At 35.5% G+C, this 144,179-nt stretch overlaps 5 protein-coding genes and 3 long non-coding RNA genes across 10 annotated transcripts; 6 read left to right on the forward strand and 2 right to left on the reverse strand.

Annotated features, from left to right (window-relative positions):
* The first annotated feature begins 4,455 nt into the window (after window positions 1–4,455).
* LOC102801322 (uncharacterized) lies at window positions 4,456–13,461 on the forward strand. 2 transcript variants are annotated; one of them, XR_014927498.1, is made up of 7 exons: window positions 4,456–4,503; window positions 9,343–9,521; window positions 9,820–9,957; window positions 10,651–10,854; window positions 11,300–11,563; window positions 12,083–12,393; window positions 12,428–13,461. XR_014927498.1 is itself a non-coding variant. In XM_085494105.1 (6 exons), the coding sequence occupies exons 2-6, from the start codon at window positions 9,350–9,352 to the stop codon at window positions 12,274–12,276; spliced, it is 972 nt and encodes a 323-aa protein (XP_085350231.1). In that variant the 5' UTR covers window positions 4,456–4,503; window positions 9,343–9,349; the 3' UTR covers window positions 12,277–13,461. The 2 variants fall into 2 exon arrangements, 1 of the variants encoding a protein (XP_085350231.1); XM_085494105.1 differs by having other exon boundaries at window positions 12,083–13,461.
* A 6,598-nt stretch (window positions 13,462–20,059) lies between these two features.
* On the reverse strand, window positions 20,060–23,258 carry LOC144350679 (uncharacterized). Of its 2 annotated transcripts, none has more exons than XR_013420299.1 (3): window positions 23,170–23,258; window positions 20,774–20,959; window positions 20,060–20,201 (listed from the first exon to the last, which is right to left on the reverse strand). It is a non-coding gene; the product is annotated as an uncharacterized LOC144350679 (long non-coding RNA). The 2 variants fall into 2 exon arrangements; XR_013420300.2 differs by lacking the exon at window positions 23,170–23,258 and adding an exon at window positions 22,943–23,088.
* Window positions 23,259–26,116: 2,858 nt separating this feature from the next.
* On the forward strand, window positions 26,117–28,589 carry LOC144359905 (uncharacterized). Its single transcript, XR_014927388.1, has 3 exons — window positions 26,117–26,214; window positions 27,859–28,044; window positions 28,456–28,589. It is a non-coding gene; the product is annotated as an uncharacterized LOC144359905 (long non-coding RNA).
* Window positions 28,590–42,869: 14,280 nt separating this feature from the next.
* Window positions 42,870–45,210, forward strand: LOC144350675 (uncharacterized). The gene is made up of 2 exons (XR_013420298.2): window positions 42,870–43,153; window positions 44,639–45,210. It is a non-coding gene; the product is annotated as an uncharacterized LOC144350675 (long non-coding RNA).
* A 12,237-nt stretch (window positions 45,211–57,447) lies between these two features.
* On the forward strand, window positions 57,448–58,158 carry LOC146730290 (uncharacterized). The gene is made up of 2 exons (XM_085493699.1): window positions 57,448–57,451; window positions 57,653–58,158. Exons 1-2 carry the CDS (start codon window positions 57,448–57,450, stop codon window positions 58,156–58,158), a joined length of 510 nt encoding a protein of 169 aa, XP_085349825.1.
* Window positions 58,159–58,270: 112 nt separating this feature from the next.
* Window positions 58,271–58,603, forward strand: LOC146730291 (uncharacterized). Its single transcript, XM_085493700.1, has one exon. The coding sequence runs from the start codon at window positions 58,271–58,273 to the stop codon at window positions 58,601–58,603; it is 333 nt and encodes a 110-aa protein (XP_085349826.1).
* Window positions 58,604–60,751: 2,148 nt separating this feature from the next.
* Window positions 60,752–66,453, forward strand: LOC144350678 (transmembrane protease serine 11E-like). Its single transcript, XM_085493701.1, is given in 6 exon segments — window positions 60,752–60,775; window positions 61,168–61,238; window positions 64,950–65,000; window positions 65,002–65,198; window positions 65,352–65,497; window positions 66,201–66,453. Coding segments are annotated over 6 exon segments (735 nt in total). The 3' UTR covers window positions 66,447–66,453.
* A 29,181-nt stretch (window positions 66,454–95,634) lies between these two features.
* Window positions 95,635–134,417, reverse strand: LOC144350677 (tachykinin-like peptides receptor 86C). Its single transcript, XM_085493702.1, has 4 exons — window positions 134,109–134,417; window positions 110,034–110,435; window positions 109,291–109,494; window positions 95,635–96,175 (listed from the first exon to the last, which is right to left on the reverse strand). The coding sequence occupies exons 1-4, from the start codon at window positions 134,415–134,417 to the stop codon at window positions 95,996–95,998; spliced, it is 1,095 nt and encodes a 364-aa protein (XP_085349828.1). The 3' UTR covers window positions 95,635–95,995.
* Between the last annotated feature and the right edge of the window lie 9,762 nt (window positions 134,418–144,179).

The following is a 144,179-nucleotide window of genomic DNA, read 5'->3' on the forward strand; positions in this document are numbered from 1 at the left end:
ATGAACATTGCTGCAAATAGGCACACCAAAACGACTGGTGGAAGAACAGTTGATGAAAGAAGATCTCCTACAGATGTTTTTTGAAGAATAAAAAGTTTGGGTCCGTTTGGCCATGGCAAAAATATTGATTTGCAAGTATTTGCGAATTTATTTGCCACCTTGTTTAAAATCGGAATTAAATGTGTATAGCTCCACACAGTCTTCAAAACTAACAATGCTCAAAGAGGCAATATGGACTGGACATGGCTGTACTGAGAAACGCGTACAGCAGGATTTTTTGTACCCGGTCATAGTTCATAAGAACATCATTTGAAAGTTACTTAACTATACTGAATCTAAAACACAGAATTTCCGTCTCTAGATTCCGAACAAGTAATCACAGCCTAGCAATAGAAAAGAGTAGACATGCCCAACCTAAAATTACTTTGGAAAACAGGATTTGTAAACAATGTACTTTAGCAGACATAGAAGATGAAATGCATCTCCACATCAAATGCCCAAAATATCACACATTGCGAATGGATATATTATTAAATATAATGTTTCCTGATGGAACCAAAACTGACCAACAGAAATTTACATACTTAATGAAAAATTCTAACAAAAATGTCATCAAACTTGGTGGAGAATTTATACACAGCTCGTTCTTAATGAGAAACGAGAAAGATACTTAACAAAAACACTAAAATCTTTCTTTTATTATTTGCTATAGTTATTTTGTTATTTTTTTTATATCTCACTTTTGTTGCTATAAACTGATGGAAACACTGTATTTCTAAGGATGCAATAAATTATCAACCGAACCATAACAAAAATACACCAAACTCAGCTTATGGCCCTTAATTTATTTATTATTCTGACAAGCAACATAACAAATATGTTTACATTTTATTTTGTTCAGTTAATAAATCTACATGTATATCTACTAAATTATTAATCGGCCAGGGCCTGTATTTAGAAGGGTATGACCCCGGACGTTGAGGGCTCACTTTCGGTTCCAATACATGTTGCATGTTTTTCGTTTCTTTTGGGTCCGTTCTGTATTGTTTTGGGCCCGTTTGGGTCCGTTCTGTATTTATTTGGTTCCGTTTGGATCCGTTCTGTACTTATTTGGGTCCGTTTGTACTTATTTGGGTCCGTTCGGCATTTTTGGCTCCGTTTATGTTTTCATAACACCTCCAAAAAATCATGCTAACTAATTATTCAAGGACTTGAACTGGTTACTAATCATGCAAGGATGTGATACTCTACAGGGACTTGAAGTAGATGCACACACTTCATATGAACATTCTCGGACTCCGTTCATGACTTTCAGAATAGTATGAAATTAGTCATTGATGAACAAATTATATCTGAATTAGATAGTGCAGGATATTTTGCCATATTGATAGATGACATGTCTGATGTTTCTATGGATACAAACAACTATGATAATTTATCTGTGATATGTATTAGCTGGTAAAATAGTTGTCAGATTTTTTGAAGTTATTGGTCTTGCAGGGTGTAATGCTGATGACATATATCAGGCCCTGGTCAGTGTACTTGAATGCAAGGGTGTTCATGTGAAAAACATGTTTGCAGCAGGTACAGATGGGGCATCAGTTATGGTAGGAAAACAGGCAGGTGTTACTACAAAGTTAAAAACAAATATCAATCCTTATATGATCAGTGTGTACTGTAAAGCCCATAGATTAGCACTAGCATCAGCTCAGGCTGCTCACAAAGTGAAGCGTATTGATGTATTTTGAAATTAGAATGAACCAAATATTCAATTATTTTCACTATTCTACTAAACACATGTCCAAAATAAAACAAATCTATCAGGTAGAGGGTAATGCAATGCATCGCAATTTTGTGAGGTCATGTGATACACGGTGGCTTTCAGTTAGAGGGGCTTTTGAAGCAGTACTTATCAATCTTAAAGCCATGTTCTGCTGCCTGCAAAGTGATGCTAAAAGTGGAGATAGTACAGCTAGAGGAATGCTCAATGAAATGGATACTTTTGATTTTTTGGCCATATTGCATCTTATGGCAGATGTATTGTATTGTCTTGGGCAGTTAAGTTGTGTTTTTCAGAAAACTTACCTAGATTTATAATCTGTTGATGGGCATATTAAAGCTGTTGTCAATGTACTTAAAAATATGAAGGATGACCCAGGGCGCAGACTAAAATCATTTCTTAGTTCAGTCCCAGAAACTCCCAGTGAATTATACATGAAAGTAGCAGCTGCCAATCTTACAAGTGATATTGAGTTTGTTACAAGTAAATCTTCAAGTGATGAAGCCATGAATACCATCAAAAATAATTCCAACTTAAGAAAGTGGTTTGTTTCTTGCAAACCTGAAATTTTAGATAAGCTTGTTGATAATTTAGAAACGGGATTTCCTGAATCTAATTATCGCAAGGCTTTTCATATATTTATCTCATCTCATTTATCTAAAGCAACATCTCCAGAATACAAGCAATATGGTTTTGAGGAAATTGAAACTTTATGTAGTTTTTATGGGACACCCAAAACCACAAATGATGGTATGCAACATGCACCTGTTATTGATTCTGATAAGTTAAAAGATAAGTGGCCAAAGGTGAGAAAATCATGAGAAATTATTATATGCAATGTAGTTTTCAAGATACTTGGGAATCTTTACAAGGACCACAAGCTTGCTTGCCAACTCTTTATCCAAATATTGCTAAATTGGTCACAATTTCACTTATAATACCTGTTAATACTGTAGACTGTGAGCGAAGTTTTCTATATACAATGTTATCAAAACCAAGGGAGAGCTAGATTAAAAGTTTTTCAGTGAGTGCTTTGATGTCTATTGCCTTGGGCACACCACCGCTGAGGGAAATGCTATCCTTCAATTTTAGGAGGGCATTTCAAACATGGTGTTTTATGAAACAAAGAAGAAGAATAGACACTTCTAAGTCTATTCAGCCAACAAGTACTGTGAAAACATGAATGATTGCATGCTAAAACTGATTAAACATCTGAAAAAATTAAACAAAGAAATTGACTGTTTTGGTTATTCTGATGACTGTATAGATGAATAGAAAGTCAAACATGTTTAGTAAATAATACCAGATTATTGTATGTCAAAGATTTATTAATAAATCTGATATATCTGCAGGAATACATTGTCATTGTCAATGATTGTGGTTGTGTGACAAATCCAGCGTAACCTTCTGACCTCTGGACAAACCACACCCCAGCATTCTTTTTGAAGCAAGAAATTTGTTGGTATCTAATTCTGACTTTTCAGATTTTTTTCATAGACCCGGAGGAAACACAGAAACTCCAACCTAAACATGCAAGGGATTAGAATGTGCGTACGTAAAGTCGTTATCATAACACATTTATCTCAAAACTAAATGAGACAGGAACTACAACATTCCCCTAGGGGGGTACCACCATGGCCACAACATAATCACTTTGAAGTGTTATTTTCAGCTAGGAAATCACATCTAGTGTGTAAATAAATATAAAATATTAAACGGGGCTACCAGTCTTGCCGAGCGTTCAGGCAGCAAATTTCGGTACGTGCCAAGTTTCGGTCCCGAGCATCTATCGGGATCAATTTTGTTCGGCACGTGCGGACTCGGTCCAGACCGTTCACACACACGTTTCGGGATGTACTGCCTCTGTCCCGATTCCGACACGTCTATAGATCTCTAATGTGAACTCCACTAATGGCGAGATGTAGGGACACTATAATAAATATAACTAAATATAAAAATTGTTTTGTTGCCCCAGCGAGCGACCGAAAAAGCAATACAAATTTCGGGCAGATTTTTTTTTTTAATAGGCATAAATATTAAAAACATTTTAAGTAGGAAAAAAATGTGTTTCCTCTAAAAATTAACGACGTTGTTTGATCCCCGGGGTCCCCGGGGATAAGTGGCGACTTTGAACCTCGGGTTGTTTATATTTAAATACAAAAGACTAAAAAAAAACACTTTGAATTTTGTCTTTAATATCTAGCATGCGTTTGATTGATTCCCATACACCTCGACTTTTTACGATACCCTTAGTTTTCACGGGTTTAAAAATAATAATTTTGGCCTAATTCACTGCACGCTAAGCCTGTATGGATTTGACGTATGTATTAGCTCGTATCAAGTGAATAAATATGGGCGAGTCATGACAAATTCTAAATAGGCCGAGCCCCTACCGACTGTTTTGGTAAAACATACACACCGATCAGAATTCGTAACTGGAGTCAATCTGTTTAATGTTCTTGATTTTATACTGCTAGTATATCAGACAAAACCGTGTCAAAACCTCTAAATACTAGCACAGACGACTGAATACAATCCGTGAGGGTCAAGGATTGCAAAACATTGAAATAATATAAAAATAACTATTTGTAATCGTCTTTATGAGGTATTTTAAATTCATTAATACTGATATATTCATAAATACTGGTGTGGTTTAAATCCACTCGGCAATTCACCAGTATTCTGCAACAGTCATTTACATTGCGGAGCAATCGGACAAATCGGTAAGTATATTTACCTCCGCTAGGATGTTTATGTTTTCGGTAGTGTTGGATTTTTTCGTGATTGGGCCGGAAAGCTTGCCGTTGGCGTACGGTTTATATGAAAACGGCATTTTGTGGAACGATTTTACATGAACATATAGGGAGAGGTTTGCCTTTTCAATCGACCCTAGATACACAGAGTGAAAATCCTGTGGGAAACTCAATTTGGTTTTGTTTTTTTCTTTAAAAAAATAGAACATTATTATTTGAGTATGATAAATGTATACTATAGGGCAGGGATATTAGTGAGGATATATAATTTACATCAATGACATTGGTCTGAGCTTTCGAAACTCCTTTTGTTTTTGTGTCTTCGTGTTCTTTGCGTGCTAGCTCAAATTGATTGGATTAGGTTAGTCGGAATGCCTCAGTGGTTAGCATTTTGTCTGGGACACTTTCCACCCTATGCGTGAATTCGAGCCCCAAGTTGCATGTTAGTTATTTGCCTGTAATTAAAAAAAAAACATTTCCCCAATCAAATGTCTCTGCTGGTTAACATAACTGTTCCCAACGTGGTCTAAACATGAGCGGTACGGACTAAATACCAGGCTTACCATGTGCATAGTGTAATGATGATAAAGCTAACGGAGGTAGGGCCAATAATTTGAAATCATGGGAATAGCTGGAAGTGTGTGTCCACTGATTTTCTAAGCTGTCTAAATGTGCGTTTGTATTTTTCTTGAGTGTCCAAACATTTTTTCTCTACAACAACTTGCCCGATTTTTTTCCACCTTCATGATTTCAAATGATAGATCCCAAAGTGAAACATGTGATTGTCATTGGTGATTGACGACTATTTACAAACATTATCAAATTATTCGACGTAGCACGTGGCTCAACGCGCATGTTGTGATTGGACAATAAAGGGGTGTTACAAACTTGTCTATGAGGTATTGTGGCGGGTGGCCACGTGGTAACTAACACCGCCGGCATACAGCATGATGAAATGTATGGATTCAGCAATGACAATACTTAAAATACTCTTCATGGTTTGTGTTGGTCGTGTTCATTACAGACATTTCGAACTGACGTTGTGTGCACGATTTCAAATCGTGTGTTGTTGTGTGAATTTTCGATTTTCCTGTTGTTGATTTAAAGAAAAGTGGGCGCAGCCCAAATCGTAATATTTGTTTTTGAATATCTTCTTAGGTTAGTGCAAAATATCAGGGGGTTTGAAGAACAGGGTTCCGCTTCACTCAACCCAGAATCATTGAGCCTGGTTTTCCTATTACACTAGAGGTTTTTCATTAATCTGATTTTCTTGGTGCTTTAAAAAACGGAAAAAAAACATAGTGCAATGAGGCTCTTTTTGTAATATAAGTCAAATCAAACACATCTCACATTAGTCTCTTCTTTGAATTTCAAAAATGCTTAAAGATGCAATAATACGAGAACGTATATTGTACGGAAGCAGTCAACGAAAGATTTCCTGTAAAAAGCTGTTCCAGCGAGGTTTTGAGAGTGAGCGGGGAAATATCGTATATGTCTGTGGGAGGGAGAGATTTTCCAGGAGAACATTTTTATTTCTTTGCACACTGTTGAACGGGTGAAATATATTTTGGTACGATTTTTATTTTTATTTTAATTCATGTAATTGGTAGTTTACAATGAGCCGCTTAACAACTTACTTGGACACATGTATTTTCTTTGTCAATAATACGTATGGTACACCACATAGCCTGAGATCTCTCAGTAAGTGGAACATCCGTTCCCTTAACCCATCGCAACGACCATTCTGTGAGCACAGAAGCTGTTCTACAAAAACGTTTATTAGTGAAAGAAGGGCACGCTACACATGCATTTTTGACTTCCATGTGCGAAGCACACAATGGAAGTCTTTGCAGTTAGTTTGTGTGTATGCGTGTGTGTCCGTCTGTTCCACTGCTATCTCAAGAACATTACATCGGTTTTTGATGCTCTGTGCCGGTGCGCAGATTAATTAGTTTTTGGTAAAAATATGTACATATTATTTACCTAATTTGCATGATAATTAGCTAATTTTTAGCTGTTTCATGACTGCTCCACTGATATCTAAACAACCACTCATTGGATTTCGACGAAACTTGGTACATAGATGCTCTGAACTTATGCGCAGATTTGATTAGTTATTTGGTAAAAGTCCGTGCATATTAATTACCTAATTTGCATAACAATTAGTAAGTGTTCTTTTTTCCCACTGATACCTCAAGTACTAATCACATTTCAATGAAACTTTAGTTTGATAGTTCTAGGGTAATATCAGTACATATTAATTACCTAATTTGTATAATTAATTTTCAGCTTTTAATATTTCAAGTAATAAGCATTAAATTTCAATGAAACTTGGAACATAGATACTCAAAGACTATGCAGAGACCTGATTAGTTTCAGGGTAAATAATTGTTCATAATAATTGCATAATTAATTAATTAATGTTCAGCTTTTCAACTGATTATCTCCAGTAATCATCACATTTCAATGAATCTACACTATGCAGGGACCCAATTAGTTTTCAACTTTCACACTGGTATCTCAAGTACTAATCATCACATGTCAATGAAACTTTGTACATGGATGCTGTAAGACAATAAACAGACCTGATTAATTGTGGGTTAAAATCTGTACATATCAATTACCTAATTTGCATAATTAACCAATTCTAAGCTATCACACTGATATCTAAAGTTCTGATTATTCCATTTCAATGAAACTTAGTACAAAGTTGCTCTAGGACAATGTACAAACCTGATTAGTTTGGGGTTAAAATTTCATATTGATTCATAATTCGCATAATAATTCATAATTTGTTTGTTCTAATCACATTTCAATAAAACTCATTAGTTTTAAACTCAAATCTGACTTCTAGGGATGTCGGCAAGAATTTATTTAAAGGAATTGCATGCAGTTCTCTGATCCTGTAAAAGTACCGTAACACCCGTACATAATTAAATAATTGGAGGCCGCTGCAAATGAATATGCAGTACGCAGCTGTATATGTTGGCTCTAACAATTACATTTCCCATACGTATTATAATGAAGTAACAATACCACCATACCTTCAATTTTATTTAGGAAATCTTCTTGTTCTCGTCTTTCTCAGTAAATCTAAAAGGTAATCTGTCCAAATTGCTTCTTGAACGAGGATGCCACCTGTTTACGTGCATGACACAAGTTACCAGTTACTTGACCAGGCAAATAGTGCTCATTTTAAACACCTTGTTTACGATAGGTGTCTCATAAAAAAAGTAACAACCTAAATTGTTGTTTAATATTAGTTTTCAGAATATATATATGACATTTCTAAATAATAGTGAAATAATTATATTTATATTGCTATAGACTAAGATGGGCTCATTAAGATTAAGCGCAAATTCGCACAGGTGTGTAAAAATCATTATTAGATGGCATTCAACATTGAGGCTCCGCCAATAGAAAATCAATATATTAGATCACAGGGAATTAAAGCCTGGCCAGCGCTGCATCGTGTATGTTCAACTTGTTAACTGAACTTATGACACGTATATTGTAGACACACGGTCGAATATATATGTATCTGTTTATTTTTTTAAAATACTAAAATCAATAAATTTGTCGCAACATGCACAGTATGCCTGCTGACAATAGTGTGGGGGTACATCTATTTAAAAGTGCCGTCTTGAAAACTGTCTACCAGTTGTCAATTTTGCTGGGCAGCAACTCAAATTTCACTACTTTCACTACTACCGACGGCGTTTTGAAGATAAATACATTGTCAATAATTTGTGAAAATTTCAAAACAAAAGGTCAAAGCGTCTAGGAGCTATTTTTTTTAAAGTTCTGGGATGTGCACAAAAAGAAGCTGAGATAATTGCCAATTTACATAACAATTCACTCAGTAAGAAGTTTGCTAATACTCATAAATTAAAATGGCTGTAACAGTTCCAAATTTAAATGTATTATCGTTTTGTTAAAAGTTAAATATAGTGCATAATATGGAGATACCGTCATTTCTTTTTTTACCATCTTTCTTTTTGATTATTTAAAATCGTTTTTGAGTATTTCCCACTATTCACAATTCTACAACATTTCAACAGTCTATAGCCAAGACTGTTTGAATAATAAGTGCCCAAGAACCTGCATCTCTACCTTAAGGTCTAGTGTTTTGGGATAAAACATCATTGGCGATTGTGTTTCAAAAGTGCTTCAAATTGAATCATTTAGAGAAAAAATTGTAAATAACATGTGCGTCTGTTGTAATGTGGTTTGAAGCATCGCCACTGTTTACCAAATCCGGGAATATCAAACTCCATTGGGAAACAAAGAACTGCACCAAGTGTCTTGATTTCCAATTGAAGTATTTGAATTTAATGTTATATCCCCGTAAAACACCAAGTGTTTTATATTGGAAATGTGTATATTTGTGTATTTACAATGTGCTTAACTTCATCAAATAGTGTTTTAATTACTCTAAAAAATATCTTTCCAAAAATACTAAAAAACTAATGTTTTCATAGAAAATACATATGTTTTATATTAATATGCGCATGTTTTCAATTGACAGTAAGCTACTAATTTAAACAGTGTGTTTTCATAAAAAAACATTTACATATTTACCAGATTTAAAGTGTAGAGTAGTGTGGTCTGGGGGTTAGTGTGTTCTTTTGACATACTGAAAGTCGTAGATTCAAATTCCTCACTAGCCGATTAGGAATGTGTTACTTGAAATAGTTGTTAAAACAGTTTTTTATTTGCTTCATTTCAAAGGCCAGTGCAACTAAATATCAAAACAGCATATGATAAAAACAATATATTAGAAATAATAAATTATGATTGTTATGTCAGGAGAAAAATGGAAGCCAATAAAGAAACTATCAGAAGATGCTTACTATCTGAGCCAAAGTACGTTGAACACTGGTACTGTTTTGACACGATCGGATCTGAGCTTTTTGAGAAAATTACATTGGAACATCCACACTATCATCTTTACAGTGTGGAAAAAGAAATTCTGAAAAAGCACGCAGGCAAGTATATCGCTTATTGCTATTCATGCTAGTATTTATAATAATATGTCAAGGGTATGTCTATATTTCAGTTCATCAGTAAATGTATGCTGTATGCCAATATATATCAATGTTCATAATTAAAAATGAAATGAATCATTGTTATGTTCATTATACAAACGAGTGAAAAGACATATTATTATATTTAAACACTTCCACAGTGTAAAACTAACGACACCTGTGTTCAGCATTCAGTTTTAAATAGTAAACATGCTACTGGGAACATTTTGTTTCATTATATTGATTTTAAACATTGCAGATGAAATCGTCTCGGATTTGCAAGATGCTAGCGTTTGTGAGCTAGGTGCTGGAAATGGTGATAAAACCATCCCTCTGTTTTCATCGTTATTGAAAAACAATAAATCAATCACCTACATTCCAATAGATGTAGCTAAAGGTACGTTTACAAATATGAGAAAAACATTTTTAGTCCCCGTTCGGACGCAGTCCGAAAACGGGGACTTATGTTTTGCCCTATGTACGTCCGTCCGTGCGTCCGTGATCACCTGTATCTCGAACATGCATGGACCGATTAAGTTCAAACTTCACTCATACATCACACATTATAAGGCCGAAAATGCATCAAAATCGCACATTTTCACCATTCCGGACCCGGATCTCAGTTATGCATGGACGGATTTTGTTCAAATTTGGTACATACATTAAACATAATAGGACCTTGATGCACGTCATTTTTTTTTCGGATCAAGTTCGAAATAGCCGACTGGCGGCCATTTTGTTTTAAAGAATTCAGTTCTGGATCCGTATCCGAGACATGTCTGGATTGATCAAGTTCAAACTTCACACACACAAGTTACACCATGTCACAAATATGTATATGCATTTGTTTCATGATCTCATTAACGATAGCCAAATGGGGGCCGCTTTAAGGCCGAAAATCTTGTAATATAGCACTTTGTCATGTACTGGCCGAATACGTTTCTGTCAGCACCATATGATATTACACTTAATCATCGGTGTGCTACCTTGTCTGTATATTATCAATATATTTGTATTTTCAGTCATGCTAAAGAAAAAAGATTTCGATTTATAAGACGATTAATAAACACTGTCACATTTTTTAAAATAGATTTCATGGAACACCACGCAGACCTATTAATGAAGCAGTTCCGTGGTTTGAAAGTGAAACCGTTTCATGGGTTGTACGCCGATGGTTTGCAACATGTCAAGGGTTTAAATCAGCAAAAGCTGATATTATTCATTGGTAACAGCTTCGGTAATATACCGATGAACAATATGGAATCGTTTTTGACGCAAGTAAATGACGCAATGGGTAAGACACACGCTATTATTGTTCAAAATAACATGAGGTTATTCAGAAAAAAACACACGGAATTTTAGTCTGTGCGCATTGGACAGCAAAGGTACCACTTACAGCGCCTGGTGGTAAACTACTTCTGAATTTTAAATTTTTGTTTTCAATGATCAATCGTACATAAACAACGAAATGTACCGATTACAGGGCTAGGCGTATGATAAATCAATAGGTTATGTTAGTACAGTTATTATAATTTATTTGTTTCTGTTAATTTTGTCGCCATTACACGTCATGGGTGAACTCATCGAAAATATCAAAATACTGTGAGACATCATCTTGTCATGTGTATGCAAATGACTATGCAAATCATATAAAATGCATAAGTAGATTTTCATCTAATACAATCTACACGTATCCTATTTACTGCAATAATGTAATACCTTGTAATTCAATTTCTCAGGGAGCAATGATAGACTGTTGATTGGCATTGATATTAAACAAAACGAAGACGAGCAAGTTAGAAATTACTCACACGTTACCTTTGGTAACTTTATTTCGAACTTGCTGACTCGATTAAACCGAGAATATGGAGCAGATTTCAATATGGACAAATTTCGTATATACACAAAATATGTTATGAGTGAGAATATGGATACATTCATAAAAAGACCACAATATATTAAGATTGGATTTCAGAGCACATGTGAACAAGTCGTATACCTACGTGAGTATCCATTATATATTTGATAATTTGGTGAAAACAAATCTTATGGGGTATCAGATAATAAGTGAGAACTATTTCTCCGTCAGTTCCATGTATATGATTCATGTTTTCAAATGGCATGTTTATCGATTGAATCATCACAAAAATACATACCAATCTGTAATTAAGTATTATTTTATGCTTGCACTGTTAGAATATGAGCATTTTTAAACCAGAACCAAGATTCAATGAATGCGATGTTGTCATGCCATGTATTTGATCTGTTAATAAGACTACAGATATTGATGATAGGAATGCTAACCGATGCCCCCCCCTCCCCCAAATATTTTTGAAAATAATGTTTCGTGGTAGTAAAATAACAATGGGCATTATAACTCAGGTGAATAACAACATTGTACCGCTTAAATACTGTGTGTTTAAATTTCTCTGTGGTGAATTACGTCTGTAGCACATCAAACCTGCAATGTATATATGTATATACAATATTTTTGATCTACTAACTTATTTTTTCGTGTACAGGTCGTTTGGATTTGAAGATACATTTAAATAAAGGGGAGGTCATTTATGGTCACGAACCAGAAAATCTAAGCATAAAATGGAACTGGGAACAATTCGAAGATGTTATGAACAAATCTGGATTTGCTGTGGAAAAAAAGTGGAGTGACGATCAACAGAGTTTTGGTGTAGCTTTGATGAAAAAAGTTTATACATAAATTATGGCAATTATCGCTAACTTCATCTTCACACACTAGAAGAATGATAATATATAACAATTGATATTGAATAAATACTTCCTGTATAATCAGTATACTAGTACACATGCCTCGAAAGTAAGTGTTAGTCCCCTACGCACAAATTTCGAAGGGTGGGTTTATAATTTCATATCTCTCTGTACCACAAACGTTCATTTTTTGCTTCATATTTCATGAATGCAATGGTTTATCGAATAGATGTAAAATAACCCACTACTAGCAATCTTTTTTTTCCTATTCGTACTTTGTCAGTTTTCATTCAAATTTTGTGCATATATTATACATGAAAACCAACGAGTATGGTATTCCTGTCAACATGGCTTTTGTAGATTACGAGAACTCAACATAAGGTTGTGCTTGATGCCTTAAAACGACATTGCTTATCCCTGAGTTTTGACAGTGATAATGACAGTGACAGTTTGGAACTATTCGTGCTAGTTCTCTTTAAACCAGTATAGATTAATGTTATCTTCGCCACTATTTAAACCTTTGAAAATTATAATAAAAATTGAAGTTCACATAGCATGCTCATATTAGCATTCTTTTTTTGTATTTTCTCTCACAGGAAATGTCTATTAATCAGTTAGTTATACACCAGCTTACATAAACTGGATGACGTAACTATTTCAATCTAGCACTATTTTTTTTTAATAACATTTGTTTATTGAAAAAAATATGTAAAGATATCAATAACCTTTTATTTTACGAAATAATTTGACAGACTTGTTAGTGAGCATTAATTTAAACTGTAAACTAATTGGGCCGGCAATCATAATTTTCCGGTTTTGCTATCAATATCTATAATACTAGTCACTTGGTACATTGATATTATTAGTCGGGGCTTCTACATTATTAATTACATGGTTGCATAATAATTGGTTTTCAGCTTTTTATTCATATATATAATACTAATACTACTACTAATAATAATATAATATTAATACGTTTATTCATCCTGAAGTAAGAAGTAACAAATACAATAATTGGTATGATACAAATTACAGAAAATGGATGAAAGGAGCTTCAGAAAATAGCTCTAGCTAGTCTGAGCCCAGCCTTTGTAAATAAAACTGAGTATGTGAGGGACGTGTATTTTAGGTAGTAAGTGAATAAATGAATGAAATAAATAAATAATAAAATGAATAATGGCTAAATATCAATTATTTTTATGCAATAAATGTAATTTTAAAAGTTTCCCGGATACTAACAGAGCCAGTCTAAGTTGTTTCTTTTTCCCCCTGAAAATAATGAAATTGTTTTTTTTACTGTTGATCGTTAATCTATTTGAATCACACCATAATTGCACTTTATTTAGTTCTGATGTCACATGAGTAAGATCAATGTCACCTGTTCCTGAATAAGTATGAAAAGGATTGGAATCATCGGCGAAAAGACGGAAATAAAAGAACGTTGAAGAATTAGGTAGGTCATTTATATAAATGGGAAAACATGCTTGAACAGGATATCATACTTTTTTAAATATGCAGGAATTGTTCATTGACAATACTTTCAATAACTTTGCTAAACAGGGGTGGAATTGATACTGGCCTATAATTTTCTAACTGGTCTTTTCCGCCTTTTTTTCGAAAATGGGCATAACTTTGGCAACCTTTAGTAAAGTGGGGAAAATGACAGATATAAACGAACAATTAATAATATGGGCTAAAGAACTGCTAATATCCGCAGCATCAATAAGAAATCTTGGTGCTAAGTTATCCCACCCACCAGCTGTCTTGCTGTTTATTCGGAGAAGAGTATTTTTTATTTCTATTTTAGTCACTGGTTAAACGGAAAATGAATTTGGCAATTGATGACCAAGGTAGTCATGGAAACCGGTGCTGGCTCGGGGGATGGCATTTGCTAGGTTTTCACCAATATTCACGAAAAACTCATCGAACCGTGTGCCACATCAGCAGGATCAGTTAGAACATATTCCTTACCTTTATCGTTAACATTCAAGGTCGGGTAACTTGTCTGGTCCCCGTTTCTTTCCCAGTAGGTCATTCACAGCATTCTATGTTTTGTCTGTGTTATACTGATAAGTAGTAAATAAATTAGAATAATAATTGCTTTTTGCCTTCCTCAGTACATTGATTAGACCATTTCTGTAAGAGTTAAACTTAGAAACTGCACTTGATTCATGCCCGCTGGTAATTACTATTCCATATAATTTGTAATTTGGAATATAGATTTCTTGATAGCCTTAGTTATTCAAGGTTTACTATTTTAATTTACAATTGTTTTTAGTTGCTACCTATTCTGGTTGTGACATCAATTAATTGTTCATAGTGGAGACAACGCATTTTTGAGAGAAGTTTTGGGTTGGGTAATCTGGTTTAGATAAGTCCCCATAAGTACAGAGTGTTTTTTATCAAGCTTAATACTAGAGAGTACACTGAGCATACTGTCTTTAAATTCATAAATACTCGTACCTGGCTTACAATATAAAACGCCCAATACAACTAGATTTTTTTGCCAACAATTTCAAACCACGAAGATTCTGAATGAGAAACGGTATAATGTAACATTTTATAACTGAGTGTAGAATGCGCATATGCACTTACTCTGCCACCTCTACCATCATTTCTACAATTCAGCTCCAAAAAATAATTTGTAGTCTGGTATAAGTTTCGATTTTCAATAGTCCAAGTTTCCGAAACAGCGACCGCATGAAAAGGGTTAGAAATACAATCTTCTAAGAAAAGATTTACATTATCAAAATTGCCAGCAAGGAATCGAGCATTTATGTGAGAAACAGAAAATGACTCATTCTGCATGGGGCTAAATATTTCATTAAATTGGTTTGTTTGTAAGCTATTATTTTTGACATAAAAATATTATCTATATCAGACGGATCGTCACAATTCATTTTAAATCATATGAAATACAAACTTTATGTTGAATTAAATTTGACAATATTTAGCAATGTCACTTTCATTCTTGATAATAATGAACCTTGCCTGTGGGTCTTTCTTGATGTAAATACGGCCATTCTGAGTTCATAGGAAACGAAAGTCGGATGCCTGTCTTGTAGTATTAAATTTCCACATCATCTGTCGCGACACAGGACACAGATTCTCGTTAATAAAGATATTATTACTAGAAGTAAATCCAACTTTCTGGTGGTTATATTCTTTAGCTTGTGGCGTGATCGTAAATATTGTTACGACATCTACGAGTAGTCGTTGTGTACCATATTAAGTTTGGATCGCTGTTTTTTCCAATGCGAGTGACGTCTATTTCTGCCTACTTTATTTCTGGATTCACTTGTTTCAAGTTAATTTATCTGTTTTTTCGTCGTCCTGTTCAAGTAACCCGCTGATTTGTACAACGTGAGTATTAGTTTTGCTCAGCTGCCTTAGATTCCAATCAACACAAACTGAAGGCATGAATCGCTGTGGTAATTTTTGATAAAACAAAACGGAGAGTCAGTTGGAGCGTTATGTTGTTCTCAAGCCACCATAAACATAAAATACTTCTCATAGTATGTGTTGTGTTGTCATGAACAACAGAACGATAGCATGATGACCATGTGTTATTAATTTTATCACAACAGACATTCATATGCACAGTTACATCTGCTCTCACACCCGCTCTTCCACATAATAACAACACTTATATTTGAAGTATACATTAGGCCACACTGATTTAATTTTATGGATGACATCCTCTGAAGACCCCAAAACTAATGCGAGAGGGCGAAAAAAAAAACTTGCCAAAAAAAAATCCTGCTAAAACCACAGGACTACGGAGCTGTTATTACGAATTGAACCGCAGTGTATCAAAAAAACAACAAGTCTTTATTTGTAGGAGGCACATGTTGATGTACACATCTCGTACTGTATTACTGTCACAAGTATCATCACCTTTGATTTTGAAAAGGCAAGAGGATAAGGCAGATGTTAGCTTTGCCAAAGGCATGCACATCAACTCAATAATAAAGAAAAACTTACTGTGTTGTATTGAAAAAAAGCTAATTAAAAATGAACAATAAGTTTGTCAACAGCAACCTGAAAATTAACTTCTTTGATATTCAAACTACAGCTTTTAAAGTGACACTTCAGATAGACTAAGTGTAGACACAAATGCTCTAACACTACTTCAACTATGTAACAAATTATAAGAGGCTCGATATTGAAAAAAAAACACCAACAGAGTATCAAAAAAAATTTGGATGCAGAAAATTATGTACATGTATCTTGATGAAAATTTGTCATATGATCAAAATATTACTGACTGTGTGTGCAAGCAAATTATCCGAATCAGAAAATGAAAACAAAAATAATAAGAAAACAATAATAAGGAACTTTTCTTCACCCCGAAAGGGGACTTCGGCCGAGGAGCTTATGCTGCTTTCGTTGCAGTTTTGTCGACTTCAATGCGGACAAAGCAGCCGAACTGACTTGTCGCCTGACCGACTTTTAGGCTACCATACACCTCCACTCCTCTCCCATTTTTCTCATTGTTGCGAAGAAACGCGGGACAGCCACTCTGGACAATATGTCCTTAAAGTTGTCTGGGCGAAACTCGCTTGCCGCTACCGATCTCTCGTATAGCTGTGTAAACGTCACATCTCCCTGGCCAACGTCAATTGCGTACCAGTCGACAGCAATCCCTCCGTTTTATGCTCACATATTTTGGTGGTGTGGTCGCCATGTTGGATCATTTATGACAAAATTGGCATGTTTTGAGGCAATCTCCTTCATAGGTCTTTGCGCTTTACGTAACGCGCATCTAACTGTGTGTAGTTTGGTTCTGAGGTAATCCAAAACGAGTTTTACGACAAGTCGGCGCTTTGCGACAATATGAGTCGGCAAGTTCCGGACAGAAAACCGATCTGTGGAGACTCGTCCTCGGAGATTTTTTTTTTTGAGAACAGGCGAAAACTAATGCGCGCGCGGATGTCATCCATAAAATTAAGTCGGTGTGGCCTTATCTTATTTTATGTATTATAACACATAACTCAATATCATACATACTGTGTTTGCTAAAAACACAGGGGAATGCACACAGTAAATGTTACTTTTTTTTAGTAACCGTGTTTCAGTATGAATCACTAAATTTATCGAGTATATTTGTTTTTGAAATGAAATTTCACCACTAACCAGTTAACAATGTTACAGTGCCGTGGATATGACTGATATTATTTTCTCACGAACGTACCAAACCTTCTATTCATAAATCACTCAGCTTAGAGCATTTTTGCTGAGCAGCGTATAAATCCTTACAACGTAGAACGTGAGCACATTCTTTATCTATTGTGATTGACAAAAGTTGTAGGGTTATGATTCGTGATTGGGTTATATCCAAAATAAGTAAGAAATGCCAGGCTATGCAAACAAATCAATCACAGGAAACGAATACGTAAGTAATAAACGCGTAAGAGTAGTTTATTACGTCAATACAGTATATCCACTGATATACCGGAGAATTTACCATAACGAGATATGTAAAGAAATGTTGAACACAACAACGCGGTAAAGACTGGCGCTAAAATACTTGCGCGTCCTATTTATAGGCTCGATGGGATTCTGAACCCTAGGCGGGAATGTCCCTCATTAGTCGAAAGTTAACATTATAGAAATGCGTAATAAAGTAGTGTTTTCTATCACGTTCGCACTTGTTTCAACAACATGTCTATTTATAGACGTGGTTTAAAGCAAAAATGGTACATGTAATCAAATATATAAAGTACTCAAACACAGTATTTAAGAAAACTTCGATAATACAATAATCGGTGTTTTCAATAATAACGATCAAATGCTTAACACGACAGCGGCCGAGACAGCATCACTGCAGCAAACGCCAATTTGTTATGAGAAGTAACGTTGCAGAGTACTTTCATTGACGTTATCCAGGTGATATATGTATATCCACTTGGCGGGCAATATACCATGTATTAACCATTTTTATCCAATATCACCTGACCAAGTCTCAACCAATTGCGAAATACGTAGCAACAGTCCGATGTGATTAGCATTCATAATATTCACCTAATTTGCGTAATAATTTACTCTTTGTCTATACATCGTTTTTAATACTTAATCATCATATTATAGCGGAACTTGTTACATATGTGCCCTGGAACAATACATAAACTTATTTAGTTTGGCGTTGAAATTTATACATAATAATTACTAATTGTTTACACAAAAAAACATTATAGCATTTCAATAAGATCTGGTAAATAGGTGTCTGGAAAGAATGCATTAGTTTAGAATTCGAGCAAGGTAATTACCGAATTTGCACAATGACCACTACGCTTTATTGAATTATGATTCATAGATGCTTACGTCACAGACATGATTAGTTTTTTTTTTAAAATATTCATATTAATTATCTAATTATTATTATCCCATTTCTGTTTTTTTGGATTTGTGGTAGAGGAGATCTGGAATAAAACAGACTGAAAACCACAGATCAATTATATTTTAAGTGTTATAAACTTATTGTTATAAGAAGTTCTTTTTTAGTTTTTTTTTTTGATTGTTTATTTTTGTACATCTAATATTTCAAATCACTGACACGATCCTTGACATTAGTAATGATCATCTACCAAGTTCAGTTGAAATCAGTATCAGTATAACTGGTTTAATCGGCATAGAGGTGATTCGACAGTCCAGGGTGTTCTGTATTTCTACGAAGTGAGAAAGAATGCAAGGGTGGTTCTAGCAACGAATCCTGGCAAAGACCACATTTTAACATTTTCATAGGGGTTGTTTGACCCATGATCATTCTCACATTTATCCGTTATCTAAATATATTTTAAACCAAGCAAAAACCTTCACAGAATAAAAACCTTGTTCAAGCCATTCTAATATAATCTTACAGTGTCAAATGCTACATCAAAATCCGGAAGTACTAAAACACAAACATTTTAGTTGTCAATATTCACTAATATATTACTTTGAATAGAGCATTCTCTGTACTACGAAACTTTTTATATGCTGACGGGATTTATTTCTTCCCAATAAGTGACAGTACTTGAATGGAAGCTGTCTTTTCAATAACAAAAATAGAATATAGAATTGTGGGATATATTTGGATTTTTCTGAGATAGGAACCACTTGTAAACTATTAAAACCAACTATTTTTGATAATTTTCAAGGACGATTTGTGAAAACAATTTTTAGAATTCCGAATACCTCAACTCGATAAACTATATTATATTGCCATTTTATCCGTCTAACGAAACTGTTTTCCAATAAAATATATTTACCAACGGTTGGCTAATAGACATTTTTACATGCATCTGATGATGTTCATTATAGAGGATATCATTTGTAAGGTTATTATTTAATATCTGGATTTACAACAAGCAAGATTGAAATAGTTGCAGTATGTTATGTATATCAGTATAATATCCCGACAGTGTATACATAGGTATATGTATTGTAGGTACATAATGCACAATTTGAGGGCAGTATTGCTAATATTGGGTATAACAACATTTGTTTTCAACTATAATTCTCTTTGTCTGTGATTCCAGTTTAGGAGACAAATACGTATTTTACTATAACAATTATGTAGTACATAGTTAAGGTCCAGTCGGTAGGCACCTACTGGACCTTAACTATGTAGTGTTGTTAACTACAACAATTATACATGTATTGAAAACTGTATATCTGATAAATACATCAAACATTATTTCAATCTAGATGTTAATTACTAACTAACTAAACTAACATAACAATTAATACATATTAAAGTACGTGTCATAGTAATGAGGCGTTAAGTCGGTACATAGATGTCTACTTTCATTTATTGCAGCCAACATGCATTATATCTCAACGCTGTAAGGTATTGATTGAATAACCAGTAAACAGTTGGAATAAATACATTATTCTATGCTGGAAGATGGTTAACAAGCGGCTATTAGGTACTTCCTGTGTGAGCAAAAAAGAAATGCTGGATTATTTAAAGTACATTTACTAAAATGAACATCACAGTTTATCTGTTTTTCTTGCTGTATATATATATATTATATACTTATGCAATCTATAAATATAATACGTACATCGAGCAAAATGAATCAATTAAATTCAGTTCTTTAAATTTAGTTGTCTTTGCGTTCATACTATAGCGGGCCTTTACCATACTTATTGGGCGGCAGTCGTCGTGCCGCTTCCTGTTCGATATGGGACTCATAGGGAAGTATACAACGCGTTTAAAATACATTGTTTATTTACATGAAATTCGAACACCACGCTTTAACACTGACTGCATTTTAGCTTAACTGATTGTACTTAAAACAGTATGTTCACTAACACTTGTTTTTAACAATAATTTGTCTTCGTATGAGGAACTGACTTCTAAAAGCAGTATTTATTTTATTATTCCAGTATTACATTGCGAAGTTGTGTGTCACATCATTGAAACCTAACAACTGTATATCTTTGAAATAGAACACAAAAATGATGAAAGCAATGTTAATCAAATATATTATTCAAATAGTTACCATCGCGTAACGGGTGATCAACATAACGACTTCTTGCAATGGATGGTTTGCCGACCAGAAAAGTTTGTTTTTTCATCTTGATTCCCATGGCGTGCCAATGTGATTGGGCAGGTTCAACCAGCATGGTTGACAGTAACATAATCATTATGAAAAATGATACTGATTTATCCATTTTAATGTTCCAATCTGTTGACGAGACAAAATAATTGTTATTCAAAAAAATATAAAGTCAGCAATTACAATATGAAAAATAAGTTGGATTTTTTTCATTAGTAATTTAGGTCATCAGTCCTACACACAATATTTTATTGGGATGTTTCATACATAAAAATAAATGTAAACTTTTCTAGATAAGGTTGTTTTTTATAACATATATATATTTGCACTCTTCATGAACCTAATGACTTTGTATTGGAAATGGGTGGTTTAGTGACGTATGACGGGATAAAGTGTTGTTTAAATTTTGTGAAATGTGGACAGTAAACAGTGGATCTCGCCCTCAATCTAAATTTGTTAAATATAAAATTTATAATTATATTATTAATATTATTATTACTCAATTAGCAACGAGTGCATTAAAATTCAGCATATATTTTTTTTAATTGCTGGATTATTATTTATTGACAAGCCAAAAAGCCCTGTTTCTTCATATTTCAGTTTGGTCATGAGTGTACTGTCTGCTAATTGTTGATGGACTTGTAGCAACATAATTAATTCCAATGTACTACATTCAAGGTCGATTCCTCATAAATTATTTTTCATTATTTAGGTGCCTACCCCATCTAAATACGATATTTTTTATTTATAATTTTCAAATAATATTTCTTATAAAATAATAGCGATTTTTGAGGAAGTCTCTAGAGACTTGTTATATTATCAAACACATCTTTCGCAAAATAAAAGGTAAAAACGACTAAAAAGTCCAACAACACACAACCTATTCTCACCCAGTTTATCAAAAATAAAACAAGGGATGAGAAAATACAGCTATGGCAAGCTCTTACTGGGCAGTTAAAGAAGTCAGTTGGGCTGTCACAAGTAAAAAAAGAATTGCGTACATATAATTCAGGATATTGTACCACTGATGCCCTCCTCACCGTTGATGAAACGCCTTATTCAAATCAACAGTAAACACAAGGAAAAAAAGCATTCATAATTGTGTCACTCGTTTGTTTTATTTTAAAAGTTTAACATATTACTTGTGAGGGGCTGATAAACAATTCCGAAAATACACCCGTGAGTTGTCAACATGAACCATTGTTACGACAATCCGTTGTTATACCACCATATAAAACCGGAAGGGTAGCACGTACAATGAAAAATTGTTGGTAGTATGTAACGTAACAATGTGGTGATAATGGTTTTGATCTGTCATTTGTTATGTCCGACTTTGGTGACATAAAGTAGTATTTTATATCTTTATAATGATTTTTAGAATGTGATTCTATGTAGATGTTGGTTATAGAGCATTTGCAAGGTTGATCTGAAAGGTTCATTTCCTCTCTCACCAATCGACGAAACGAAACGAAACGAAATTATAAAAAAAAAAAAAATCGAGCAATTGTACCTTAATGTTAGTTTTTTATATTTTAAAATAATTTTTCAATATAATGTACTTGTAGTAAACACCAAGATGTTAACAGTATGTTGCCATCAAAGTCGAAATATGAAAATAAAAGCATACGTAATAAATACTCGAAGTTAATAACGATGTACAGAAGTAGTTTAGTGTAAACACTGTGCATGATATACAAGAAGGAAGGCAGCATTTTGCTATTCATACAGTTATCATTTCAATTGTTGTTGTTTTATTTAAAACCAGAATTCGACGACGCGATGGTATTCAGGATATTTTTAGTAACATGTGGTTGGTTGTTAAAATGTGTGACCAGGCACAGGTTATTTGAAAATATAAAAATGACGAAATATTGATTTTCAAGGTCAATTAGCTGTTTTTTGGCGTCAATAAATAGTTTGTGTTAAATGTTTATATATGTTAACGTGTATAATAAAACATGGTTTGCCACGAAGCTAAATTACATATACTACGTGGCATATTTTAAAACCATTTAAACAATTGTGTTGTGGTATTGTATCTGCACCTCATTGATGTGTCAACAAAAGCATTGGCAAATACGTATTTGATATTCTTATAATTAAATAGCCTACCTTGTAAAAAACAACGCTCGCTTCGCGATGAAATATGTTTTACACGTTCATCTTACAGTAATTAGATGACAACATGATACGTCATGAATTAATGAATATTGATTAGATGTTTGGCTTGATGATTCAGATGATTCCAGGTACGTTAAACGATTTGTCGGCCTTTTTCGCACCTCATTAAATGTGTTACTTGTGTCAACATAGACATTGCCAAATACGTGTTAGCCTACCTTGTTCTAGTAGAAATGCTACACCATTCGCTTCGGATTATACACGCGATGAAATATGTTTCTTTACCCGTTTATATTATGATAATTAGATGACGACATAATACGTCATGAAATAATGAATAATAATGAGATGTTAAGCTTGGTGATGCAGATGATTTCAGATGTGAATTATTGTTTATTAATTGTCATCAAATACTTACATATTTGGTTACATATGTGTTCACTTATATCAGAACATTACTTACACATGTTAACTATGCTGTAAAATAAGCATTTATTTCAATAATTAGAAACAAAATCAAGTGATGTCATGAAATGTCAAATCACTATCATATTCCAGTTGTAATGAACAATGTTGATGTTTCAAGTACTCCACTATTGTTGATAAAGATGATTTTTCAGTGCCCATTCATGCGTTTATTCTTTCCAGTGTGGAGATTAAAAAAGGACTATTCCAGATCTGAAATCAACCCGCTAAATTTAAATGAAATAAAGTCATAGTTAAATAAAGGTTTGGTGTATATAATGTGTAGCATGCTGTGAAGCAGTATTTACATTTTTTGCGAGAATATTGTTAAGCCATGTAGCCAAAAACAATATTATTTACTTTTGGTTTCACTGTATTAATATGCAAATTACACACATGTAAACCAATATTTAATTGTTTTAGCTATATCTTGTGTAATGCAACCCTTACAACAAATATATTGTATGGTTTCAATTTATTCAAGCAGTGGACTGTCATACATAAGAATTGCAAAAATCTGATTATCAAATATTTTGAAAACTAAATAAAAATTAGTGTTAATGAACATGACCAGAGTCTTTCCCTATTAAATGCTCTTGTGCAAGGTTGCACAAACATGAACCTGATCGTAAAATACCGGTTCCTTATGTCTGAAGTATAGTCATTTTAAAACCACATGTTCACATGTATCTTAATTAACAGTTAATTCATCAAATCATCTCCACAGGCATCAAAAGTAAGAAAAGCTGCACACGGCTAAATCAAGTATCACATCTATAATGAAAGACGACAATGACTTCTTACTGTTCACCATGGGATAATACTAAACATCTAGTGGAGTGTATTGACAGCACTTTTTCCATTCCAAGAAGATGAACATAGCTGTTCTCCATTGTATTCGTAGGAGATTATATTCTGGACTGTTGGCGATGTTGCCAGAATTGTGTATATCAGTAATGTATTTCATTTCAGTTCATAACTTACTTTGCTCAAATTATTAACACTCATTAGCTGTAATAATTGTACCAAAGACCATAGTATCATTTGCTATACCATAAATACTGCTACTATATATTCTACTATTGTTTCCTGTGCAAGTTAATAACTGCACACTCTATGCGGGCTGTATAACCAGTTTATCTGACATCAAAATATAAGGTATGTGCTAAAAAAACAACAACGCAATTTTACTTTATATTTACATGTCGAAATATGTCGATGCACACACACACACACACACACACACACACACACACACACACACACACACACACACACACACACACACTCACATACAGACACACTGATACGAAAGTCACAAACTATAATTTTATGATAATATATAGTATCAATGTATCAAAGCAAGGGATCGAGCATTTATGTGTGAATCAGAAATTGATTCATTCCAGATGGGGCTAATTATTTCATTAAATTGGTTAGTTTGTAAGGTATTATTTTTGACATTAAAATTATCAATATCAGACTGATATGAAATACAAAATTTTGTAAATGTTGAATTAACATTGACAATATTTAGCAATGTCACTTTCATTCTTGATAATAATGAATCTTGCTTGTGGGTCTTTCTTGATGTAAATACGGCCATTCTGAGTTCATAGGAAACGAAAGTCGGCTGCCTTTCTTGTAGTATTAAATTTCCCCATCAGCTGACGCGACGCAGGACACAGATTCTCATTAATAAAAATATTATTACTAGAAGTAAATCCGAACTTTCAGGTGATTATGTTCTTTAGCTTGTGGCGCTGATCGTAAATATTCTTACTACGAGTATTGAACTTCACGATTCTAGCTCTATGTCGTTGTGTACCATGTTGGGTTTGGATCGCTGTTTTTCCAATGCGATGAGTGACGTCTATGTCTGCCTACTTTATTTCTAAATTCACTTCTTTCAGAACCGATAAAGTTAATTTATCTGTTTGTTTTTTTTGTCGTCTTGTTCATGAATCCCGCTGATTTCTAGATTTGTACGACGTGAGTATTGGTTTTGTTCAGCTTCCTCAGATTCCAATCAACATAAACTGAAGGCATGGTGGTAATTTTTGATAAAACAAAACGGAGAGTCAGTTGGAGCGTTATGTTGTTCTCAAGCAATCTGTGAAACATAGAATACTTATCATCTTATTTTAATGAATCGTGATACTTAAATACTCAATGCAACAACAAAGCACCGCTGTTTTTAGTTTTGGTTTTATATTTAAATAATAACACATGTGTGTGAGAGTAGTATCACAATGTGTTGTCATCAACAACAGACCAATAGCCTGATGACCATGTGTTATTCATTTTATCACAACAAACAGACAGACTACTCTCACACCCGCTCTTCCACATAATAACAGCACTTATATTTGAAGTATGCAATATCTTATTTTATGTATTACAACACATTACTCAATAGCATACATACAGTGTTTGCTAAAAACACAAGGAAATACGCACAGTAAATGTTACTTTCAGCCACGGATACTTTTTTTAGCAACCGTGTTTCAGCGTGAATCACAAAATTTACTTATTTATGCAATGAATTAAGAAATTATCAAACGCAAGTTATTTCACCACTCACCAGATAAAAATGTTAAAGTGTTTGATGACAGTTAATAAACAATAATTCTGAAATCATCTGCATCACCGAGCTTAACATCTCATCAATATTCATTATTTCATGACGTATTATGTCGTCATCTAATTATCATAATATAAACGGGTAAACAAAACATATTTCATAGCGTGTAATCGGAAGCGAGCGTTGATGCATTTCTACCAGAACAGTTAACAAGGTAGGCTATATATTTTTATATAGTTAAATACACATATTTGGCAATATCTATGTTGACGTAAATATCACATTTAATGAGGTGCGGAAAATACCGTCAAATCGTTTAACGTATATGAAATAATCTGAATCATCAAGCCAAACATCTCATCAATATTCATTAATTTATTTATTTATAAGAATCTCAAACAGGTAATTGTCAATGCTTTTGTTGACACAGTTAAAAAAATATATATTCCGATTAATGAGATGCAGAAAATACCGTCAACTTGTTCATATGGTTTTAAAATATGCTAGGTAGTATATGTAATTAAGCTTCGTGCCAACCATATTTTATTATACACGTTAACATATATAAGCATTTAACACAAACTATTTATTGACGCAGAGAAAACAGCTAATTGACCTTGAAAATCAATATTTCGTCATTTTTATATTTTCAAATAACCTCTGCCTGGTCACACATTTCAGCAACCACATATTACTAAAAATAACCTGAATACCATCGCATTGTCAAATTCTAGTTTTAAATAAAACAACAACAATTCAAATGATAACTGTATGAATTGCAAAATGCTGCCTTCTGTCTTGTATGTCATACATGGTGTTTACACTAAACTACTTCTGTACATTGTTGTTAACTTCGAGTTTTTGCGCACTCATTGCTATAATATTACGTATGTTTTTTGTTTGTTTTGTTTTTTTATATACAGACCTTGATGGCAACATACTGTTAACATTGTGGTGTTTTCCTACATTGTATTGAAAAACGATTTCAAAATATTAAAACAAACATTAAGGTACAGTTGCTCGATCGTGTTTTTTATAATTTCGTTTCGTTTCGTCGATTGATGAGAGAGGAAACGAATTTTTCAGATCAACTTTGCAAATGCTCCATAACCGACATCTATATGGAATCCTTCGTTTTAATCACATTCTAAAAATCTGCAGAGATAATAAAGATATGATATACAACTTTGTGTCATCCATTGTTTTGTCTCATTCTTTGTTTTATTTTTAATAAATGCTCCACATACTGAACTATGAGCTGTCACAAACTGGGTGCGAATAGGTTGTGTGTTGTTGGACTTTTTAATAGTAGTTTTTACCTTTTATTTTGCGAAAGATGTGTTTTATAATATAACAAGTCTCTAGAGACTTTCTCAACAATCGCTATTATTTTATAAGAAATATTTGAAAATTATAAATAAAAAAAAATGTATTTAGATGGGGTAGGCTTCTAAATAATGAGAAATAATTCATGAGGAATCGGCCTTGAATGTAGTTCATTGGAATTAATTATGTTGCTACAAGACCATCAACAATTAGCAGACAGAGCTTTTAAAGTACTCCGTACACTTATGACCAAACTGAAATATGAAGATACAGTGTTGTAAAATATAAATTTCATATTTTTGGCTTGTCATACAATAAATATTAATCTAGCAAATACAAAAATCTATGCTGAGTTTTGTTGCATTCTTTGCTAATTGAGAAATAACATTTTTATGTATGAGACATCTCAATAACATATTGTATGTAGGACTGATGACCTACATTAATAATGGAAAAAATTCAACTTATTTTTCTTATTGTAATTGTTGACTTTATATTTTTCTGAATAACAATTATTTTGTCTCGTCAACAGATTGGAACATTATAATGAATAAATCAGTATCATTTTTCATAATGATTATGTTACTGTCAACCATGCTGGTGGAACCTGCGCAATCACATTGGCATGCCTTGGGAATCAAGATGAAAAAACAAACTTTTCTAATCGGCAAACCATCCATTGCGAGAAGTCGTTATGTTGATCACCCGTTACGCGATGGTAACTATTTGAATAATATAGTTGATTAACATTGCTGTCATCACTTTTATGCTATATTTCAAAATTATACAACTTCGCAATGTTGGAATAATAACATAAATACTGCTTTTAGAAGCCAGTTGTTCGTACGAATACAAATTATTGTTAAATCATTGTGAAAACAAGTGTTTGTGAACATACTATTTTAAATGCAGTCAGTGTTAAGTGTGGTAAAGCCACGCTATAGTATGAACGCAAACACAACTAAACTTAAAGAACTGAATATTAATTGATTCATTTTGCTCGATGTACGTATTATATTTATAGATTGCATCAGTATATTTATATATAGCAAGAAAAACAGATAAACTGTGATGTTCATTTTAGTGAATGTACTTTAAATAATCCAGTAATTCTTTTTTTCTCACACAGAAAGTACCTAATAGCCGCTTGTTCCAGCATACAATTATGTATTTATTCCAACTGTTTACTGGTTATTCAATCAATACCTTACAGCGTTGAGATATAATGCATGTCGTCTGAAATAAATGAAACGTAGACATCTATGTACCGACTTAACGCCTCATTATTATGACACGTACTTTAATATGTATTGAATTTGATGTGTTAGTATAGTTAGTTAGTAATTAACATCTAGATTGAAATAATGTTGGATGTATTTATCAGATATACAGTTTTCAATACATGTATAATTGCTTGTAGTTAACAACAATACATAGTTAAGGTCCAGTAGGTGCCTACCTACTGGACCTTAACTATGTGCCTACCTACTGGACCTTAACTATGTACTACATACTATAAGTAATTTGTATAGTAAAATACGTATTTGTCTCCTAAACTGGAATCACAGACAAAGAGAATTATAGTTGAAAACAAATGTTGTTATACCCAATATTAGCAAAACTGCCCTGAAAGTGTGCATATGTACCTACAATACATATACCTATGTAGACACTGTCGGGATATTATATTGATATACATAACATACTGCAACTATTTCAATCTTGCTTGTTGTAAATCCAGATATTAAATAATAACCTTACAAATGATATCCTCTATAATGAACATCATCAGATGCATGTAAAAATGTCTATTAGCCAACCGTTGGTAAATATATTTTATTGGAAAACAGTTTCGTTAGACCGATAAAATGGCAATATATTAGTTTATCGAGTTGAGGTATTCAGAATTCTAAAATATTGTCACCGACCAAAGTGTTTTCACAAAACGTCCTTGAAAATTATCAAAAATAGTTGGTTTTAATAGTTTACAAGTGGTTCCTATGGCAGAAAAATCCAATTATATCCCACAATTCTATATTCTATTTGTGTTATTAAAAACAAAGTTTCCATTCAAGTACTGTCACTTATTGGGAAGAAATAAATCCCGTCAGCATATAAAAAGTTTCATAGTACACAGAATGCTCTATTCAAAGTAATATATTAGTGAATATTGACAACTAAAATGTTTGTGTTTTCGTACTTCTGGATTTTGATGTAGCATTTGACACTGTAAGATTATATTAGAATGGCTTGAACAAGGTTTTTATTCCGGGGAGGTTTTTGCTTGGTCTGATTTATTCCAGATCTCCTCTACCACAAATCAAAGAAAACAGAAATAGGCTAATAATAATTAGATAATCAATGTGCATGTTTGTTTTTTTAACTAACGATGTCTGTGACGTCAGGTAACATTGGATAAAAATGGTTAATACGTCAATGAAAGTACTGTGCAACGCTACTTCGCATAACAAATTGGCGTTTGCTGAAGTGATGCTCTAAGCTGAGTGACTTATGAATAGAAGGTTTTGTACGTTCGTGAGAAAACCATTTCAATCACATCCACTGCTCTCTAACATTTTTATCTGGTGAGCGGTGAAATAAATTGCGTTTGAGAATTTCTCAATTCATTTGAAAAAAACTATACTCGGATAAATTGAGTGATTCGCACTGCTGACACACGGTTAATAAAAAGAGTATTCATGGCTGAAATGAACATTTACTGTGTGTATTTCCCAGTGTTTTCAGAAAACACTGTATGTACGCTAGTGAGTAATGTATTATAATACATAAAACAAGATAATGCATACTTCAAATATAAGTGTTATTTTGTTATTTCGTGGAAGAGCGGGTGTGAGAGATGTATGGTAGATGGCTGTTAAATCGGGGATTGCCCGTTCAAATCCTACTATTGGTCGATATTTTAATTGAAATCAGTGAAAAGTTAACATTTGATGATAACCTAAATACAATCATTAGTATGAATAATATCGTGTTGCAAAGGACACTTCCCTGGAAACAGGTGAATTGCAAGTCCAAGTCCTTGACTGATTAGTGGCTGCAAGAGATGAAAAAGATTTACAGGTCAACACCAGAATGAATACAAAACTCAGCACTTCAAAATAACATACACAACTAAGGTACATAAATACTAACTCCTACAATGGAAGCAACTACGGCCATGGTTACCCAGCTACGAGTTTGAGGGGCATGGCAACTTGTCACAAGGATCATTACTTTTCTCCAAATGTGTTCGTTCTTTTGTATTGACTGCCAATAGAAGTCGTTAATTCCCATTTTATATATATATGTATATATATCGCCCCTTTTAGAATATATCGACCACGAAATTAATGAATATTCATTAAACTGTCACGTCATGCATAAATTAGCATTGAAAATCCTTTACACACAGAAATATCTCATTGGACGAAGAACCTAGAACACATTATTTATCGTTAAATCGTAAGGCACATATTTGCACATACCTCCAATCCACTAAAATTTAATACTAGAAATTATGTTCAATTAAAAATTCATGTATCATCGGTTTTTGAGAAATATGATATTTTTGAAAAGTTGGCTGAAATGGACAATTTTTGCACGTTATGTCACCTGGAATCATACAATATTAACCTTATTTCATGAACATTTTCCTTTATGCAATATTTAGGGCAATTCCATGTGGCGTTACATTCAGAGGGATTGGACGTTATTTCAGTTGCCTTTATTACTAGAGTATCATTTTGTGGAATTTGATACTGTGTTATATACACAGGGATTCACATACCAAGAAGAAATATCCTGACATACTGTCTGAGGTTAATCATAAATATAATATATGTGTGCCGTTACAAGGACAAACACTAAGTAACTTTATTTCAGATTGTCTGAAAACTTTTACACTTGATCTCCTAAAAATTATCTCAATATACTGTCGAAACCCCAAACCCAACAAAAATATATATTACATAAGAATATGTGACGTTACGTGAAGTGTGTTACAGTGTATCTAATGGCACAATTCTTATTCATTGGTAACAGCTTCGGTAATATACCGATGAACAATATGGAATCGTTTTTGTCGCAAGTAAATGACGCAATGGGTAAGACACACACTATTATTGTTCAAAATAATATGAGTTTAGAAAAAAACACGTAATTTTAGTCTGTGCGCATTGTACTGCAAATGTACCACTTACAGCGCCTGGTGGTAAACTGCTTCTGAACGCAAAAGCGCTATTTTAGCCGACCTATTTTTACCAGCGTCTTAAACCTAATGTAAAATAATAAGTTTATTGACAAAATACCAATATTTCGGTTCTCGCACCTTCAACACATTGTTGTTTTCATTGATCAATTGTATATAAAAAAAATTACCGCTCAGTGCCACCGGTTACAGAGCTAGGCGTATGATAAATCATTAGGTTGTTGTTAGTACAGTTATTATAATTTATTTGTTTCTGTTAATTTTGTCGCCATTACACGTCATGGGTGAACTCATCGAAAATATCAAAATACTGTGGGACATCATCTTGTCATGTGTATGCAAATGACTATGCAAATCATATAAAATGCATAACTAGATTTTAATCTCGCTGTCTAATAAAATCTAATACAATCTACACGTTTCCTATTTACAGCAATAATGTATTACCTTGTAATTCAATTTCTCAGGGAGCAATGATAGACTGTTCCCCGGTGGCCGAGGGGAAGACGTGTAGTGGCGTGAAGCTAGGCGATTAGGTGCCGTACGCGAGCGCCGGTTCGAGTCACGCACGCAGTACGTATTTACTATAATTAGACATAGTCTTTACCTTGCCGTTTATTCGGTGTTATTTGCTTAATGATAGACTGTTGATTGGCATTGATATTAAACAAATCGAAGACGAGCAAGTTAGAAATTACTCACACGTTACCTTTGGTAACTTTATTTCGAATTTGCTGACTCCGAGAATGTGGAGCAGATTTCAATATGGACAAATTTCGTATAGACACAAAATATGTTATGAGTGAGAATATGGATACATTCATAAAAAGACCACAATATATTAGGATTGGATTTCAGAGCACATGTGAACAAGTCGTATACCTACGTGAGTATCCATTATATATTTGATAATTTGGTGAAAAAAAATCTTATGGGGTATCGAATAATAAGTGTGTGTTCGTATTAAGTGCAAACTATTTCTCCGTCAGTTCCATGTATATGATTTATGTTTTCAAATAGCATGTTTCTCGATTACATCATCACAAAAATACATACCAATCTTTGATCAAGTATTATTTTATGCATGGACTATTAAAATATGATCATTTTTGAACTAGGATTCAATGCATTCGATGTTGACATGTCATGTATTTGATCTGTTAATAAGATTACAGATATTGATCATAGGAATGCCCCAAAAAAGTATTTTTGAAAATAATGTTTCGTGGTAGTAAAATAACAATGGGCATTATAACTCAGGTGAATAACAACATTGTACCGCTTAAATACTGTGTGTTTAAATTGCTCTGCGGTGAATTACGTCTGTAGCAATCAAACCTGCCATGTATATATGTATATACAATATTTTTTATCTACAAACTTTTTTTTCCGTATACAGGTCGTTTGTATTTGAAGATACATTTAAATAAAGTGGAGGTGATTTATGGTCACGAACCAGAAAATCTAAACATAAAATGGAACTGGGAAGAATTCGAAGATGTTATGAACAAATCTAGATTCGCTGAGGAAAAAAAATGGAGTGACGATCAACAGAGTTTTGGTGTAGCTTTGATGAAAAAATTGTAAACATAAATTATGGCATTTATCACTGTCTTCATCTTTACACACTAGAAGAATGATATATTTTAGAAAATTGATACTGAATAAATACTTCCTGTATAATCTGTATACCAATGCAGATACTATAACACTATGCTTCGAAAGTAAGTGTTAGTCCCCTACAAACAAATTTCGAAGGGTGGGTCCGTAATTTCCTATCCCTCTGTACCATAAACGTTCATTCTTTGCTTCATATTTCATGAATGCAATGGTTTATCGAATAGATGTAAAATGGCCCACTGCTAGTGATCTTTTTCCCTATTCGTACTTTTGGCTTTCTCAGTTTTCATTCAAATTTGGTGCATATATTATTCATGAAAACCAACGAGTAAGGTATTCCTGTCAACATGGCTTTTGTAGATTACGAGAACTCAACATAAGGTTGTGTTTGATGCCTTAAAACGACATTGCTTATCCCTGAGTTTTGACAATGATAATGACAGTGACAGTTTGGAACTATTCGTGCTAGTTCTCTTTAAACCAGTATAGATTAATGAATGCCCCACAATCGTTATCTTCGCCACTAGTTAAACCTTTGGAAATTATAATCGAAGTAGAAGTTCACATGCCTATATTAGGATTTTTGGGGGGGGGTATTTTCTCACACAGGAAATGTCTATTAATCGGTTAGTCATCCGCCTGCTTACATAAACTGGATGACGTAACTAATTCAATCTAGCACTAGTTTATTCAATAACATTTGTTGGTTGAAATGAACATATACGTATATTAATAACCTTTTATTTTACAAAATAATTTGACAGAAAAAATAAACTTGGTGAGCATTAATTTAAACTGTAAACTAATTGGGCTGGCAATCATAATTTTCCGGGTTTGCTATCAATATCCCCAATATTAGTCACTTGGTACATTGATATTATTAGTCAGAGCTTTTACATTAATAATTACCTGGTTTACATAATAATTAGTTTTCAGCTTATCCATTCATATCTATAATGATATTAATACGTTTATTTATACGTAAAAAGTAACAAATACAAAATTGGATGGAAAGGACTTCAGAAAATAGCTATAGCTAGTCTAGTCTGAGCCTAGCCTTTGTAAACAAAACTGAGTATGTGAGGGACTTGTATTTTAGGTAGTAAGTGAATAAATGAATGAAATAAATAATTAAATGAATAATGGCTAAATAACAATTATTTTCATGCAATAAATGTAATTCTAAAAGTTTTCTAAATTTCGATACATTTCGTATTGATCGTATGTGAAGGGGGATACTGATTTTTGCTCTTGTAAAGTAGTTAGCAAACTGTCCCGACGTTAGCTCTGTCAAGATAGAAATGTTGCTGGCGCTGTTGTCTCGTGTCGTGGTGATGTTCAAGTGGTCGAAAGTAATTATAATCACACAATGAATGGTATGCATCTTGATAAGTATGGTTATGAATGAATGTAGCGACTAAGAGTTTATAAATATATTAAGAATATATAGTTGTGAAAAAAGATTAGCTGAATATTCGTTTAGTGGCTTAAACAACATTATACTGACTATATACTAGTGGGCACCCAATAAACAATTTCAATGCGTTGAATAGTTACTACCCCAAACCTCTATGCTATAAGTGATATAGGGAAGTATAAATGAATTAAATGAAGTACAAAAGCAAAAGAACATTAAGGGGGAATATGACGGAGTCTATATAAAATACCACATTTCATTCGGATCTGTTTATTAATTTTACTAATGTGATTAGCCCAAGTAAGGTGTCTATCTAAAACTACCCCCACGGGTGACTTTTGACCTCAGGAAAGAATAGTTACGTATTTATTTTTCTATGTATTTTGTGAAATGGGCCGGTGGCATTTAAGAGCACATGTCTGAGAGAATCAGGCAGGGGGTGGAACATGGGGGTCGGCAAATTTCTTTCATACTTTGAGGTTTTAATAGATTTAGTTTTAAACTAACAAAAATGGTATTAGAATTTTCTTATCATAATTATCTTCATTATTATCCCGACCAGTTAAAAATGGCGTTTTGGGGTACCGCTATAATTGGCAAATTTCTAATTTCGTACTGTTTTCATCATGAATTTAAGTGTATTGAATCTTGTCCAAATCATTTGAAATTGATAGGTTGGCTTCTTCAAGAATTTCCCTTTCAGGCTATATAGTTCATTATTTGCAGAAATGATTGGATCATTCCATTCTTTCAGTAGGGGTGACGCGATTTTTCTGACTTTAAAGAAATTGGGAAATAGCCCTTTGGGGCTATTTTTGAAGTGCTATAAAAAAATGGCCCACATTTTTTTGAGCTGAATTTTATGTGGGAGATATGGGCAACCTAGATTAGGTCATTCCAGGTTTCAAATTCGTGGAGTGTCTTTTATTTTTTGCTCTACAGCCTCTTAAAGTAGATCATTTTTTTCAAAATGGTGAATAAGTGTAGTTTTCAGCTGATATGTATTTCTTTTCTATTACCATGACTGACCGATTCTATCAAATATTATATTATTAGGCCTATGTTATTCCTTCAACATTATTATATTTCATGTTTTGAATCATATCTGCAACAAGAACGATGATCCTAGACATTGTTCGTGTATAGGTAAAATGGGTGTGACTAAAGTGTAACTCATAATTCATTTTTATTTTGTTACTGTAAATCACCGAGATGCAACCAAGAGAGAGGGAGAGAGAGAGACACACACACACACACAGAAACAGACAGAAACAGAGGAGAGCGAGTGAGAGAGACAGAGACAGAAACAGAGAGAAAGAGAGACCCATGATTTCATATAATGACTCTGCATTGTCTTCTGGAGTACACTGTGTTGCAACATGTATTTCTTTATCACGGCAACGAACAATATGTGGGCTGCACATGGTCACAGATACTACACAGGCATCACAGGTCAGCTGAACTTGAGGGACCTGACCCATGACCTGACTATTGGTCAAGAGAGGCTGCCATCCGTGATTAGTGTATCAAAGTGGTACAACTTCATATAGCTCCATTACATATACCTAGCTGCTCCTGGTATCTAGCTTTTTTGACACCTTGCTCGTTTAAGAGGTATATTCATTCATATGTTTCTTTTTCTTTTTATTTAAATAATATACATTGAATTTTTAGTTTGTCAGTTATTCATGTATCAAATTCATTTTCTGAATTATATAATGAACTATGAACCAATATGAGCTGAAGAGAAAGTTTGGATTCTGTCTATATTTGTCAATGACTTCTTTAAGTCAGAGTTGCAAGAACTTATTCCTGGCTTAAGCAAGTATAACATTTACCTTGCACGAAAACATGCATCTGAGGTAGGAAGTGGAAAGCCTCCACCCGAAGTAACAATCCAACGAAGTCTATTGAATACAGTAAAGGTAGACAATTTCATTGATTTCATATCTATATCCCATTACCTTCAAGATGTTGCCTTCGGAACACGAGATTTGAAACTGGATGATGGAACAAGAATAACAATTCCGAGTAGAATCATAAAGCAATATCAAAGCTTTTGCTCATCCAGTAACGGGTACTACGAGTATGTTCAACAAGCCAACAGAAATCTGACAAAGGGTGGCAGTGCATTTGATACTCTAGATGACATGCTGACCAGCCTTCGGGATAATGGATGATGATGAGTTTTGTTGTTAGACTGGACACGATTCGAAATCTTCAAAACTGTATTTGAAGTCTAACTTCAAGCGTTACCGATGGATGTTCTTATCATTGTCTCAGATATGCTCTTAGTGACCACAAGTCTGATACATTCTCCTCACACGCAGCCATAACCACACACTTAATTGTGAGCGATGTACTACACTAGATGTGATTATGGACAGTATCAGGAACAATATCCAGAGTTCTTCTCTTTCGCCTCAAGAATAGGAACGCATGTTGTTTGAGTTTGACAAAGCTAAATCTGACATTGATGCCTGGAAAGCGCACATTGCACGAACATCAAATCAGGAGTGCGCCAAAAATGACGTGCTGAACAACCTAAATGAATCCAGTATTCTCTTGGTCATGGATTGGGCGATGAAGTTTCTTCCTTTGCAGTTTCGTAAGCAAATGGCTGACTTCTTTGGCAAGAGAGGAAGAAGCTGGCATGTGTCTTGTGTCATTTCGAAAGAAAATGGCAAATTTCAAGTGGAGTGTTTTGTACATGTCTTCAATTCATGCACCCAGAATTGGTTTGCTGTAGCATCGATTGTTGAACATGTCCTTTCCACGGTCAAGCAACTGAACCCAAAGATTGTCAATGCCTTCCTCAAGAGTGACAACGCAGGTTGCTACCACAATGGGCGGCTTCTATTCGCTCTCACTGGCATTGGCAACAGAACAGGTATAACCGTGAAGAGATACGATTTATCTGATCCCCAGTCTGGCAAGGATATCTGCGACAGAAAGATTGCTCCAATGAAAGCACATATTAGGCGCTATGTCAGTGAAAAGAATGACGTGGTGACTGCTGAGAACATAAAGAAGGCTTTGGATTCCCCACGGAGGTACCAAGGGTTGTAGGGTAGCAGTTGCTGAGGTAAACTTGGCCAGAGAAAACAACTGGCAAGTTCATTGCAAGTCGTCAATACAACTAGGGACTTACTGACATGACTATCCTTTCTTATTCTGAAGTGACATCCCAGCAGAAAGGAACACTCAGACATTCCACTCCAGAGACTTCACATGTCCAGCAAGTATTTTCCTGTGAAGAGGAAGAATGCATACATACATTCACATCTTTCAAAGATCTGAAAAAACCATATGGACACCGAGGAACACCAACGAGAAGTGCCAGGCTTAGCAGGCTTGCAGCTAAGCAGAAGCAGGCTAAATGAAGAAGTCATCTGCCTGTTGCTGACCCAATGCAGAGTAACCAGAAGCCTGATGACAGCGAGGACGACGATGACATGTATGATGCTGATAGCAAACGCCTTGATATGCATGATCTTCTCTTCCAAGAACTGGGGTTGCAACATCCAATTATGTTCAGAGGAATGAGCTTATGTCATCTCTATGAAAATCGCACGCTGGAGAAATCGCTCGAATTGAAAGACTCGAAAGCGATATGTGAACAATTTAAAATAAAGAATGCAGGACCATTGTCTAGAAGAGTTAGCTTTTTGAAACAACTGGAAGAGTACATACAGCAGTGTACTTCCGCTACTACGTAAACTGAAAGAAACATTGTACTCTGTAAACTGAAACACTTGCAAAGTAGATGATGAAAATTGTTAGTTTCTTTCATCGTCGCTAAAATGATTTGATAGTATTCAGGTATAAATATGCTAGGCCTAACAATGGCGATTGCAAAGGTTTCACTCAGTCATTACTCTGTCGAGGGAAAATTTTGGAACTTAATTAGATTCTGCTTTGCATACGTGTGTATTAACTGATAGTTATACTATCCCTACGAGTAGATTAACGGGAAATAGCGGCTCCTTTTGGAGCCTCGGTCTGGTAAAAGTTAATCTACGAGGAGGGGTAGTATAACGAAGTTATACTGCGAATTTGACGAGTTTTGCACGGCTTATTTTAAATCCTGTGGTCATGGCGGATGTTCACAGCGCTATTGTGTAAATCGCAATTCTAAACCAGGTGTAGTCAACCGCAATTATCAGCCGTGCTCATTGGCTATAACAGATGTGTTGAAAAGCTCTAGCCAATCGGCATTTACTCAGCAGAGTTTGTTTTGTTTAACAATAGAATCCACCAACAGTGGACTTTATTGTATTACCATAACCAACACTGATTGGACCACGTAGAATTGCATATAAAACATTCGATCACGTGAATTTAGTGCTTATTTGTGAGAACAGTGTAGCACGTTGTTGGGTGAACTCCGGAGATCCGCCAGAATCATGTCCGCTCAAGAATTTGCTGGGATTTGGAAAACTGGTTGTCCCAAATTGATTTGGACGACGCCGAAGACTTTAAACTGAGCGATATACAGAAAGAATTCCGTTTTTTGCCTCCAGTTGACAGCAAAAAAGTTACCGAATACCAGCAGTCACGCAGACAACCAGACAACTCGCAGCGTTACAAAATGGGGCGTCAAAACATGGAATGAGTGGAAAGAGCAAAGCAGATGACTGATATCGCTGGTATAAAAGGTTACCATACTGGGCATTCAGGAAAGGTACGTATTAGAATTTGCACTTTAGTAATGCAATGTTCGATTTCCCCGCTGACGAGAAATAGTCATAACTTTATGTTGAAAATAATCACTACTCGTTAACTCAATTTTTTCATGCAAACTGTTTGGTGGAATACCATTTAAATATTATATTCACTGGCACGATATGTCGGATTCATTTCACGCGATAAAGATTTAATGCAAACGGCTTTGGCGTGTTTTAAAAAAGCTGAACGATTGAACGTACTATAACAATATATTGATATTTTACATTGCTATGAGGTGGACTGTTACAAGCTATTGTAATTTCATATTGATACATTGTATTCCGGCAAAATTTTGACGAGCAGCTATAGCAGAAAGAACGGGTCACTCCAGTCTAGCAATTAGAAGCTACAAGCGGACGAGCGACGAGCAGACGAAAGCGGTGTCAGACGCATTGCAGCAACCCAAACCGAAAACTGTGAAAACGCATGACATATCCACCACCCCAACAGACGAAGACAAATCTAATACCACTGTCATAACCGATTCTTCCCAAGTGTCTGTGAATTTTGTAAAAGGAAATATGAAACTTGAAATACGTTTTTAAAAGGTATCGTATAATCGTCATTGCGTATTTAAATAATTAAATGAAAATTCCACCTTGTTCTTTGTTTTCATTCAGTGGCCACCTGTTATGTTAATCAGCTTTTCACTCCTGTTGTGCTCATGAATATTTAAATTAACCAATTCATTATTAACAGTCCCGGCTTGTTAATCTATTGATAAAACAGTACCGTTAACAAGAATGCATAATTAATTAGGTTGAAACTGTCCGCTAACGAAAGTAAGAAACATAGTTAGAACAATGGGGACGAGACAAAAAGTAGTATAACTATAGTTAACTATCAGTCGTCTTATACATTGATCTTTCCAATCTACCTGGGTTAGTTTGCAAAATCCATTAAGCCCATTTTTGACATTTCAAGTTAAGAACACTCTCCTATGGCACCAAATGATACACTTTATATAACAATGTAATTATTGTTCATAATTTAATAAAGGTGTATTTTTGAAATGTTAAAACAGGGAACAAAATACTTACTAAATTAATTACCTTTCTTGATTACTAATTGCAAATATCTTAGCTCAGCAAAGGCAACTTTTATTTTTTTTTAAACAAGGAGCAAAACAAACATAAATAATTTTCTCAGGAGTTGCTTTTACCTCATGCAAATTTTTTTTTTGGGGGAGGGTTATGTCTTTAGGCCTACCTCCCCCGTTTTTTTTCCGGGGGGCAATCCCCTATCCTTCTTCCTCTGAAATCGAAACTGATTTTAATGTAAATATTTGCGCCTGCCAGTTGAGACCATAAAGGAAATGACATAAAAATTGACAGAAATTTATTGTAATCATTATTGTTCTTAAAACTTCATGGTGTCATTTGTTGTGTATTTACGTGATATGTGCGACCCTAGAGGTTTATTCTAAGACCTGTAATGTTTTTATAAAGTCCATGTACCAATGGATTACTATTTAAGTTAATTTGTTATCATTATATGCCTTCCTTATCATATTCCCGTTTTGTGTTGTACAAGTAATCTATGACTTGTATGTACATTATCACATAGGGGCAGTCCATTTTTGATACAGGGGTGTAAACAGATGGAAATCCCTGAAATTATATTTGCCAGAATTTCTTAAGGTCATTCTCTTGGTGTAAGGTGGTTTTTTTTTTCAAATGCTTATGTTTGGTTTACTACACATAATTATAATTCATTGGCACCATGTACAAGATTTCAAAATGTCATGTTTCCTTGAAAAGGTTGAATTTTAAGCAGCTCCTGACAAAAGAGCTGAAGACACTTCACGGATTTGAAACTTGTAATGGGTTGACATATGTTTGGTTCACATTCTATGAAAAAATCAGCCTGAAAAAAGTTGGGCCATTGTTCTTATACAGCTTTGAATATTGCCAAAATTTTGCTTGTTTCCGCTTCTTGAAAAATGCAAAAAATTGCAACACCCCTATTGCAAAAATGGAAGCTTTCCATGCTTTGTTTTAAATTTTGTTTGCATGAATGTAAATAAGAGGGGTTAGATTTTAAGCCCTGGAAATTGCATTTGAATCCCAAACTCTTAAATTACTTTAAAGGGGTTATGAATATGACGATAAATTGAGAGATGCGAGGTTTTGAAGATACCCAAAAAGGGTATGAAGATAATTATGATCAGAAATGTTTAACCTTATTTTCGCAGTAGGGACCCTTGATGTACTTAAACCTCAGAATATAAAAGAAATCCGCCGACCCCCATCTTCCGACTTTTTTCAAATCTGCCTGATTCTCTCAGACAGTGGCTCTTAAGAACAAATAAACATTCTTCTTCAGATATGATTTTATTCCTGAACAAAACATAATTGGGCAGAAGGTTCACCGAGTCAACACTATACCGTGATTATACTAGGCTGTATTTGTGTGTAAAAAAAATCGACGTCACCCGGGACGGTTGTTGTAAAATCTAGCAAGCTGAGTTCAGAGGCTAAAGTAGCAATTGGTCTTGCCGTAGCTCTAGTATTATGGCATCAAACAAAAGATGTAACTGACATAAGAAATGGCCATATATGACAATGTAACCTCATAAATATGCATAAACAATACACCCAGATTTAACCCCCAAATTGTTATCAGTCACATGGTTATGCTGATGTTGAATATAAAGAAATATTTAACATGTCTACACTTCATTATGCAGGGATATTGGTATCAACACGTCATTTCAATGAGTGTCTGCAAATAACTTGTCTGACAATACTGCTTGGACCCCGCCAATGCTGCTTGCAGCTTTAATCTGTATTTGTTATTACCATAGGTTGTATTTTTCTCTAAGATGGGGGAGGAGTAACTCCTTAAATAAGGCCTTCTTAAGAGTTGCTCACATGCCTATTTTAAATTACACTGGATGATAAATGCAGCAACTATTGAATACACGTTTTCTATGTTGTTGATGTCACACGTTGCCCATAGTTACCTTAGTCTAAATTTCACATTCAGGCTGCCATGCAGAAAAAAGCGGTTCACAAACTATTTTCTGTTCTAGGTAATTTCACTGTCATTCACTGCATTTGAACTTCAGTGGGGTCTCAGGCAGGATTATTAGAACTTATTTTGTGCGTACGACGCCGTTACTGTTTTCGATGACGAAGACAACACGGCACAACTGTTGGCGTCACTTTGCGGCCAATACCTGCCCTCGCCTGTAGCGTCTTCAAGCAATACCATGTTCATTGTCTTTTATTAGGATGGTTCCGAATTGTATACTGGTTTCCAGGCCTCGTATATGGCCTCTGACATGAATGGTGAGTACAATGGTATCAATGTAAACTACTTGATATGCACTCCAACACTTATAATTGTGCTACTTAAATAATATGCTAATTAGACAGAATGGTGTCAACTAATGGCATCGGTATGTTGTTACAGTCTGATATTAGAAAAGACATTTCACTACGAGCCTAGTTATAAGTGCATTATTGTTAATTGCGAATGTCTTTACATAGTGTCGCGGTCAATAGTTAGAGCGCCATCTATAGTATGGTGTTGAAATAACTTTGTTTATGAATAAGTCTGTGCGTCCCTGAGTCGGTCAGCATGGTGGTTTAGTGTGTCATGATCGAATTGTTTCCGTCTGCAGGTGTGGGCAGGTCAATTCTCCTGTTAAATCGATTGAATTCCTTCCCAAGACTGAACTAAATAGGTTATGGATGTTGTGGACAGACAAAATCGTGTTTGCATAAAATTTAGTTACTGCCAGATGTCTTTTTCGAAAGTTGTGGTTGTGTGGATCGACCGCAGAGGTTGCAGTCTGCTGTTGCCATTGTGTTGAACGAAACCGTGGTTGAACCAAGTACCCCGGTGATTGTGAGTACTATCGTTGACATTTTGAGTTCTGCACGCCAGTATTAACTGTTACAAGCAGATCTACTCGATTAATTATGTTGTCCCGTCGAGATTTCAACTAAAGTAAAGACTGTTCTTCATTGTGGAAAAGTCCCGCCATTCGTATCATGTGACTTTCTGGTGTCGACATCCAGTCGGACTGACCTGTTTACCGTCCCAGATCAAATCAAATCAAATCAAATTTACCAAATCGTTATTCGTGTGACATTCAGCATCAAGTAGAAAGTGCAGAATTTGACTGTGACATTTTACTATTGTGTATTTTCGGATATACGTTGTGATCAAACTTTTATTTTCTATAACGTTAGTCTGCATTTAGTGTAATTCGCCTACACTGGCATTGCACTATACATTACGGCACATGGGTATTTTGTTATCAAACCCGAGTGCCCACGACCGCATTTAGCCCACTGCCCCGATATATTACTTGTATCCTACCATTATTGTGTGTGTAGCTTACAATAGCATTACGTCATCGTATTAGTTATTATCTGTGAAGACTATTCTGGTAAACATAGAGTGACACGAGCAATGAAAGTAACATATTTGGTAGCATTACATTTATGTGAATTGTGTGGTTTTGTACGATATTACAATAATGCACATTAGCGTCTGCGCAGATCGGTCCCCATTTTATTTGTTCGGTGTTGTATAGATAGCACTGCAAATTATTGTGATACAATTGATTTGAATCAGATACGACTATTATTAGTTGGGAAGCTGTGGTGGTAGTCTTCAACATCAACTTTAACTATAACTGACAAAATGACTGTGTAAATAGTGTAAAAGTCGAACTCCTGTTACAGACGGCTTTTAAATAAGGCGTATTCTAATTTGTTGGAAAACCTCGGCAGAGTGATGCTGCCTTCTCACGATTTAAATAGTCATGTGATTAGATGCACTAATAGAGATAATACCTACGTACCTACATCGATTTTTTTTTATCTGATTTTTTTTTCAATTATTACAAATTCTGAATTCCAAAGACACTTATATCATAGTTATTTACAACCACTTGCGACGACACAACTTCTGTGACGTCAACATGAAGGAGATGGCAGGGTCATTTACGTGAACAACTCTGGCTGTGTAGTAGTTTTGCGCCATAATTACACTTCTTTGATAGCGAATTGGACATAATTCATTTAAGTAAATCTTTTATAAAAAGTCTATCTGGCCTGATTGCAGCACATACCTCTTATGATTAGCGTTTTGTTATATATTTTGTTTTCTCAGTCGGGTTTTCTGGATGCAGAGGCGATTATTACCTAAGTGGTTCATCCGGTACAGTGACGAGTATGAATTTCGAGGGTGGCTTCTCTACGTATGCTATGAATGTACAGTGTGAATGGTTAATAGAAGTTGCTAGTAAACTGAACTATTTAATTTATTTATTTAATATTCAATGAGATATATACATATATTCTTTGCATTTTAATTTTACAGGCTAATCGAGTTGACGTTTATTCATTTCGATTTGGAGTGCCATTCCGTCTGTGCATGCGATATTCAAAGTACATATGACTGGCCCACTGCATATCATTTTGTATTCGGTCACTTTTGTGGTTCAGGGCTGCCGGAGACAGTAATATCATCGTCTAACAAAGTGTATATGCAGTTCACAACGGATGCACAGAGGCAATTTGGAGGCTTTTCATTGGACTATGTAGCTGTAGGATTCGCAGGTAAGGGAAGTTAGTCGCAGTCACGCTGATGAAGATAGTATATCGACGAACATCCGGGTAACACGTTGGCACGTTGGTAATGAGTGGGTTTGCGGGAGAGCCACATGACACAATTATATACTTATATGAATAATTAATCAGAATCAATTGACTGATTGTTTCAGTGACACTACGAAATTGTACATTTACATTTACAAAGCAACGCTTTGATTGGAATATCAAGTATAATGTAAACACCAACATCAAATTGAAACTCGTTGAAAGCAATGACATGTTACAATATTTTTTTTAAATACAAATTCATAAAATGAAGAGGTTATTTGATAATGTAAACACATGTTGTTGTTTCCTTGAGGTATTATAGCCTGAAGTTGGTCCATAACATTTTCATTTAGTTCTACCGTTGCAAAGTAGTATACATGTACATTTAGAAGGCAGTGTGTGTTCATGTAAGTTTGCAGATGTGCCGTTGAGCTGCGGTGGTGATCGATATTTGTCGGCCGGTAGTGGAACCATTTCTAGTATGAATGGATCTACATTATACGACAGTAGTTCTTTATGTGAATGGATTATACAGGCTAACATTGGCGAGGAACAGATTTTACCACAATCGACTTACTATCGTCACATTACATTCCATTACGCGAGAATAAACATACACATATTTAATATCATATTTAACGGCTCAAATGTGTGTATATGTATACGTTTTCTCCGTGTTCAGTTATATTGTTTCGTGTTTATTGTGTGTATTGTGCAGTTATCTTCGTGGAAGGCATGCTTTTGTTTTCAGATAGTTGACTTTCACTGCAATGGACATTGAATACGCGATGGGATGCGGTTATGATTACGTCATCCTGTTTGATGGTGATGCAACCTCGACATCAGACATAATTAAATATTGCGGGCACTCGCTGCCATCACCATCATTTGCTTCCAGTGGTACTACTATGTACATTAAAATTGTAACTGACGACGTAATCGAATATACTGGTTTCCAGGCTACTTATACAGCAGTAGGTGAGAGCGCCATCAACGCTGAGAAATTCCATTCGAAAAAGTGTGTCAACCTGCCGTGCGTGGCATGATTCGTGCAAAACTGCTTTGATCAGTTTGGGCTGAATTGATTTAACTGACATGATTTATAAGTGCAATAAATAATCTATCGTAATACAAATATTGATAACAGCTTTGTTATATTTTTAATTGTGCATAGACTCTTCTGTACAATCCTATCATTATCGTGTAATGCCTGGGCTCTAATTAAGTTGGTCTTGTTCGAGTTTACTTAATGTACGGATACAATGCACGTTAAGTGAGATTCGCTGCTTCTCAAGTGACTCCTGCATCTCGGCGAGCCTGGTCTGTGACTCCAATAACGATTGCCCTGACAACAGCGACGAAACAGGCTGTTCATGTAAGACAATTTTGCTTATCGTATTTCTCCTGGAATTTTGGCTTGTAACTGCCATTTTATGAGCACAATAATAACAGCGAAATCCCTATGGCGGTTATGTGACAGAGCCACAACGTCGTTAATAAACTTGTTAGGCGGTTAAATGCAAACTACCCAAAATACTGTGCGATAGTTTAATATCTTTCCGAATGAAAGCATTAAGAATTTATGAATTCACAACTTCAAGTGCAAGATTGACAGAGATGTTCATCGGGGATAAGAGAAGACTCGATATTACGTTTTTGTCTACCACGCTCATATTTGATGATGTTACAATGAAGGGTGACACTTTTTCCAAACTTTACAATGTGATGTTTTCAAATACTTGTTTAGACAAACATTGACCCCTAACCTTTTCTCTGTTTCAGCTGACACTTGCAATGCATCGACAAGTTTGACAGGTACAAGTGACACATTTAACAGCCCAGGTTACGATGGTACATCTCTCTATGCACATAGTTTGAACTGTGAGTGGGTAATCACCGTAGACGCTGTAAAGGTATAACTGCGTTGCAGAATACTGTAGTACACATGTAATACTTGTAATATATCTATATAACGTAATGTAATACATGTGCAATACGTGTGTAATACATCTAACACATATTATATCTGTAATACACATGAACTCCTATGTAGTTATGTGTATGTATCAACAGAATGCAACAAATCGTTATGCTTGCTTGAATGTAGTAACTAAGATACTAGAATAACCAAAGCTTTGATTTGTTAGTGAAATAGCAAACTGGTCAACTTTTCAAATATTGCCACAAGGTGGCTGGATCAGCCTAACTCTACGCCTTCCTACAGCAATGGCGATACTTTTACTATATGATTAAAAAAACTACAAACATGTTTCAAGTTTTTACATTGTCGTTTAATAGTTCGATTGTCTTGGACCTGGTGCATTCTAACACAATAGTAAAAAATAAAGGCATAAACACTCAGTTTACGACATACAGCCTCACGCTGTAGTTAGTTTAAAGTGACGTCAGTTTAGATGCCTCACAGTAGTTCATATTTATTACATCTAAACATACCTATGACAATAAATATAACAATTAAATACACATTGAAACACAGTCTTATTTTCATGTTTTATTAGTCCCCGTATTATGTTTTGCCCTATGTTTTGCGTGTGCGAAATGGCCGACTGGCGTCCATTTTGTTTTAAAGAATTTAGTTCTGGATCCGTATCCGTCCAAGACATGTCTGGATTGACCAAGTCCAAACACACACATGGTACATCATGTCACAAATAGATATGTCCATTTGTTTCATGATCCGCTTAACAATAGCTGAATGATGGCCATTTTAAGGCCGAAAATGCATCAAAATCACGTATTTTCACAATTCCGGAACCGGATCTCAGTCATGCATGGATAGATTTTGTTCAGATTTAGTACAATGTGTTGTACATATGCAGGTGCATTTCGGTCATGATCTGCTTTGAATGTATATGTCGCTCAAATATGAACGGAACGGGGACGTGTCATTGACAATGACTTGTTATTCAACGTTTTATAGAAAATTATGCTGTATTTCACCGACTTCAAAATTTAGTACAGCTCACCCTGTAATGACTTCATAGCCGTGTATGATGGCCCGTCCACGTCGGATACTGTAATTGGAAAATACTGTGGTGATCTCCCTAGCGCCGTTTATTCCTCTGGCAATAGGATGACAGTCACCATGGTAACTGACAGAAGTATAACTTACATCGGATTCCTTGCTGGATATGAAGAAGAAGGTGGGACGCATGTGAAATTATAATACCTATGGTTTAGACCAAACAGAATTCTTCCATCGTCGTTATGTTCTGAATATTTTAATATCTTGGAGAAACTGACAATAAAGCTATATCAACACCACTGTTACATCCTCTCTTGTTCCATAAGCCAAACATGGCTGCCGGGGTGCAGTGTAGCTACACACATTAAGCCAACATTGTGGTTAGAATATGATCAGAAAATGTACATTTGATCAAAACTAAATATTCAAGTCTATTCTACTGATACGAAAGAAACCAACAACTAGGTATATACATTAATGGGATTATCTATACAGGAGATTATAACCCACGTTGTGCACTGGAAACTGGGTTTTCTTTTATCTCAGACGGAAGTTGCATGTTCCTGTCTATGATGAAACACTGCAATATTACGTTCGTCGCTAGTCTCTCACAGTACACGTCCAATCATCAAAAATATATAATTAAATTAAAATTATGATTAAATTTTTTAACACTTGTTTTTCATACTCGTATGTACTTCAGACCAGTTCCAGTGTGGTACTGAGGAGATTTCAGTGTGTATACATGATACACTTCACTGCGATTATAATATTGACTGCGACGACGTCTCAGACGAAGATGGGTGTCCAGGTAGGTGCAGCATGGCACAAGATAACTAATTGATGTACAATAGATGACAGTGGTAACGGCAGATTGGACACTCTAATGTCTACTATTTTGTCTACTACGAACATCTATACTTCATTGTAAAACGCAAATCGCTCTAGAATATCCAATTTAGGCCACACTGATTTAATTTTATGGATGACATCCTCTGGAGACCCGAAATCTAATGCGAGAGGGCGAAAAAAAAATCCTGCTAAAACCACAGGACTACGGAGCTGCTATTACGAATTGAACCACAGAACACAATGTATAAAAACACAACAAGAAGTCTTTATTTGTAGGAGGCACATGTTGATATACACATCTCGTACTGTATTACTGTCACAGGTATAACCATTTCAGACAAGCTCTAGTACATGTAGTCATGATGAAGTACCTTCAGTCAAAACACTGCATTCATGGTACAACATGAACATCATTTTCAGTACAAGTCAAGGCGGAATGTACATACACTACTTTATGACAATAACTAACAAAACATTGCAATGATATAGAAATGTCCTTGCTTGCTCCTCTCTACACAGTAGGGGTTAGCTTTAACCAATCTCTTGTATAGCTGTGTAAACGTCACATCTCCCTGGCCGACGTCGATTGCGTACCAGTCTACAACAATCCCTCAGTTTTTCCTCTGAACTGTTATGCTCACGTATTCCCGGCAACGCAATACGCATGTGCAGAAGATCATTTACGACAAAATTGGCACGTTTTTAGATACTCCAAAAAGAGTTTTACGACAAGCCGGCGGGCGCTTTGAGACAATATGAGTCGGCAAGTTCCAGACAGAAAACCGATCTGTGGAGACTCGTCAACGGAGATTTTTTTCTGAGAACAGGCGAAAACTATTGCGCGCGTGGATGTCATCCATAAAATTAAGTCGGTGGGGCCTTAGCTGCCTCGTTACCATGTATAAAATTACTAATACTGTATTTGTTATAATAAATGCGCATCTCAAATTTAATAAGCTAAACTTGTATGTTTTGCTTTGGATTTTAGCACCACTAAACTCACTCAGTGATTTGTTTAGGTTAATGGCTTTTACCTAAGCCATGCGCTGCTAACAGGGCAAATACGGTACCTCTGTCCTACGTGAGTCAATGTTTTGAGATAGTGTGTCGACTATTATGCACACATATGTTGTAAACAATAGACCCACTTTTATTTATTTGTTCGTCTCTAAACGTATGCTGAGTGACTACCATTATTTCAAATTACCGAAATTGTGTTTGTGGAATAATATATTTACCTTTGTACTGACTACGTAATATATATATACATCCGTTATGGCCTATGTTGTTTGCCATGTCACAAATTATAAATCCACAAATAATATATTATCGTGTTTGTTGTAGGAGCATCGCCATGTGGAGGTCCCACAACAATCACCTCAGATAGCGGTTCTTTTTCGTCTATGAATTGTGATGGCACGACTCTGCATGACAGCAATGCGGCCTGTTATTGGCAGATCACAGTGACAGTAGGAAAGGTATTTGTGATAATGTAGTAATTCGTTCGACAGAGGCTGGGATCAATGTTTGTATTAATATACCGAATACATTTTTTTTTATTATTGGCTGTATTGGAAGACCTCTCCTGCGCAAGTTTTCAATGACTGTGAAACAGTTCAACGGTTCTTGTTCATTCATATTCCATAATCTCTTTCCAAATTACTGTCATACTTTAGATTACTGCTGCGGACGCACATACACAAACAAAACGGCACACTATACTGGGCTCACTCAGACCTAAATACAACACAATATAACAACATATTTCCGGTTAAATGAACAATATAATGAAACCCACATGTATGTACGATATACAACGAGTAATAAAATTACATTGGTGAAATAAATAAAAGCACCATTCATCGGTAATGGACGTCAAAAAATCCAAGAATACCGTGCGCAATTCAAGTTGTCAGAGCTACGTACACGGTGTTGCGACTACGATGGGATCCCCCGGGGATGGGACCGACCGGTCACTATGTAGTAGTGTTATTTGATGATTATCTTTCGGTTACAAATATTACTATAGAACATAACTCGTCCAAGGAGTACACAAAACCTTGTTGAAGCGGAAATATTACAGTTGTTCGACCTGTTCACAAATAAAGGTGACCACTCAGATGTCAATACACAATTGTATTGACCACTAAATGATTGACTAATAGGGCTATGACGTATAATAATATTCATTGTTATACACATTTTACAGTATATATTAACTGACGCAGCTGCTATATTATGGGATATATAATTTTGTTTGTAGCATCTAACGTGTAGAGTAGTATGTGTTAAGCGAACATGTAGCATTTCATGCTAGACTGGCCCATGCTAGACTGGTCTATTCTGAGGTGTATTCATTGCTATTAATTATTAATGATATGCAGTGATGACTTTATTGAACCCGGAAGCGGAACACTTGCAAAAAAGGGAAGTAGCGTGTGCTTGCAAAACATATTTTACTTGCCAGGCCACACGTGTGTGAAGCAGATCTGACCATAAATAATGTTACCCGCGTTTCGCAGTATAGCTGTAAACTATTGGTTTGGTATGTTGGGTCACATGACTGGGGGTATTTAAGTGCAGGACAGGTTGAGGAACACCAGTCTAGGCCAGTCTCGCTACGGTGCAGTTTTTCCGGCGATATTTATTTTTGTTTCCCCGTTTTCTTTTCTTTAATTTTTTGTTTCCCAATTTGTCTGTTAATCATCACGAGTCAGGCACCACCATCAGTACAACAACATACGGTTAACATCACAACTATCATTCAAGAACAAGTGGAAAAGGCGGTTGTAGAAACAAGCAATAAGTTTTTAGCGGACATGGACAAGCTTTGAATGCCCGGTTCACCAGTCTTAACTCTACAATGGCAAAATCTAAACAACTTTTTGCCTCTGGTCAGTTAGAAGCACTTAAAGGCATTCAGAAACGGGACAATCTTATTTTTAACAAGAAAGGCTGCGAAGATCAGTTCCTGCATAACGAACAGGTCTCCGAACATCTTGCAGAATCTAACGGACAACTTGAGGCAGTCGAAACAGAAAACTCGCATATTTCAGCGGCGAAGGAACACCTGGATGAAGGTATGAACTTAGTCGCACGGCGGCAAAAATTTGTTTGGCTCGCCGATAGAGAAAACTTGGGCTGGGACATTGATTCAGACGACGAAAACCGTATTTTCAAAGCCATCGCCAGAGCCGGCAAGAAAGAAAGCCAAGAAAAAGCAGAGAAAATTTTCCTTTTTCCAAGCAACCACGTTGACATCCATATCTGGCACCACAGCAAGATGGATACCAGGTCCAATCAGGTACTTTTACAAGGGCGAGGAGTTCAAAGAAACCGGAAGCATGCTTTGCGTGCGGGAAATTTGGGCATTGGTGCAATAGATGTCCTTCGACTTCAACGAATTCTCAGCCAGATTCAAACATTGAGTTAAGGGAAAGAGTACCTTTTGTACCCCCCATTCCTAACCCTAACCCTACTCCTACTCTACAGCACTCCCAATGTAATTGCACATGGCCCTCCTGAGGACATCTATAGTTATTTAGAGGGGGCATATACAAATGAATTGGGTAACTGGTGTTAGAGTTAGGGTCATGCAGAATCGCTGGGTTCTCGTTTCGACATGAGTTTGGGTAAAATCTTTGTAAGTCAGTTACGTGTGACCAGGTTATTGGATGGCTTACAGCAATGTATCGTTCGTTGTAAATCTAAGACATTAGCTCGGGACATTGTTCAGATCGTGTCTATGTATGAGGGATCCGCAAAACCGTGCGCTTCCGCACTAGGTACATGTATGCATGTTTGATCAAGCATGCTAGTTGGAATTCCATTGTAAAAGTCGATGCTTGTGCATCAAGTGAATTGGTATTTTGTTTAAACAATTTGACGCGTTTGAATGGGATTCATTTAGTACATGATGGATCTTGCACCGTGTGTGTTTATACCGACGCTTCTTCAATCGGCTATGGTGGCTATATTGTTAACCAAGAAGGTAATGAGTGTGTGGGTAAGTGGTCCGAATCTGAGCAAGTTAAGAGCTCAACCTGGAGGAAACTCGTTGCAGTTCACTGTATGTTACTATAACCAGAATTTGGTGAGGATTTTGAATATGCGTAGTAGAATACCCGAGCTACAAGACGTGGCGTTACACATAATTGATTTATGTGAGAGTATAGATACCTTAACATACCCAAGATGGGTTCCTCGTAAGCAGAATGTTATAGCCGATAGGCTTAGTCGATTGCGACGATTGGAGTATCGCTTTTGATATTTTCCGGGAGCTTGTGGGGTCCGCATTCTGTGGACAGTTTTGCCTCTGACAGCAACAATAAATGTGCGAGGTTCAATTCTAGATGGAATTGTCCCAATACTGAGGCAATTGATGCCTTCTCCCGAAGCTGGGATGGGGAAAATAATTGGTTAGTTCCTCCGCCAAAACTAATTAACAAGCTAGCTAGAGGTGCGATAATCATTCCTGTGGCGGTGGTATGCCCAACTCGCGGGAAATATGTAGAATGGGTTCTAGAAAGCAGAGAATATCGCATTTAAATACAGTACATGGTACAAAAAGTCACAATGGCGTTTTTAATGACGAGCTCAGTTTTTATTTGGTAGCGTTACGCATTCGTTTTTGAATGTCTGGGATCGGAATCGCAAGATTGTTAGAATTATTAATTGAACATTTTTTTTCAGGTTTAAGTTTAGCGAAAGCTATTAAGGAGGCGGCGAGCAGTAGTTCGGCAAACCCAGAGCTGCAAAGACTTTCCACTATGCTGCCTTATTGTTTTGTTAGGTCGCATTTCATTCTCGGCAAAGGGGAGTCGGCTTTACCAGCCATCTCAGTTCACGTGGCTCTTTTTCTCACTCATCTGTTAGAATGTAACGTTTCTTCATCAGTCTTCGGCAGTCACGTTTATGCAATGAAGTGTTACAGCGGGGTACGCGGATCCCACCATTCATTCTTTTATTGTTAGTCTATTGAAGACCACTAAGCGCTCTCAGCACAATCGTATTAAATCTAGGAAGGTTCGTGTATCCGCTGAAATGTTGAAATTAAATACTATTTATGTACATATTTGTTAATTTTAAAAGATGCTATGATTTTGTACAGACAGGGTAACACTGTCCTTATTCCTAGTCTCTATTCACTTGCGTGCCCTGTAAAAATGGTATGTAGATATATCAAAGCTGCATCTATCATTCTCGCGTCATCAGATTATCTTTTTAGGCCAATTTTTCGATCGGGTGATATCTGTGCGCTTTAAAAAAGAAATAAAAATTTTAGTTACACCAGAACCAAAGAGTCTTCGGGGAGTGTGTGGTTATGATTTAGAGCTGGGCATTCATTCTTTGCGGGCAGGTGGCGCAACCGCCGCAGCTAACGCAGGAGGAAGTGATAGACGTTGGAAATGCCATGATCGGTGGAGGTCAGATACCGCCAAAGATGGCTATGTTGTTGACTCGCTGTTTAGTCGTTTGTCAGTTTCTCAAAACTTAGGTTTGTAGGTGTGTGCGCCCGTTTTTTTTTTTATCTAAGTGGCCACACCTGGCATGAACCTTACCTTATGTAAGTGTGTTGTACATTATCAGATGTGGTGAGTCTAGTCAAGACGCATAATTATCAACTCAAAAACGCGATGACAACTGTAGCGGGTGATAAACTGAGTCAGACACTGGCAATTTGATATAGCGCCACCAGCGGCCATTGTACTATTATTACGGACTTCGGAGAAATCATGTGGTCTTAGTGTTTTAGTAATGGCGGCGACCGCATGTTAGGAGCTCCACATAATAGTGACATATAGGTACGTAGTTCCGTTTGTTTACATGGTAGCAGAGCTCGGTTATGAAATATGGCAAGTTCTACTTCATACAAAAATCCGCCGACTTTGAACGACGAAATCGTTTATGACGACTGGAAAAGGGAGATCCAAATGTGGCAATTCATGACAGATATCACCAAGGAGAAACAGGCCATTGCAGTAGCACTGAGTCTAAAAGGTCATGCCAGACAAAAAGCGGCTGAAGTTGAGTTTACTGACTTAAAGAAGGAAAACGAGATGGATTCGCTCGACGAATTGTATGAGAAAGATAGGGTTGATTTAGCGTATCAAGCATACAGAACATTCGAGCTCTTCAAGAAAACTGGGTCCATGACAATGGCGGAATACATCGCCAAGTTTGACCGTTTATATCAGCAAGTGAAAAGGTATGATATGACATTAAAAGATGAAGTAATTGGTTATAAAAAATGCCAATCTTGATGAAAACAACAGGCGTATAGTGTGCAAGATTTGAAATTGAAAAGTATGAAATCGTCTTTGAAGAGAATTTTCAATAAAGAAATGGGAAGCCAACCGAATGAGGGGGGATCCATTGCAACAGGGGGCATCACCATTAAACAAGAATCGGCCATGATGGTTCAAAAAGTGAATAAAAGATGGGAAAGAAAGCCTCGAAGTCAAAGGTACCAATTCCTTGAATCGGTTTGGTAAAAGATCCAAATGTGCAGTATGTCAGTCAACGTACCACTGGGCCAAGAGTTGTCCACATAAAGATGAAAGTGATAGGATAAATGCAGTGGATGAGGAAGAAGAATCGGATAGTGTGGTAATTTGTGATGAGGTGTTGGTAAACATGAATAAGGAGGAAAATAGGGTGTTCATGGTTGATTCATATGGAAAAGGGATTCTTGATACAGCATGTACTAGAACAGTATGTGGACATGCTTGGATAAATGACTACGTCAATAATCTAGATAGCCAGAAAATAGATAAAATCAACAGAAAACCCAGCAAGAGAAGTTTCAAGTTTGGAGATGGCATGAAGGTAAATTCGCTGATGACTGTAAGAATACCTATCATGATAGGAGCACATAAATGTGAAATAGACACAGAAGTAGTGGACAAAGATATACCAATGTTAATTAGCCAAGTGTCCCTGAAGAAAGCTAAAACCATGGAAAACGACACAGCAGCGATGTTTAAGAACACAGTTAAACTGGAACACACCAACAGTGGACACTACTGCATTGATCTAAGGGTGGACAAGCACACAGTCAAACAGGGTAAACAAAACGTTAGTATAAAGAACACAGTAGAAGAAAGCAACACTTTGGAAGAAATTGATGAGTTAGAATGTTTAATCGTAGATGAGAATACACCAGTTAAGAAGAAAATGGTGATACTGGAAAAGCTGCATAAACAATTCGGACATGATTCAGCAGAGAGATTAAACAAGTTATTAATAAATGCAGGAAATAAAGACCCTACTATATTGAAAGACTTGATCAACATTGTAAATAGATGTGAGACCTGCAACAAGTTTAAAAGACAGGGAGCTAGACCAGCAGTTGGTTTACCACTAGCATCATAGTTCAATGAAACTGTAGCAGTAGACCTACATGAGTTAGAGAAAAATTTATGGTATCTACACATCATTGACCAGTTTTCCAGATACAGTGCTGGAGCCATAATGAAAAGTAAACTTCCAAAGGTCTTTGTGAGAAAGTTCATCAAAAACTGGATTAGTATATGGGGAGCAACAAAGAATATGTATAGTGATAATGGTGGTGAGTTTTCCAATAATGAAGTGGGGAACATGTGCGAGAACTTCAACATCAATGTTAAAACCTCAGCAGCATATTTCCCATGGTCAAATTGTTTGCTGGAGAGACATAATCACACCCTGACAGAAACCATGAGAAAGATGAAGTATGATAAAGGATGTGATTGGAAAGAAAGCCTAAAATGGTCTCCAATGGCAAAGAATACACTTGGAAATGTACATGGATTTAGCGCGTGTCAGATAGCTCATGCAGTCAATCCAAATTTGCCGTCGATACTCACTGACAAACTACCAGCACTTGAAGGCACTACTCAAAGTGAGACAGTTGGTAGACACATATCAGTGATGTATGCAGCAAGGAAGTCTTCACTGAGGTAGAATGCTCTGAAAGGATTAGAAGGGCACTTAGAAAACAAGCTAGACCCTCAGCAGGACCGTATAATAGTGGTGACCGAGTGTATTATAAACGACCTGATAGTCCTGAGTGGAAGGGACCAGGGACAGTGATAGGACAAGATGGTAGAATTGTTATAGTTAGACATGGTGGTGCAATAGTCAGAGTGCATAACTGTAGACTGCAAACTGACTGGTCAAAAACAGAGATAGATGAGCAAGAAAATGAAGCTAGAAATGATCAAATACAAGCTGGTTTAGAACAACCATAACAGTGAGTCAGCTTAGAGAAATAACAAGTACACAAGAAAGCAATAATGCAGCACAAACAGATATTGATATTTCTGGTGATGAGGATGAAAGAACAAAAGAGACTGAACCTACTGCAATCAGAAACAGTTCAGAGTTTCCTAAACTGACGAGAGGAAAAGTAATTGAATACAGGAATGAGAGATCAGGAGAAATGATGAAAGCAGAAGTAACTAGTAGAGCTGGTAAAGCTACAGGAAGCAATAAACATTGGTATAATGTCAAATACATAAATCCAGAGCAGGTGGCAGGAATCACCCAATCAATAGACTTGAGTCAAGTTAAAGACTTTTCACAACAAGGTGACAGTGAAGACATAGTTATGATGGTTGGAGAATTTCAAAACAGCAAAACTTACTGAAATCAACAACTGGAGTATTTGACGAAATTGACGACAATGGCAAAAGGTGCATATCCACGAGATGGGTATGTACAATGAAAACAGCAAATGGGATCACCAAATCAAAAGCAAGATTGGTGGCAAGGGGCTTTGAAGAAATAGAAAATGATGATATTCAAAGAGACTCGCCAACATGTAGTAAGGAGTCAATGAGGGTCATTCTAGCCATCGTAGCACATCATGACTGGAGACCAAAGTCAATGGATATCAAAACGGCCTTCTTGCAGGGTTTGGAAATAGAGAGAGAGGGGTCTATATCAAACCACCAAAAGAAGCAGAAAACCCTGGAAAAATTTGGCAATTGAAAAAATGCGTCTATGGACAAGGGGATGCATCACTACAATGGTATTTTAAAGTTAAACAAGTAATATTTGAAGCAGGAGCCAAAATCTCAAAAGTTGGTCCAGCAGTGTTTTACTGGAGAAACGAGAGAGGAAATCTCATGGGAATTCTGGCAAGTCATGTGGATGACTTTATGTGGAGTGGCTCAAAAGAATTTGAGCAGACAATCATCAAATCAATCAGAGCTAAGTTCAACATTGGTAAAGAAGAATGTGATACCTTTCAGTATATAGGAATTGGTATAGAAGGAGAGGAAGATCATATATACATGCATCAAGACAACTATATAGCAAGTTTACAGAAAATATTGATTGATGCAGCAAGAAAGCTACAGAAAGACAGCCCAATCAGCGTGGACGAAAAAAGAGAGATGAGGAGCAACAACGGTTAAGAAAGCCACAGTCAAGGATCTGCTGGAAATCAACCGGGTGATCAAGAGAATCAAAGAAAACAGTATTAAGTTAAAATTTCGAAAACATGATACTGAAAAACTGAAACTTGTGATGAACAGCGATGCCTCTCTGGGCAACTTGCCTGATGGAGGAAGTCAGGGTGGATATCTGGTTATGTTGGCCGACCAGGATGGTAATTTCTCACCTATTTTCTGGAACTCCAAGAAAATAAGAAGAATAGTGAGGAGCACACTGGCAGGAAAAACCATAGCTATGGCTGATGGGATAGATTCGGCTATATTCATAGGAATGTTGTATGGAGAATTAACAACAGGAAAGGTCAGAGAAGACAGTCTACCTATCACATGTGTAACAGACGGGAGCGCCATAAAATCAGTGAAAATGGTATCAGAAAAACGGCTGAGGATGGAAATCTGGTGTTAAAGAACTGGTGAATAAAGGACATATTGAAGAAATAATATGGTGTCAGACCAAGGACCAGTTAGCAGACAGCTGAAACAACAAAAGAAGAATGGGGAATTTGATACACTGAGTCAGACACTGGCAATTTGATATAGGGCCACCAGCGGCCATTGTACTATTATTACGGACTTTGGTGAACTCACGTGGTCTTAGTGTTTTAGTAATGGCGGCGACTGCATGTTAGGAGCTCCACATAATAGTAACATATAGGTATGTAGTTCCGTTTGTTTACAGAGGGCACTACAGTACAAACAAATCGTGGGCCACAGGTACTACAGTAGACTGTAGACAGTCCTCGTGCCGAATGTAATTATGTGTCCTAGGACATTCAAACACCAAAGGTTCGTACGCGTGTAGAAAATGTGGACTGAGAACGTTGACTCTGCATAAAAACATGGATGAGTTCAGGAAGAAATTACAACAAACTAAACGAGAGTTATTAGAAAGGTCGCAGGCTTTTTCCTCCAAGAGAATTGTACTGTGCTACAGTCATAACAAACTTTGCGTAAGTCGTGTGCGATCCTAGTATCCAGCGACACCTGACGCTTTCCACGATTGGTCACAATAAAATGATAGACATTTGCGCGACTATCATTTGCATATGAAAGTACCCGGATCTGGTAAGGATCCGTTTATTCTTTGCATATGCCTAACAGCAAGGTGGCCGACTGGCGGACATTTTTTTTGAAAATGTAACTTGAACATGCTTTGTCGTTTTTTTCGTTAAAATCTCGGCGGCCGATTGTCGTATGTTTTTCGTTGTTGTAAAATAGTTTATAATCTATTTATTTCAACTATCACTGCTAAAGTGTCATATATAAAGCATATTTTGTTTTATTCCAATAGATTGTATTTCTGTCATTCAATTCATTCGACTTGGAGAGCACCTCGACCTGTTATTTCGATGCTGTCAGTGTATACAATGGTGCGAATGACAGCACCACCAATCTGCTACTGGGGAAATACTGCGATCGTACAATTCCACCGTCAATACGGTCCATGGATAATCAAATGTATGTGACGTTCACGACTATTCTGTTCAATATACGGGATTTGAAGCGGAGTTTGTTGCTGAAGGTAATTTGCATTATATAGCTTGATATTCTCTTCAGGTAAGTGTAGACTTGTTCTAAATCTATCCAAAACACGCTTGATTCAATTTTCGAATATCATTATACTTCTTTTCATTTGAATTGATACAAATGTACACCCCAGCAGAGGTGGACATACAGTTTTAGCATATTGTATTTTCACGTTCAATTTCAATGGGATTTGATCTTGATAACCACGAAATTTAGAGCAGATGGTGAGTGGAGAGAAATGAACGTTTTTCGACGGTCACAAAAAAATCGCATAATTCTCTCGCTCTCGAAAAACTTGGAGACTCAGGCTATGCGCGTCAATGATTTTTTTTCTCTACCATATCATGTTGATCTACTTCGACTATAAATCGCATTGACTACATATTGAATAAATCATTTCCAGAAAATGAAGCTAATTGCAGAGTTCCGGTGTATATGCCGAATTTAAGGCAACGAAAACGTGGCGAAAACTCTGTCCAGCGAATATTGGGCGGGGTAGAAGCCAACGTAGGCAGTAAGTTGGCCAAGACAGGTAATTGAATGACTCACTGGTGATCATGTTGGTATATTATTATGGGCAGTTTTCAACGCTTTATTGAGTATAATATAGCAAATCATAAACATATACATATATGATTCAGATAAAAAAAAACTTAGGCTATAATGTACAATGTTATACATTTTTTACCATTTCATCAATCAATAATTTCATGGTTTACAAATTGAAAATATTGGTTATGGGTGTAATGTATTGAATGTGGAAAAACACATTGTGATTTTGGGGTCTACCTTCATCTTTTCTAGTTTAAAGTCTTCACTCGCGATATAAACGTCCATCACTATGCGTGGTGATTGTTTTATTTCAATTTCATACTAGGCAGAGTGTTGATTACCTCAGCATACGATTACTATACCCTCTATTGATTGGTTTCATTGATCATCTTCTGACAATACTATTCAAAATCACAATACTACAGTTCCCGTTGAGTGAAATGTTGCACAATATAATATTAGATTGTTGGTTAGCATGACGTGGTCGGCATGGATAACTGTACCCACAACTGAGTGACACATTTGTGTCTGAGTACGTTAGTTCAAGTCAGTCATGCTGATTACTATGATTGTAACACTACAAAAACACACGCTAATGAAACAGAAAGAATATCATCCAACTATCTGCAGCAAGTTTATCTTATGGCGTACGTACTCGCACAATGTTTGCAACTAATTACTTGCAGAATGACATCACTCTTAATTCATTTCAAGGTTAACTTGTATTGTAATCAGTCCAAGTCATGAAATATCCTAAATATTGTAGTTAAGAGTGACGAGTGGGTGCTTCCTCTAGGTTAACGGGCATTCGACATTTATACTAGTGTTCACAACGTACTTTCACGTGATATCAAGAATATATTGAATTTACAATAAACAATTTCTTTTTAGAAAAGCCATATTTGTGGTGGTATTATTATTAACAACGACTGGATTGTAACAGCCGCCCATTGCGTAATCAAGTATGAATACTTTATCACGTTTTCTAATTCTACCACCATATGCGTACTTATGTTCAAATAATTGATTGTTAGATAACGGTGCAATTCATGTCTCAGGCTACTTACATGTACCCTCGATATATACGGCACTGCACTCGTTGTAACCCCACTTATATTAAGATACGTTTATAGTATAAATAAGTACAACATATAATAAACAATATGCATTAATGTAGATTGTTTATTTATAATTCCAGAGAAGCGATCCCACTAATTTATGATTGCACACTCGCAGCTCTTACGAACATGAGTTGGGTATACGCTGTCTGTTTAATTTCAGTTCTACCAGAGAGGACATTGTCCTGTCTGTACCCAGGATTCAGGGACACTGTAAGCATTTGCCATTCAATATTGTACAATTTTAACATATATTTAAAACTATTTCCCATCTTAAAATTTGCTAAATTTCAAATAGTTTTTAAATTGTCTGCACTATCCTTTTGGTCTCATACCAATACTTTCCTTCATATAGCACAAGGCTAATGTAATGGCCCATATCGTCGGCCTCCGTCCGTCTAGGAAGACGATGGGTTGCGCCATGATGTGGTTGAACTTGAGCAGCGTCTGTGGTGGCTGTAGAGCCCAATCCTTGAGTGGCAGTCCCTGTCACAGTCCCCGCAGATGAAAACTAAGATGTCAAGTGAGCTGTTAGATGCTTTACTCCTCAGTCGTTTCTGTCGCTGTCTTTCGTGTTTGTCCTCCTCGCCCTGGATGCCTTTGCTGACTGCTTGTCTCCATGCTGAGCGGTCATTTTTACAGACGTCAGAGAACCTCAGGCCGACCAACTGGGCATGTTCTTTCCTCTAGTTGACCGTACAGCAAGTCCTATGGAAGACGTCCCTTGTCCATACGGCTAACATGACCCAGCCAGCGCAGCTGTTTTTGGCTCAGCATGGCCTTGCTGAGAACTTCACGGCTGGTGATCTTGTTCTCCCAGGTGATCCCAAATAGTCAACGTAGACACCTCATGTGGTAGACGTTTAGTTTAGCCTCCTGTTTTGTGTAAGTTGCCCATGTTTCATTACTGTATAGAAGAGTACAGAGAACTAATGCGTGGTAGACTTTCAACTTTCAACTAAGAGTCAGGTTTTTGTTCTCCCAGACTCTCTTTGTCAGATTGGACAACATTCCTGTGGCTCCTGTGAGATGTTTGAGCTCAAGTATCTGAAGTTGTCGACCACAGCCAACTGCGAGTCATCAATTTGGACGGAATGTGGTATTGGAGGGTCTTGTGCCATTACCTCCGTCTTCTTAATGCTGATTGTGAGAGCGAACTCTTTGCAGGCTTTAGAGAAGCGGTCCATAAGTCGTTGAAGACCGTCATGGGTGTGACTCGCAAGAGCAGCATCATCAGCAAACAACATTTTTCTGAGAAGAACACGTGTGATCTTGATCTTCCGTTGTGCCTGGTATGGATGTAGACACTGTCAGATGAAGAGCCGAAGGCGTAGTACAGAATGAAAGAGAAAAAGATCCCAAAGAGTGTGGGGCGAGCACGCATCCTTGCTTAACACCCCTGCAAATGTCGAATGGTTCAGATGAATCCACGTCGAAGCTGACAGTGCCTTTCATATCTGTATGGAATAACTTGATGAAATGATTCCAGGCAGGACTGCGGAGACCTTAGCAGATAGCTTGCCAGTGTACACCTGAGGCTCTGTAGGTGTGTTTGATCAACGCTTTGAGCTACCTTGGTCGGAGGGACTTGTTGTGTCAGAACTGAAAAGCAACAATAACATGTGCAAGCCAATACAAGGGTCGAGATGGCCAGACCAACCACTGTGAAGATGCTGATGATTACGATGCTCACCGGCTTATATTCTTGCAGCTGATATGATTTAATGACTGATCTTTAGTGTTGTTGAGTATATCTGCTTCATGGCAAATATACCATATAATATATTTAGATCACAGAATCTTAATCTTGATATTCGTTGTTCCAAAAATATTATCAAGTGTTACCACCACAACACCACCTGATATACTCTGTGCAACAGCTTTGGTGTTTTACAACGCTAGCGACTCTGACTCCAGCTGAGTTTCAACTTTCACCCATATCATGTTTTCTGCCGCAGAAATTGATATCACCAACAAAACCCTGACCATAGCCATGACAGTTAAACAAGGGACCATTATGAAATGATAGTTTGCACATTATTACAAATGGGGAGGTGCCCGTACCATTTCATTGGGTCAAATCTTTTTCTCAAAAGATCAGATGTTGACGATGAGTAAAACCATCATAATTAAATCAATTTAAAGTTGCACAAACTGTTTGGTCTTGAAAACGAAATAAATGACTGTCTAGACTGGATTCTTGACGAACTCTTTAGGCAAACATAAACTTTTCAAAATGTTTCAAGTGCAACAGTCGGGGAATATTCTCAGTCCACGGATCAAACCTACCCTTAATGTATTGACCAATATCATGTAATCAAGAAATTCAATCTTTTTTAAAGCCTACACGACAAATGCAAGGACATTTCAGAAGGCCATTTACAGGTATATTTACTTGCCCTGCAACATATGCCAATTTGATTTAACTACTCAAATAAAGTCTACACAGCAGGCCTCTTTTTCCTGCAAAAGTATTATTTTTACTGTCACCTCAGATTTCAATTAGTGCAAGCTGCCTTGTATTTCAAACAGTCCGAAATTGTTACCAAGAAATAAGAGGTATGCTATTCCCATCTACAAGTAGAACTTCAACATTGAGCTATGTCAACCAAACTGGTGGCTTGACTTCTATCATGTCCTTGGATGGAGAAGAAAATTTCCATACTTGCACCTAAGCTGTAATAAAAAAACCCTCCTCTACTATGTACTGCTCCTGGTCACCTGCAGAGCCAAAGCTGCCTGTTTTTTGGAGAAATATTGTCCATGCTTGATCACTGGTCGCAAACAACCTGGAAACACTTTAATTTTATTGCCTTACACACTTGAAACTGGGTGTTCTGGAAAACAGCTCTTTTTTTCTCTGTGGTTAAAATCAACTTTTTCATAGTAGTATGTTTTTTTGCTGAGCTGATTATGTTGCATTTGTGGTGATGATATGTATATCTTCATTATCGACTCAATCGAATAATATCTCAAGACCTAGGGGATGATACAGATGTTCACAAATAAGGTGTCGACAAAACAAATAAGGTGTCCAATCGCTCTAGTCGGACGTAAGATGTATTCCTTTTGCTACCCAATTATGGTATCTGCTCTGTTTAATCTAATGACAATTTATCCTACCAATCATATCAAAAATCATTACCTGAATTAGTATATAACTAAGCGTCGTATAAATCACAGTAGGTAATTGTAGACTTACTGATTAGTTTGTATACCCAAAAGTGGCATTTCTTCTTCTGAAGAAGCGTCTAGTTATATCGAATAATTACCAAGAACTATGATTACATTATGTATATGTCTTAGCGGATTTCTACAACTTTTTAATTGTAGCTAGGTGTCATGATAAATTAGCCTGCATTCCACGCCTATTGTGAAACTAAACCATCACAATGACATATCAAAATTAGAAACTGTCTGTTTTAAATATATGGTGACTGATAAATATTCTTCGAACTATACTCAATTTCGTAAAATATATTATTCATTTTGTGGCTTGTAATTGAAACATTCATTTTGAAACATTGTGCCATTTCATTCTTGCCCTGTTTTCAGTAATCTGGATCCCTCGATGTACACGATTGTAGCGGGCGATCATGACCGGAGGACAGTCGCGCTCCATTTCTACAATAGTAGTACACGATAGTTATAACTTGTATACGATTGATTATGACATCGCGTTACTGAAAGTACCCACCTCTTTTTCATGGACGGATTATGTTATCCCGGCATGCCTTGAGGCTGGAGGGCACACATTTTCAGAAGGAAAGATTTGTTATATCACAGGCTGGGGAAGAACGCATGGTAGTAAAACAGAGGACAATTTCGTTAATGTATCATCGTCGCTGTTTTTGTTGTGTTTGTTTAAATTGTTTTTGTGATATCGGTGGACAGTATCGATGACAAGAACTAAATACGGATGCTATACTTATAATTAATTACGTTTATTCATGTCATGAACCGGTAATATAACTTTCCTACATCAAGTAGATGTCCCGTTATTGTCGAACGTTGTGTGTAATCAGCCCAGTTATTTGAATGGACGCATTACCGATCGCATGATGTGTGCGGGATACGATAAAGGTAGTGAAAGCAGCTATCAGGTAATGTTTCTTTAATCACCAGGCAAGTCTAGTTACCGTTTTTTATGTTATAGCTGTATTGGTTCAAATTACATATCCAACACCGGACCAACGTTTACATTAGAGTGCATGTCTTTTTCCTATCATATTATTGTTCTTATTAATATAATGACACTTAGAATTTATTTTTCAAATTCAATTCGTTATTCCGCCTTGTCAAATGCTTTTCAGGAAAATATACTAGGGTCCCGTAAAATTATCGGAGTACCCCCCCGGGTTTCACGGCTACATCACCGTAACCTTAATTCGGTTATGTAAAATGTTATAACACAATGAATACCACTAAATTGTTAATAGAGGACAACATAAGTTGTTTTCGTGTTTGTTGGTTTTCGGATTGTCTCGGGATTCTAAATGATATATTAGATCCATTTGTAAGCTATTTTTTTCACAAAACGTCGCCCAATATAAATTGCTTAAACCTAACGTCACAAACTGTTGTGACACAAATAAAAACCCAATCAGTTATATCACGTTCTGCTTAATGCATACCCATTGTTACACTCTCTCGTGTTTTTCTCGACGTTAAGAAGCACTACTACAAAATACCACTAAAAATACATTTGAAATAATATTAGTGGCAACAGCTCAGTATGTGAAAGAAAAAAACATATTCAAAAGCATATTACCTTATGAATATATTTACTTTCTTCTATTCCTACAGGGTGATAGTGGTGGATCATTTGTATGCGCAGATACTGATGATCGATGGTATTCTGCTGGTATAGTTAGCTGGGGAATAGGATGTGCTCTTCCAATGAGGCTCTCGGCGTTCGCAGAGAACATGCTATTTTACAGAATGGATAATACAGGGATTGACAGACAACTAGTAGTTATTTCAGCTGTAATGAATTTTCGTTGTATGAAGTTTATTATCTTTATTAAAATTATGAAGATAAATTCCAAGTAGAAAAAGATTACTATTCAATATTAATTTTTCGACCCGGAAGTTGTTAGATACGGAATATACAGATTCCAACAAGACATAGAAACACTTTTATAAACGACACTAGATTATAAACATTTTCGAAATACCCTAATATATAATCCGGAAACAAACTTAACTGTGTTGATAATTGGAGTTACAACAGTTATTTATCTCCTATGTTTGTTTGATTTCGTATATAATTTATTGATCGACGGAGATTACTCTCGTGTATATACTCAACATTCCTAAATAATATCGATGAAAAAGTATTCACCGGCTTCGAATTGGCTAACGTTTTATTGAATTGATTTAAAATGCTCATTTTAAATAAGAGACAGTGGACAATTTACTAAAAGATAATAATTAATTCAACGATTTCCCTTGTAGCTTAAATTAAATATTTCTGACTACTTTGATTTCTGTTTCTGTTTTGGGCGGAATGTAACAAGGAACACAGAGTAACACTATAAAATTAGCTACATGTGTACAACAAATTTACAATTTATATGAAATGAAGACGATTGAGTTCATTTTTACACAGAGAGTAAAATAAATAGATTATTGGATCTCGTAATACTAGAACATTGTTTGGATACACGTAAAACAAACTGTAATATTGCATACACTTCTTTCGATCGACGTCATAACATGACTATTTTTGGTCCAGATTATTTTCTAAAGTGTCACCTATAATTGTTTTGGAGTTTTCACACTGCAATCTATTATAATATGTGTATCAACCATGATATAAGGTCACATGTCATTTATTCAAAACACAAAATGATAAAACAACACTAGACAAACAACACAGTGAAATAATTAAAAGTAACAAGTCATACAAGTCTGCAGTATGCATGTTGGTAGAAAACGCCCTCGGTGTTGGAGAGCGATATCACTACGATATAGAGCCCGAGGAAATGCTTAGTAGCAGAGGGGATATTATATTATATTATTTCAATATACTATATTACAATTGATCATATCTAGTTACAACGTGACCGTTTATATTACAGATTATTCATACTGTCTGCATAGACATTAATATTTAACTTGGTATAGAACTAGGCAACATAATATTATTTTGAATTGGGATACCATTTAACTATATATTTTATACTATAAGGCTACACCGATTTAATTTTATGGATGACATCCACGCGCGCATTAGTTTTCGCCTGTTCTCAAAAAAAAAAAAAAAAAAATCTCCGACGACGAGTCTCCACAGATCGGTTTTCTGTCCGGAACTTGCCGACTCACATTGTCGCAAAGCGCCGACTTGTGGTAAAACTCGTTTTGGACTACCTCAAAACCAAACTCCGCACAGTTAGATGCGCGTTACGTAAAGCGAAAAGACCCATGGGAAAGAGATTGCCTCAAAACATGCAAATTTTGCCATAAATGATCCAACATAGCGACCACACCACCAAAATACGTGAGCATAAAAGTTCAGAGGTGAAACGGAGGGATTGTTGTAGACTGGTACGCAATTGACGTTAGCCAGGGAGACGTTTACACAGCTATACGAAAGGTCGGTAGCGGCAAGCGAGTTTCGCCCAGACAACTTTAAGAACATATTGACATGTCCAGAGTGGCTGTCCCGCGTTTCTTCTGCAACGATGAGAGAAATGGGAGAGGAGTGGAGGTGTATGGTGGCCTAAAAGTCGGTCAGGCGACAAATCATTTCGGTTGCTTTGTCCGCATTGAAGTCGACAAAACTGCAACGAAAGCAGCAGAAGCTCCTTGGCCGAAGTCCCCTTACGGGGTGAAGAAAAGTTTCTTATTACTTTTTTTTCATTTTCTGATTCGGATAATTTGCTTGCACACACATTCAGTAATATTTTGATCATATGACGCATTTTCATCAAGATACATGTACATAATTTTCTGCATCCAAATTTGTGTTGACTCTCTGTTGGTGTTTTTTTTCAATATCGAGCCTCTTATAATTTGTTACATAGTTGAAGTAGTTCTAGAGCATTTGTGTCTACACTTAGTCTATCTGAAGTGTCACTTTAAAAGCTGTAGTTTGAATGTCAAAGAAGTTAATTTCCAGGTTGCTGTTGACAAACTTATTGTTCATTTTTAATTATTTTTTTTTTTCAATACAACACAGTAAGTTTTTCTTTACTATTGAGTTGATGTGTATGCCTTTGGCAAAGCTAACATCTGCCTTATCCTCTTGCCTTTTCAAAATCAAAGGTGATGATACCTGTGACAGTAATACAGTACGAAATGTGTACATCAACATGTGCCTCCTACAAATAAAGACTTGTTTTGTTTTTTGATACACTGTGGTTAAATTCGTAATAATAGCTCCGTAGTCCTGTGGTTTTAGCAGCATTTTTTTTTTTTTTGACCGAATTTTTTTTTCGCCCTCTCGCATTAGTTTTGGGGTCTTCAGAGGATGTCATCCATAAAATTAAATCAGTGTGGCCTAAATATTAAATTGACAATATCTAGTACAAACATGTCTTTGTCTTTATCATACGTGACATATAAAGGTAACTATCTCGGTTTATATAGGCATGATTGAATAAATGACCTTAAAATGAACAAGTACAGGTACAAAGGTGGCTGATGTGATTGACCGGCACAAGTACAATTACAGAGGTGGCTGACGAGATTGTCCGGCACAAGTATAGGTACATAGGTGGCTGACGTGATTGGCCGGTACAAGTACAGGTACAGAAGTGGCTGACGTTATTGGCCAGCACAAGTACAGGTACAGAGGTGGCTGACGTGATTGACCGGCACAAGTACAGGTACAGAGGTGGCTGACGTGATTGGCCGGCACGAGTACAGGTACAGAGATGGCAGACGTGATTGGCCGGCGCAAGTATAGGTACAGAGGTGGCTGACGTGATTGGCCGGCACTAGTACAGGTACAGAGGTGGCTGACGTGATTGTCCGGCACAAGTATAGGTACATAGGTGGCTGACGTGATTGGCCGGTACAAGTACAGAAGTGGAGGACGTTATTGGCCGGCACAAGTACAGGTACAGAGGTGGCTGACGTAATTGACCGGCACAAGTACAGGTACAGAGGTGGCTGACGTGATTGGCCGGTACAAGTATAGGTACAGTGGTGGCTGACGTGATTGGCTGGCACAAGTACAGGTACAAAGCTGGCTGACGTGATTGGCCGGCACAAGTATAGGTACAAAGGTGGCTGACGTGATTGACCGGCACAAGTATAGGTACAAAGGTGGCTGACGTAATTGACCGGCACAAGTACAGGTACAAAGGTGGCTGAAGTGATTGGCCGGCACGAGTACAGGTACAGAGGTGGCTGACGTGATTGGCCGGCGCAAGTATAGGTACAGAGGTGGCTGACGTGATTGGCCGGCACAAGTACAGGTACAGAGGTGGCTGACATGATTGTCCGGCACAAGTACAGGTACAGAGGTGGCTGACGTGATTGGCCGGCACAAGTATAGGTACAGAGGTGGCTGACGTGATTGGCCGGCACAAGTATAGGTACAAATGTGGCTGACGTGATTGACCGGCACAAGTATAGGTACAAAGGTGGCTGACGTGATTGACCGGCACAAGTATAGGTACAAAGGCGGCTGACGTGACTGGCCGGCACAAGTACAGGTACAAAGGTGGCTGACGTGATTGGCCGGCACAAGTATAGGTACAAAGGTGGCTGACGTGATTGACCGGCACAAGTATAGGTACAAAGGTGGCTGACGTAATTGACCGGCACAAGTACAGGTACAAAGGTGGCTGAAGTGATTGGCCGGCACAAGTACAGGTACAAAGGTGGCTGACGTGATTGGCCGGCACAAGTATAGGTACACAGGTGGCTGACGTGATTGTCCGGCACAAGTATAGGTACAGAGGTGGCTGACGTGATTGGCCGGCACAAGTATAGGTACAGAGGTGGCTGATGTGATTGACCGGCACAAGTATAGATACAGAAGTGGCTGACGTGATTGACCGGCACAAGTACAGGTACAGAGGTGGCTGACGTGATTGACCGGCACAAGTACAGGTACAGAGGTGGCTGACGTGATTGACTGGCACAAGTACAGGTACAGAGGTGGCTGACGTAATTGACCGGCACAAGTGCAGGTACAGAGGTGGCTGACGTGATTGGCCGGCACAAGTATAGGTACAGAGGTGGCTGATGTGATTGGCCGGCACAAGTATAGGTACAGAGGTGGCTGATGTGATTGTCCGGCACAAGTACAGGTACAAAGGTGGCTGACGTGATTGGCCGGCACAAGTATAGGTACAAAGGTGGCTGACGTGATTGACCGGCACAAGTATAGGTACAAAGGTGGCTGATGTGATTGACCTGCACAAGTACAGGTACAGAGGTGGCTGACGTGATTGGCTGGCACAAGTACAGGTACAAAGGTGGCTGACATGATTGGCCGGCGCAAGTATAATACAGAGGTGGCTGACGTGATTGGTCGGCACAAGTATAGGTACAGAGTTCACTGACGTTTTTGACCGGCACAAGTACAGGTACAAAGGTGGCTGACATGATTGGCCGGCACAAGTATAGGTACACAAGTGGCTGACGTGATTGGCCGGCACAAGTATAGGTACAGAGGTGGCTGACGTGATTGGCCGGCATGAGTACAGGTACAGAGGTGGCAGACGTGATTGACCGGTACAAGTACAGGTACAGAGGTGGCTGACATGATTGGCCGGCACAAGTATAGGTACAGAGGTGGCTGACGTGATTGGCCGGCACGAGTACAGGTACAGAGGTGGCAGACGTGATTGGCCGGCACAAGTATAAGTACAGAGGTGGCTGACGTGATTGACCGGCACAAGCACAGGTACAAAGGTGGCTGACATGATTGGCCGGCACAAGTATAGGTACAAAAGTGGCTGACATGATTAGCCGGCACAAGTACAGGTACAAAGGTGGCTGAGTGATTGGCCGGCGCAAGTATAGGTACAGAGGTGGCTGACGTGATTGGCCGGCACAAGTATAGGTACAGAGGTGGCTGATGTATTGAAAGTCATATATTACAATACTGGCTCACGTTTGTTGAACAGCTATACTCATGAAAAGGGAAATTTGGGTTTGCCAATGCAAAAAAAGTTAGCATTGCACGAGGTTAAGTTAATTACATGGAGTTAGGAAATCAGCTGAATTATTAAAGTTGTCAAAGAGACTAAAAACTGAACATAAGCATAAAATAACGTATTTGCAATATTAGACGCGCATCACCAGAACAAATACATATTAGCGAAAAATTGTGTTTTTTGTATATTATTATGTTTGCACAAGATAAAATGATATGTTGGTGGGCAGTGTAATGCGTTAATATTAATTTATTTTTTGTTTGCTATATTTCCAGACAAGGAATCCACGAAAACGTGTAATTAAAAAAGAGAACATTATTCACAATAATAAATTAGTTAGTACAAATCAACATGTTTTAGGGAATTGCACAAATTAATGCCTTTTATTCTTGTCAAACAAGTTTATTGAATACTATGTAAGTAGAAAACTTGGAAATTTATTATACATGACTTGGTATCATGTGCCTAATCACTCAAATAGCAAGTACATGTATTATAACACTTTTAAAAGACTGTGTAAATAAATTGGAAATAAATATCTTTGTATAATATCCATATTGTAAAACTGAATAGAAACTGTGTTTACATTCCAAGGAAACTGGCATGATCACGCAAACATCCAAAATGGTCTAAAATGAAAATGAATATTGACATACAAACCTTCCAAACAGTGTGTATGGGATCATGGGAATACACGGTGTGCATCGCAGTATGATAACTGTCACAAAGGTGATTGACAGGTATTGCTTGTTTACAACAATATTGTAAAACTGAATAGAAACTGTGTTTACATTCCAAGGAAACTGGCATGATCACGTAAACATCCAAAATGGTCGAAAATGAATATTGACATACAAACCTTTCAAACAGTGTGTATGGGATCATGGGAATACACGGTGTGCATCGCAGTATGATAACTGTCACAAAGGTGATTGACAGGTATTGCTTGTTTACAACTCTGGAAGGACAATTGGAATATTCCAGGTGTGCATTTACATAACAAAGCATGTTTACGATATACTGACTTGCCTATGAGAGTGTCTGCATTTCAGCGTGAGACAGGTGCTAGCAAGACCACATTTTGATTGGCTACTGTGGGAACCCAGGTGGTGTACCTGAAACTTTATGCTCTATAAATAGGCTAGATTGACAACAGTTATGCTTCACTATTTCAAAGTGTGGTTCTGCTACGAGATTATGAGGCAAGTAATACCGGCTTCTATTCATTCAGTGAGACTTATGAACTTCTCTTCAATTTCCTGCTTTCAGCGGTGCGGAATAACAGCGGTCCTCTGCAAGCAAGATCTCTTTGTTCTTGTGTTGCAAGAAGCCATTGATTGTCGTCAATTTCCGCATCTAGGAACTGTGAGTTATTACCAATACACACTTCCTATACAACCCCCTATTTCAGTAGTACATTCATTGTATTATTCTGTGTTTTGCTTTTTATTATTTTGAGTATTAAAGCCAGGAACTTTAACCTGATATTTGTATGTGTGTATATTTCATTTCTAGTACTAGTGTCTTGTCTACCCCATTCTAGAAGTGGAATAACCCCTGTTCAGTATGAGTTATGTGGATATCAATAAGCAATAATCTTGAATTTGTATATATCAAGCAGAATGCCGTTACAAAATACTATACAAAAGATCAGAAAGCAATTATAATCAACCCCAGGAACAATGAATACGCGATGTCACAGATCAGTGATTACCAACATAGTAAACGGCTTTTGAACAAGTCATTTTGATGTTGCATAAAACATCACACAGCTGTCAATAGATCAGTAACAATGACTTTCGTAGTAGCGTCAAATAAAGCAGAAATAAAGAAACTGATCTCAACTATTGAGAACCTCAATCACAATATAGTTTATGTATCTTTCCAGTCGACTAATTTTGCACTATGAATTATGATTATATGTGTGTAATAAATCAATAAATAAATGAATAAATAATAAATAAATAAATAAATATAATAAATAAATAAAGTGGAATATTCAAAATTGAATATTTATATCTGCAAATCAAGTGGACGTTGTTTTAGAAACCAGACAACCAGTAAAGGCAACTAACACAAAACATGCTTGTATGATATTAATATGGTTGACAGTTGACAGAAAGTCTGAAATATTGGATATGCATTCATAGCTTGCATGTATTATAGTGATGGTAAATGATCCGGTCTGCCAACGAGTCCAAGTTATTTAACACTTTAGAAAAACGATGGTGTTTATGATTGGTTCGACCCTTATATCTGGAGTCAGTTACCGGTATTAGATTAATGTAACTTGTATCTATTCAGTTTATTTTGCCGACTGCCAAAAGCAGACCAAGTTGTGTTGATGTAAAGTGAAACAGTTTTGTAAATTTTGGTTGTTTTATTAATGTTCTGAGAGACTTCCAGTTAGTTTTGGCACGAAGCGGATGTGTTTTAGTGAGCACGAATATATAGCACGAAGTAATCAACAAATCAATTGTGCTCAAAGTTGGCCATGTTTCGATGCTGTGTAGATTACGGATTCCACTGATGCTTAAATCGAGAAAATTAATGACTTGTAAGGTGATTTAAATGGGAGAGTTTTACATACGGTTACTTTACTACTAGATCAGTTGGTCTGGCAATCCACGTGATAATAACATAAAACAAACGAAAACTTAAAGAGACGTTAGAACTTTAATTGATTAAGCAAATGCATAAACTATTCATAAGTCACATGACGTAACGGTTATACTCCGAGAGGAAGCGTTCTTTAAACCCTTGTTATAATGAGGTTTTCTAATCAGGATGTAAAAACAACATTTTGGTGGGGCAAAAGAAGTATTTTTTCAGGTCCAATTTAATTATTAATGATGCAATCGCCTTTCTTTTGTATGAGAGGAACTCATTGTTATTCGCTTTTGACAGAATATGTACCTTTTAGTATTTCTAAATCTAATATATGAGATTTATGGCTTGTACTGTGACTGTATATATTACAAATACACAGTAATCTATATACAGTTTATTTTGCTTTCTATATTACATATAGTGATTCTTTTAATTTAATTCATGGAGTGACTATGAACACGGCACGATTGCTTTCTTGCATACCGGTATATGCTTTGTTCTGTATTATGAGGACTGCTATTCACCCATTAGTCTTTAGGAAAATAGTAAATATATCAGATTACAAATAGTTGCTAAGATATAAATGGATCCGTCCTATTCACATGAACAAAATGTGATGGCACGAGTTTTCGTTTGGTACAGAATATAGCCATGAATACCAAATTAATCTACATCACATCGATACAAATAAAGGCGCCACTGTCGCGTTCAATAGGGTTCCCATCTACAATGTGTTCAACGTGTAAAATAGGATACATAAATCGAAACTAAACCTACTGTGTCGTTCAAACCTGACTAATATGAGAAAGTACACTGACGTAAGGCATATACTTTTGTATGTGTGTACATAGATAATTAATTCATTGTATGCATTGAAAGAGTTACTTTGAATTGCTGAAAAATGATTTGATGCGACTTCAGAACTCATGGAAGCAAAGAACTTAGCTTATACTCTAATCAAGTGTTGTGTGCAATGAACCAAAATACGCGAATATCACTGTATTTCAGTAAACTAGACAATAATTTCTATGCAGTTACTTTCCTGGAAAATCGATTTGCATTGAAATGAATTATAAGATTTTACTCTCAAAGCGTATACATGAATGGTAAATTTACCAGAGCTTGTTCCGATGTAAATGTCGTCAACCAGAAATCTGTGTATTCATGCATTATCTCCTCATTGTCCATCATGTGCATCACTCGTCAGTTTCAGTGATAAAAGCGTGATAAGTTTCAATACATATATAACTATACAATAACAATACCAGTAATCTGATTGGTTCCTGCAAGTTGTTTGACTTCACTAAGCTGTAAAATGAGAACTCAAATATATAGTTCATTTAGAGATTTAAGAATTTAATGTGTATATAATATTATTGTAAATTTCCGGCGGTTCCATAAATATCAGCCTAATTTTATTGACGATTGCATAAGTCAATCTGTGTACCAGTATTCTGACATAATTTAGATATACTGCCGATGAACTCAATGTGAGAAGTTTCTAATGCTGAGACTAGTAGAAGTTTTCACTAGAAGGAAAAGCACTGTGAACACTGCAGCTTGGGCAAGAGTAGGAATCTAATATAAACTGATTTGCTTCAGCCAATCAAATGACTGATTGTGAATAATCGTGTTATGAATAAATCCGATGAGGAATAATGCAAACAAATTTTACAAACGAATAATGCAATTTACTCTCAGGCGTCTTTTCAGAAACTCTATTTTATAGCAAAATTTACAGAAAAATACTCTTCTCTGCAGAAAAAAAAGTGTCAGCAACTTGACCAGAACACTTGAAGTAAGCATACATTGTCATAAGAGATATTAGCTCAATATCTTAATTTATATGTTTTTAGCCATAAATTTGATAATTAGTATAATATATTTGATGTAACTTCTATTTGTTGGGAATTTCCTATCACACTAAACAATTTTTCCCACTTCACCCTATTCCACCGCTCAGTGATTAGGCCATGTCATACCATATTTCGTCTCAAGTGAAATCATATGGGGCAATTTTTCATCCAAAACAAATACACCTGTCTTTGAATTAAGATTACAATAGGAGATTTGTTACCTTCGATTTGATGCATATAATAAAATCAGATTATATTAGCTATTAAAGTAACACAACTCAACATTATAATTTAACAGGATTAGATGTTTGAGTAACGACATGTTTCCCGTCATTTTAGGTGCAAAACACCGTTGATATGTATGTATATATGTAGTGTCGTCATTTTTACACGACCGCTCGTAAATCATAGCTGCATTTAATCACGTTTACTAGAATAACTTAATAAACTCATTTAATTTGTCAGATATGCTAATTAACTATTGACTTCACTTTGATGCGTGTCCAATCACTATGACGTCATCGCTTATATTGCTCTCTCCGTTCGTTTTCCAAGTGTGTCCACTGAATTGAAGAAATATAGCTCATTGATATATACAACGCATTGTTAAACTAACATTTATGTTTATATTGATATATTGTCTGTAAGTTTCAGAAAAGTGAGCGTAAAGCTGCATCTGCAAAGAAATTTTGAACTCTAAAAATGCATCTCGAAACGTTTACAAGTTTATTTTTTTGGATTGAACTATGGTAAGGGGCAGGGGGGTAGCTGGAACACGTTACAGGTAATATAAAAGGCATTTTACGTTTTTACAGAAAATGAATTGAAACTTACATTTACAGTAATAAACAGGTTTTTACACACTACATATAAAGCAAAATTTTAATTACATTTAATTTTTTATAATATATTTGATAAATTGTGTTTAAGAATCAAAATTGGAAATTGTGTAGGAATTGCGACATTTAATGTGGAAAATGCTTTATACGCTTACAAAAAAAAATCTTTTTACAAATTACGGACGAGTAGAATAGCTGATTACATTTTACACCCTGTCCATAACTACAAGTTTACGTTTTTATTTATTAAAATTTCATTATTACGAAAATAAAAACAATAGATAGCTTACGAAAATACCCCTTGCCGACCCAGATAGCAATGTCGACCATCTTGTTTTTCTCTGAACGCTGCCAGTTGTAGTGTTAGTGATACAAGTTGTATCAGTTTGTACATTCATAACCGTGCTTATAGTAACCGTGATTTGATATGTAGGTAGTTAGGTATGACAAATATTTGTTACTGGTGCAATTAAGCATATCATCTTTTAAAATGAGCTGATTTTCACATTAAAATCATGTCAGTGCTTTCATAAAATAAGATCAATTTCTGCTTCTACATCAGTGGCATATAAGTTGCGGCACAGTTGATTGAGCTATTGAAAGATATTACGCATAGTTCGTTTAACATAGAGCGCCACTAGCGATGAAATCATACAATCAGCCGAATCCCAGTAATGGATAGAGGGCATCTCATTCAGTGTCATTTTATGTAAAAAAAAGCTTATCATCAGCCACCAGGGTGACTTGTACTATACAAATCCCTAGGTAAGTTGTAGCAGTGGGGATTTAAGTTGCTAGTGTTTGAATTTTTAATGAATCATGCCTAAGCATAACAGGTCTTCGTGTCACATTCCAGTATTATGTGACTGTTATTGGACAAGTTTTTCTGCTGATTCTCTCTCAAGTGGTTTTGAATAAAGCTACAAAGCATAAAGTAAAAGAAGAGGACAGACATTTTGTCGAAACCGCATTTCGCCAACAACAAAAAAAACTAACCTATATATAGTCTCAAAAGAAGCGATCGTAATATAGTAATTGATGGTCGCAGATTTTGTTTTTACTTTTGATGCGGCATTTTCAATGGGTCATGTAACTTTCCCCGCATGTTACCCCTTCACAGTATCTTGGTGATGAATGTGCAGGTGTTTCTGACCAGACTGCGATTGGTGACGTTTTAGTCGGTCAGTGAGTCAGCATGTGCTGGGTTGCTATTTGAGCGTTTGCCAATGGAGAGAACTTCACGGTTTGGTTAACCATGAAATATGGCTAGACAGTCCACGTACTACCTGGCATTTAGCAATCCGAAATCAAACTGGGAAGTAAGTCTGGTACTACGTTTGAGACGTGTAAATTCGGGAACTTCAGTCGCTGTCTGTGTGAAAATCACTTTCGCGATCATGATTTGAACCATGTTATATTCGTGACAGTACTCATGAAAATGTTAATTAGCATGTTTGGGGAAGATAATAACGTTATATCTAGTACCCTTATATTAATACCCTCTGACGTCATACTTCAACCTATCCAGGTCTGCCTTGTCTACCGTTAATCCTGCAAGATTGGTATCTTGAAAAATTAGTTTAGTTTCATGTAATTGTAATATAAACTTTATCCATTTTCGTTTGCATTTCATCTACTTTACCCCTACATCTTATATCAAGGCAATCCTTATTTTCTCAAAATGTTTGTCTACATTTTTCATTACTAGTGCAAAAAATGTATGTGATTTTAGACGCCAAATTAGATCAAAATTAGTTCGGTAAGAACAGTGAGCTGGAATTAATTAAACTACGTATTGTTATTTGCAAGTATCTCATTAAAGCGGAAGGGTCGTCACCTGCGCACGCACGGGAATTGAGTCCCAATCCACGATAACAGCACACGCTAAAAACGCAAAGGCTCATGGTTAGACGCATGTGTGTAAACGATGACACGCTATGGCCATCTGACGCATACGCAGGTGACGACTCCCCCGCTTTAAATTAAGTGTTTTATCTCGGCGATCATTAATGCCTAAATTGCTAAACAATTCGTGTACTAAGTATATCATATCTCAAAGTGTACAAAATAAGTGTGGTATTACTACTTAATAAAGAGTGTAGGTAAACGGCATTGTCTCCAACCAAAATTTAGTCGTGTTAACATTGTAACATGTATGACAAAGAAGAAAATACATAGACAATGGGTGTCAACTTTAAAATGAAATGCCTCAATGTGCCAATGAACATGATTAAAACCATCGCCAACATTACGACATATTAAGGGCGGGATGCAGAAGAAAAATACATTTTTGTATCAGAATTCATCCTGATGCATCTCCAGACTGACAGTCGGTCAACCATAATTGGTCAGTTATTTGTGTTGCATATATACACATATGTATGCCTCTATGTTTATGTCGGAATTGAATGAAAATCACTTTACCACGGCGGAATAGTAATTATGCAATCATCAAATTCAAGAATCAAGAAATTTACAATAATATTCAACACACTTAAACTTCTCAAATCACTAAATGAACTTCATATTTGAAACCTAATGACGTCAAACAACTTGCAAGGACCAATCAGATTACTTGCATTATTATTACGCAGTTATCGAGGTATAAAACCCTATTACGCACTTATCGCTGACATTATGCGAAACGGAAGTTATATTACTTCAATGTATACACATGGCGGACAATGGGAAGATAATGCATGAATACGCAGGTTTCTGGTTGAAGGCAAACATTTACATCGGAACAAGTACTGGTGCATTACCATTCATGAATACGCTTTAAGAGTAAAATCTTATAATGCGTTTCAATGTACATCGATTTTCCAGGGAAGTAACTGTATCGACATAATTGACTTGTTAACTAAAATACAATTTTATACACGTATTTTGGTTTATTTCAAATCAATTATCCTGCAATTCAATGCACCACGTATAATGAATACAATGTGTATACGCCATACGTCAGTGTGCGTCCTCATATTATTCAATCATGAACGACAAAATAGGTATAGCTTCGATTGATGTATCCCATCCAGTATGCCTTACATGGTGTAATAAAACGAGGAAATTATATTTAACATGTTGAATATTTTGTATGTAGGAACCATATTGTACACGACAGTGACGTCTTTATTTGTACTGGTGTGATGTTGATTAAAGATTTATTATTTATGGCTATGCCTTTTTACAAAAAGAAAACTCGTGTTATCACATAATTTGTCACATTAATAAGACACCTACTTATACGTTAATTACTAAGTGTAATTTGATATATTTACCATTTTTCTAAAAAAAACTGATAGATGGATGGCGAACATTACAATACACGACAATGCATATACCGACATGACAGAAAGCATGCGTGTCGTGTTCATAACGCATTTTGTAGCGCATAGCTGCACTCGAGGGATTAAATTAGAATTATTATATGCCACATAGGAAGCGTAATAAACTGTATATAGGTAACTATGTGTGTTTATTTTATATATAAGCAGAGTCTAATCCATAATCGTCACATATTTAAATAATACCCCCTCCCCCCAGATACGGGTATACCACGAGATGATGACCAGTTGCATGACACATAGAAACGGCGGTCAAAATCGAACGATCTCGAGCCTCTGTGGTGGCTATTGCTATTATATCAATTTCATTTTAAAGGTGATGAAATAACTTAAAGCCCCCAAAACCATGTTCAAATGTGATACAGCATCTGAAACGCTTTATTCGCAGCCATGGGTAAATAAAATGACCCAGGATGTATAGAACAATAGATACGTCATCCGGTTTTAAGATGATCGGCATAACTTCTGGGTTTACGATCCAACCACTCCGAACCGCAATCTTTTTTGCGTCGTTTGCTTATTCCTGAAAATGCCTCTCTTTTGAAGTCAAGACACTCAAAGGTCTCTTTTTTTCATTACGCGCTACGTCAGTATGACTGTATGTATTAACTTTAGGGGCTTACTTCTAAACACGGAGAAAAACCATCATGGTTCATCGTCTTGTATAAAAAGATCTCGGCGTGTATCCCCCCCCCTCCCAAATAAAACAAACATTCAATATAATTGCAAAACGTGTATTAGTCAATCCAGTCTAATCTGATACGGATGTACTTTTTTCATTTGGTGGAGTGTTGCCTATATTCGCAAGAGTTCAACAAAATTACAAGAGCATGCCATAGATTTCCGATCTTATAAGAGAGTACACACTGTAATTTCATAGTCGAATACCAAGCAAAATACAGGTTAAATAGATTTATAGATATTTGTATTGTGGTAAATAAACAATTTCAACATAGGCGCATATCAACAATCAATACATTATCTCTTGAACACAATTAGTAAAACAATTAGTAAACACCTTATGTATCAGTACTATTCATGTCGTGCCATTTGTGTCACATAAAACAAATCAATAGACTGTCAAAATGGCGGTAGTATCTACTACAACGTTTACTTTCTGTAACGCTCGGTTCCGATGTTTATTTTATAAAGTACTCAAACCATGATCCATCATATAAATTATCTAATGTACTGTATTTTTGGCAAGGTAATTACCGACACTGCATACTAGACCACCACTATATTATGTAAGAACCCAAATCATACACATCCTGGTGTGTATAGTGTATACACACTTTTATTTTGTATGAGTGTCCCTTAAGAACCAACCAGATTAACTGTTGGCATGGTCATTTCATATGATCTACCCGACTAGATGAGATTCAAATGTACTAACTGATGTCTTTCGTGTGTGACATCACCATGAATCTTGGAGTTAATTTGTGTTTACTCCTATGAGGTGGGTAGCATGTTCTTAACCTCTTTAAAGGTAAGGATCTCGGCAGCCTATTGTCATTGTTGCTGGTGATTTTTAACAACGAATTAATATCTTAGAAGTGAGAACTCAGTTTGCTTGGCAGGCTTACATGATAGATATTGGTTAACTCGATCCAAAGGAATATACGCCAGTTTCTCACAAATAATTTAGCTTTTTGTAACTAACCTACAATATTAGTGCGGGCATTAAATTTAATTTACCACATTTTTGTCTCAAGTGTCTAGGCACGGCAGAGTAAAGATGATATCTGCAACCGGGTGCTAGCCACTGGCAGATTACTCATGAGTAGGTCTTGTACTGTTGCGCAACATAACGCTCAATATATTTTCATAGATATAACATTTGGAATATTTAAAATATATTCTTAGAAAAACATTGGTTGTTGGCCATATATGATGTTATAATATCGTGTGAACACAAAACGTCTTATGGTTGATCATGAGGCGTATAAATATAATTAAAATGTCTCTAGATCAAGTATACCAAACTTTAATAAGTAACTATAATGTAGTATAAATTAAAGAATACAAAAACGTTACGTATATAATATTTGATAAACCGTACATTATGCGAATCACACGGGAACATGTGAAACTGAAGAAAGTAAGATTTGGCCGATACTCGAGGATCACGTAAGAAAAAATATAAACCTCCCTGTACTTATTTTCCAAATGAAAAATTGCATTCACCATGTGCCAGATTAGGAAGAATTAAAGGTTATTAGGGCATGTCCAGGGTTTCTTTATTATTATAGTTAATCGCACGATTTGAAGTGTGTTTACAACTGTGAAATCCACAGATCAGTTTGTACACGAAGTAAACGACAACGTTGAAAAGTATACAGCGCAGAATGTAAGTTAATTTACATTAATACAAAAGATGTATTGTATGCTTTGTCAATACATAACATTTGACTTGGCATGACTTTTCTAATACCCATTTTTTTTAGAAACCTCCTTCGGAAATCCAATAACCCACTTGTTAGAGGTTCTGACTCTCAGTGGTTCGAACCTCTTGCATTCCAATAATGAGGAAGAAATCCATTCCTCATTAACTTCATATGTGACACTGCGACTAAAGCTGCTAACTCTTAGCCAAGGTGCAAGCTATGATTTACAATAGCGGTTAACAAAATAGGCCACAGTTACGTAGCTAGAACAATGCCTGTTTACTCTCAAATATCGTAGCTATCTGTAGCACTATCACTTAGCATATGAATGCCACTGCAGAAATTACACATTGCATATGAATATGAGTTTACAATTAGCATAAAGAAACATGTGTGGATTTACTAAAATAAACCAACGGCCAGAACAATGTGTGATATATTCTTCGTTGTTGGATTCTACTGTTCATATGGCAACCCTCGACACAGAGCAATGCAAATAGGTTGGTTACATAGATGCTTGTAAACTGTTGTTAAACGGATGTTGTGTGACGTATTTACTATATTATCGATATCATTCTCATTATAATGTAAAAAAAATATATATCAAATAGGCATATAGATCGGTATTAAACATAGCATAAACGTCGCTTGCTGGTGGCAAGTCTTAGTATTGTTCTGTATGTCTTCCCCGCGTTTCGCAGCGACATACAGTTAATGATGTACAGATTCGCGATTGTCCTACTAGATAATTGTGTTCAGCCTTGTTAAGTTTGGAACCACGGGGAATTTTATAATCCATTAGAGTACAGTTTCTTGATATACAATTTCAGACTAGTTGAATTTTATCTCGTGTTCAAAGCTTGCTTTTTAAATCTGAAATGCCAAGGGTTTTTTGAGCATTTCAGGTAGTTTCATAATGTATTAATATTCTTTAATATTATACATCGATTTCGAATATCAATTTTGTCATGGTTTCTCAAGGCTGTAATTGAAACATGTACTTTAATATTAGTATACATAATAACAGAATAACAATAACTTTCTAAAGCCAATATATTGTAATCCTGTAGTTTTTAATCTGTATAGATAAATGTATTGATGTGATTTGTATTTAGGGTTGTGTTAGAAGTAGTTTCGCTATTGACATTGTTCTGTGTAGTGCATGTATTGCTGCTATTATCAATATTCTCGACAATGTTCAATTCGAAATCGGAAATTAACATGCTTACTATTTTTGAAACTACATATTAGATGGTCTCCCCCGTCGTTCAGCAATTTCAATTCAATTCAATTTGTCCGTATTAGAAACAATTACAGCGTTATCTAACTTCAAATAACTCAGCGGTCATGTCTATTCAGTCCCAGGTTTCCAAGGTTACATGTGTGTGACAAACACATGAATACACGCCACACACGGAGAAGAGTTTGACAATATATGGATGGTTGTTAATTATTTGAAAGTTATTATCTGAATTTTCTATATTTGGGACGTTTTCAGTATTTATTTTGAGGTTATTTGCTAATCAAGGATTTCGTCGCCGATTATTTGGCTATGCAATTTATTGTATTTACTATGTACGAATAGCTTTCAACGCATATCGTCTTGTTTAGTGTTTAATGCAGGTAACCGTATTACTTTTACTAAATAATCTTGCTTGTTGTCTTCTGTACAGTTTTATAAGTTACAATAGTCTTGTTTAGATGTATCACGCCTGTTCTGTGACAGACGTCGGTTAATTCAATGCATTATGGTTCTAATTATCTCAAATGATGAGTGTCTGAGATATGCGTTTGAATACTTTACTCCTAAAACTACTTTTACAGCTTCTAGCTGTGTTATTCTGTATTCTTTTCCCGTGGGTATTAATCCACGCACACTGTAAGCTATCATTCATGTGCGTCTATCTTGTGTGATAATGTGCATCCTATCTGTGCCAGTGATTCGTTGCAGTATACCCTGAAGCGTTTCTCGAAATCTGGATAACATAATACAATTGGTTGTCCTAGCGCATTTACAATGATTGAAAGGCATTCCCACATTCTGTGGACTATATTAATTTGTAATTTGATCTATAAATTAAATTTCTTACACCCGAATTCACACTATTTATAATTTGAAGTTTGATTTTCGAAATTTTGTAAATCTGCTATTTAAATATTGTAGATATTCCGGCAATCTTGGTCAAAATATCTGAATTTGTCTAATCCCAAGAAATCAAGTCATTTTTTAATCGTAGGCCTTATCAGTTTCGGTACTCGTTCAACTATAACTCTTTAACGTATGGCTTCAATATTTTGATGGATTATTTATTATTTTCATAGATTACAAATTTCTGTTGTTGAGATAATCTCGACCATTTCCTATTTCTCACAGTTTCACCTAACATGTAATCAGGATAAGATACTTTCTAATCAGCCAGTATTATGGTTTCTGCAGTCTCTACAGTTTCTGTTTAACCGATTTCTGAATACTTGTTTAGAAGTGATTTGTTTCCTTTACAATGTATTTAGACGTCATTTTAAATAATCATATTCATTTTATGGCATTAATTATATTTATCATTACATCAATTGCTTTATTGAAAATAGGACAATACTACAAGTAGTAAATAATAAAAATCATCAACGCTCGAACGTTTGTATTAATACAGTCTTCATGAAGCATTTGCGTAGATTCCACAAAATTACAGGCCGTGAATATTTACGTTGCATTTTTTACGTAAAACATCGGAAGACTTTTATTATAATATATTGCTCTGAATTTAATAAAAACAATTAATACTAAAACGAAACTAATTCCAGGTCAGAAGTTCAAATAGCTGTCAGAAACTTCCTCTAAGTCACATAATAATAAAATTTTCTTGACAACATTTTGCGATTACATTACGGGACGTAAAAGTTTGTTATACACACTCATATAAAAGAACAAAGAATGTTTTCAATTTATTATTTGCAGACAACTAAAAACTTTTTGCATAGATAAGTCTGTTATCTGTTCACAAAATGAATGCAATGTGGCGATTAATATTAATAATGTTTCAATGAGAGAAAGGTCAACAATTCTCATAATTTACAGATATTTTGTTCATAAAAACTCACTTTGTACATACACACCTTCAGCACTTCGGCAGACTATCAATTAACCGGTACTTTGATAAAACGATTGAGTTTCCAGAATAAATACGTCCACATTCTACAATTATTCACAGTTATAATTATAGTAACAATGAACTTATATAATGCCGTTATTCATGAAATCGTAAATACAAAAATTAGATAAAATGATGGATCGGCTGTAGACAGTTTCAAAGTATAGAAAATACTATAATGCCCGCATTGTACAAATATTCACAGCTATAACTGTAGTAATAATGGGATTATATAACGCCGTAATTCATAACATCGTAACTACGCAACACATCACAGACGTGTGGTAGCTACTTTTTCTAGTTGAACCTGCTCGTATTCGGACAGAAAAAATGTTTCCGGGTGACCTCATTTATAGCTAGTTTGTGAAATCAGCAAAGCTCCGGGCTCAGAGGATATAGTAGCTCCCCGAAAACCGCTGGTTTGATTTTGATCACCTTCCTAAACAAATTCACAATTCGTTGTCTTTGCATCCATATTTGTTATAAATTACTGAAATATGTGATCCCGTATTTAACAAGGCTTATTTTAATGTTGCATATATTTAGGTTTATTTAATTATCTTGTAATATATTTATTGACAATCTATTTATAGTAAAGGGGCTTCCTTAATAAATGTTGATGAAATAAGTTTCTCCACATACCCATTACTATACTATTTGGGGGGGGCGTTGGCATAGAAGTAATTCAGGTTTCCCACCATGTGTTATGATCGGAAGTTGTAAACGTGTGAACTAAACTGGCTAAACTTAAATGGTAGAGGCACTGAGTAACTCAACCAAAATAAATACAAAGCAGTAACTCAGGGACTGTTTTGATGTGCAAGAACGGTGCGAGCCGCCAACTAAAATACTAAACTAAAAAGTTATACATTTCTGTCAAATATCTAGGCGTGGCAAAGAAAACAAGCTATTTCCCAGTGGTGGAAAACGATTGCATAGTTACTAAATCCAAAATAGTTCCATGGGCAGAGTCGTGCTACAAAACACGGCTATTGTCAAAACATCATATGTGTTTACGGTATATATAAATATATTCTTATAATATATGCCCAAGTATGTAGGTTATCAATCCCTAATGACGTAAAAATGAATGCTTACTGTATTCATGACAGGATTGGTTACATTGTTTTGTCAATATTTATCCCCGAGACATTTAAAATAAGATAAACAGCGGATTAATAGAAAACACAACATTGTTTAGTACTGTAGTTTGCATAAGAACCAATGGAAACAATATACATTGACGCGTACTGACACACCTCACAGCGAATTGACTAGCGAAGACGAATATAAAGAGAAAAAGGGAACCTGTTGGAAAAAACAAATACGAATGAGTAAATATAGAATCGAGTACCTGACACGATAGCGAAGGTCGTATTACGAAGCCGAGTGAGCTTAATGCGTCCGATGTTATTACCAGCGAGGACGGCGCTACACCAGAAAAACCTTTGCGCGTCGGCTGAGCAACTTTCTCAAATACAAGAAAATTGAAACTGTGTTCGTTTTGGGAGCTATAGGCTACATATGTCACGGATGGGAGTCTCATTTCAAGTTCGTGTGTTCGAATCCAGAATGCACCCCCACACCAACCGACCGTTTTCCATCTTCCCCGAAACAAGTCAACAACTTTCAAGTTGAAACAAAATCAGTGTTATCAGGGCAGTTATTAAACATTACAGTACGACCCCTTCCTGAAACAGGGCAAAACCGTGTCCCAATATAGTACATCAATACAAACACCCAAATACGTGTCACTATATTTTATTACAAAAATAAATCCCATACATCGCCTGATATTGCATGGCAATGAACACTCACCTCCGATCTTGTAAACTTTTCAATGTCAACGCGATTTCTATAGTGACGGTAGATTTGCCAAACATATTAAAATAATTGCGGAGAGCCTTGACAATGGTGACTGATCCATAGCAAGAATGCAGGTTGACTAACTACACATAACAATAATGTATGCGTTTTTTTATATCATCAATAGCTTGGGTATCTATGTACTATAAACATGTTCAGGGTATAACCGATAATACTTACGAACAGTTTACGTACCTACTTCAACAATCATAGTTGCATCCTCTCTTCAGATATTCTTTCCATGTTTTTATGTTTTGACCACTAGAATTAGCCAACCAACTGAGCTAGAACTGAAACAGCTTCATCCAAAAATGTGCCGTTCAAATTGAGTCCTAGACAAGTCGTCCAATAATGAAATCCCTGATTTTTACAACATCGCGACGTATCACTTACCGCCAAATTTGAGTACAATTTCTCGATTTAGTTGTTTTACTTCAAAGAGAGTTGTCATCCCATCGTTGGCTACTCCGCCACTGGATTCCAGAAAGGGAGAGGTCCGCTTGGATTATCTTAATGTATTAACAATTGTTCGCTAAAATACCTTGCTTGTAAAACTGACTGGAGGTATCTCAAAACAGCAAAAAATCACAACAAGCATTCATTATGCACCACCCAAAGATGTATCAAAACAATTTGCGATTGTTTTGACGGTTGGCAACACAACACAATGGGTAAGATGCATACTTTTTATACCGGTATAAGTCTGTATATAAGGGTCGAACCAACCATGAACACGAGAGTTTAAGCAGTTAACCGTGGAGTAGAACCAGCTGTTTTCTGGTGGTTGCTATAGCCATTTGCTTGGTTGCTAGACGAAAGACCACTAGATTTGTAGTCACAGATATTTTGAGTATATCCGACTAATGAGATCACATGACAACCAGGCAGTACTAAATACTACAGCACACCACATCTGCTTCAATTCAAATACAAAACGATTGCTTAATTGCAATGGATAAATGGATAAAGTTATGTCATGTACTCATCAAATTAAGTGGGGCTTGTGATATCGTGAAGTATGATAAAATATAAAATAAGATTGGAAAAGTATTTTGGTATCCGTGGCTCTTTGTAACTTATATTTGAAAGAAAGATGTCAGTGTGTCTGTTAGAGAGCTAACATCGCTTATAAGTGGCTTGAAGTCGAGTGTACCATAGGGTTAAGTGAAATTGAAAACTAAAAATGCAAGGAATATTAAATACTATGTTGATTTTCAGGACTCAAACAAAGCTAGTGAAATCAACCGATGATAATTGAGTGAATCTACCGATGATAATTGAGTGAATCTACCGATGAGAATTAAGGGAATCTATTATTGGGAATTGAGTGAAACTACTAATGAGAATTGAGTGAATCTACCGATGAGAATTGAGTGAATCTACCGATGAGAATTGAGTGAAACTATCAATGAGAATTGAGTGAATCTACCAATGAGAATTGAGTGAATCTGCCGATGATAATTTAGTGAATCTACCGATGAGAATTGAGTGAATCTACCGATGAGAATTGAGTGAATCTGCCGATGATAATTGAGTGAATCTGCCGATGATAATTGAGTGAATCTACCGATGACAATTTAGTGAATCTACCGATGACAATTGAGTGAATCTGCCGATGATAATTGAGTGAATCTGCCGATGATAATTGAGTGAATCTACCGATGACAATTTAGTGAATCTACCGATGACAATTGAGTGAATCTACCGATGAGAATTGAGGGAATCTACCAATGAGAATTGAGACAAACTACCGATGAGAATTGAGTGAATCTGCCGATGATAATTTAGTGAATCTGCCGATGATAATTGAGTGAATCTGCTGATGACAATTTAGTGAATCTGCCGATGAGAGTTGAGTGAATCTACCGATGAGAATTGAGTGAATCTGCCGATGATAATTTAGTGAATCTACCGATGAGAATTGAGTGAATCTACCGATGAGAATTGAGTGAATCTGCCGATGATAATTGAGTGAATCTGCCGATGATAATTGAGTGAATCTACCGATGACAATTTAGTGAATCTACCGATGACAATTGAGTGAATCTGCCGATGAGAATTGAGTGAATCTACCGATGAGAATTGAATTGAGTGAATCTACCAATGAGAATTGAGTGAATCTACCATTGAGAATTTAGTGAATCTACCGATGACAATTGAGTGAATCTGCCGATGATAATTTAGTGAATCTACCTACGACAATTGAGTGAATCTGCCAATGAGAATTGAGTTAATCTACCAATGAGAATTGGGTGAATCTACCGATGAAAATTAGATGAATCTACCGATGAGAATTGAGTGAATCTAGTGATGAGAATTTAGCGAATCTACCGATGAGAATTGAGTGAATCTACCGATGACAATTTAGTGAATCTACCTCTGCGAACTGAGTGAATCTACCGATAAGAATTGAATGAATCTACCGATGAGAATTAAGTGAATTTACCCATCACAATTGAGTGAATCTGCCAATGAGAATTGAGTGAATCTACCGACGAGAATTGAGTCAAACTACCGATTAGTATTGAGTGAATCTGCCGATGAGAATTGAATGAATCTACCAATGAGAAGTTGGTGAATCTACCAATGAGAATTGAGTGAATCTACCGATGAGAATTGAGTGAAACTACCAATGAGAATTGAGTGAATCTACCGATGAGAATTGAGTGAATCAACCAATGAGAATCGAGTCAAACTACCGATGAGAATTGAGTGAATCTGCCGATGAGAATTTAATGAATCTACCGATGAAAATTGAGGGTATCTGCCGATGAGAATTGAGTGAATCTACCAATGAGAATTGAGTGAATCTACTGATGACAATTGAGTGAATCTGCCGATGAGAATTGAGTGAATCTACCAATGAGAATTGAGTGAATCTACCGATGAGAATTGAGTGAAACTACTAATGAGAATTGAGTGAATCTACCGATGAGAATTGAGTGAATCTACCAATGAGAATTGAGTCAAACTACCGATGAGAATTGAATGAATCTTCCGATGAGAATTTAATGAATCTACCGATGAAAATTGAGTGAATCTGCCGATGAGAATTCAGTGAATCTACTGATGAGAATTGAGTGAATCTGCCGATGAGAATTCAGTGAATCTACTGTTGAGAATTGAGTGAATCTACCAATGAGAATTGAGTGAATCTACCGATGAGAATTGAGTAAATCTACCGATGAGAATTGAGTGAATCTGCCGTTGACAATTTAGTGAATCTACTGATGACAATTGAGTGAATCTGCTGATGAGAATTAAGTGAATCTACCGATGAGAATTGAGTGAAACTACCAATGAGAATTGAGTGAGTCTGCCGATGAGAATTGAGTGAATCTACTGATGATAATTGAGTGAATCGACCGGGGAGAATTGAATGAATCTACCGATGAGAATTTAGTGAATCTGCCGATGAGAATTGAGTGAATCTGCCAATGATAATTTAGTGAATCTACCGATGACAATTGAGTGAATCTGCCGATGAGAATAGAGTGAATCTACCGATAAGAATTGAGTGAATCTACCAATGAGAATTGAGTGAATCTACCGATGAAAATTAGGTGAATCTACCGATGAGAATTGAGTAAATCTACCGATGAGAATTGAGAGAATCTACCGATGAGAATTGAGTGAATCTACCGATGACAATTTAATGAATCTATCGCTACGAACTGTGTGAATCTACCGATAAGAATTGAATGAATCTACCGATGAGAATTAAGTGAATCTACCAATGAGAATTGAGTGAATCTACCGATGAAAATTAGGTAAACCTACCGATGAGAATTGAGTAAATCTACCGATGAGAATTGAGAGAATCTACCGATGAGAATTGAGTGAATCTACCGATGACAATTGAGTAAATCTACCGATGAGAATTGAGAGAATCTACCGATGAGAATTGAGTGAATCTACCGATGACAATTTAATGAATCTACCGCTGCGAACTGAGTGAATCTACCGATAAGAATTGAATGAATCTACCGATGAGAATTAAGTGAATCTACCAATGAGAATTGAGTGAATCTACCGATGATAATTGAGTGAATCTACCAATGAGAATTGAGTGAATCTACCAATGAGAATTGAGTGAACCTACCAATGAGAATTGAGTGAATTTATTGATGACAATTTAGTGAATCTTCCGATGTCAATTTAGTGAATCTACCGAGGAGATTTGAGTGAATCTACCGATGATAATTGAATTGAGTGAATCTACCAATGAGAATTGAGTGAATCTACCAATGAGAACTGAGTGAATCTACCAATGAGAATTGAGTGAATCTACTGATGACAATTTAGTGAATCTACCGCTGCAAACTGAGTGAATCTACCGATAAGAATTGAATGAATCTACCGATAAGAATTAAGTGAATCTACCGATAATAATTGAGTGAATCTACCAATGAGAATTGAGTGAATCTACCAATGAGAATTGAGTGAATCTACCAATGAGAATTGAGTGAATTTACCGATGACAATTAAGTGAATCTACCGATGTCAATTTAGTGAATCTACCGATGAGATTTGAGTGAATCTACCGATTATAATTGAGTGAATCTACCAATGAGAATTGAGTGAATCTACCGATGACAATTTAGTGAATCTACCGATGACAATTTGGTGAATCTACCAATGAGAATTGAGTGAATCTGCCGATGAGAATCGAGTGAATCTGCCGATGAGAATCGAGTGAATCTACCGATGAGAATTCAGTGAAACTACCGATGAGAATTCAGTGAAACTACCAATGAGAATTCAGTGAAACTGCCGATGAGAATTCAGTGAATCTACCGATGAGATTTTAGTGAATTTACCGATGAGAATTGAGTGAATCTATCGATTAGAATTGAGTGAATCCACCGATGAGAATTGAGTGATCTACCGATGAGAATTCAGTGAATCTACCGATGAGAATTCAGTGAATCTACGGATGAGTATTGAGTAAGTCTACCGATGAGAATTGAGTAAATTTACCGATTAGAATTGAGTAAATCTACCGATGAGAATTGAGTGAATCTACCGAGAAGAGTCAAAATATTGTTAAAGATCCAATCTCTAACCAACTGGGCCCACTGACATTTTCAACAGTTTTTATATCTGGTAAAGTACTAATATATAAAGTGTGTAACATCCGAACTATTATTTATATCCGATAATTTTGGAAACAGCGGATCATGGAAATCAAAACCAAATCAAAATCATCCAGATACTTTACGTACACCACGTTTAATTTTAATAAATAATTTGTTTGATAAATTATTGAAATATTTTTAAAATGTTATATCGCTACTACCATAGATCGTATAAAGACGGCCAACAGATTCTGAGCTATTGACTAAAACTTTAAATAAATACGTTTCACAAACAAAAAGGATACATTTACGTCATCTATGACATACCTCAGTATATCACATAATCACAATGTATGCTATGTTGTTTAGAACTCATTGGAGACGAACTATTGATGTGTAGCGTTGGGTTTATACAAAAGTGAGGAAGATAGTTTTTGTTGCGTTTGTATACTGGTCCGAAGTATCTTACAAACTAATTTATTCGCGTTGGAACTAATTGCTTAACGTGTTTCAAAATTGCCCATATTTGTCTTTTAAAATACAATATGTAGTTAAGTTTTGAAAAACTTTAGAAAGGTACTATTCACACAAACCTAAAAAATGTAATACACTTGAAAATAATGTGCTCATTTAAAACGCTTGTTTACAACCCGTGCGTGTGCGTGAACATAAAGTTTACTAAAAGGTGTTAACTATAAAATGACGCATCACTCTAAATCTCTTGACTAAGTTTCCTACGGACTGCTAACGAGTGCGGTGAAATTTGCTCCGAAACGCCCAATATGTGACGTCGCATAGCAGGAAAAAAGGGAGACAGGTTACAATGATGACGCGACCCGAACATAGATGTCACTGGCAGGAATTATAACTCGCCTGTAAAATTCCGTATTTGCTAAAACTGAAACCAGCCAATCATGAGTTAACAAATGGTTTTTTTTTTACGATGTGTGTCTTAACTGAGTTGTAGTGATACATTTTAACTTTAATTTTAACATTATATCTCGCCTGTAAAAATTCCGTATTTGCTAAAACTGAAACCAGCCAACCATGAGTTAACAAATGTTTTTTTACGATGTGTGTCTTAACTGAGTTTTAGTGATACATTTTAATTGATGAATCACATCCAACAATCAGAATGGGCAATAGCCGCAGACACTGTGATTGCGTGCGACACTGTTAGTATTATCGTTATAGGATAAGTGTGGATTTCGAAAACAGTCATGTGCCCAAATTTTATATCAAATCAGTGCGTACATACATATTTTATATGGACACATGAATAAATTATTAGATATTTCACATTAAATACTTTTCATATTTCATCTCGTACCACGGTAAACACTACAAAAATCACGGTATACGATAATATATCTTTGACAATGTAGATGTTTCACACATTATTTTAAGCATGGAAAATTTTGCAAAATATAATAAAAAATATAAAGTTTGTCATGGATGATGTAATCCGCAATGGCGGAGTAAAAAACAAATGAATGAAATCGTCTTTTCTGTACAGCACCCTAACGAACTCTAGTAACGCACATTTTATGTATATTATGCTGTATATTGCAATTATAATTATGTTAAATTATTAATAAAGTTCCACTAAACTATGGGTTTTTAATATAACAATGATCACATGAGAAGCTCGAATACGAGACACAATCTGTCGAGGTTTTATGAATTTCGTAGATTACTTCTCAACAAACAAAGTAAATCACGCGACTACATAACCGATAGATACAACACATGTTTCATCCGTATTCTAGAACACACAGACGCATTGAGATATTTCATTACACGATGTTTTACTCATAATGCTCAGGCATATTGATCATGAATTGAACAGTTTATCGTTTGTATCCGTATCCTAGAAACGAATAGAGATATTGCAGTACACGATTTCAACGTCTTATCTCTTGATATTGGAAACGGTACTCAAAGCGCGAAAGACAGCATGCATGCAGCACACTTCGATTATTTTATTGCAGGTTTGTATATTTGTTTTAGAATTTGCATCCTGACAAAAATATTTATGCCTGCTTAAAGTTTTATTTTGGAAGTAAACATTGAATACTGACTGTATTTGTTGGTGAAATTCCGAACAAACTATAACATGCTGAACATTGAATACTGTATTTGTTGGTGAAATACCGAACAAAATATAACATGCTATGTCATGTTACATGGTTACATATACATAATTAAAAACTCAATTACTGCTATGCTTGCAGCTAACATTAATACTGGCTTTTTAAACAAATATGATCTAACCAATAACAACAAATTTCTGATTGAGAAGCATTTGATATTTATTTGGGCTTACATGTCGACGCAGACATATTACAGGTAACCTAATTCATAGCGCAATAAATAAATGACCCAATACCAGTAAATCAAGTTGCATACGAACTTATCAATGACTTTAAAACAAAGTTATGTGAAATCCCAAATAAATCAGTGTCAAGTGAAAATAAAACAGATTTCTTGAAATTGATATAATGAGAACCTGATGTAAGTGTACAAGTTTACTAATCTCACAATACTTGATTTTTGCACTAATTAAACACTTATATTAATTTGCATGCCACTATAAAATGCATATAAGTAAAGAGAAATTTGTATTTTGTGTTCATGTCATTTACTTTAGGACAAATATTTATATAGTTATATTTACAGGATATATTTAAATACAATGTCAATCTCAAATTCGTTATTCAAGAAAAGCACGTTCAAACCAATGAGAATTGAGTGAATCTACCAATGAGAATTGAGTGAATCTACCAATGAGAATTGAGTGAACCTACCAATGTTCAAACAATATAGGTTTTGAATATAACAATGGATAATCTAAAGAAAATTTTCAACAATAACACAATTGATACTGTTTGATACATGGTTAATATTACGTGAAGCGTGTGTTAATATGTTTTTTCCGATTTTTTTTAATAAAACTAAGTGAAAATACTTTCGATTGACACACGACTATTTCACATATATAATGCATGAAGACATGACAGGCAAACGCTTGGAAAAATAAGTATGTCTGTGTGCATGTTGGTACTCCTGAATGTACTAACGGATAAAGTGGAATATTTTAGTACGTGATTGCAATTTTAAAACCAGTAATACAGGTTACAGTAAACGATACTTATAGCGGCGTAGTTCCTTTACAGGGCGCGCTATAATTTTAAGTAAAGCATACAATGAATAGTTATTTGTCTATATACGTCATATAGGTCTTATATCGTATACCATTGAGCTCAACGATTACATGTACCACTGACATCAAATACTCATTTTCGTGCGTCACAAGGAAGAATGTCTTTCACGTTTAGTTTTCATTTACCTGCTTCATGCAAGAGTCTGAATATTTTTCACCCTTGAACGAGAATCTAGGCTGAAATGAGTCGTTCTGCTAGACCCATTAGACGACGTACTATTCGTTCTTCGCTTCCACACCCGTCTTCCGTAGCTGTATTTATTGGCGCCCATCCCGTCACGATAACAGCAAACTAAAAGTTTTAAGTCTGCCTGCAAATAAGAGAAATAAATTGATCAGAGAAGCATGCGTTGTACTTTCACTATCACGCAAACGCATTGTTCACATGGAAGCCACACGACACGACACGGTACGGCCACTATGATGTAATATAATGTATTTATTCAATGATTATTGCTAGTGATGGTTGCTAATGTAATATGTGATGGAATATAACTCTTCATGGAACTGGTTAACTATAATTGCGTACAATCATTTCTCAAAAGTTATTTTTATGGCGATTGTTTTTCTAGTCGGTGAGCGTTTAAAATAACTATACATACGTTTCGACGATGCCAACGACAATAACACAGTGAGTTACAAACAGCGTCATAAAGACACGACGCCGCAATAAATTAATATTAAAATATACTTATTACGTTTGCACATGCTGTCCGTGCTGTAGTTTAAACACAAACAGGAGTGCGTCAGTATACATGATTTCATAGTAAATTTGCATACTATGCATTCGCGGTATAATAAGGTATTGGTACTACTTTTGCACGACGTGTATTATTATCAGATGCTAGATATTATACTATTTGATTATCAAATAATAATTATAAAAATATTTTAGTACACATTCAACTGACAATCATTGTGATAACAACGATGATATCGTCTGCAGCTGTAATTCACGTACTCCACATTATGACCATACCGCAGCGATGATTACGAGTAGGAGCCAGATTTCACCTGCACTTCAAAATAATCGTACGTGATTCCAACGAGTATTTGTAGCAGTACAGAATGATTTAGAGGCACGGCTGCATTATTAGACTATTGAATGATTCCGTTCTACTGCGAGTTCAAGCCTAGGGTTTAGTGAAAATTAAGCTGACATCAGCATGAGTGCCAGACTGTTTCCTAAAAGCCTCAAGACAATTCACTTGAGTGGCATAATTAAACATTATTATAGAGCCAATACCCAGTTTCTCGTATAATACAAGTGTCCAAATATCCGAAAACATGTGGATTATATATTTAAGTACCATGTTCTATAACATATATGTAATCTGTGTTGCTATGTCACACATATGCGTCTAACATACCTTTCTACTTTTCTTTATCTCGTGCGCCTTTTAATAGAATTGAACTAACCTTTCAAATTAGAATTAACGTCATGTTCATTCAAATACACATTTTCACGTCCCTATAACGTTAATTTAAAGTAGTGGTTTTTTAATATTGTTGTAGCAAAAAAGGCTTAGTTCGGCAGTTGCCATAGTAATCTGATACGTAACAAAACGATTTAATAAAATTACTGCTTTTTACAAAATGATATACTGACAGTTGATTTAGATATTTTTTGTATGGAATCTCGCTGGCTTTACAAATTCTATTTCGTATTGTAATTTTTATATTATTCCGATATGAGGCATTTTATAGCGACGATGTCGTCGGACTGTAGTATACGACCCTGTTTGTTGTTTTTGGTGTGTTAATGAAAATATAGTATGTTTAATACTGGGTCATGACGGGATGTTTCGGAACGCTATTAACACCTGCGAAAAGTCGAGCAAAATTTACACTTTCAACACTCCGCCATTTCAAAATATGTATATTCAAAATATGTAATTATAACCTAACTATATTTAAGTTGACATGCAAATACTCGTGATAACTGCTCACGTCATACATTGATATAAATCTCGGTGATCACCTGTCTGTGTCAACTTACGTCAATCTAATGAAACACAAGAACTTGCTTCTGCTATCAATAAAGAATCATTGCTAAAAACGTTTGGTTATTTCGAATAGTTACTTAGGACAACAATTACCAAATATTATCTACTATAATGGGAAATTTGGTGGATTGTATTTCTATTCGGCAATGTTATATACAAATACAAAAGAAACATACTAGTAATCCAGTACTTTTACTGGTCTCTCGGACATGACTAATTGTTTGCAACTGTGCATATTTTTATGCGAATATTTAATGTCATTGTTGATAATTTTCCACCAGCCAATGAATATCAATGAATACAAGTTGGGGAGAAGAAGATTTCATGTGGTCTATACTGTTATATCAACATGCAGCCATTGCAACATATGACAAAACATCCCTACAATGAAAAAGGTGTACTGGCCAGCATCTTTAGTAACATTCGTTAGTAACAATCATGAAACACACCATAACTTAGAACTAAGTATTGCTGATTTTTAATAAAATATAAATAGGCAGGGATAGGCAGATGGTAGTTTTCAAACGGAACTCTTTTCTTGGAAAGGGGATAATTGCTAGGGATGAATAATATTGTAAAATATATATATTTTTCACTGTGATAGTTATTTCTATTAACACTAAATCTATTATGAAACCTGTCGCTACTGTTGGATATGTGAGTATACATATGAGTACGCCGTGAATAAACATGACACTTATGTTACTATATGGCATACTTTTGTTCATTCAAGTAATATACGATAACAATAGCGATACAATTAAGTCACGTATTTCTACTTGCTGCGTTGTTAGGACGAGAGGGAACCTCTCCATATACAAGTGAATAATTTGCTTTTATATTCGTTAATACAGTTATATTTAATTTTCTCAAATGATTTACAGAATTAATCAGCAGCAAATAAACATAAATACGATGATTTAAAAAGGTGTAGTTTTTTTCAATCATAGAAATCAGCTTTATTAAGGAACCACATAGATCTGACAGTTAGTTATAACGTTGCAAATCTTGATTCGCATTACAGGTATTTTCATTTGTTCTCCTTGGTCGGTCTGTACCACATGCAGCCCTGCTATCAGTTCACAACACAACTAGGGTGTGCTCAAGAGTCAATCGATCATACAAACATGATTATATGTTTCTCGGCTATATCCAATGCTTTTGCACGATTCGTTTATCAACAAATTTACCGTGATCATTTCGCTCCATTTCAACCTCGAAGGTGATTTTGCATGTCGTTGTCTGGTTATTTTCATCGAGAATTTTCTCGCTACGTGCAAATTACTTACAGGCGTCCACGACACACTTCTCGTGTATGTAAATGTTTGAGGGTTTTATAATTGAAATAAATGACAACAAAGCTCAAATAAGCGTATTCGCCTGAATAATGGGTGAAACTCATGCGTACATACCAGAATTGCTCTACTCTACACGCAATAATGCGCAGCGTATTGTCTCTTATTTCCTAATTAATGGGCTGTGCATCGCAATTTAGTCGCTAATCAATGTAATTTGTATATCCAGTGCGCATTATCAGTCTGCTTCATGCCGTTAAAACGTAACAAACATGACTTTTACTCCTCATTATTTTTTGAAATTCATTCTGCGTGTCTCAGATATATTTCTCAGATATATTTTTGTTAGCGGCTATGTTCAAAGTTTGTAAAAGATTATAGTACATGAATATGCATATTACTTAGGAATTTAGTAAAAAAAACTATCACCATAAGCTTCGAACATTAAAATGCTATTGAGATCTCCACGTTGTAAGAATAAGGATTATCAGACAAAACATACCTTTTCAGCTTAGGCGAGTGCTAGTCTTCATGGATTAGACATATTTACTTCATAATATAAAAAAGATATTTACAGCTCTTTGTTTGAAGGCCCTAATTTATTATGACTAGTTTACTCGTCATCATAATACATATATTTGCACGTGCATTTGTTATTCGTTTCGTTTACACTTACATTTTATTATTATGTCAACTGTTTCCAAGACATACCTTGGACGACTTTGTTCTGAATTCACATCATTATTGGTTTCAAAGCGGCAAATTTGTTTTTATTTTTCTCATTGTGTTCTACCATTTTAAAAGATTTGTATAAATTTGGTGATAAGGCAAGATATAATGAAACGAATGAATTAGCAGACGCAGTTTCCGTCAAAAACCACCTCAAAAACTACACAAATCCCCCCCCCCCCCAGCTCGGATACTTAAGGAACAGCGACTAAAATCCAGCTCTACTTGCAACACTATTTGCAACTTTAGTGACGGGAATATAAATTCACCTACCAACATTTCAAATTATTCTCGGAAAATATGCGTGTATTTTACTAGTTCAGTCATACTCAGCCGACCTACATCCAATATATTGAGCATTGGATAAACTCAACTATAGCTGACAAAAACTAGAAACAAGCACTTTAACTGAAATACATTTATTAAGACATGCGCTTTCCAGGTCCACTTTGTTTCTCACCCACACGTAGTCATGCTCGCACTGACCAATTACGAACACGCAGAACATAGGGTTAAGTGAATCAAACTTTCACCCAAATAATGCTGTTGAAGATAATCAACCTCCGCCAAAATCTTGTTGCTAAAACTTCAATCGATGCCATTCACTGAACAAAAAAGGGTGTAAGCAAGTACCCTGACCTAATGGGACTAAGGATCGGTGGAATTTGTCTGTCATTGTACTTGCGTAATCAGCTAACTGTTGTGGGGGTGTCGCTGTATGATGTCTTTCCTGTGCATAACAAATAAACTGAATAACCACTGCCTTTATGACAATAGGTGTCGCCAGTACAACTTGAATGGAATAGAAATGGTAAAAACTCAGACACTGCCACCTGATTTTTCGTGAAGGTTGATCAAAAGGATTCCCCACAGAATAAACGAGTTTTTTGTCAAGCCCTGAGAATTTTGATGTTCGAGTTTCTGGCCACACTGCTTCTCATCCCTTCTTCTAGGTTAATAAATGTCTAGGGTCTTAAAAGGAACTGGATCTTTATTGTACCTCATATGGAAAGTAAGCTAACGTCTTCCTGAATACTAACATCCCCAGAATATTCATGTGCAGATTTACTCTTGTTGTGTTCCACTCGTCTCGATTGTTTTCTGTTCTTGGGTGGGCCGAATACATTGGTTAATTAGACTCTGATCTAGGGTAGAAAAACTTCATGTACCAACCCAATTTTCATGACCTAGTTGCCCGTCTACTACCTCATTAGGCTCCTTAGTTTTTGCCATCTGACTGTAATCGATGAAATGGCTAAACCCTGTCCCGGCCATTACCCCCTAGTTATGACCCCCTGATCATAACACTCTTGGTGTACTCTTTCTTTTGACATTTCAATCTAGCTATTGTATATATGTTGTAACTGACTATGATTTCTAATACACTCCAATAACAGTGTACCAGCACAATGACGTAATAAATCAAGTATACATTCCTGATCCACTGATGATAGTTCAATGACTAGGGTGGTTTACTATCTGCAATAGATAGAACATTGGCTTCATGTTGCCCGAGTCAACTGCTTACGAACGTCTGAGGTCAACCCCTTAAGGATGACTTGTGTACTTGGAAATGTGAGTATCCTGTTGTTACACTTCTTATAATTAGAATCGTGCTTTTTATATTACTAGAGGATTACTATACCTCTCAGTCGACGCTACTACTGAAAGGAGATTGTACTTACTGTACACGGTGATACGTTTGAGCACGTATGATGCATAGTACATGAATATGCTTATTACTTAGGAATTTAGTAAAAAAGACTATCACCATAAGCTTCGAACATTAAAATGCTATTGAGATCTCCACGTTGTAAGAATAAGGATTATCAGACAAAAAATACCTTTTCAGCTTAGGCGGGTGCTAGTCTTCATGGATTTGACATATTTACTTCATAATATAAAAAAGATATTTACAGCTCTTTGTTTGAAGGCCCTAATTTATTATGACTAGTTTACTCGTTAGATAACTTTAGTTATGGGGCGCTGCCCCACACACGCCCAAGGTGATTGTATTGGCACATCACGTGGGTGCTATTTTTCTAACTATTTCATAACTCGGACGATTAGCTCATTGAGTTTCTCCATACTCTTCATTGGATATTGAGTTGAAATGAACTTGTATGCATTGATTTCAAACTTGGTATGACAATTACACTCAAGTTAGAGTGTACCATTTCTGAAGATATGAAAACCATTACATTCACGTTTATACTTATCGATTTCTCTTGATATACAAGAGCGTTGTAAATATACATACGCGATCGTGAATATATATCATTTTTTGTCTGTGAGTAAAACGTCAACAAGCTAGCAACCTTCAGCCAGTAATATGTATTAGGCAACAGCTACGATAGTGTTTGAGATACTACACTAGATTTATTAGTTGGCCGTGCTATACCTTGTTTGGGCAAGATTGTGCTCAACTGGAATATATAGCAAGTAATAATGCTTATTACGTGTCACGCATCTCATATGTGATAGAATATTCCGCTAACGATGTACAGGCGTCAACCAAGTCAGTAAACACGTGAGCATCAATGAGTTATTAATTGCATACTATATTTCCATATTACACTTGACATGACTTATATTATTGGGATTTGCTGAAGCGTGTTGTCAGCTGCAAAGGGCAATGATAATCAATAACATTATTAACTATCAGGTAGATAATGTTAAGTAGAATTTATTTGGATCAGGTGTGATCATGTTGACCCAGTTATAAATTTAAATAATATGATATTACATGCTGTAAAATAAAAGATGTGTACGGTGTGGAGCGTCATCAACAATATGGCATATGCCAATGTAATTTTAGATTGTTGGATAAAACGTAGCCAATTATGTCTTTATTGATGTGTGTTTTATGATGATAATAATTAGCTATATATAGTTACAGGGGAATATGTCACCGTTTTACAGTGTATGTGCACTATTGTCGATATCATACGACTATGCGGCATAGATCACTGGTAATTGAAATGAATTGTGGTTGTTTCATATTCATGTTTGAATGAATCAGGTATCAACTTAATGGAGATTGTAATAGTATGCCAGACATTCGTGTTGCTAGCAGGGATGCATGTTCTATCTATTACATGTCGCTAAAACAATGCTTTGTTTAAAGTAGGCTGGGTCATGTATTATAATTGGTACCATATGCTTTCAAAATCTGCTCGTTAACAACTTTATGTATATGTTAAATATTGTGTGTTGTTTTGTTGATCGCTTGGAAAGACTCTCATGGTTTTAGGGACAGCGTCGAAAGATCGATGTCGAACAAAAAACTTATTTGCTTTAGTTTGGGGTGGGGTAGGTGGTTGATCTCAAAAAGTTTCTATCCTACAAAAACGATTTTATTTTTTAATGAAGTCAAAAAAATCATGGAGTATTTGTCTTCGTTTTTTTTTCAATCCAATCATGGACAAAAATAACAGAAAATGAAAAAAAAACATCCAAGACGAGGAAATGATTTGGTTCGAGTGTAAATATGTGCGTCCAATGAGGTCAATTTCAGGGAATGGACCTAGAACCAACTTCTATGGCATACTACTGTTCGATTATCAATTTGTATTCAATCTGTAGATGCGTTATCGTTGATTGGCAGTTGATCAGCTCTAACTTGTGAACAGGTCGAATAACTGTAACAATTTTGCTCACCAACGATCTTGCATAATAATTATTTTGACAAGTTCGATATGAATAATTGTAACTATGAGATAATCGAACACGAATATATCGGTCGGCACGTCCGTAGTCGCATGAATTGTATAGCGATCTTTAGTGATTCTATTTATTTGATGAAGGTCAACGACTCATTGTGTATTACATACTGATGTGGGTTTCATTTAATTGTTCACTTAGCCATAAATATGTTGTAGCTCAATTTATTTAGATTCGTGGCTCTAGTGCAGTGTGCTGTTTTTATTTGTGTACACGGGCGCGTCAATGTATACATCGCGGCTTCTAAAACGTCAGGCGAACGCCCGTAAATAAAACACATTTTAGGAAGAAATTGTGGAATTTAATATTAACCCAAGCCAATATGCAGATTAGTCGACCATGTCAATGATGCTCTCTTTGGGTCAACATTTGAATAATATATGCACACGCATAAACAATGCAATTGAACACGTGGCATAAATTAGTTCTACTGGCACATTATATATTTTAATAATGTACTTGACAACTGTGGGATTTACTGGAGCGTAAAGTCAAACTGGAATGAGCAATGTAAAAATATTATAAATCAGACACCTAAAGAGTAGTGCGATACACTTGAAAGTAAATCACTTTTGAGCAGGTGTGGTCTTATTTTTACAGTTATATATGTGAATAATATGAATTGTGTCCATATAACACATATCAGTAACATTCTTCATTCAAGTAAATCTAAACAGAAAACAAGTTTTTCATTTAAAACAGCTATTGACATCATTGTTTATTCAATTATGGCAATCTTTCCAAATGACGCATCATTCATTCATTCTTGATGTTTCCATTGTGAGTAAATACCCGATGTTTTTGCAGCCTTCAGCCAATAACATATCAGGTAAAATCTACGATAATGTTTTAGATACTGCACTAGAACGTTGTACTTTTTTGTTGGTATACACTGTCCGGACAAGGATATTGTCAAATTGTATATATAATGTTATTATTATACATCTGTCACTGTAACACCATAAATTACAGTGTGCCCTAATTTTGCGGTATTTTACAGGCTATTTCCATATTACTCCCGCTGTACTGTCTTCGTGCATACTAGTACTTTGAGGTCTCCTCGTAAAAGCCTCATAATACGTATCACGCGTCTCATATATTATAAAACATACCGATAACTAATGTACACGCACGTCAGTGAACAGACAGGCATCAATGAGTTATTACGTGCACACTATATTTCAATATTACATTTGACATGACATACACCATTGGTATTTATTGATGCATGTCGTCACGTTGGAATGGACAACTATTTGTAAACATAATTATAAATCAGGCAGCTAAAGTTAAGTATGATAAACTTCGATGTAAATTACTTTTGAGCAGGTGTGATCATAGCGTAACACACACCAGGGAAATTTGGCATCACAGTCATTCCAATGCTATTTATAGCAGTTTTTCAAATTATGTTGAATTGCGCTGTGAATATAGAGTACTACCATTAACTATAGCAGAGTGTTGTCCACGGAGATATATTTGAACGATTTGCGGCTACTCAAATCTGTGAGTACTTTTTATGCAGAAACAATCGATGTGTACTTGCAATTATATCGACAATATTGTGAATATCAATGGGCGGTTAATGACATTTAAGTGTTTCTGTTAAGCGATGCTATTTTATCGATTGAAATGAACTTTGAAGAATCGAACTCGCCTACATGTGTAATAGTAACGCAGTCAATTCTGATATGTTTTTATACAGAAGTTTGAACAACAACTTGTTACGAATGTTAATTGTTTGCATATACATATACATGAACAAGAGTGAACTACATGTCGAAAATATTTAGTGATGTAATATGTAATATTTATTTAGAATGTAAGTTATGCAATGCGATTACAAGGTTTATTTTCAACAAATCATAACATTTTAGTCTATTTGTTTAAATACTTCGTGCCCTTGGTTCATTTATATACGCCTGACTTAGTTTAGAAGTACAGAAAATACACGTTTTGTATTGCCAATATAACCAATGTCGTTGAACTCCCGGATGTCTATAACTACACGTTATAGAAATTAGCATTCTCTGCACGTTTATTTGTTTTGTTTTGTTTTGTTTTGTTTTTTTTTGTTTTTTTGGGGGGGTTGGTAAAGTTTTATTTTGCTCATACATAACGTCTGGTCTTTTGTATAATGTATTCTATTCTCAAATAGCAGTGTTTAAAACCATGATGTTTGTCATAGAACAAAGTATTTGACGCCTCTTGTGTATGAATATAATATAAACGAAACAATATATTATATATATATATATATATATATATATATATATATATATATATATATATATATATATATACTGCACTCATATTGAATGAACGAATTGAAAAATAATGCTCACTAAAAAGCACTTATGTGTTTCCAGATAATTGTGTGAAATTTAATAGTCTTTGTGATATTTCGCAATCCGTAACCATCCGCGGCTATTACATAATGATCGGGAGTAATCGAAATTACATTTCATGTGACAAACCGTTTACCCCTTTGTGTCTTGCATACATTTCATCCTGAAAGGAAATGTAGCTCAAAACTAAAAAAAATAAACGTTATTTTACTATCTTATCGCCCGGAATTTACTTCGTGATACGCTTATTTTTTTTATAAGGTCAGCGTCATTCACCGTGACTCAGGGAATCAAATGGCGAGTTCAGACGTCCATTTTTTTTTTACAAATTAACCACATGTCACTGTGAAGAAGCCGTCTTAAACATGTGTTAGTGAAGGTAGAATACAGGAGAGGTATATGTTGTTTTACAATTTACTCCCTATACAATACAATTGTCGCACCGTCACAGGTTATTCCCCAAAATGACAACGCGTGGTGCCGTATTTTGCGAAAAAAAGCGTACACTTTCGCGTAGCCAAGAATGCGTACGAAATAGACGTGCAAAGCTCCGGGCTCAGCAAAAATGAATTAGTTAGAAAAAGGAAGATGGCCTTGATGGTCAGGTCGACACAGATAATTTGAAAGGAATCTGAAATAATGTGTAGCGCTTTGGGGAAAGGACTATAGACTCAAAGAGGTAAAGGAATATGATATACGTAAGAATGACTATTTTAACAACAAATACATGGCCATTAGTTCACTAATAGGCGATGGACGTCATGTTCGTTTAACAGATAAAATCTTATTATTCGCAATATTCAAATGAGGTTAGACATCTACAAAAGGAGTAAACGAGCGAGTATTTTTATTTATTTTGTTGGTGTTTAAAAATGTGAAATTTAATTTATGCTATATTTCATCTTATTTAATCTCAATCCGTATGCGATGGCCGCGATTGGTCACGTGTGTTTCGCCGTCCCGCGAAGCGTCAAATCAAATGTTATTGCTTCATACACAGACTGATTTACGAATTATATGTGCCGTAAGACAAATACAGATAATTACGCATCAGATTTTGTTTTTTGTTCTATGGATCTAGATGGAAACTAGATGGATGCGTACGGCGGTTTGGTTGACGTTTGCGGGATACTTCGTAGCTTACGGGGACCGCGACATTGCAAACGCTCTTTTTTTAAATAAAATTAGTCATGCAGTTTTTGTTGTTGATCGTGACTGCCTTTAGGTAAAGTGTTTTTGTAACTAATATGGAGAGCGTTGTAAATTGGCCTGAAGCAAAATTACTCCTCTCATTGATATGCGTTTTTGGTTACACCTGTGCAATTAATGAAATTAAAGGGGTGAAAGTACATACAAATTTATAACACTACGTTTCAAAAAGAGTGCGGTAGTTTGAAAACATCCAAATTTCCGTCATTTTAATTTTGTTTTATCGATTCAGAAGAGCTATGAGATCTCTCATAGACTTTCGTGACACAAATAGAAGCCTGTAAAAGCGCACTATTTTGTATAGCACACCATTGAATCTATCACCAGTCGATAATATGTTTAATAAACACGAGTAAAAACTGATGTAGTTTTCCAAGGATATATATTGCTAGACCTTACGTAAGTCCGGTTGCATTGCAGAGAACAGTTACGTGAATAAATTACATCACTGTTGTAGGTATACCCTCGCATAGTGGAATAACGAAAACACTGGAAAACGGTTGTTTACTACTATCAGTAGTTTGATATGACTTCTCATATGCTTCTATATGTATGTGGAGAGTCTTTTCTGCAAATCCCTATGGGCAATACATACACGCATGTACAATAGACGACGTGTTTACCTCACGGGAGTATCCAAGCAATACAGTGACGTCAAATTGTATGTCTTTCTGACCCGTCTCTTCAAACTTCAATTTTCCAGATTCCAGACACATTATAGTTATGTATGTAAAAGATGGAAATTAGACAAGCTAGTTGTTCGGGTCATTGAAAGTGTATGTATCACGTGTTAAACAAGGCATACAGTGCATTGAATGAGAAGTCGATTTATTCTAGACATATTATTACGTATAAGTTGTATATCCTTGTGGAATTACGAAGTGAGTTGGAATAGAATTGTGAATAATTTTGCACAATCTGTCCAAATATTAATTTTAAATAGTTTATTTATTTATTCACATGAGCCGGTGGGCATCAGTCGCATCATATCGCTGAAATATTGTTGTAATCAATATATTGTACATTATTTTCGGCACTTCGTTTGATATTATATTGATCCCCAAAGCAACGGCAATTGGCTTTTGACAATTGTTATTGTTTCCCATAGAGTATTGGGCGTTACAACCCCCAATTCACTCAATTTACATATGATATATTTCCGTGTCGATTCGCAATCTCAAATAATTGCAGTGTTGTTTATCGCTGTGATATAACATACTTGATCCATTTCCTAAAGCGGACTGAATCAATGAATGAATGGAAAGAAAATTATATATGTTCCTCAATGAAAACCCCTGCCAATGTCCCCATTGGAAGTATTGTCATTCGATTTTCTCCGCTTCCACATAACGCATATTTGAAACAAATAGGAGGAGTAGGTAAAACTTTCTTGACTAAAAGATAATATTATCCAGTGCGACTCAACCTGTCTGTAATTCGATTTTCAAATCACGTTACCAAATAATGACCTTTCTATCCAGGCGTAATAACGATGATGGCACCATTTGTTATTTGTCTGTTTCATTATGGTGAGTTTGTGTGATTGCATGCATCCAATATCTATCATTTTTATAATAAAATAGCTTATTGATTGAATTCCAATGACACATTATCCAAAATTGATTCGAATTAATTTAAATTTACTTGCACATCATTTATTAAAACTACAAAAAAAGGTCACAACTAAATATTATATATTTGCCATGGCCCACTAATGTATTATAATAAATACTCGTTGTGAATCACCAAACGAGATGATAGGTACATTGATTGTCGGCGGAAATAAAACCAATTACTCAATTTAAAAACCCAAGGGGCGCCGAATGAACCGCCTGTGAGAATCTTTGGCGCATGGTGTTACATGTCGCACATTCATAAAGTAGGTGCACGTCCAGATTGGGTGCTGATAAAATTAGAATAACACGTGACCACTGGGTTTGAACAAAAATATCGAATGTTATGACGTAATAATTTGAAAAGCGAAAACATTTTTAATATAATCCCGCTCTCCTATTTATTTATTTATTTATTTATTTATTTATTTATTTATTTATTTATTTATTTATTTATTTATTTATTTATTTATTTATTTAATATTTATTTATTTATAACATACCTTAAAACTGTCACTCATAAAGCTGTACACTAGCGGGTTAACGAAACTGTTCGACATAGCAATCCAGACAAGAATGGCATTGATAATTCTTACGATCTCATTTTGTTTGAGATCACGATGTATACGTTGTACGATATTGAATACGTGCAGAGGCATCCAACACAGCGCAAACATCAGTAGTACCACTACAAGCATCTTGATAACCTACAGAATGAGATACGATCAATTTAGCAAATACATAAGCATGACTTTCCCTTGTATGTCACTACCGAGAAAAAATTATCAACCGACAGCAAAATGGTATGTTATCACGTATAGTTGTTTTATTTTTACAGTCTCACGAGTCACGAGTGCAAAGCAAGCGGTGCAAATAAATTTAAGATACAATTGAATTAATAAAGTTAACAAGTCAAATATTAACTCCGAATTCATTACTCGTTCAATAATCAGTCGATTCAATAAACGATGCAATCACTTTTCTTAACCGATAGAGAATTGTATGTAGATACTACTAAGATAGTTAAAAATAACCATATTTTGACAGGCGTAATGACTCAACATATCAAAATTATATTTGAATTTCTGGTCTATTTTTGAGTTCAGGTGAATGATTTTATAATGGATTATGTATGTGAATGATATTCACCATGATTGAGTGCAATATATCCTACATACATACAAATATATGCAATTCACCGCTCACACCTAATGCGGGAATACACAGATCACTTATTAATATTCACCTTGCGTTTTGTTTTGTAGTGTGACTGGTCTCTTACTCTGTCAGCGTTTCCAGGTAGCTGTCTGCCCCACAGCTTTGAACCCACTTTAAAATACGTATAGGATAGAATGAGTAATGGAATGACGTATGTCACACTCATAACAAATACTTCATAGACTGCTGAAGATGCCTCGTCTGGCCACCTCTCACTGCAAGAATATATTATTTCACCATCCCAATAATGCTGTCTAGTGCGTGCCATTATTAGTTGCACGATCCCAGATACAGCAGAAATCAACCATATACTCATTATAACGTAGATGTTCCTGTTCTTCGTCACCCGTAGTTTTAATGGATGGACCACGGCATAGTATCGATCGATTCCTATCGCAGTTAAAGTGTAGATACTGACACACACAGTAACCTGAAAGATAATTCATACTGACATGAGCAATTTTACAAACTCAAAAATATAGACAAACCGTCATTTATTCAGAAATTAGCAACGTATATGAATGCCACACACTAGAGTGGTGTGATAGGTGCATTCTAATCACTTCAAAAAAGATTGCGTACAGTGTGCCCTCTGAGTCAATATGATGTGTCACTGACGCTTTTTGTGACGCAACTAATTGTGTCGATTTACTACCGCTTCATTGACGCAACAGAAAAACACACATTGATATAATGATGTTAAACAACATCTGACTTTATTTATGGGATTTTTAATTCGATAAAATAAAATTTACATTTTATAAACAAAATAAGTGTAAACGATGAGAATTAGGGGCCACAACATACAGGATTGAAGACCTATCTAAAGCCAACAAGCTGCAACAACTTGATTTTCGCCCTTTTTATGTTTCTCGTGTTTTATTCAACATTTTGAAGTATCCCTTTATTTACAGAACTTATTTGAAAGTTCAATAAAAAAAATATTTATAACATTTTTTCATTAGTGTGAATTATGAGCTTCCATGAAATATATAGTTTATAAACAAAATTATATAAAAATAATTAGTGTGATTTTTACTCTCTGAAAACCTATACTACATCCTTAATTCATATTAAAAACAAACATGATTGTGACAGGTTAGAATTTCAGCTGGCGTTCGATGTACAGAAAACGTTAGTTCTGGGGCCCATTCCATGTTACCATGAACACATTCAGAACGTATCGTTACATATTTATATTACTTTGATTTCCGCTACTGAAAACTAAGCCAAATTAAAAGTGGCAAAAGTTAATATCAATCAACTATTGCTAGGCATTTTATTCGAATATGCATTAACGAGCTCGAAGACACTCTTTCCTATAAGTTTCTGTGCAACAACTAAGAGGGAATCTTCTAAAATCCCTTAAATTGCCTTCATGGCCTGTTATAACGCACATATGTTGTAATAACTTACTGATATGAAGTAAGTGCTGAATTTGTTTTGTAAAAAAAAAAAACATCACCAGCCTAAATAGTACATTTCATCATGAGTGATCCTACCTATCGGGTTAATTGACCCGGTGTAGTATTTTTGTCTCTCTCTATCAAAACTATACATTTTGCAGTTCTAAAAACTAAAAGCTAACGCAGTGTTTGTAATTAACACCGATTACCGTTAGTTAACTTTTCAATATTGCGATTAAAACATATTTATAAGTTATTTTTGGAGATTATATTTGTGATTTCGAGATACATTAGTGAGTCAATTCAAACCGCGGCCGTTTCACATTCCGTGACAAATTGCCACTAAGTATGGGTGAAAAAAAAGTGCGCGGAGAAATTACGGTTGGGAGAGATTGAAAAATAGCCTCACATATTTGCGACTTTATATCACAAAGGCATTTAAGCTGACATCAAAAACTTCCAGAATTATTCAGAATAATATATTTCTTAATTTCAATTCAAGGAATATTGCGTAAAACCGCTAATATATTAGGGGTTGGGCTCATTTGCGTTATTCAGAAATAATATCATAAATTCAGTCAGCTTGCATGGACCAATCAGAATACACTGAGCTGATATGATATTAACATTAGCTAGAACTCCAGCAAAATGATTCATGTGATAATATGAGGTTATCACGAGAATTCCGTCGTACTGCCTTTGTGCGTAATTTGCGGTATTCTTGTGATCACCTTATCATTCTCTTTTTCTATGCTTGTAGTTATGATTTAACGAGAGATAATTGTCCAAAATGGCAACCAAAAACGTTTTGCGCTGCGGGAACGTTTGCGTTTAGTGATAGGATATTTTACCGTCGCTCGCCATAGTGTGCATGCGTCCAATGTAAATATAGGCAACTCTTTGAATGTGACGTCAATTATGTTGAATGTGTCAAAGTGGGTGATGTGGTTTACCCCATTTAAGGGGGAAATCGAATGTTCTAAAGAATTCTTATACTGATACAGAACGGCAAATCCTATTGTTTTCGGTGTTAGATTATAGTAATGTTACGAATGTAATATTGTGAGGTTATTACGAGGATACCGAAAAATATGCACGAAGACAGCGGAAGTATCGACCTACGCGCAGCGCAGATCGATGTGACGGCATACTTTGTGTTATCCTCTTAATAACCATATTATTATACATCTTTTTCTGCCAATGATACATCATGGAAATGCCGAAATCCAAAACAAAAAGTTTAGAACAGAATCAGCGAACTTTGTGTTGAGTCCAGTCCCTGGTGGCAGCCATGTTTGTTTGTTTTATTAGAGAAATTTGCATTTCCTAATATGATAGGTTGAAAATACCCCCGCAAAATGCCGCACAATTTACGGCGCACAGTAACTTATGGCGTTACGGTGACAGATGTATAATAAATAAAGATTATTCGACGCTAACAGGTTTTTTTTATTCGTATATCATAAAAACGAATAATATAACGCGATATTTTCTTGTTGGTGGTGAATACACTTTTATAACCTCGTAATAACATAATCATTAATTTTGTCAACATATACTAAAATCGTTAACTTTACTTAAATACGAACAGGCAATACGCAATTGAGGAGTTCGCTAATTCTGCCAACCTTACTACGATAGAGGCGGCGGCACAAATTTTGCATGGGGAGAGAGATCTACTCACCAACCAATTTTACTTGGGGGTCCGGGAAGGTACCCCTTAATAGATTTGAAATCTAGACCCTCTAAAACGCTATTTCTTGCATTTGGGGGGGGGGGCAAACATTTATCGAGGGGCCGCCGTTGCATGATTAGTTTTCTCACTGATCTGTCATTAATCTTTGCCGACTTACTGTTGATATGCATGAAGACCGCTACTAGACTGGTACACAATTTAGGAAAAAACGTAAATACATTGGTCGTATCAAAAGGAAATTATTTGTTCAATCGCAGCCGATAAACTAGTTGCAACGTATTTTCAAGAAACGCCGTTTCTGTATGCAGATGATAGTACGCGCTAAGCAGCTTACGGCGCGTGTACACAGCTCACTATTCTGATTAGTTTCTGCTGGCGAAATAACTGAAATCACAGGGGCTTGTCAACTGACAGAGAATCCCTGGTGAGAGCACGAAGTGCAAGAAATGACGTGAAAGCTGAAGATTTATCTGATTTTTTTGGCAGTAATACAGTTTATCTTTGAATAAATATACAAACTGAATAAATTATATTATCGACACATTTTAATCAATAACACGATCAGCCAAGAATAGAATAGAATAGAATAGAATAGAATAGAATAGAATAGAATAGAATAGAATAGAATAGAATAGAATAGAATAGAATAGAATAGAAACTCATATGCCACACCTGATTTGCATTCAAATTTGTGGAATTTGTCAGCACGCAATTGAGTTCTCGACCAAATCGACTTTTCCCAATGTATGTTTGGACTTTTCTTCGTTATCTTGTATACTGGTGATGGTGTTAATACTAAAAATTCAAGCTACATTGTTCGCCATAGTTTGTGATTCAATGTACATACTGTATACTGTAAGACAGGCTTAACTATGATTTTTATACTAGTAATGCCAGTTGGAATCTAGCTACTACATTGGTGTTAACATACTACTAAACACTTTAATTACTCTGAATCTAATTGTCATTCATTGTCGCTGCATGTTCAAAACTAGACGAATAGCAAAGATAAACTACTAACATTTTCATGAATTAGACTTACAAACATGATCTGTGTTAACTCATCTTGGTTTACAAAAGCAAATTGTATATCCCATTTTACGTGTACATACATAGTCCCATTAAATCTAAACACCTTGTTATGTGAACACAAATTTTCCAGCTATTTCTATTATTTTGTGTTTTTCCTAATTCTAATGGTTATTATGTTTACATATTATGCATTTTTGTTTAGTTATATCTTGTTGTGGAACATGGTAAAATTAAATATACATATAAGGGCTAATTCTCATTTTTCTCAATTTCGTTAGATTTTGTTTCTCTGATTTAGGATTTTTTTCGGGTAAGTATGGATTATAAGGGTATAATAACAATAAACCATCGCTCGACCAGATTTGACACTCGATTCACTTATTTCCCACTTACGTTCCTATAATGTCGTGCGTTTATGCAAAATCTTGCAATTCTTGTTACAGCTATTTACAGTTTATGGCGCTCTCATTGCGTTCGCAGACTACTAGGATTGACGGCTGCATTAACTAAACCGTAGCGCTTACTAAAACGCATTAAGAAGATTTTTTGCCGGAAATTAGTGTTATTGAAATACTTGCGCGTCTTGATGTGGTGTTCATTTGATATCAATTGAAACTGTTAGTGGTGCCAGGGACTCCAGGAGCGTATTAATTAAAATAAATAAAAAAGCAGTAGCTCAGTATGACATCGCGATGTACATCCAGTCACTAAAAATAATAGTTTATCCGTTTTATTACGTATTTTGATATAATAAGGTATTGATTAACCTATGGGGCAGTGGGTAATGATTTCTAATCAGTCGCCAATGTGTGTGTCAGCTCACATACGATCTTCGCTAGGGAACCAAGTCACGTAAGCACGTCATACCGACCAAACACTGAATAGTGACGCCTACGCTAGAATTCTAGAATTACCGGAGAGTTACTTTCCCAATATTTTGCCTTCGGGTAGTGAAGTATATTAAGGAGAAAGCAGAAAAGCATTTTTTCTAATAATTTTCTACATATTTTGCTTTCAGGTAATGAAATATTTTGAGGAGAAAGCAAAAAAACATTGTTTTTTCTAATAATTGTCTAAATGTTTGGCCTTCAGAGAAACATTTTTGTTTCTTTATAGCTAATTAAACAAAATCTGAATTCCTTCCTGATGCTACACAAATGTGTATCTGAAAAACTACACAAAATCTATAGCAGTGAATGGTAACATGTTAACTGTAACATGTACACTATTCCCCCATTTCGTATCGTTCTGTAAAACGTTACTCACTTAAGAAGCTTAATGTTCTACAGTAGCGCCAGTCAATATATTGTGACATTTATAAGTATTTTGTTGTAGTCTTGGAGTAAATCTTCCATGTTTAGTCACTATACTTTTACCTGGGTTTCTCAAATTTGAATAATTGATGTCAAAAATCCGTTCACTTGGTGCCTTATAACGACGATGATACACATAACAATGGGAAAATTGAGGGGGTTTCGATCATGAGAGGGCAAAATATCAACTCCCCTCTCCACTTTCCACTAATAGGCTTATATCATAGTCTGCGTTTGTGTAAGGCCCTTTGGTTCTGTGTACATGTACTGTATTCTTAATGATCAAGAATGAAAATCCCCAGGTGACAATCCATTGATTAACAATAGGCCTATTAAAGTCTTCCTTTACAATAATGGTAGTTTCTTCCCAGCATCGCACGATGGTTTGCAAAACTTTCCTGCACTTCATCAGATAAAAATAGCTCGCACCCCGCAATATTACTGCTAGTCTGTCCTCAGTCTTTACGGAGTGTAATGCGAGTAGCCGAATTATAGCAAGTTAAGGATACGAGCTGTCTACGTTAACCCCGCGAAAGGGGTATTTGAAACCAGAAATTGTCATTTCAGTCAGCAACCAATCAGCAACCGCCTTACAGTTGGATAAAATTTTGGTTTCAAATACCCCGGGAAAATGTTCTATGTTTTTTCATGTAATCAGGTACTCGTGTGCAAGGGTTTTTCCGCGCGAAAACTATTAATTTGGTCGAATTTTGTTAGCGATTGGCTTAATATAACCCCAACAAATCGTTTGGCTGTGAAAGATATGTATTTTTTCTCATATTTGTATGAATCTGAAAAACGCGTTTCACATCTTGTCTCTTATTCAAAATGGCGGGCCTCACATAGTAAATATCATATTTATTTTATACTTATGTGTGCGCCAGCTGACTGTGACTATATATTAGGCCTAAATTGAGTTAGTTCTGAGGTAAATACTTTATATTAGGCTGAGCCGAAAAAGCTATAGGTATAAACTCTTACTAGCTCCATTTGGGGGTGGAGGGGTACTCTCCATATGATAGGACTAATGCTTTGCTGCAAATGCTGTTTATTGGCCTGTGAATATTTAAGTATAATAGCATACAGTATAACTATTATTTCTAGCCATCACAAAATTGTCACGAAATCCGTGTTAATTGGGGTAAATGGTATTAACTTTCTTTTTTGCAGATGCTTAACTCAAGGAAACGTCAGGGTGCTAGTGGGTTGTCCAAAGAGAAGCTACCCAAGACAGAGAGACAACAATTAGAAGTTAATGCGCTGGGAATGAAGATTATGTGCGACGTTCCCAGCACGTGCTTTTTCCACTCTTTAGTAGCACAGTTTGATACATTAGGCATCACACAGTATCAGAAAAAAACAACATTTGAGCAGGCGGCTCTTCTCAGAAGCGATTCATTTTTTTCGAGATTTGGTAAGCATTTGACATGATAAAAAGTGGAAAAAGGAACGAATGTCATTACCCATCGGCATATACTGTTGCTAGACATGCTAGAGAAGTCATAAAGTTTTGAGACATCGTTTTAAAACAGTTTAGTCTGAGTTCTGTGGATAATAGTCAAAAGCCTAAACTAGACGTATAGATATGCAAATAATTGTTATTCTATATCTTTGAGGTTTTCATTTCAGGTTTTATATTTTTGAAAATGCAATAATATTTTAATTGAATGCGATGACATGTGCATTAACTTGTACAAAATATTAGATACCGTGTTGACAGGCAAGATGCTGGTTCTCCGAGTACAAACATAGCTCGCAAACGTGCCGGGAGTGTACTTAGTGAACTTGTTAAAATATTTTCGTTAAAATAGTATCCTTCCCTTCCTCCGTTTTTTGTGATTGTTAGTCTGTCCATGTGCCCTTAAAATGTGATTTTTGATTAGAAGACCAAGTTTAATCAAAATCTTGTTTCCTTCTTTTTTTCCTTTTATATATAAGCATGATGCTTCCGAACTGATGACACAGCTGAATGAGACTGGTCAGTTGCCCAGTAATGCTGAGGTGGAGAAGATGAAGTCGCATATGAATTCGCAGAGCAATGGGTAATTTAATCAGCTGCCTACTTCCTTGAGAGGGATATAATAGTTATCAGTGGCAAGGAACTATCAGGGTGTCGCGGAGCTGCTTCTGTTCTTTTTAAAATCGATTGTAAAATGAGTTAAATTGACTATAATGCATGTGCTCAACGTCAACAATGTTTAGTAGTATTTAGATATATGCCAACATACAGCGCAAGTTCATTATATAGTCTAATTTCTCGAGCAACATGTGCCGCTAAATAATTATATTTTATTTGATTATGTATAATCATTTCATAAGTTGATGTACTTAACTGGATAAATATGATAATATATTAAAAATGATAAACAATGGTCAATCTGGTGTGTGTGGAATTACCTAGAACAATGAGAAAGCAAAAAGGAGAAAACAAAACGTTTCGGAACATTCTATTGAACATGTTGTTGTAAACGACTCCTAATATGGAAATCCCCAAAATGCAAGTCATGGATGGATGGATGGATAGACCATGTGATTGGTCAATGTGGAATCAAATCCATCGAGAGTTATCTGAAAAGTATGCACCAAATACAAACTACATTTTGGTTGCATTTTTCAAATATTTCTACTTTCTGAGGGGGCAAATCCCTTCACAGACACTCCCCTGTTCGAGGAAGCGCGGACATTTGCCGCTTACGCGGCCACAAAAGTGTACCCCCCACTTTTCAGAATAGATCGACGCCCGTGAAAAATTGAATGTGTACGGGTTTACAATGAAATGCATTGTCACATTGTAATGGCGGCTGATCTGAGGTGGATTGATGGGTTGAAAACACTTCTCTGTATACGTTTAAACGCATGGACTTAGTATCATCCGATCAATTTTAGCATTAAATACTGCAATGTTTTATTGGAACCACTTGACGCCAATTCAAACAAATGACTACAAAGTATGTCAAATGAGTTCTTCTTACCCAGGCAGTCAACATAGCCTTTCCGTTACCTCAATGATACAGCCACTGATATAAATTCCTCCACAAACGAATGAACTGTGGAGGGAACCGATATAGTGTCTACTGTTTAATTCAAGTGAAGTATTGTGTCGACTTCTGACAAAGATTAGCAGTTGAAATCGAAAGTGATACCACACATACGACAGTGTACACATTTAAAACTCTTATTGATTACTTTCCATTACTTTTCAATAATAGTATTGTTGAAGATCGTTTATATGTCAGTGTTAGTTTTTAAAACACATTTTGTCAAAACCGATTTTTATATCTATATATCTCACATTCCCGAAGGACTCGACTAATACGATGAGTGCCATGGAAGTAATTAGTTTATTTGACGACCGCAGGCGGAGTTATACAGACACGCGGATTCTATGAAAACTAACGTTCAACATGGAAAGTAACCAGTCTTTTAATGAGTAGATTATTTGGATTATAGGAATAATCTACAATAATACCACCTTGTAGCGCTGTTATTCTTTGTTCGAGGTAATTATACACGAACCCAAAATTCGAGCCCTAACAGGCAAACTAAGTCGGTCATTGATAAATCAGTCGAAGAGTGCATACCTAGGTCGACCATTGATAGACTAATCGAGGATTTAATAGGTGTCGTAATATCAGGCTTCAGTGGTTATAATAGTGCATGTGATTTGAAGACACGGAATTGTCTTCATGCATTTCTAGTAAATTGTCAATAGGGAAATGTTTTAGGGATTGGGAGGAAAGGAATAGTACTTTGATAAGAGTTGCTATTACTGTAAACTGTTAAAATATTTCTTTAAATATGTAATGTTATGAGATTATGCTTCAAGGGAGACAAATCAACATTACGAATACCTATTATACCTGTGTCAGTATATGCATTAATGAGCGTTATTCCACAATAACGCTTTGACATCCTTACACTTGAGTAAAGTGTCGTTAACATACTAAGACGAAACCATGACAACGATTAGTAGACGTCTAGTTTAATATTGATTGAAAATGTCTAGCTTTGATTCAGCTCATGTGCTCAGCTCATATATATATATACATTGTATATATATATATATATATATATATATATATATATATATATATATATATATATATATATATATATATATATATTTGTCTTTCTTGGTATGAAATGCATACTGTTCACGGTAAACACATACATGGCCGAGCGAAGTATTTCCCTGGTCTAATCTATTTATGTTGTCAGATTTGTACGTTACATCGGATTCTGACACGTCCTGCAACGACCATTTTCTGTACTTACATACGGTATGCAATATTAATGACACACCCTTGGCGGATATTTGCCGCTGACAATCACTTTTTTATTACATCTGAGTGAGTCGCCTGTGACCGCGCAGTGTAAAGTCGTAATTTCACATACCTAGTCAGCAATGATTTTAGATGAAAAACACATCTGATTGGAATATACATTCGTGCCATCGTATGAAAACTTTCAATGATTGTGTGCACACATTTTCATTATGTGTATTTATATTATCTGGTTATTGATAGTCCAATCACGTATAATCATTTTGTCGTATTTCTCAGAAATAGCATGATTAATTGACTTCACGCTTTTAGTGGAACACTTTCAGTGTGTGAATTATTAATAAACATGAACATATATAATATATAATTTCAGATGCCTGGAATCATATATGTTTTTATCAAAATAGTCACTAAATATATACTACTGTAATTAGTAAACAAACCAAAGCACGCCAACATCTGGATATAGTCCGGCAGCTAAATGGGCTTGAATCTATACAAAATGTTTCGATAGATATTTGTTTCTAATTTACATAAAACCAAGATGGCCACATAAAACCATAAAACGGTTTATTTCTGCTTCGAAGTAACAGATTTGTAGGGATTTAAATAGCAACATGTACTTCAATGATGAGATCAACACTCTTCAAATTAGTGAGTTAGGTGTATCCATAGCAACCAAGAAACCCCAATAAAACAAACATATTTCTTGATAGTTAAGTACAAAGAAATATTTACACCATAACTCATAATCATAATTAGATTATATACTTTTACGTTTTTTAAATTTGTGGGCATGTATCTTGCAACCACTGGCATATTCACAGTCATTACTGCAAACAGCTATATTTAAGCTTGGTGTTTGTTTCTATTTGTATTTTAATTGTTTGACATGGATGTATTACTCATGGGGTTCTTTTGTCGGTATAAGTCACAGTCGTCACGCAGCAACACGTTGCTCTTTAACAAAGCATCTGTAATCTTCGATTAGTAAATCTTGTCACTGGCAAACTTTTTAAAAAAATGGGACCCACAAATGGATGATTAATAACTAAGCTTGCTGCATTTAAAGAGACCTTAACCCGTCCTTGGCGATCTACATTACATGCAGCATAAACTGGATCCTCGTGGAAATAACGATAAATCATTACTTACGATAAACAGTACTGAGAAACGATTAATTAATCATAATGCCTGTGTTTACCCACAATAATATGTTGTTTGTATTAACATATATTGGGTACTAGTAAACATGTTAATGAATGTTTAAAAGTACACAACCAACTTTGAACGTGCTTCTGGAATTTTGAAATATTTTTTACCCTCTTTTTTACATTCCTAATTGAATTGATGTCTTGCTAGACTACTTGTCAAAAGTACAGTAACTAAACTTAGTTGAATAGTTTAGCAACAAATCAACAAATGACGGAATTATATTGAATTGTAGTAAATGGTTATCCACAACTTGCCGGTAGGCTGATCGGCGATTGGCTCTGCTCATAAAACAAACAACATGTTTATAACATCGGTTTATAACCGGTGCCAGTATAGATTTCAACGAACATTCAGTCTTCAAATGTCACTTCACTTTATTATTAGCGCCTATTTCGCTGCTATAATTAATCATTTTTCGATTTTATTTTCTAGAGTCTTTCATTGAACGCAACATTTACAGTTCAATCTATGTTCAAATGTTGCATACCGTGTAACAATGTCGACACCGGTGATCTCTCTTCCGTGCGCAACTTAGCCAAAATAAAAAAGCATGATCACTTGAACGCTGTATTAAAAGACACATTTGGCGCGAAAGAAAATATTAAAAAATCAGTTTTTTGGTTGTTACCATGGCAAAGGTGTGCTAGGATTTTTTCTTAAAGATTTTACCATCTAACTAAAGTGAAGGTTGTCCATATTTGATTGGTTACACATGAACATCTGATATAGTATTATATCTGTTTTGTATTCGACTGGGCCATATTATTCACATTTAGTGTAGGATTGGTCACATTGGACCAGACTATAATGTAACCCATTTTAATCTTCAACTTTTTGGTGTATGTCTGGGCCATATTGGCCACATTCGAGATTAGGTAAAATTTGGATTTAATCGTCGCATTTGGTCTAAGATTTGTCATATTCGAGTGCGTAACTGGGTTGGTCATCCTGCCCATGATTATGCTAGGTTTGTTGTGTATGCAGGTTGTTTGTCACGTTGCAGCTTCAAATCTATTCACTATATGCTATTATGAGTTGCTTATTTAACAGTTTCTTGTGGCGTAGCGGAGGGCTTGTCTACTTAAAGTGATGGGTCGCGTTTGCCGAATTTCGAAATCATAACTCGTGTATCGTGTGTATGTGTGGGTGTCTGTGATTTCGTATGCATTTGGTAAAGGGTAACACACTATACTAAATTATGACAATAATAATATATAAAAATCATCGATCTGTGTTATTATTTTTGTATATATTTCGAAATTTGAACTCTTTTTATTTGATATATCACATGATGTTTTACAAGTATCATAAACAGTCTACTTCTGAATCTCAAACATTTTACTCTTTAAAAATATCAATATCAGAGGAATGTTATTGTAATTCAGAAAAAGCAAAAAAAAACATTATATTTCATAATAGAATCAACGATATCTCAAAAACTATTCTTCTAATATGTGATTTTACTACAGAAAATAATTCTATTAAAAAGTATTTTTCATTTAAAAATAAAACGATATTTCAGATGTTTGAGCGGAATATCAACCAACAATTACGTCATTTGAAGAATCATTTGTCTATATGTGACATCAGCATAGGTGCAATTCATGCTTTTTTGAAACAGCAAGTTTTAAATGTTACTAATGAATGTTTTCACAAGGTGAGTGTAAACAAATTCTAAATAAGCCTGTGCCGAATAAACCATACTATATATTTCTTAGATGACTAAAGAAATCACCAGGATTATATGGCTGTGTTTTGAATAGATGATACATAGATATATGCTCATTGGCTGCCAAGTTATGAGGCAATCTTAAAGATTGACAGCATTTTATCATATCCGTGATTGGTCGTTCTTCAGATTTTGAAGTGAATTAGCAAGTAATAACACATTATACACTTTAATGTAAATTATAAAATATGTACTGTGTGTGTGAAACCTCGTATGCAGCTGAAAATCGCCTATACACGTCAATTCAAGTCTTCTCCTTGACCACCTGGCATCCCTAAAACATACTTAATAACTGAACTCACGTCTCACACATGCACAAACTGTTTATTTCATTTGATTTAACATTGTATTTACTTTATTTATATTTATTTTTACCATGTACTTGCTTTAGTTTTTATGTTAACAGTTACTATGAGTTTACCATTATTTTATTATATAAACCGTTTGTTTGAGTACATACTGAGACGAATTTTATTTACTGGCTGATACATTTTGGTCGGTTGCATTTTACGCAGTGACGGGATTCCAGGCTGTTGAATTCAAATTGATGATTGCAACCGTGGGATATGTAATGGAAAAAGCATAGCAGGGGAAATAGTTGCTGTCTGTGAAGTATTTCACAACTCTGCTTGTTTTTTAAAGTGTTATGGAACTTCATTTGGAAGACTTGTTATTGTATAATTTGGGTCAGGTATGAGATGTTTTCAATAATCCGAAATTAAAATTGCTCAGCAATGCATGAAGTTTTGTGTAATATTTGGGTCTTAAATTTTGATGAAATGTGTGGAATGCGATTTAGAAATGTAGTTCTTCATGGGGCATCACAGAGTCTTTAGCTGGGGTTCGGTGCAGTTCTGTCTTATTCATTTCAGTACACCTAAGCCCAGATTCGAAGCAGCAACATGCATCAACTGTACACTTCATTCTACAGTTACATGAAAGAAGCTCAGGAATCTCTCTGGCGTTGTACTGCTTTTGTGCAATTTAATGAATATGCTATTATCTTGGATTTTTCATCTTCTACCATTAGGATTCCTTCCATATATAAGCCTGGTAATTGGCGCTACTGGTGTTATTTGCCATCTGTTGTGCATTATAGTTGATATCATAGTAAATTCACATTGGTCATCATCTTCCCATACAAGTTCTCTATTTCCTCTATCTCCTCTATAACATTTCAGTTTTATCCTAGCTCCTCCAAAAGTGTAAGACACTTTGATTATCTCGTCATTAGCTCCAATGGTCTCATGTCACATTTTACACAAAAACATGAAACTGAGCCACAGTCAGTTGTTGCATGTGCGCCAGTGACGAATTTCAACATGTCCTAGACATTTATCTCCGTGCTTGGTGTTTTTTTTAGCTTATCCTTTATCAGTTAAATTTTGGGTGTCTTCCCTCTCATGTTATGAAGCTAATAAACACATCATCTACATGGATGGTTATGGAATTCTTTATGTGAGATGTTAACTCAGAGACAGGCCATACTCCTGATGATCATAGTCTCAAACATATAGTACCTGATGTTACATACAAAACTATGTTTTCCAATGTTTCCAGAAACTCCTGTGTCTGCCAGTAAATTACATAGCTAGATGTTGTCTTAGTATCTTATTATATCCTCCCCTTCCACTTGAACTGAGCACATATCCCTGTGTTGTTTTATTATTAAAATTATATTGTAACCAATATATCGATTGTGTTCTCAATTTTTTTCAGCCAATTCCCCTTTCTAAAAAGCAATGTGGACTGCTGGTATTACAATTAACAATAATTATGTCCATCATAGACAGAGGCCCAAGGTGGAAGAACATCAGCAATGCATGGTAAGAACGGTTCCCATGCACGAGTCCATGTTGCAAATATGAATCCTAAAATCCAGATATGAATCCTAAAACCTGACTAGATCCAACCAGTGTGTTCCATAGTCATAGTGCTCCTTTGTTATGCTGCTCAAGTCTATTACGTACTGCAACATCAGCTACTGAATTGATACACCAGTAATCTCATCATGGCATCATAAATTATTGTGAAGATTGATAGCTCTATTGTAGTAGTATTGTCCAATGAACATTTTGCAATGACATTACTCTGAATAGCATGTCCCATCAGCATATCCAAGTCTTGAACAAATAATTGAAAAAAGCCTTTCTTACAAAAAATTTAAATTGCTTTTGCATAACATGCCTGTTCAAAACATGCTCTATTGTAGTAGTATTGTCCAATGAATAGTTTGCAATGACCTTACTCTGAATAGTAGTTCCATCAGCATATCCAAGTCTTGAACAAATAATTGAAAAAAAGCCTTTCTTACAAAAAATTTCAATTGCTTTTGCATAACATGCCTGATCCAAAAAACACAGACGACTGATGGCACAAAGGACTTTTAAACTTCCAGTCAGTACCTGGTACGACATTTTTATCCAAATAACCAATATGACTTTTCACCACAACAACAATGTTACTGACAGTGATAATTAATCCAGTTCACCAAAGGATAAAAACGTTTGTATGAACTACAATGTTTCTGTTTCTGTCTTTATGTTGGCTGTAGTTTTCATCATTATCTGTGATCACTAAGTAATGTACACTCTTCAATACTTTAAATGCACTATCAAATTGGTGGATACCATTCTAATATGCTTTGGTTCAGGCTCTGTGTGCTGGCCTCAGTCAGATACAGTGTCACAGATGATTTTTTTCTTCTAGATTATAATTTCCAATATTAATATTGTGACGTTAAATGCAGGGGGCCTTTGTGGGGCTACGCCGTATTCAAGATCGGGAAGCTTGTTTTTAATGCCGGTCTAGTAGTCTTTGTCTTTGGTAGCGTGCTTATCTTATAAGTCTCCTCCCTCTCAGCTTGTTCGCTGTCACGGGGTGGGGATCGTTTGGTGAATGTATATCACCAGAACTGAGACTGTGCAGAGAAAGAAATATACAAGTAACGATTATAACAAATTAACACAACACAATATATACGGTTTCCTGTACTTTAATAAACAAAATACCAGCATGGGGTGGGGTAAACAGTACCCAAATAAAATTAAAAGACATGATCAATGCTGCAGGGAACACTCCACTCTCCGGTGAACAGCAATGTACCTGGTTGCGTTTCTTCGTATCTGGCACACTGTCAAAGCAGCCGCACTATAGTTTAAACTCGTGCTCTGTGTCCAGGGAGTATCGGCAACTGCACTGCTATCTGCTGCTACTGGTAGCACCGGTACAACAGGAGTAGTTCAGGAAGTGAGCTTCAGTGGTTCTTGTTGATCAGCAGGGATTACTGCACAGCACGTCTGCATATGTACCACAGTATAGGGTACAGCTCACTGGAGTCAGGAATTAGCGTCTCAGGATGTTACAGGATCAATTCAGGTCACCTTCCTGACTAAAGATTTTCCCTTATGTCCCACCTTAAATACTCTAGCTAATTTATGACCATGTAAATAATAAAATGTATCTAACGAAATGATTGGCTACCTCGAAATAACGGACCAATCAGTGTATCAAGAATGCCTATTTTGGTACCTCTGGTCACACCATACACAATATTCTGTATATACGATTTTTTAAATGTCAACACGCCTTGAATACCTCAATCATTTGAATTTCCTGGTATGACTGTGTTATAAAATGTAGCCAAAATTTTGGGAGAATAGAGAGATATATCTTGCTTGGTTCTGAATTATAAAAGGGCGGTCGGTGGCTGTGGCGTGCATCCATAAAATACAAAGACAAATACTATTGCTGCTTTGATCACAGTTTGTTCTTCGCAGTTTAGTGATTATACAATCTAAAGGTCTTTTTTTATTTTCTACAGTATAAAATTATTGTTATCTTATTTCTATTGAATGTCATAGCAAAAAAATAAAGAAGCATTTGAACTTAAGGTTATGTATGTTATGTTATAACGCCGTGTAATGAATAATAAAAGAGGAAGCTTGTCTAAACTACAATCAAATAAAATTTACGACAATTACGAGGCTGTTGTGTTTGTGTTGCAGTAATGCACTGAGATATTGTCTAAAATGAAGGTAAATATACGCAGAATGCTCGAATATAGGTGACAAGCGCACGAAGCAGGCTACTTCGCTGGTATCGTGTTAAATAAGTTGATGATGATGCGAATTATTTGGCTACGATTTTATTAAGATAATGCGAATTGCCTCCTGGGAACGTGCAAACGAGAGAGATTGGTTATGGCTGTTTAAATTTAAATCACGTCTTCAAAACATAGCTCAATGGCTGATTGCTGTAAGTAATTATGACACACGTCTATGAAATACGTCATGTAGGGAACGAGACGCAAATAAAATCATGGCAATCATAAAATCTTCCAAGATTATTTTACTACTAAATTTACTCATCAATTCCATCAACTGTCATCAACTGAACGTTACATATATTAGTATTTCTAACATTAAAACTCACGGGAATCCCAAATTCATTGAGGTAACCTTCATCCTTTCCCCTGTGTGTGATTTTCTTTTCATTTCGACGCTTTAAATTCTATAGCGATCAATTATCTTCACATCAGATTTTGAAGTAAAACCAGAATCGCTGGTTGTTTGACCTCTTACAAAGCTGACTCGATGATTTACATTTCTCCCAAACTGCGCTACCGACGTCAATTTTTTTAAGTACAAGACCTAAATCTTGTGATCAAACCGATAACTTTAGACGTTATTTCAATATGAATTAGGTTTACTGATCTCTCTCTCTTCATGTAAAGAATGTCTGTTTTCCATATCCCTTGTGCGAGTTTAACAGAATACAGTCCATTAGTTGATTGTTTTGAGCGGGTGTTAAGCAAACAGAATGTGCAAAATGGATTCTCATTGCAACTGATACAAACACGGGAGCACGGTTTCGGCAATCATATGGACATGGTAATGGTGTGCCAATCACAAACCGTAGCCTACAGATTAAAGACCAAGGGGAATACACCATTTTGATTTTTTTAAATTGCGTGCATCAATCTCATTATTCTGTGTAAATTTTAACTCACTATTATTGGCATTGGTAGTATTGGTAGAGAGTACTTGTAAATTTCTAGGTGTTTGTGTACACATGTTTTTTTTCTGCTTCATGAGAGGTGCAAACATGTGTATATAAACTGTAGATAGATATACTGTGAACATATTACATGTCTTGTCTGAATACACGATTTAAACAGTGGTAGTCTAAATCTACTTAACGTGACTCACGGCTGTAATTATGGACAGATTGGAGTATCAATTATTCTGCCACAAAAATGATGATTCTGCAACTTGGCAACTATTTTAGTTTATTTTAAGACGCTCAACAAGTAATTGGTGCATATGCGATGCCTTAAACAGAAGAAGCAGTAATTGGGCGATGCATGAGAAAACAAGACCAAAATGTATTATGTATTATGCTAAAAGGGTGTTCAAACAATGTGACGTATCACCGTAATCTGGTGTTGGCAAGTAAGTCGAAATCTATTCTGTCCTGTTACGGGAAACAACTTACAGCGCCATATTTAGTGGAAAAAAATTGTGCAGTCTGCCAATTTTATATTAAGTAGCAAACAAAATACCACCTTCCTTCCTTCCTTCCTTCCTTCCTTTTGTTAACGTTTTGTGTTCAGTGTCTAAACATAATATTTGCTATGCTAAAAAAGCTTCAGGTCCCCCTTGCAAAAAATGACAGAAACAAATTAACAAATATCGTAACTCAACAGGTAATAAATATTGGCAGTATACTTATTCAGTTTCATTGTTATAGAAGCAATTGTGTGGTAATTGACATAACGCTATAAAATGTCTATTTGTGAAATCGATACCCATGTAATTCGAAAACAGACAGTAAAGATTTTGTTATTGAAATTCAGGAAAAGAATGGCTATGCTTCCAACTAGAAGAACTCTCTGTGTTATTGATTATTTCTCATATAGCTGTTGTTGTTTTTTCTCAATTCCATGGTCGAACGAATTTAATAATATGGTAATGATAACAAATAGGAAAAAAGTAATAAACACAATAATAATAGTAGTGAAATTGTTACTGCTTTACGAGGATAGCCACAATAATATCGATTGCGTTTAAAAATCGGCGATGTATTTATGCACTATTCAGAGATCTTCGATATAAAGCTCAGTGGGGTACGACCAGATTTCGTTTCCGTTATGCACCACATGCCATCGTTTATCAATAATTTGTTTTTCAGTTTTGGAAATAGCCTTGAAATTTAAATACATTTTTAGTTTGAGTGATGATATTGGAACACTGTTGTCACACGTCTAATTGTATTGCAATTTTCTATATAAACTATGTTAGAATGCTACGATATTCAATGGAGATCATTCCCAATTGCAGATTATATTTTAAGGAGCGTTAACAAGACACGGACATACGAACAACATTAAAATCCATTGTGCAAAGCACACCGCTGTTCATTGTATTCCTCTCTTCGTAATCTCTGGTTCATCAGAACTCAAAATTCCCCAAACGTCTGCTTCAAGTCATTCCCCACAAAACGCTGTATGGATCGCGCAAACAAATGTCTTTGAATATAGTTTGATTATGGAACTCATTAGGGACCAGCTGTCAATCATTTTTACTTCATGTTGTATTAACACCGTGTGCTTTATTTGTTAGGTCTAGCATTGTCAAGTGTAGGATTATCTATGTATCATTGATATATTGATATAATAATATTAATTTTTGATATTAGGTAATTTTACCAGCTAATCTGAGTCCTTAATCCATGTACACTTGTGGTAGCTATTTCACTGTCGTTACTCCCCCGATGAAGCTTATTTGAGACCAGCTGTCAATCATCTGTTCATCATGCTGAATATAGAATGTCTCTTCTGCTATTTCAAAATATATGTTAAAAGTAGAATTGCTTATGTTTCATCAACATATTCATATAACATAATTTAACCGTTAATCTGTTACGAATCCCTATACACTTACACAGTAATTGCCCTTTCATTATTAGTGTTGTCATCAACAGTGCTCCAAATGCTCATATTTACGAAATATAAAACATAAATTGTCTGGTTATCAATGTGACAACAACGTTTTTTTTGTTTTTTTTGGTTCCTGGTCTGCCCTGGCAAATTTCATTCCAGGACTTAGTTAGCACAGGATATTATGAAGTTCGATTATATGAGTATTATCGAAAATTGTTGTTCCAGACATAATCACAATTCAACATAATTCGTAATACTTGAATTGTATGCGCATTGCGTGTATTGCATGTCGATTGATAATATTGAGAGAAGAGTCATACATGTATTAATACGTGAAATATGTGCATGCATGACATTCGACATTTGTCTATATAAACAAATGTTTAAAAGATGAAGTATCAGAATATTTTGCTTATTATTAAATTGATCTTGTAAAAAGGCAACATCATGGGATTCAGGCGATCGCACGAGTTCGTGATAAAGGTGATGACAAGTATGAACTCCGCTTCGTTGCTCTTTGTAATTTACTGTTCTCGGCTGTACGTGTATATTATATGTATGTTTGATATTTTGTTTATTATTCCCCGGCAATTTCGCATACTCTAGGTCACATTTATGTATTAATCTAAATTACAGTAATGGCTTGTGAAGCAGTTCGAATGACATTAAATGAGATGTAATATTATTGGCATTACTGTTGTCTTGGAGTACACTCACGGTGTGTATTTGTAGGTAACATGACTAGCAATACTAGTATTCAGCTATTTACAATTGTCAAGCCCAATCGATCGTTATAAACTGATCTAACTCGGTCATATTATATAATGATGATATATTGTTTTAATATACAGGCACAATGTGAATATGTGAACATTGCAGTAATTGTGTAAAGGTTTGTTCATATCTAGGAAATCACGATATTCATTTGATTTACTCAAAATATAATCACACTAGATTTCAGACAACTTTTTGCCCAAAAATAAGAATTCTGCGACCTAAAAATGGCAATTGAATAATCGTTAAAGTAGATTCCTCGTGATTTCATATTCATAATCCATGGGGAATAACGCAGTTTCACACATGTTTACCGCCGCTTGCCCCGGTGTTGATGAATCGTGCCTACATGTTCTACATGGGAGACGTGATCACTATACATATCTGCAATGAGAGTTGTATGATTTGCGTCGGTACTGTCATGGTCACTCAATTCAATGTTTGCGTGCCTCTGTGCATGTCTTGGGTTTGTACCGGCGAACAGTATTGTGGGTATGGTTCAGTAGGTAGAGCGTCCGCCTACAGTGACGAGGCTCTACCTTGTGTATTTGATTACTGTGTTGTTATGTCATAGTGTTGCCTGTGACTGTTTGTATTTCCTACGCCGATTGTCTTCGCTGTTGAACAGTGCTCTCCTTGTGACAATCATGCGCGCGTTCGAATATCGCGTTGCGTGGTGTTATGTCAATTTTCTCATCTGATTAATTCTACTAGTGGACGGACATAAGGTAGCTGAGCAGTTCGTACCATGAATACTAAACTTTCGAATTGTGTAGATTTAGCTTGTGTATTTCTATCATTCTGCCGAGGGAGCATTGCTCACTACTACGAGTAATTATTTACATTCTCTCTGCCAATTTTCTTAGGCAGTTGGTACTGAGCCGTGTTTCATACGAATATGATAAACATAATATTGCAAACATGATGCATTTCATTATATTATTTTATATTATAGAAATATTAACCCAGTCCAAGTTCGATATACAGATTTGTCGAATAAGCGCTTCCAAAACCCGTTTTGGTTTTACCCCTAAGGCGTCGAAAAGTAGGATATATGAATTTGTGTAAATACGGTTATAGTGTACTGCATATAACCTATGAAATGATCTCTTTTCTGCGCTTGCGCAGACTGATTTCAAATGTGTCAATGTATTGTTTTGTGAAATGTGAAATACATATATAATATCTCATTAGCCATAAATATCAAAGGCTCCAAAAATATGGCGTAAAATCACTAATATCTCAAGATTTTGGTATGTTTTGTGATACACAATCTGCTTGTCTGTTCTATTGGCGAGATTGTGGTTACGTAGTAAGGGGATATAGAAAAGGATTTCACTGCTTTATTTGCACTGAACTGCCAAGACATATGGGATGTGAAATATCTCTATAAAATACATTTCGCGTTCTTGTAAATCCGACATTACGGTTGCATAGGGTAAATAATCACCTATATCTTGTTAAATTATTCTGTGCCCACCACGTGAGTACTACGCGGGGTTTGTAAATCGTTGTGCAGACATGTATTTAATATTAGTAGTTCATGAAATGTGAACAGTTATTATAATTATGAATTGCCTGCATTCGTGTTGTTGCGGAAATTGGAAAAACTCGTAAAAGGAAATGATGACACTATATCACACAGGTAGTACGGATGAGTATATCCACCGATTTATGTGGCGCTAATATTGCCAAAAAATATGGACGATCAAAATAGCTTACAGATAAAAAAAAAAGAGTCTCAGTAACTCTTTCGAACGTATCAGTAAGTTTTTGTTTCTCTGGACGAGTAATTTCATTGTTTCATTAATATATGTAAAACTTTTGTAATGCTATTGCCAATTTATTTGATGTACGCCGACTCGGATATTTAAATATATTATTAGTACAGGTGTTTTAAATTGAACTGTTCTTGTTCTATAGATTACGGGTGTTGTGAATAATTAATCAATTCATATAAGACCTTGGGCAATACTTCTTTCTGCCGATATTCCTGCGTGTGAGATGTCATTAAAAAGGCATTTACTTACGGAAAAATTATAATGGTACAAAAATCAATTATTTGGTTCGAATTGTTCTGAGAGTGTAATTTTGTGTGAAAGGATTTGCGGTGGATGTTTCAAATTACAACACATATGGTGATCGCCTCCAGTTGTTTGACATTCTGACAACTGGTATTACTATGGTGATGATCATTTGTATCAATTGCGGGATTTCGATACAGTACTTTGACAAAACATCACATTTGTTCTGTTTCATATAGTGTGTTATTCAGTACCTACCATTATATACTCTAATTGGAGAAATACGTCTGGAAATTAATAATATGACTATTTATGAATTACAATGTTATAATAGCAATAATTATATAATTCACTTCACTTATCTAAAAGCTGTATATTTATTTCTCCACCACACGTTTTACATAAGAACAAATGGCAAACGGCCAAATAAACACCTCTCCATGAATGTTTGGCCCGTTCTTGTACAAAAAACACGGTTTTGTAAACAACCCAATGAACTATAACTACAGTGTATGAGTCAAGGAAATCCGATATCTTTCAAAAGTGGCCAAATAGCTTAAAGATGGTCTAAATAGAGTATATGAATCGGGTATACATACTTACAAATATTCCTAATTAGGTTTCTAGTGTACCATACTAGTTATTTCTAATATTATAACACTATTGATTATGTAATAATTGCGTACATATTTCAAACAAGTTTTGTTTTATAGCGTATTGTAGACATAAATAAAGCTACAGTCAGTGCAGCGCAAGGTGAATCATGATGAGTTTTTGCTGTATATATTTTATGAAATAAGAGCATCCCTACAGTATAAAAAGATTGTATATCACAAGTGATGTAGACGATACAAAATGACATGTACTATTTTAGTGGCGATCATACTATTAGTTTAAATAAAAACTGTGTTATTTGATATTTTTCAGAGTCATAACTTCGGTTACCATAGTGTACTGTACACGTTTCAACATCGATAATCATCTAAAAATAATGTCTATTTGTAATTTTGAGATTTCATTTCACTTTCTTTATAAACCATGACATGCATAAATTAAAACTGTTTAAAGTCCAATATCAATAATTTATTCATGATACCGAATCTAGTGATATTTTATAACGAGTAGTGGATTTCTGTGTGGGTGCCTAAAGCATACGAGGTGTGATTATCCGATTTACTATTTGGGAGTATCACGATTTATACTGATTAGAGCCAGCTGCATTGTAACCAATAACACTATCAGAGAACTTTGTCGATTCTTTGATTTGATTTTTGCATGTTGCAATTCCAATTATGTTGTTATGATATTTATATCATATATATAAGTATTATAAACTGTCACCATAACGCCGTAAGTTACAGCTTGCCGTAATTTTGCGGTATTTTACGGGGTATTCATTCATTCGCTGAGTCTGTTCTGAACATTTTGGATTTGGGTATTCACATGACGTATCCTTGGAAAAAAAAGATACAATCATAAGGTTATTACTAGGTTACCTTAAAGTATGCACTCAGGCAATACGCCGTCGCATCGACCTCAGCTGTGCGTCGGTCGATAATCCGACCCGCTGTCTTCGTGCATACTTTGAGAAAACCTCGTAATAATCTCATAATATATAATAATATGCATTCCATGTGTGTTAAATAAACGACTTCTGTGATTTTCAATAGTGACACTGACATACATACCTGCACGACAAACAACGTTGTAGGACACATCACTGTTCCGTATATCCAATGACCGTACATAAGCGTGGTGAATGTGAATGGCATGGATACAATCGCGGTGATAAGATCAGCCACAGCCAGGTTAACCAAGAATATATTGACGTCGCTTTTTTTCGATCTACCGCGGAGAATCACAATGATAACAACCAGATTGCCGACAATTGATAACAACATGGTGAACGAAAATGCAAAAGTCAAAACTGACTGCAACTCAAACGACATCTCAATATCCTGGTAATCATAATAACTGACATTATAATCAGTCCACATATAGGTGTAACTGTCTGATATATTGTATGATTTCATTCTCAGCAATGGTAGTACAGCTGTACAGTTCTTAATGAACAGGCGATTACAAGCGGTAGTCCTACAGTCCCCTGTATCAAATTACTTTTCAACTTCGTTAATATAGAATAACGGAATGTTTCTTGCGTTACGTGAAGCAAGGTATATCTTCTTAACATTCTCCATAATTCTGCCTTTACGACCTATGAATTTAGCCAACGTTATCTTCGATCGTAGTGTAGACCGGAGAACACCGCCGTTCACAATGTGGGAATAAATTTGTGCATCAGTATTTATATGATAGCATATTTTTTATTGAGGGCGCTTTCATACACTCTTGTAGCTATCACTAAAACACGTCAAATTTATGATTTATTGTTGTTGGTGTTATCGAAACGATTACTTATCTTCAAATCCCAATAATGTAACTAACTATAACTGTATTACATTACTATCTTGGGACCAACGCAAGTATGACTGCGACGCATCACATACTAGGCATTCCTTTATGTAATATATAAATTCAGAGAAAAATATCAAAACGTTATAATATATCATCAGGGCGTTGGGTATTTTATCCGTAGCGATGTCACATATTGTGACATCGCTTGCCAAATATAGCGTTCGTTTAAAAGAATAGGTTGTTATTGTTACGCCACAAACCCAGAAACACCGGAAATGATGCTTGTTGTTCCGTTACTTGTAACCAAAACTCTCATAACTAGAACTACATTACGTTGCGAGGTAATTCATGTCTACGCTATTAACCTATCTCAACTTCAATATTGGTTTTGCATTCGTTATATTTCCTATTTTCGTTTTTCCTATTTGATATTGTTAGATTTTATAACTACTAATCTAATTTTTAATTCAGCAACATTCACTACTTTGTCGAGTTTCAGAACCATTGTGAATATTTAGGCTACCTACTTTCCCAAAACCATTCACACAAGTGTAGTTCTATCGGCATGTTTTTCCTGTTCTATAAATCCTTAAAAAATTAAAAGCCATACCTTCTAAAAATTCTAAACATCGACAAAAATCGCGTGCAAGTATTAATCAACAGTCCACGTACGCATTGAACAGTAAAATTGGTCAGAATTTTCAAGAAAATACGTTTCATTATGACGCGAGTATATGTATAGAATTATTGTAATATTAAACAGCTTATAAATAATATTGGAAACGATAAGATACCTGAAGCTTAAAGACACGAGCAGGTAGAACATGTCAGTCATATCAGACTTCTTTTAATGTAATGTTTCATATATATATATATATATATATATATATATATATATATATATATATATATATATATATATATATATATATATATATATATATATATATATATATATGTATATATATATATATATGTATATATATATATATATATATATATATATATATATATATATATATATATATATATATATATATAACACGCTCAGTAGCAGGAAAAATATCCTTGACAAAATGGCCGCCGAGATACGGCTGTGAGAAAAAATGGCGGGAGATTTATTTCGCCTTTAACTAGTGTTCTACGATTTACTTTCGTCATTGCGTCCACAGTTCTCTTGACTTGCGTTATATTTAACAGTCTGGTACGCGAGATATTGGAAGATCTCGTAGTATACCCGCCTTCTGTCAGGGGATTATTGCTAATATAGTGCATATTGACAAACCGATAAAACTAATAAAAACAAGAGTTTACTTGCATCTGCTATAGGATCATGATTATGCCCTTGAACATGAATCTACATAAAGCAAAATACAAAATAAAATAGTCGGAAGTTCCGTTATTGCCACAACACGTGTTATGTGGAACGTGTTTATGTTCGTGTCCAAGTAAATCACTCACAAAGAGAATAGCATTACGCATATGGACATTGGTACAGGGGGTATGTATTATTGGAACGCCTTTCCTGTGTAATCAATTCATCACGGTAACGAACCACATATTACGTTTGAGTGGATAGCTAGCCAGACATTTGTGCCGTTTCTTGTTCGATTTGTATGACTCAAGCAACGTTTTATTAATAAGCAAATTTTAATAATTATAGTATATATTCTTACCCAAAACACTCTATTTTAGGAAGTAGAGGGTACAATGCTAACTAGGACTTTGTAAACGTCATCAGGCAACACACCATCAGTCAGAAAAACGGATAAAAATAACTGTTAAACAGTTGAGCAACATCGATAGGAGAGCCACATTCAACATTGTTATAAAATATATTAGTTGAAATGTTACGACGACTACACTAACATTTCCTAAACGACCAAACACGTCGTTCGGGGTAAACGAGAGTTCAATTTTAGACACGTAAACACGTGATTTTTTTATAGCATCGTATTACGTGTTTACGTAATACGATACATACATTTTGCACACCGTTGCATTATCAATATCTCACCTAAAATTATTTTTTTAACACATTTTTCTTCTGTTTCTATAACATAGTACCCTGAATAAGGTGATATATTGGTTTAATATATGGTGTGCTTTGTAAAGGTAAGTTATATTTCCTGTCGGAATTCCCGGTACCCACTATCACAATGTCTTATCATTAAAATGGTATTCCACCACAGGATATTGAGATGAGTGAGGGTTCTAGTGCAATATTGGAAATACCCGTCGGGACTCGGAATATATTTCCTAATTGATCGAAATGGTGACAGGGGATGTTATCCAGACCTGCTCAAAGGTTAAGAAGGGCTTTGAAAGAACACTTAACGAAAGAAAAACATTGTATGTGCCTTAAAGAATGAAGATGTTGTTTCAAGCAGCTGGAGCTAAAGTAGCAAACTCATTATATGCAGACTTCGTCGTTTTTTTTCAACCTGAATTATTTTTCTATTTCGTACTATTCTCAAATTACCAGCATAGCTAATTACAGTATCAGAACGCTGAAGAGATGCATTCTCAAAGGATTCATTACAAGCGCGTCTACTTAAGTAATTTGACTTTACCATCGTGAGCATCGGATCAACATGAAAACGTACGATTCAAGCAACTAGTACTAAAATCAACGGAGAAATAAATATACTTTGGTTTTTAATGCATTTTGGTCAATAAAAATCATACCATGCGTGATATGATATATCAAATGTATATGTGATATGCATGTGTGATATATCGGTGTATTCAATATATGATAGCCGTTCAGTGTAATACAGCGTGTAGTAATGTTTCATATGCCCATACTATGTAATAACAATCCCGGGAATCTGATTGGTCCATGCAAGCAGACTGACTTTTTAACATCATGACTTACTATCAATTACTATCATCGTAAACTACGGCATTATTTCAAGATTGTGGTCGTTTTACACAATATAATTATCATTATGTATCACATGTTGGCTAAAACGCGCGTGTGTGTTATAAATCCGCATATATGTGCGACTTTCAAATCACAAATTCAACTTCGCAGCGCACAAACAAGAGTTCACTGTTTGAATAGACTTTAAAATTAGTAATTATGTTACCAATGCATATAAAAATACTGATGGCTTCAACATCACTTTATTACCTAATTGATACAGGGTATAACTGAAGGGTAATCGGCGTTCATGCACGCCGATCTGTTATGCAAATTATCAAAATGTTGACTGTAATTTGCATACTTCACTACCTGTGACATTATAGAATACTATAGTATTACAGCCGAGTAGTACTGCAGTATCTGCATTGTGCAATACTCGAGGTAGCGGTATTGAAAGAGAACTCGCCTTAGTGAAAGATAACTCGGTCTCATCGTGTGTGCTAAATTACAATATGAAAGCAGTGTGTACCGAACAACCGATATATTTATTGGCAACCGCGAAGTTGATGAGCAGATAATATGTCATATCAGTTCACTGGCAACAGCGAATTCAGTGTATTCCATAGTACAGGGATACCTGACGACCTCAATCTAAGCCTTTGTTAATGCATAAATAAGTATTTTACAGACTGGGATGAGAACATTAAATATTAACGTAGAATCATCAGGTTACTAAAAGCCTATCTTAAATATTGCTTGAATTTCGATACAATATACAGACGGCATGAATGAAATGCCGTGAGCTGTTAACACTCCTAATAACTTTTTTGCTGTATCTCTTTCTTATCAGAGATAAATTATTGAGTACATTGAGCGGTGGGTATATTATTAACTCGATCAAAAACACATTTTCACTATTATACGATATATCTAAATATATAAACGTGCTTAGTACTATAACACGGTTTACGTATTTGCCAATACTTTGAAGAGTGTGACGAATTTCCCACTGCTTAATCGTTCATCAGACTGGCATTTTTTCGCTAGTATACCATCCATATACTTGAAAACCTGTCCTGTATTTAGCAAGGTTAAAGTTTAAATATTCCTGTATAATTGTTATGATGTGTTATAGACATACATGGAAATGGCATTGTTCACCGTGTCAGCTCGTATCTATGTCTCAAATAGAACTAATCTAAGGTCAAATATCAAAACAATTGGAGTAGCGGTTTTCAAGAAAAAGTCAAACATGACCTTTTCACCCAAAAATGACAAAACTAGTCGCTAAAAGTAGAGAATTAATGATATCAACAAAAATGAACAAATCTGGTAGAGGTTCATCCACGGTTCTTACACTGAACATATCTGGTTGATAGTTTTTAAGGAAACTAAAATCTCCAACACATTCAACACTGATTCATTTGTACTGGAAATTGGTCGATTAGACGCAAAGTTATTAGACATGGAAAGCAAGGTACAGCAGGTGGCTCGTGGCACGTTAGATGTCGACCCTTTGGATAACCCCGACATTACATTAATTGTGTCTGGTCTGAAACAAAATGTTGATGAATATCCGGTTGGTGTACTTAATAGTATGCTTAAAAAACTTGGCGATGACATTGCGAATAATACAACAATTATTAAAGCAGTCCGATTACAATCTCGACAACCAGGTGTCCGGGGGTGAGTAAAATTTGCATGTAAGGATCGAGAAAAAAAGAAGCAAATACTTCGTGCAAAACATCGTTTGAAAGACAGTGCCGAATTTCAACGGGTGTTTCTTCGGTCTAGTAAAACACTTACGAATAGGCTACTGGAGCTTAATGCTCGTACCCTACTCAACGAATTGCCAAATGGTAGCGATTTTCGCATCACCGGTAGTGGTAGAATTGTGCGTAAGACTTACAACCAACGTGGAAATCGAAAAGAAGTTAACCAAGGTCGCCTGGAGACTATGCACGATAATACAGAATAGGATTCAACTCAGCTCGGTGGACTGAAAATTGCACATATTAACGTTTGTGGCTGGACACAATGGAACTGTAATCTTCGCGAAAGAATACTAGTAGGTGTAAACGTCGATATCATTAGTATTAACGAATCCCATTTACCTCGCGATGACGTGATTAGTATTGATAATTACAATTGGTTTGGACACAATAGAAATCTAGTTCATGTTGACGCAAACCGGACATTTGGCGGGGTTGGATTATTTGTTAAGTGCTCACTATATAATGATTATTTGATATCAATAATTGACAAGGGACACAGAGACATACTCCGAGTTCGGTTTGAGAATAAATTAACTGGGTTCACTTTCCTAGTTTTTTCCTGTTATTTGTCACCTGAAAATTCGCCTTGGGGAAAAGATGCAAATGCATTTTTTAGTCACCTACTTATTCAGCTTTATTTGATAGATGATGTCGATACAATTATTATATGTGGAGATCTCAATGCTCGTTTGGGAAATTTGAATGATAATATTGATGTAGTGGATAACATTAGGAATAGACACGTGATTGATACTAAATCAACATGGTCACAGTTTTTGCGAGTTCCTACAGGAATCTAAGCTATGTATTTTGAATGGTCGTTTTAATAGACACCAAAATGATTTTACTTTTATTTCGAGTAGGGGGAGATCAGTAGTTGATTACGTGTGCGTTCCCCAAGACCATTTAAGTTATTGTAATAATTTTAATGTTATAACTATGTCGTCTCTGGTTGAGAAGTACAATTTATATGATGCACTCACTGATAGAAGTAAACTCCCTGACCACTCACTTGTAATTTTTGATTTTCTGGATAGACCACTGGGTTCAATAGTGGAACACAGTTTGCCAAATGATATTAATATCGGTATTAACCGGCACAGTGCGACTGTTAGAAAGTAATGTCTCAACCAGACTCCTATTAATTTCATAGAATCAAAAGTAGCTAGGGAAGCATTATTACATATAATTTCTAAGATTGAAATTTGTAGGGAAACGCAACAAGAAATTGATGAGATTTATGATGATCTATGTAAATGTATTTTAAATGAAATGAATTCGACCATTCCAAATTATAACTGCTCCAGTGGGACACGGAAAAGATTCCGTCATCATAAGCCATACTTGAACGACGAGTTATATAGTATGTGGCGTGTTATGAGAGAACGAGAACGCTCTTACACTCGATTTGGCGGCCCTAAGCATATTAGAACGATATTACGTAATGATTTCAAAGCAGCGAGACAGGCATTTGACAAAAAACTTCAGTGCTGTGAACGAAATTATAATTTCTACGAACATATTTTACATCATAAATTGGTCCTAGAAAATGATTTGGATGATCCACTGTATGATAGTAATTCTGAATTAAATAAGAATTTCTCTACTGTAGAAATTAAGACAGTGGTAGCAAAAGCAAAGTCAGGGAAGGCAGTTGGGGTAGATAAAATATCGTATGAAGTGCTTAAGAATGACAGTTCTGTTGCCATTTTAACGCATCTTTTTCAACTTTGCTTTGACAGTGCAAAAGTTCCATGCATCTGGAAAAAACAATAATTTGGCTAATTCTTAAGGTGAGGTCGAGTGACCCTCGCGTTCCAATGAATTATAGGGGCATCAGCATACAGTCCACTTTATCAAAACTTTACAGCGAATTGCTTAATAACAGAATCACAAGGTATTTAGAAAATAATAGTATTTTAGTAGATGAGCAAAATGGTTTCAGAAAGGATAGAAATTGCGAAGATCACATTTATATTTTGACATCTATTATCAGAAATAGAATATCCCATGATTTATCAACTTTTGCCGCTTTCATTGATTTACGAAAAGCGTTCGACAGTGTCGATAGAGACGCATTGCTATACAAATTACTTATTAACGGAATTAACGGTAAAATGTACAAGTCTATACGAGCTATGTATAGCGACACAAATTCTTCTGTAAAACTAAATGATTTTAAAACAGACTGGTTTAAAACTGAGCAAGGCGTGCGTCAGGGTGATAATCTTTCTCCTACATTATTCTCCATCTTTATTAACGATTTGGCAGTTGAAATTAACCTGAAACAAAAAGGAATAACTCTTGATAATAACGTTAATGTTAGTATTTTGTTATACGCTGATGATATCGTGTTGTTAGCTGATAATGAAATTGACATGCAAATGATGTTAAGTCATTTAAATAGTTGGTGTGAAAAATGGAAAATTAGGGTTAATAATGTGAAATCGAAAATGTTACATTTTAGAAAAGCCAGTGAAGCTAGAAGTGCATTCCAATTTTGCATTGGTGATGATGTGTTAGATTATACCGATAAGTATAGATATTTGGGGATTGTTTTGGATGATTTCGTTGATTATTCTGAAACTGCTGGTATCGCAGCAGACTCGGCAAGTAGAACGTTAGGAGCGTTATTCGTTAAATTTAAAACTCTCAAGAATCTTGGGTTCTCCACATTTACAAAGTTGTATGATGCCAGTGTCGCGACTATACTTGACTATTGTTCCGGAGTTTGGGGTTTTAGTAAATTTGAAAATTGTGAAATGATTCCAAATGGGGCTTTAAGATTTTTCTTGGCACACATAGGTTTTCCCCACTCCCGGCGGTTAAAGGTGACACTGGGTGGGTCTCATGCAGAGATCGGAGATGGGCCCATATGGTTAGACTGTGGAAGCGTCTTACTGAACTTGATGACAATAGACTAGTTAAACGAGTATTTCTGTGGGATCACTCCCTAAATTATAATAATTGGTCATCAGAGATTTACCAAATTATGGAGCTCGTCGACTTAAATTATGAACACCTAATTGACGTAAATATACATGCATTAAGAGAAAATATTGCGAGGAGGTCAGAGTCATCTTGGTCAGAAGATGTTAGTCACAAACCAAAGTTACGTGTCTATGCAACTTTTAAATTTGAATATAAACCAGAAAAGTACGTGCTAATAAATTTAAGTCGGGGTCAAAGGTCACTATTAGCTCAACTGCGCATGGGCATTTTGCCTCTCCGTATTGAGACTGGGCGATTTAGACACGAGCCTGTAAGTGAACGAATCTGTAAATGTTGTGATGCAAACGTTGTTGAGGACGAAATGCATTTTTTGTTTGACTGTCAGCAATACAATGAATTGAGGCATGAGCATCTAGATTCAATTCTTAATGAAATAACTGGCATATCACGGGAACAAATACTGGTTCGTTTATTTTCAGGGCCAATAAGAAAACTTGCTCTTTTTATAGAAAAGGCTTTTTACGAAAGAAGAAATTTGTTGTACGTCTGAATTTTTATGAACTACACGATTGTATTGTTGATATATTATTTCAAGCTCTCTTTCATAACCTTTATTTGTGAATGTAATCGTTATTATTTAAGGTGACTTATAAGTCCACTGGGCTGGGCAGTTCTCTGAGCTGCAGGTCACTATAATAACTAACTAACTAACTAACTAACTAACTAACTCTAACTTACTTACTTACTTACTTACTTACTTACTTACTTACTTACTTACTTACTTACTTACTTACTTACTTACTTACTTACTTACTTACTTACTTACTTACTTACTTACTTACTTACTTACTTACTTACTTACTTACTTACTTACCTACCTACTTACTTACTTACTTACTTACTTACTTACAGCTGTCTACACTGGAGACACAATAAACGCGTTTCTGTCGTCTCTGAAATTACTATTAAACTTCAAGATTAAAACTCAAACAAACGGATTCTATTGGACGATTGGACACCATGGAAACGTTCCTTACTGACGCAGTTGCGCACTGTGCACAGTTCTCGTTGATCGACTTGTTGCTATCGTTATTTAATGTGGAAGCAACAATGATGTCAATACAGCTACATCGTGTAGATACTGAATGCATATAATGCGCCAAAACAGTTCAAAAATAGTTTTTTTCACGTCGTCGCACTTTGTTAACGAACTTTGGGCTGTTAAGATTCATACCCGCTTTCCCATTGTTAAATTCATATACGTTGGTGCTAATCAGGTTCACGTACACGAATTCGCGTACATGATTTGTACAAAGAGGATATCTTACGAGTGACCGTATAATATCAAATTTATGGAATGAGTGTACTAATTTTCATTGTTGAAAGCATTCGATGAGGAACAAATTACTTCACGAGTTTAATGAATTTGATACTGTAGGATCACGGACTTGAATCACCATCACAATCCCCAATCATATGTATCCCACGTATCCATTTTCGTACTTATAAATACTAATCGTATTAGTGATCTAAGAAATGTGATATATGAGATAACAACTATTTCTCAACAATTCAACCTCTACAACATTTCAATAATTTCTAATTTAAAAACTGCATGTCTTATTAGATCAACGTTGGTGTATTTGATTTTTTTTTTAAATTATTATTCTGCAATATATCTGATATTTAGCTTATCTAAATCCGCTATGTATTGGTTTTGTGACAAAATAAAATTAATAAAGGGTTAT

This window comes from Saccoglossus kowalevskii, chromosome 19 (assembly GCF_978046115.1).
Source record: "Saccoglossus kowalevskii chromosome 19, keSacKowa6.1, whole genome shotgun sequence".
Taxonomy (NCBI): Eukaryota; Metazoa; Hemichordata; class Enteropneusta; family Harrimaniidae; genus Saccoglossus; species Saccoglossus kowalevskii.

What these genes read in the sequence shown, in the direction of transcription:
- LOC102801322 (XM_085494105.1), top strand. Translation starts at nt 9,350, where the DNA reads ATGGAAGCCAATAAAGAAACTATCAGAAGATGCTTACTATCTGAGCCA. An exon ending in AATTCTGAAAAAGCACGCAG is followed by an intron (nt 9,522 to 9,819) that starts GCAAGTATATCG and finishes TAAACATTGCAG; the next exon opens with ATGAAATCGTCTCGGATTTG. An exon ending in TGAACAAGTCGTATACCTAC is followed by an intron (nt 11,564 to 12,082) that starts GTGAGTATCCAT and finishes TTTCGTGTACAG; the next exon opens with GTCGTTTGGATTTGAAGATA.
- LOC146730291 (XM_085493700.1), top strand. Translation starts at nt 58,271, where the DNA reads ATGAACAGCGATGCCTCTCTGGGCAACTTGCCTGATGGAGGAAGTCAG.
- LOC144350677 (XM_085493702.1), bottom strand. Translation starts at nt 134,417, where the DNA reads ATGTGGACTGATTATAATGTCAGTTATTATGATTACCAGGATATTGAG. An exon ending in CAACGTTGTTTGTCGTGCAG is followed by an intron (nt 110,436 to 134,108) that starts GTATGTATGTCA and finishes ATTATCTTTCAG; the next exon opens with GTTACTGTGTGTGTCAGTAT. An exon ending in TTATGAGTGACAGTTTTAAG is followed by an intron (nt 96,176 to 109,290) that starts GTATGTTATAAA and finishes TCTTATTTGCAG; the next exon opens with GCAGACTTAAAACTTTTAGT.